The sequence below is a fragment of the Phycodurus eques genome, chromosome 17 (assembly GCF_024500275.1).
Source record: "Phycodurus eques isolate BA_2022a chromosome 17, UOR_Pequ_1.1, whole genome shotgun sequence".
Taxonomy (NCBI): domain Eukaryota; kingdom Metazoa; phylum Chordata; class Actinopteri; order Syngnathiformes; family Syngnathidae; genus Phycodurus; species Phycodurus eques.
This window is the reverse complement of record NC_084541.1, coordinates 18,605,419-18,725,006: the sequence shown is the minus strand read 5'-3', so window position 1 is coordinate 18,725,006 and position 119,588 is coordinate 18,605,419. Positions and strand designations below refer to the sequence as shown.

Sequence of the window (119,588 nt, the reverse complement as noted above, 5' to 3'; positions counted from 1 at the left end):
ACTGTACCAGCTAATTATACTCGCACAAACAAACAAAGAAATTCCTCGATAGACAATATTTTATGCCTCTACTGTTGGATAAAAAAGCACATTGTGAACAAAATTTCCATTTAAATTTCTAATAGGTGATATGTTTCTACTTTTAAAGTGAAAACCTGAAATGTAATGCATGTGGAAAATAATAAAAACTAAACTAAGATGCATTTGGTGTCATAACCTGGGCTGGAGCTGCATATGTTCACCATCCAATCACATGCAAATTTACATATGTTAGCCATTCCAATTAATGCCAAATAAAGTTCAAAAGATCCATCCATCCATCCATTTTCTGAGCCGCTTCTCCTCACTAGGGTCGCGGGCGTGCTGGAGCCTATCCCAGCTGTCATCGGGCAGGAGGCGGGGCACACCCTGAACTGGTTGCCAGCCAATCGCAGGGCACATAGAAACAAACAACCATTCGCACTCACAGTCACACCTACGGGCAATTTAGAGTTGTCAATTAATGCATGTTTTTGGGATGTGGGAGGAAACCCGAGTGCCCGGAGAAAACGTTCAAAAGATCTTGTCTGATTTTCCTGGAATTATTGTTGGAAACACTCATTTGAATTTAAATCTGTACACAAAGCTTCATCAAACTATGCTTTCTGAATAATATCAGCGAGTTCCAGAGCAAAGCAAAAGTTGCAAAGCGGGATAAACAACCTTTATTGTACAAATACAAAGCTCAAGGTTTATCCGACTGTTACTATAAGCACAGTCAGCTTGGTGTAAATTGATTTGCTGGTCTCGTGTTTGACTTGCAAATCTCTCTCTTAATCAAGGCATTTTGCTCAGATAAACAGGGATTAGTTTGATTAACAGCGTAGCATAATCTCCTACCAGGGAATAGAACGATAGATGACTTTCCATTGTGCTTAATTCACAGAAAATAAAACTATTTGAATAACAGATGCCCATAGTTCATCTTGTATTATTTTATATTTTTGTCTGCAGCTCTCCTCGTACAGAATAACATCTGTGAGTATATTGGAATCTATTATTCAATTACACTTGGCCATTGTTTTTCTACTAATCAAAATGGATGTTGTGCTCTGTTCTTTGTACATTTGACAATAAAAACATTTCATTTGATTCACTAGATGGTGAAAAATGAGCAACTTGCATGCAGATAAATGAATAGCTACTGTACACACAGTACATATTACTGCAAACATTGAAATGAAAGTAGGAACTAATTAGCGATACAATACACCCACACGTGCAAAAATAATTGGCAAACTGTTGATAAAATCTCTGTTGGGGAGTTTGTGAAAGGGCAATCTTCAAATCACAAAATGTTGGAAAATATAGCCGCCATGTTTGTGGAATACATTGTGGCATGACTCAGCATTTGGTTTTCTTTTTAGGTTTTTTTTGTCGTGTTGTCTGTTTCTAATGTTAAAAATGTTAATGTGAAAAAAAGTTGTTGTTTTTTTGTATGATTTCCTCCTAAATCCTCTTCACTATACAAAATGAAATCAGGGCATGAGTGTTAGATATATCTTAAACAATGTATGATAAAACACCTTTATTTTGCACAACAAAAACATAGGCCTGTGGTCGCCATGTTTGTAGAATACATTTTGGAATAAGTTACCGTTTTTTGTTATTTGTAGTGCAAGGGAAAAAAATTAATTTCAAAAGAAAAAATATGCTTTCTCCTTTGTATGATTTCCAACAAAATTTTCATCAGAACTCAAAATGAAACTAAGGAATTGATGTCATCAGCGATCTATACATATATCAACCTACTGTGTTCTGTTTATTTTATATAACAAAAGCAAAAAGAAATCATTTTTTTTCTTTCCTCCGCAAATCAGCAATCAGTTGCCATCTGGGCGATGCGATTGTCAAACAACATTAGCAAAGTCGAGAAGAAGCGACGTGGTCCGCTGTCAGTATCTAAACAACATGCCAGTGTTTTTATTTATATGCCTGTGTGTAATATCAATGTATGTGTTTCTCCAACTGTGAAATCATGCACTTCACTGGTTCTGCTGATTACATGCCACTATTGATTTTCCTTGCCTTTGTTTGCCAAAAATATACATATTTTGGCTTGGTTAGGTCTCTTCTTATGCCGAAAAACCACAAATATTGCGTGTGCGCTGAACGAGGTTGGACACGTTTCGTGACTGTTTTAGTGTTACAAACTTGCAAATTAAAGTGACTTTGCACTTGTTTCGATTTTCCTGGAAAAATACAGATAGTGGCGGATCCACTGAGTGTAGCCTCGATTCCCCAGCACCGATTCGCCGTTTCACAGCCTCGGCTCGCCTGAACCATGGCACAGCCCCCGGCTTGCTTTGCCGCAGTCTTTTCCAGCCATATGTACCTCCCCTTTTGACCTCATCTGGATTGTGCGAGCAACACATTGGAGGAGAAAATGAATCTTAAAAATGTCCCCTCGGTGAATGCTTCCCTGCAGTTTATAGTTTACAACACTCGGGGCTTTCTGCCTCCCCCTCCACGGCCTCACTGGTTCCAGTTAGCAGTCTTTCGTGTGGCCTTTATGGTTCAGATATTGACTTTTGGCGTCAGACAATCAGAGATGCTTTAATGTGGCTGTCAGGTCATATTTGCAGATGTGAATGCGTCTTTACAGAAACTACCAAGGCACAGTTGTAAGTCGTATCCTGGAAATGCGATTATTTATGACATCATCTCAAACAACAAAACAATCGGCTTCCAATAACATGTTCAGTAGCAGTTTCCGTTGATTATGCCTATTGAATATTTCTTCATGTTTTAACTTCAACTGTTATGCAGTGACATTGAGGCGGGTCGCCGATTCTGATATTTTCCTTATTTAACGATTGAGACACATCGAATGTATCATGTTTAAAGTATATGTAATGGTTTATGCTTATGTTATAGTTTAGATTTACAACAGGTATTTTCTTTTCATGTATTTATTTGTGTTGTATGAGCGTGTTCATCAGTGGGTGCGTTTGGATGCACATATCCGATACATATCCGATTTTCATCCACATTTGGAAGAGGCCTTTTTCTAATGTGAACATATCTGACCGATTCCATGCTTTAAAAAAAATATAAAAAATAGAATTTTGCCATTTCAAATAACAAAAACAGAATGCCATTGTTCATAAACTTACTCATTTAAAAATGCCATCCAGTCTTGATGGTCCAAAAAACAAGTGTATTGTTTTCCAAGTGTGTTGATTTGGTTTTATCAGAACATTCAAATAATCCATTAGGGAAGTGGACTACAAGAGTGATTCAAACAACATGCCAGTATTGTTTTTATTTTTTATTATAATTGGAGTGTTTCATGTGTGTGAGCATGCCAACACTGTTTGCTTATTTGCTGTTGTCTCACTGTTATTTTCATGTCTTCTTCTTTGGCAGCTGGGATGTGTTCGCAAGCGCTCTCTTCCGATGAGGTCTGAGTCTCACGTTTTTGGTTCTTGTTGCTTTGGTTGTGTTCGCCACGTGTTGTTGCCGCACACCATGCAAAAGACGTTGCTACTGATCCAGCAGATTGAATATTTCTCAATGTTCCAACCTCACGTAATGTGTACACTACATAGTGCGCTACGTAGTGGGTTTCCAATTGTCTTGTGCTGTTCAAATGTGTAGTAACTATAGGTTACCCACTATATTGTGGTCTCAATGTATCCACAATGAATCTTGAAAAGCAGTGAACAACCGATGTTCACAAGAAAAGCGATATATCCCATGATGCATTTTGCCAGTACAGAAAAAAGATTTTCCATTTCAGGGGTGTTGTTTGATTTTCGGCACAAGACAAATTCACGAGTTGTGGCTTTAAATAGGCAAGAAATCACGACACAGATGGACATAAAGTGCATTGTTTGTTTTAATTTTGTAAAATACACTCACATTAAAACAAGACAATATTGTTATAATGTATTTATTCGTTCAATATTTACTAGCCAAGATCCACCAGCTGACGTTGATCCGATAGACTGTGATGCCGCGACAGCAAAAACATAATTAACGGTGCGCCCGAGTAGTGTTTGAAAACTATTTTTCAATTGACTGATGAGCGAACTCTATAGTCAACTATGTAAGAATCTCAAAGTGTGGTACAAGTACCACTAGTGGTGTGCAGACTCCCTCTAGTGGTACGCAACGGAATCGCTGAATTAAATACAATTTACAAAATTTTAACGTGAAATTTAATCAGACACGACAATGAAGGTTGTAGCTATGCGCACTGCCCTTTTAAACGTTTTTATTTAATCTATCAGAGTACATTTGTTACTTTTGAAATACTATAATAATAATATATTACTGCGATTGGCTGGCGACCGGTTCAGGGTGTACCCCCCCTCCCGCCCGAATACATTTTTAATTGAATCATTTAAGTAGTTTTTTTTATTATTATTATATAAACAATGATTTAACAAGGTAGGAAATGGATAGATATAAATATGCAACACTATTTCTATAAATCTCTGCAAATGTTTATGTTCGAAAACAATCACTTGTACAACATTCCAAGGAAATCACAATGTCCCATCACTGGTGAGCTACACATCGGCTGCTTCGGGACTACCTGCTGCCCTCGGGCTCCACGTTGGTGACCCCTGGGGTGACGTAACAACGCAAAATCAAAATTCAGATGTGTCGAGCAATGAAATGAAGTTTTTTGGGGGTTTTTTTTGTTTGGGAAAATGCATTTTTCACATCATGTTTGCACACATCATACACAACCTGACAAATATTTGACAGTGTGTGCAAACAGAAGAGAAACGGGTGCTGCAAATCTTTCCTGCGTGATGTCGTTTGTTTGCTATCATTAAGATTCACGTGAGTCCCTCGCCAAAGAAAAATAGCAGGCTGGCAAATATAAATTGTTTATGAAAGCTGCACCGCTTCCTCACACTGATAGTTAAGTTTAGCCAAGGCAAACAAAGGTTTTTTTTTTTTCATATTGTGGAATAATGAAATAATTTGACTCGAAGTGTTTGCGCTACGGTAGCACGGTTGCTGCCACCTCACAGTTGAAAGGTTCTGGGTTTAAATTTCGCCTCGGGCTCGTTGCTTCAATATTAATGGTTCAATTTAGGGTAAAGATCAGAACTCAGTATACTGGCTGACTGAGCTCTTCCAACAATTGTCTTCTAGCAGCCTAATTTGGTGCACGTGTGGGCAATCACTTTCTATTCCATGCATGTTCACGTTTTGTCAGTTTGTCACTTGGTTGGCAAACTATTGTCTGACATACAAGTTATCGGCAGGTCCTCCGAAAAGGAATAGTTCCGTTGTATCCAGTCCACATCATTTTATTTGACTTCATATTTAAAATTACACAATAAAACATACAAAACTATCCCCAAAACATGTTGACATACTGTATGTACTGCAAATATGAGTGTTTGAAAGGGATTCCAGTTGGACTTTGAATTAGGGAGGCTAATATTTGTGTCCAAAGTCAATTTCTACAAATAACAATAATCAGAATGCATTTTATCATACAGTGAATAGTCAAAAACATCCGTCTCAGCCTTTTTTCAACAATTATCTCATGACAAACATCAGCTACTGCTGGCATTATGCATGCAAATGTGTGTCTTGGCTGTGTTTTGTTTGCTTGTTTGTTTGTTTTACTGTAAACGTCATCATGAAGTAGCCACAATTTCACGAGTTGTGTTGTTGCATCATTCGAGAAGACAAGTTTTGTGTGCGTGTGTGTGTCTGTGTGTGTGTTTCCAATTACAAACTAGCACAGCGAGCGATCACACAAATATAGTTACCGAGGTTTAGTTCGTCTGTGTGCTCTGGAATCAGTTTTCCACAATCAATCAGGTTTTATACAGTGATATTTAAATAGTGGGGACTCAAAGTAAACAGTTGACTGACTGCCCTTCATTAATATTCTTTTATTTATAAGCGTAAACTCATCGTTTTCATAAAGCACGATCAGTCTCTATACAAATGCGTTCTTTCAGACATCTCGTGTCCTTTTGAAGGCAAACCTGCTTGGACACAACTGACAAATGAAATTTCAAAAGCAAAGCTTAGACAGTCCTGAGAGAGCTTTTTGGTCAAAAGCAATAATGAACTTGACAATCTCAATCCTAAACCTTGTAGTCACCAGTAGCTGTTTTTTAATACCGAAAGGTGATTTTGAAAAGATAAGAATAAGCACAAAAGACCATGGATGCATGAATGGATTGACATGCATAACCTAAATATTGATCTTACAAAAGATATTTATGATGCCAAACATTACGGTATGTATGTGTTTATTGCTCCGTCAAAGAGGTTCAGCACAATCCAGCACTTAGTAGTTGTGAGTCCCATCTGAATACAATCAACTGCAGACACCCACAGAATCACACTCAAGAATTCAGACTGTATAAATGAATGAATGAATGAATGGATGAATGAATGAATGAATGAATGAATGAATAAATAAATAAATAAATAAATAAATAAATAAATAAATAAATACTGTAAAGTGGTGATCTGCCTTCAGAGCGCCCGGCGTTACCAGACAGTTCCTTCGCTCACCTCGGACGAGGGCTGCGACAGTTGGTTGGTGTAGCCGCTGTCGCCGAGGGCGACGGTGGCGAAAGGCGTGCTGGGCCCGCACATCTCGCTGGAGATGCTGTGCATGGAGCTCGGTCCGTTGGGCTCCGGGCTGGGGGAGTTCACCGGGTGGTGCGACGGCACCTCAGGGTAACACTGCACCTCTCCGCCGGGGCAGTGGTGCCCGGGGTGGCGGTGCTCCATGGCACCTAAGGGCGTGCCGGCCGGGATTGCGGAGGGCACGAAGCCTAAGTCTGCTGGCGTCTGCGCCTGGGACGACGGCGGGCCTTGGTAGTACTCGTAATTCCCGCCTGGGCCGTAGTATTCACCGGGATAATCTGCACTCGGTCAGAAGGCACATGGAGGGAAATTAAACATCCAGTTGTAACTTTCGGTGCACATGCACTGCAAAAACTCAAAATCTCACCAAGAATATTTCTCTTATTTTTAGTCACAACTCATCTGATGACACTTGAATTAAGACTCATCACCTAAAACGTGTTTTTAGACAATTTTGACTTGTTTCAAGCACTTACTCCACTGGCAATATTCGTTCTACTTATTTCAAGTGAAATTGTGCTGGAAACAAGTGAATATTTTCGAAAAAGTGACTTTTCAGGTTTGAGTGTAATCAGATTACTTTTGACTCGAGATAAGACAAATATTCTTGGTAAGATTTTGAGTTTTTTCAGTGTGCGCAGTTTAATATAATGACGTTCTGCTTTAAATGACAACTTCAGTGAAATATTAACATTAACAACAAACAGTAAATGGCCACTACAGTAGGCACAATATTAGAATGATGTAATTCCAATACAAGAACTGTATTAAGACAAATAATTCACATGCTCGACTGCTGGAGAGAGATTTATTTTCGTAGCTGCAACATATGGAAAATAATTTTCATATTTTGAAGAAGGTGACCACAATATATTATCAGAAACACCTCAACTTCAATCAAAATATCAACTGTCAGGCAAATCCCCTAACAGTGTCAATCAAAGATGATTTTTTTTTTTTTTGTCTTTATGAAGGAATTTGAAAGTCAGCTTTACTGTCAAACATGTACTGACGTGATGGGAAAATAAATATTGCAAATCTTTAGTATGAAACATTGACACGCGTCAAAAAAAAAAAAAAAAAGACACATGAAAATAAAATGCAACTGTACAGAGTCAGGTGCAGTATGACCATGACTCATTTCCATCGTGCACACCCGCTCGAGCTCACCGCCATAGTAGGAGAAGTGGCCCAGCTCCGCGGTGTCCATCCTCTCCCCGAGACCTCGCATCCTTCTCGGGCTGCGGAAGAACATGTGTCGCCTGGCACTCAGCGCGCTCAGCTTGCTTCATGCGCCTCTCTTTGGACCGCCGGTTTTGGAACCACACCTTCAAAAAACAACAACAACAACAACAAAAAAACTAATATTTTTTTTCAATACACCTGCTGCATAATAATAATAATAGTAATAATAATAATAATAATGATGATGAGTATGGCCGATAAATTCATTCCTGCATTTGCAATTGAAGATTGTTAAACGTATGGTAAAATAATAATAATAATGATAAAATAAAGTGGGCTGTAGATTTTACCGCATGGAGTTTTTCGAAAATGTTACGTTTGACTTGATTTGGATGTCCCAATATGAAGAATGACGTGCGTAAAAGCGGCAATTTGCGCGTAAACCTCGTTGCATCGAGGATGAGAGGAAGGCTGCGATTCGCAATAATGATAATAATACAAATAATAAAATGCTGCATTTACCTGGATGACTCTCATGTTGAGGCCGGTCTCCCGCGACAGCTGCTCCCGGATGTGTCTGGTGGGCTTCGGCGTGGCCGCGAAAGCCGCTTTCAGCGTCTCCAGCTGCTTGGCCTTGATGGTGGTCCGAGGCCCGCGTCTCTTGCCCACCGCGCCCTGCTCGTCGCCCTCGTTGGGGCACGCGTCTTTGTCCGACAGGTGGCCCGCTTCCGAGTCCTTGCTGTCGTCCTGCTGCAGGTCCTGCGAGTCCGGAGACAAACTGGGCTCGCTGCACGTCGTCACTGGCAGCGGACGGAAAAGAAAGACAACGGCGCACCTCAGCCGACTCGTTCGCATATTGGCTCCGCGTTATATCAGAAATAGGCGACATCCGTCACGTGATAGTTTTATTCAGATCCAAGAGGATTTTTTTTTATGACGGGGGTGCAATTTGGTTTTTACACAGGCGCAACAAATCTACCCGATATTTACACAGACGTGAGTGGATGAAGTCGAATATTATTTTTAAATTGCTGCTAAATTAGCATGTGCAGTAACGTTTTTTTTTTTTTAAGCCAATAATATTGGACATGCTCGTTCTTTTTTTGTGCCACTATAAGAGCGAGTTGGCTTATTATTTCAAATTCCAATATATATATATATATATATATATATATATAAAAAATTTTTACATGACGTCTTTTATGCGTGAATTTAACTTTGAACGCTCCACTTTGATATATCAAAATTGTAGACAGAAGAAGAAAAAAATCCAAAGCAATTTAAAAAAAAAAAACAAGCGACCATAAAATATGAACTGAGCAAAACCTGCGAATGTGTACATTTTTTTAATTAATTTTTTTTATTGAACGTAAATCACGTGCTGTTAAAATAAGTCAAATAATATCATATATCGATAACAAAGGGGATGATGAACGTCGTGTTACAATAACTACAATAATAATAATAATAATAATAATTGGACTTACCTGAGAGGTGAAGGGTGTCTTTGCCATTGTTGTTGCTGTTGTGGTAGTCGTCCTTACAAACGAACTTGAACTCGTCCAGGATGTAAAGCTCCTCGCCGGTGGACAGCTGCTTGTTGCACATCACGCAAGTGAAGCAGTTGAGGTGGAAGACTTTGCTCTTGGCCCTGCGGACCAGATCGCTGGGCAGAATCCCCTGGGAGCAACCTCCGCACTTGGTCCCGAATCTCCTGCGGCGAGCAGGACACAAATGAATACAGCATAGAAAAGCATACGGTATTATTAGTATTTCTTTCTTTCTTTTACAAGAGAGACTAACGTCAATAAATGCTTCAAAGTCCCCCCCCCCCCCTCCCAAAAAAAGTGTAGGGTATTGCATTTGAATGCAAAACGGAATAAAGGAAAACATCTAATATGCAACATGAAAATACATGTTGGCTATGAATTTGAATTGTTCTTTTACATCAGCTTAAATCCAGCATTCTTTTATAACAACAATAATAATAATAATGCCCCCTCTTTTTCCAGTTTATCACACCCTAAGTTATTTTATCTTTTTATGGATAGATAGATAGATAGATAGATAGATGTCACAGTCGTATATATATATATATATATATATATATATATATATATATATATATATATATATATATATATATATATATATTTTTTTTTTTTTACCTAAAGAAGTCATTCTTGCAGTAGAGTCTTCCTTCTCGCGAGAAGCACTTTTCTGTTAAAGTGCACTTGCATTCGCAGCACTGCACACACTGAACGTGCCACGGTCGGTCCAGAACTTTCAGCAAGAACCGATCTACAATTGGTTTTTCGCAGTTGGCGCACTGAATCATGGTGCGGAGTTAATTCCGAATAAATAAGTGAATATATATTTACAAACAGTGCTTTGGAGGTTTATTCCGGTCTCCGGCGAGTCACCTAGGCGTTTTTTGTTGTTGTTGTGGTTTTTCTTTCTTTTTTTTTTTTTTTTTTTTATCCAGAGATCCTCGTGCGTCCAAGTCAATGTGAATAACGACGAGGATTATCCAAAGGATATAAACATGTCAAAACAATCCACACGAGACCAACAGCTCCAAAAAAAAAAACAACTGGTCATCTGTTGAGAAAAAAACCGGTACACAACATTTGTGTCCTAAAACCCCCAAACACAGCGGGCCAATCAAGATGATCTCAGAGAAATAGCGGAGAGTCGGCATCAAGCCACGCCTGCGTGTCTTTAAATCCTGGATTGAGTCAAGAAGATGGCGCAAAATAACCAGGGCGTCTGTCAGCGTGTCCCACCTTGCCATTTGGCTCCCATTTTCCGCTCTGTTGTAATGTCAGCATGGAAAGGCGCACTAATCAGCTCACCGCTGAGCAAGCAGCCAATCACCTACCGAGACGCGGGTGACGTCAACAAGAGCCAAACCAAATAAGGCCTTTTAATTGTCACCCCTCTAAGGGAAAACACCATCTCTATTCAATGGCATAGTTTGTCAGAATCCACAATATGATTGACCAAATACACAAATTATTATTATTTTTTTTTTGCATTGCATTAAAGTGATTCTACAGAATTAACTAGCACATGACAAAAAGTGCAGATAAATGACAGTACTTATTTTATATGCAATCTAGAAAGAAAAAAAAGAGGGAAAAAAAGTGGTATCAGGGTAAATCAATGACTCCATAGTTGTATCTGCATCCAATGGGCAATCTTTTCTGCAAGTATGGTTTATACGTTTAAGGCATGTCATGTCGTATATGATGACAATTTCTCCAAAGTCTGTGTGAGTATCAGTGCTGAATGACAACATTTGTACCCGCACCATGATCCTTACGTGAGTCTCCATTGGCTTTCAAAGGACAAGACTGATTAGTCGCAATCATTTTACATTTGAGATGTTATCATACTGCATGCATGAAAATGGAGACGGCACATTTTATACTACATGATGCACCGAGGCCCCGCGCTCATCCGCGATTTGCGGAGCTTCAGAAGTTCTTGAAAGCAGCGACACCGTTGCAAAGCAAAAGTCAACTTTGTAGTTGTCGCGCCGCAGATGTAAAACGTCTTCTGCTCAGTATAAAATGAAGTTGTGGGAAAAATACAAATGATGGGTCATGTCTTCAACCCAGTACACGCACGTCAGCCCAAATCGGTGTTAAATGCATATAGTCAGTTGTTTACTACGGTTTTACAGGAAAGCTGGAAATCTTAAGCATTATATATATATATATATATATATATATATATATTCATTTCAGTCTTTTTTTTTTCTGGAATGAAAGTTACCACATATGCACTTGAGTTCCATGCACACATGACAAACTAAACATGATATGAACATGAGTCCCAAAGGTCAGACTTTTTCACAGAAATTCCATATTTTGCCATCTTTTCAAGTATTTTAGCATTTTAGGGGTTGGGTGAATGAATATTATTTTGATGAGCTTCTTCAGGTGACCCCAAAAATACAGTTGGCTCCTACAAATTGCAGTGCGATATTTTACGCAATAGTCTACTAAGTCCATTTCCACAGGCAGATTATTTGTACTTTTGATTACTTTTTACATTAAATAGAATTGAAATTGTTAGCTGGGAATGTTTGTAACATTCTCAACTCGTGTTTGATTATCTCTACGCCACCTTTATTAAACAATAGTTGTTTATGAGGTTTAACACTGTTAAAACAGCCAATTTACAACTCCATCGTGAGATTTATACTGTGTCGTTGCGTTTAAATGCAGCACAAACACTATTTGCGTTCATTAAACAAACAAAGTGTTTGTATAGTGTATAGTGCCTGTATAGTATAGTGTATAGTGCCAACGAGTCAACCAGGAGGAATAAAGCAATGACTACGTTTGCATTCCAAGTGCGAGTGGCTAAGTGTCTCCCTCTGGGTTTGTGTTTCTCCAAGCTAGGTGTTGATTTGCCACCATGGTTTCTCTCGAGCGCTGGAATCTGGCATGGTGCACACTTTTTCTTTTGTTTTGAACCAAGGGTGGAGGGGGGCGGGGGGCCGTTGGTGGTGGTGGCGTATGTCATTAGTGTTTGTTAATTGCTGCTAATTGGCCTCAACAATATGATGAGCCCACCCACTGGGACCACCCAAAACGAATAAATAAAAACAAATGAATTAGCTAATGCTAATTGAAATGGGTTCAAGCCTGATTGGTGCAAATCAAAAAGATATTGATAAGAGGGTAAATGACTGATCTCCTTATGATCCACACAACTACATTCAGAAAGTCACGTACCCACAATCAGTATAATACACGTTGCAGCCAATGAGTGTATATGCTAACACATACTTTGTAAAGCCATCATTTATGGTAAAATAACATATTTTATTTATAGTTTATTGACTGACTCTAAAGCCTTCAAGAGCTCCTGTATTTGAATGGGGCATGCAGGGATGTGACAACGTGACATTTCCAGCATAATGTCCTGCATAAAATAATGGATATTGCTTTTGAGCAACACTGTGTTTATATACCAATTTGGCAGAACGCAGAGCGGCAAGAAAAGATATGGCCATTTAAGGGAAAATGCATTTTCCGATTATAATTACACATTTCGCAATAACAACTGTGATTGTGGTGAGATTTAATCAATTTTTGTTTTTAAAAATTACAGAATCATAAGTTCAACGTTAAAGGAGAGAAAATGTCCACTGTGCCTGAAAGGTGGGGCCTCTGCACTGAGAAACAGGAGAGGAAAAGGTACTAGGAGATGGAATCATGACGACAGTTTAGCAATGGTTGTTCTCCGTTTTCGCATGACTGTGTCCACGTGCATAATACAAGTTCCGCAAAGGTCTGCTTGGAGGAGTTTGGTGTGAAAAAAAACTTTGGAGCCCTCACCTCAGCAGCACAAAACACCTTCGGACTGAACTCGGGCAGGTGTCCCGATAGTTTTGAACATGGCCTACAGAGCGGATGTCCAACAATTTGGTTTGATGTTGTTGTGGGAACTCTGGGAACAACAACAACAGTCAGGAGACGAAAGCCGGTGCGATTACAAATACGGGCAAAAGACCTATTTCCGGATGTCTTGTCTTTGGTGCTGCTAACTTTCCCGTCCCATCTTAACAATCCAAACTCGAGGCAGAGCGATTATCGGCTGCATCGATACTCTGCATTTTGACTCATATCGGCACCAGCCTTTTTTAAAAATTCAATGGGAGATAAGAGATCAATTGAAAATTGCACAGATTTCAGGGTACTAGTTTCAGTTAAAAGTTAATGAGATTGTGCAGACTCTGGGAATGCACTGAACCTTTGGTTTTTGATGGAACTTAAAACAAAAACAAGTGAAAGATTAATATTTCAGTTAAGTTGGAATTTGGAAAAACTTTTATTTACTGAAGGAAACTTTAGGGAGCTCTTTATTTATTAGAGTTTTCAGTTACATTTATAAGAGATGGCGTTGAGCCTTTTAAAATGAAGATCTCAATTGCCTAAAACAAAACAAAAATATGTGAAAGCTGTTTGATAAACATATGCCTAAAGGCATTTAAATTAAGTGTTGGGGAATGTATTATTAAAAATTTTGTCACCAATATTCTGCGTTTTCTAGCATATGAATAGCAGGTTCGAATATTCATTAACGGCCTCCTACATTCACTGCCATTGACGGCTTTAGAAGTCAATTATCCATGTTAACTGGGAAGGCTGGCAGTAAATGAGTTTTAACTTCTATCTTCTATCCGTCATGAAAAACCATATCATTCTTTCTCAACTTCAAACCATGAATGTTGATCACCTTATACAGTATGTTTGGGGATGGGTCTTTTCCACAATCAAACAACTAAGATCAATACAAGTCTGTGTTTGTTGTGAGGCTCTTTGCGATAGTTGAGGCGCTTTACACTCGTCTATTGAGCCAATCGGGGCCCACAGCCTCAAAGATTAAAGACTGTATACTCCATTACTGTAACCGTTACTCAGCACTGCACGGATGTGGACAGGTTCCAGGAACAGGAAGGCAGAGGGATCCCCCTCCCATGTGAGGGCCAAGAGAGTGATGCGCCTGAGGGGCCGTACTCTGAGAGGGCCCAAGGGACGGAGGACCCTCAGCCTCCTGGTGATGATGGTGATTGATGCAGGCACAATTCAGACACCCCAGACGTTACAGCAAATTAAAAGGCTATTTTGTAAAGTTATAAGGGAGCAGAATGGCAGGGCGGGGCCAAATGGAAGGGGGTGGGGTGGGGGGGGGGGGGTCCTTTCCCCGCTGCCCCGAGCTCTGTCACGCCATCAGCTTCTGTTTAGCTTCCTCAGTGTCATGAGTCCCTCAGGGATGCTGTCACAAGCCTTTCACACTCACGGTGCGTACGCCAATGTCGCTTGTGCACAGATGGGAGTTTGTGTGTGTGATGAAAGGATATGGATCCATCCGGCATTGCTAAGACTGTACTGAAAGCCAGTGGACAAACATTGTTGATTGTTGACCGTACGTCATATTCCAACAAGTGTTGCGACAACGACACGGTGCCGTTTAGTGTCATGGTGTCTGCGGGCGTTTTCTTACCTATATGATGAATAAAGTTTTCGTAAGCAAACAGTTGTGGTCCGCGCACTATCGGACATAATGACCTGGCGATGAAGTTTCACCTTGCGTTGCTGTCCTCTCTGCCATTCTGTGGTCCCGCTGTTAGCTTCGTTAGCTTTAGCTATCAACTTGAGGCTAAGGCCGATTCGTGTCCACTTATATAGTCAAGTGTGTGCTGTGTTTTTTCCTTTAGTCATCACAACATCCTGACTGGCCCGAGGTCATTGGGCCACCGTTAATGTCGGACCCTGCATTGAAACATAACATTAACAAGCAGCTGTACAGTACTCACAACAAATTGTTGCATTTTCTTTGATCAGCGGGATGATATCTTCTGGTCGTTGGAGGATGACGGTGTAAAGGAACCTTGCGATTCAAACAGGCTACAGAGAAAATTCCTAGATCCGTTTTTTTTTAATCCATATCAGTGCTAAACCTCAACAGCTTTTCCATCACTACACGTGCCAGCCCCTTTATGAAAAAGGATAATACTGCCAGCTAACAATCGAACAAAGTCAAAAATCGTATTGTATTGCATCAGTTATATGCTTCCGGAAAGTGACTTTGTGTCTTTGCAAATAATGTGCCAAAAGGCAAAGTATGGCCTCCCTCTACGATGTATTAGGCCCTTATCTCCATGATTTACAAATCATTTATCTTCAATTTGAATGTAATTGACCCGGCTGACCTGAGGATGCACACGTTGCTGGAGGTGCGCCCTGCCCCGGAGCGGCGTGCGTGGGGAGAGGAGATACGAAGCCAGACTGCGTGAGGCGAGGCAGAGCAGCCTGCCGGGTGGACAAGTCGCACAGCTCAGGTCAACGCGGTGTCAAGTGGGGACAGAGGCCAGCTGAGCTGCCTTGGCGCACACATTGTGCTCGTAAACGCAGCTGCCGTCGGTTATCGGGAGTGCCGGCAAAAAGGGGAGGCCCGCTTGGCCCGAGGGGGGTGGGGCTCCCCAGCGTCGTGTTCATGGTTGGGGGAATCAAAGCGGTGGGGGATTGTCGGACCCTGGAGACATACGGTTCTGCTAGCAGGAAGGAAAAAAAAAAAGCTTCTCCACAGAACACATGACAAGTCTCTTACTAGCACCTCACCTGTCTCCCATTTGTCAGGAGGAGACCAAACAAACATTTGGAACTGAAATCTACTTTTTAAAATATTTGTTCTTTACGTGTAATATTGTGCAAGTTTGTTTCATGCAAATAAGGGTTTGATATTACAAGTAAAAATACAGACCATTCACAAAATCACACAATTGAATGAGAGCCAGTGCGAGGGTTTGCGACTGTCAGAGAGCTAATAATTTAATATACGATAGAGATTTATTTATCTTTAGTTTTACCCCTGACACATGCAGTGACGGAGTGCAAAGGGTGGTGATGGGAGGGAGGGGTGACTGGGCAGGGCATCCACCTGGCGGTCATCCAAACGGGTTTTGGTGGGCATCTGAAGCCTCCATCTCTCCGGCGTCAGTTTCGTATCCAGTTTTGCATAGGACACTGTTTATTGAGTATACAACCACTTGCGTATATCCATAATTAATCATGACCTAAAAAGACTCGCAGATTCACTTTGAAAATTGAGTGGGAGTGTTGCGCCAATGCAAAGCACCTTTGTGGGTAGGCACAGCCCCCTGTGGCCAGTCCATGGCGAGGGGTCTGAAGTTCCAGAAAGCCTGATGACGGCACGGTTGGAAGAGTTTGGTGTGAGAGCACTTAAGAACTCAGACATCAACCCCATCAAACACTTTTGGGATGAAATAGAACAGAGATTGTGAGATATCGACTCTCCCAGGTAGAGTTTCACTGACATCTGACCTCGGGAACGTTCTTTTGGATGAACAGACCAACATTTTTACAGACGCACACGAACATCTTGTAGAAGATATTCCCGTAAGACTTCTTAGAGCTGCCATCACTCTGGCTCACGTTCACTGGCGACAACACGGGAGGGGGAGCCAACTGTATGAATCGATCTGCTCCCGTGCTGTAAGTCACGGAGGATGTGTGATATGTACACTGGCGAGTCGATGGAAAATATTAGCCAAACAGATTAAGAGAGCACAAAAGTGAGGTACACCGACAGCGGCGTGCGTTTGTGCATCTGTCATACGCACGTCCCGGGCCGCTTCTCGTCTGTGTCAGCAGCTGTCAGTCTCTGATCTCCGAGTTGTATGCAAGCAGGGGAGTCACGGATTCAACATAAGAATACAAGTGGACTGCACAAGTGTCACAGACAGACTGTGTCCCGATGCCGCCGCCCACCCTCGGCCTTTCAGCTGGGCCTTCTCATGCTCGCCCTTTTATCAGCGGCAGCTCTTTGGGACCGGGCTTTTTTCAATGCGCAAAACAGATGGATGTCTTACAAAAGGACTGGCTTCTTTGCAAGCTGGTGTTCTACATGGCTGATTACACCTAAATACCAAAACCAGAATTGATACAGTGACTCGTGCTCATTTTATGCAATGAGCTTTGGCGGGCAGACAGAGGGGAAAATCAAACCAGCTTCTATTGTAGTAAAATGTCAATAAATTATTTTAATTAAAATTTACCTTCCACCATGATAATAGTAACTTGTAATACAAAAGCTGTAGATATCATGTAATAAGGTGCTGAAATTGGTAACCAAAACATTAGAAAGTTCTCACAGGACAGTATTGTCCTATTTGTTCTGGAAAGCTGTAAACAAATCACGATGAAGGCATCGCCACCGTTGTCATAAATTCAAAGGACTGCAGTTTTCCCGTTCAGGGAGAAAGTGAAAAACATTCTCCAGTGGACCCTTGCATCCTCACGCTTCAGGACCAGAGGATTCACCTTTTTGTGGATTTTGTGGAATCAACCCCAAAAACACTTCATGGTGGTTTATCCCTGCTCATTCAAGATTTTTTTTTTAGGGTTAAGCAAAAAAAAAATCTCCCCCCCCCCCCACCCCAACGATATTGCAATGGGGGTGAATTATCTGCAGATGTTCCCTATCCCCCAACGAGTAGCTGGGCTCCGCTGAATTATGATTGACCAATAGCTTTACTTTGTGACATATTTTAGATCAAATGTAAAGAAAAAAAACATCTCAACAACAACAACAACAACAACAACAAAAGAAAGGAAATAGCATACTTCTTATCAGCAGCCATGTCCTTCCCCTCTCTCTTTCCGGCTGCCCTACCATCCCTGTCTGGGCTCTCAGATATGCTAATTGCTATGTAAGAATATCCTGTTAGATAATTAGCATACATTACCCTACGTTCATCTCCGGATTAATTCTTCGTGTGCATAATCGTATTTGCGCTCCTTTTCCAGCCCTGTGTTATAGGTGAGACGTGGGTAAATACAATTTCGGCTATGTAGTGTGGAATGCATTAGTGGCTCTCAGAACTCCTCGAGGATATTGTCTGCGAACTGAGAAGACTGAATGAAGACAATTATCTCGCCAGTAATAAACTGATTGCTGGGCAGTTTATTACAATCCAACCGCAGAAGATTCCATTGTGGATATCCATGCGTCAGCCTTTGCCGTTCACTGGTTGTATGTTGATTTCGAAGCTCAATATGGGGCCGCTTTCATCGAGTGCGAAACGACAAACTGCAGCTCAGGTGTTCTCCCAACAAAGTGAATACATTCACTGCACTGCTTGGATTATAATTTTAAATCTCACATATTTTGCCCACAAAGGGTATTCAAAAAAAAAAACAACAACAACAAAACAAATGCAGATCTGACCTGAAAGTGTGTAAGTGTACAGACAAAGTTTCTGTACAAGGGAACATCACTAAGGTAGGTAACGGGTATCATAATGATACAAATTAATGTATTACATTTTGGAAAAGAGCCCTTAATTTATAATATATTTATGATATCAAGGCCCAATAAAAAATATCTCAAACCAGCTGCTAATTCTGTGTTTTTTCTCTCTTGAGTTTGAGTCTGTTGAAAAACGACAATGCTATCAGGCACCATTAAAATACTAAAGGTTTAACATTTTTAATTGCAAGTACAAATTTGATTTGAATGCTTTTCTCTGGGCTTTGAGCCGATTTGAAACATTTCCACACAATTAATGAAAAACAGTCTTGTCCTATACTCGCACATGATTTTTGTGTGTGTTTTTCAACATTTTAAAAGAAAACGAATAATGTTGTCTGGCTCATTATAAGAGTTTGAATTGCTGAGAATGTGTGGCCAATTGGCATTTGAATCATATCACGCAAGAACCATGCATGTATTGATAGCCAGCCCTACTTTTATATATCTCATTTGAATATATTGAGTCAGGCCATCTGTAAGCCATTTATCTACATCCAAAAGCCGTTAGAAGTGCTCTGTCCTCCCCCTGGCCCTGCCCTCGGCCTCACGGGCGCATACAAATCAACACGCATGTGTTAGAACATGTGAACAGACTCATGCGTGCACACCTTTAGAAAACACGGCAGCAAAAAATATTTTCTGAAAAAGAAGAAGCTGCACTATCATCGAATTTCATCTTACATTCCTCCCCCAAAGGAAAGGAGACATTTTCCATTTGAAGCATTTAAGTGAAGCTACAGCGGTTGCACTTATGCCCAATACTGATAATTAGTTTTATTGGTGGACTTCAGCGGCTGTTTTTAATATTGTCGCTCCTGGCGACTCCCCTTCAGCAAAGGCCTGCTGAGACTGTCACACATGACAAGAGCAATGGGCAAATTAAACAGTTCGCCTCGCCACACCTGGGTGCCGGACCCGGCTCGTATATTTCCACAGACAGTTCAACATTTCTGCAATGTACTGCAACTTTACTGGCAGAGTCAATAAACCCGCAGTGAGAGAGCATTGCTTTTTAAAGCCATCGTCACGTGTTTGAGGGATCTCATACGTGACAGCGGAAAGGCCCACAGGGCAGAGAAGGGAGGGCAGGCATTTATGTTAATTCTGCAACCTTTATGCTTCATAGATTGTGTACATTAAAGTCACACTTCTGTTTTGTGTGTGATATTAAAGTGTCTCCCAACAGAGCCTGAGGCAGAACAGGGCATCTTCATTCACTCCCTTTAGCACTTATTCTCACCTGAATTAAGTCAGGTTTTGTACTTGATAAAATTCACTTTAATAAATACCAAATAAATCAAATTCTCATATCTCTTATTTTGTCATGTTTAGTGGAAAAGGTGTCTGTAACACAAACTACTCTGACATTGTAGTATTTAAATTGAAATGACTGTGCGAAGATCATGGAGCCAGCAGGGTTCAAGCCGTTGATGATAGCCATTATTTCTCGTAAACATGGAAAGAGATGCAACGTGGCGTTTTGGCACATTTGAGGTCCAAATCAATAACGCTAATCCCATTCTGTCGTGGTTTTCCCTCATGTCTACTAGCAATCCTTATACCGTTCTGGATAAAAGCGCAAACAGACCTTCATCTTCTACTGTTTTTGTCACCTTCCACACTTCAAGCATGTGACATGCGACAAGAATAGCACCTTTCACCCCCCCCCCCCCCCCCCCCCCACAGTTTTTGGCACAGTCTTTGTCATGTTAACTCTCAGTCTAGCCAGTCTGCCTGCCTCACCTTAGCAAGATAGCAGTTTTAGTGCAACATGTCAGTCGTTGTATTGGTAGATGAAGTAGCAATAGCTCATTTGCATTTGCTAAACAGCATGCTTGGGAACCACACTGTTTTTGTCACCTGCAATTGGAAATGTAGGAAGTCATGGTTTTGTGGCGAGCTCTCAAACAGGAGCTCAACACACCTTTTGTCAATGAAGTGAAGTCACAATTGGTCAAAATGTAGAATATCTCTCGGAGAGGGGGGGGGGGGGGAGTACATGCTCTCAATTACACATGACATTTTTTAATATAATGCCGGACAGATGAAGCTCATGAATCGGATCTGCAACCCTCACCCACTGAGCTGCGAGAGCCTCGTGTCTGTAGGGAAGTGGATGGCGAGCCGTCGGGGGAATGTACAGAGTGAAGTGGTAATGGAGCAGCTGATCTCACCCTGAGCGTCTGCCAGTCCCAACGCTCTGTGACTCTTGACTAAGACATATGCTTATGACAAAACATGTCTGCGGCTGCAGCTTTGGCACCCCTGCTGCTCTTTATTCAAGCCCCCCATTAAACATCTGCAGGCTCCAGCCCACATCCCCGATAGCGAATTTCTGCTTAATTTCCAGGAAAACAACTGAAAGCTGGTAGTGAAATGTCTTCAAGCGTTCTGACATTCACAGAAGACGTTAACGTGTTGCATCTGAAGCATTACCACGCAAAGTGTTTGTTGAAACTGCTTCATCAACACAGATGGTCCCATTGCCATGTCAATAAAGCTATTTGGAGGCTGACACATCTGACTTGTTGGCTCCCACAGGGTGTGAGCACAAACCACAGAGCTGGAGCAGCAGAAGGAGCAAGAATCATTGATTCTTCACATGTGACCTCAGATAATAACGCCGGACCGGTGATCAGCTCTCCACGGCGCTTTGCTGCTCTACATGGTTTGGCTCTTCCCTCCAGAGATGCAGAGAGATGTGAACGTGAACGGTCACCACGCTTCTCTATCAGGAGTGGTCAGAGATCAGCATCACTCCCCCGTTCCCGTCCTCCAGGGGAGTGAGTCCCTCCAATTGCCATGTCAGGTTTGATTCACTCACTCTTTGACTTTCACCAAGACTATTACTTGGTGCCTTTTCTGTTCAAGGAGGAAGGAGATGATCAAGCAAAAGCCTGGATTCCTTCTTTCCATGCTTGCGGTCATCCCCATTGTGGGTGACAGAAAGGATTTCTCTCTCTGCTGAACAAAGGCTTCTTTTTCGAAGGAATGGAGGTAGGGAGATCAATTTCTCCCTTTACTCTCTGTCACAAAGAATGAATGATATGCGGGCCTTATCCTCTTAGTGGTGGCGAGGTGAACAATCATTGAATATTGTCATTTCGGCCTCACTCACTGAAGTCTTGTGGCCTGTGGTCAAAGGGTTTGTGTTATGTATTGATCATCTTCATCCACTTGGTCTCCTCTGTATGTAAACAAGAGGCAAATTTGCACTCAGAGGCTTTAAGGCAGAGTGAGGGAGGCGGATGTATGCAAATAGGCTTGTGTTGTTGATAGATACAAGGGGCAGTCAAAAAGTAATGAGCCCAATTGATTTTAAAGTACTACTTTGTGAGGTTTTCACAGTTTCTAGTTTCAATATTTGTATGTTTATTTTGATTTCTTTGAAGTTTTGTTTAAGTCTGTCCTCTTCCTGTCAGCCTTTTTGGAAATAACGTCATTGTTGGTTGCCCGTCAGAAGCAGAGAGCTGTGACTGAATTTCTTGGTTCAAAAGGTTGCAAGTTGTGTACGGCTGTGGTTCGGGTCATGTCATCGATGATGACGCATGATGGTGATGTCATCAATACCCAGGATGAACCGCCTGAAGATGGTCTGCCGCTCCTTTGTTTGTCACGGAGGTCCCTCAAAGCAGGCTCTTGTTGTTTGGCTTTGATCCTGGACACCTGCTTTTTGACTGTGCTGCAGCCTATTGCAGCCTCCCCATACACATTTGGCAACCTTTTGAAAATGTAGATGGATAGCTCGAAAAACTAAATGTCTGTTTATGACGACTGTTAAATTCACCACAGTGGCTGAGCATTAAATCACATCTCACAACTGGAGCGGGCAGTCCCGGAGCAAAGTAATTTTTTTTTTTGCATTAATCTGTAAAGTTGCCTAGAAATGTAAAATATAAACCTTGTGGATCCTTTTTATTTTTCATTTACTGACTATTCTGTTTTGACCATCATTGAAAATCTTTTGGATCCGCAGTTAATCCGTGGTTGGCGCAGTATGATTCACTAATGCATCATGTGAACAGAATGTAAATGACATCTTTCTTACGAAACATTCAATAATCATGGTATTAACTGCCTGCAAGTCACAGTCAAATCTGCTCCTGGTAAAGCAAATACGTTGTGATGGAGGATATGATTCACACTGGGCTTTGCATTAGACAGGTTTTATGACCCATTACTTTCACTATTCGCATGTCTAGCTACTCTGAGATATGTAAATAATAGACCAGCATAACAAGAAGTGTGTGCGCCATCGCTGAATAACATTAGACGAGGGAAAAAATAAGTCTCAGTAAGGAGTGGCAGGAATCAGCCTCCAAACATCCATCCATCCATTTTCTGAGCCGCTTCTCCTCACGCAGGTCGCGGGCGTGCTGGAGCCTATCCCAGCTGTCATCGGGCAGGAGGCGGGGTACGCCCTGAACTGGTTGCCAGCCAATCGCAGGGCACATTGAAACAAACAACCATTCGCACTCACAGTCACGCCTACGGGCAATTTAGAGTCTCCAATTAATGGCCTCCAAACACATAACAAATAATTACAAATACAGCACTATCTTGAATTATAAGTGCCCCAATTTACAGGTTTTTCAAGTTAGGAGACGTAACTTAGTCAAGCTTTTGCTTTGCGTTGCGAGCCCAAATGTGACATTTATGAGCGAGCTTCAGTTATGAGTGAAGCTAAAAGAAAAGGATAGCCACAGTGGCCGATGCAGTTTCAGCTGTTTCTTGAACGGGACAAATGAAAATACTCGCAAGGAGCGTGGAGAAAACGCCACCACTCAACTAAGCACCTGGTACAAGGCCAACCCGACTGATTGCAGCTGCTGACGTCACTCAGCAGGCCCCGCCCCATTGAATTACAGCACGCAATAACACACGAATACTACAGTATGTGACTTTCACCTTGACCTTCACTTTATAAAACCATTTTATTTCTTAACATTCTCTTTTTTTCCATATTGATCTAATACTGTACAATATCTTGATTAAAAGAAATTCACTGGTCGTGTAGTGTTTCTCAATCTTTTTTGAGACAAAGTACACATTTTACATTAGAAACAGTCTCACGACACACCACTGAATGCCTACTGATAACTTGCTTGTCTCAAATTACTCCCAGATTTACTTCGTGTTCGATTCCTGGCCGCTGCCGGTCCCAGGCTGTTTTATGATGCACATTTCTTTCTTCTCAGGGCTTCTGCAAAAACTTCAAGTAGCGAATATAAACCACCAGTGAGCTGAGAGAGACGCTACAGACAATGCAAAGGGTGAAGTGGGACAATCTGTCAGAACTTGTGATGAATGGAAATTGACCTCTGTCTCCATCCAGCAGCACAGCAGTATCCTCCACCACCATGGTTGACATTTCTCTCATCAGTCATGTTCTATACATCTGCAGCAAATTACTCCATCAGACTTAGCTTGCACCTGTCTGTCAGACAAATGGAACAGCTGATGTCTCCTAGACAGGTGAGTGACGAGGACGAGCGTCGAGGGTGGGGGAGGGGGTGGGAGGGGGGACATCCAGAAGCAATAGTGCGAGAGGGAAGATGGGGACGGAAATGGAATAATAGGGCGTGAGGCTGTGGACCACAGAGACCATTTCAATTTGTATTCACTGTGCTGGAGTCCTGTATCAGTCAATCTTAGGTTCATTCATGTTAGGGAGATGTGAGAGGACAGCGAGTCAAGTAGAAATGATGCTTTAGTGCACAAGTGAACAAATGCAAGATCTACTCAAATGAGCTAGCCCCTGCTTGAACTCATATTAAAATAATATATTGTAATCAACTTGTAATTGTAGTCCCAAAATATGGGGTACTAACTCTAACCTGGTAAATAAAGCATAGCTAATAATACACAGACCACCCGGTACCATGCAAATAAGCCATTAAACTTCCCGTTATATTCACTCGTTTCTATTCGATACATACATTAATTTCTATCTCTGAATACTAAATATCTGTGGCAAGAAACTAATGTACATTTTCTTTTTTTTTTATTATTAACCATGTTGTACCTCTTTGTGAAATATTTACAAAGGAGCTGACTGGAGGTGCACTGGGTTACCCGGAGCAGGAAGTGGAGAAGGTCGAACAGATGGCGAGATTTGTGCTTCTGCAGGGAGTGCATAATGTGCCATGAGGTGGCAATGTCTAAATTAATATGATTTGTTCACCTTTGATATATAAGAGGATTATAGCTAATGTTCAAACATGGAATTGTGAATAGCCTCGGATGAGAAGTGACACTGAGTGGAATAGTATTAGCCGCCCCTGAAGGACTCATTGTTAACTTCTTGCCTAATCCTTATTAGGACTCGCAGGTCTAAGGGAACTGTCCGTGGCCACGGGGACATGTGCCCCCTTTGTGCTGCTGATGGTTAATCACGCTGTCATGGCAGGAGGAGGGGAATGCCAGTGAAAGAGAATGAAGGATCAAGAAAGTATATAAAGGCCCCCTGCCCTTAATGGGTGTTACGGAGTCTTGCCGAGCGCTGATCCGCCTTCGTGGCCTTCAGGATGGAGTGCGGAACGCAGCCAGCCACATTACGCTCAGCAGTGTGCAAGTGAGACACGAACAATAGATTCATCATAAGGTGCAGATGGAATCAATGCATATCCCAACCTATCAATTCACTTGAAATGAACTTTGACAAATTATGTAAGGCAACGTTTTTTTTTAAATGCTTCATCTCTCTGCATCATTTGCACATTTGCTGTTGCATCAGTATTACTGCACTACTTTAAACCGCTTGATGAGTGTGTCGTTTTGTGTTTACTGTATATCCTGAATGCACATCTTGTAATACCAGCTTGTTTGCCGTACGCTACGAGAAGGGCGCCAACTATCGGAGACAAATTGTGTTGTTTGTGTTTTAACATGTTAGATACATAACATGCCAACAATTCTAAAACTAAGGCCCAGTGATAGTATTGGACAGTAAATAATGTTCTGTATCACATCTTGTTGGGGATGCAATGACCTTGCCTTCCTCTGGGTGTGCTCGTCCCGATAACCTCTGCCCCCCCTCACACTTACACATGTCATGCCATAGTTCAGCAGTCTGACCCTCCAACGAGGCGGCAGGGACAATGTGGCAACTCTATCATGTAAATGAAGCCATTTGAAGTACCTCCGTAAGATCAGAGACGACCCTTCGAGAGCACCTCTGCATTGTGCCATCACAAAGAGCAGCTGTGGCATTCCCATTGACAGACCAAAGGTCAACGTGGGTACAAAAAGAGGTGCATGCACTGAAAGCAAATCAGACTTTGATACCTAAAGAGTAAAGCTGAGAAGAAAATTATGATTAGTATTTTTTTTAAATTTATTTTTAACCCCCAGGAAATATACAGGCACTCCCACATTATCCTTTTTTTTTTTTTTTTTTTTACTAACAATCGCCCTTTCTCAGCCAGAAAACCAAAGTATGCAATAATGCGCGACTATAGAACGGCAGTAAAAGCAAATTTCTTTGAAAAACAAAACACTTGATTGTTGGGCAAATGGACTTTATAATGCATTATCTACGCTGCACCAATAGCAGAGACTGCACAACACCATCTAACTGATAATTCCAGCGCCTGCAGAGCCAGCAATCAAAATGCTATTAAATTATGAAGTGACACACACTGAGCTTGTCGTGAAACTCGCGCTTGTTTGTTTTGCCGTCATTAGAGGCCGAGAGCTGGAAATTGTCAACGCAAACAGAGCTGCGCTTCTTCTACGTGCCCACCCCCACCACCGGCCTCGCTCCCCTTGCCTAACGGCTCGTAAAGGGGAGATGAACTAGAACACCAGAAAAGGTGAAGATGTACTCTCCCTACACAGTCATCAATGATTAGCAGAGAAAAGTTGAAAGAAAAAGCCCCCCGCCACCGTTGACGATCGGTTGTGAAGGTGCAAAAGGTTCGATCGGCACCCCCCGCACCACCCCATCCCCCCCCCCCCCTCCCTAATATTACAGCAATTTACTGAGTAGTCATAGCAGAAGAAGAAGAAGAAATCTCGTCTTCTTCATTTGTGTCTGCATGACTGGATTATACAGTACTGCCTCCTGGTGGTCAAGGTGGGCACACCAGAAGGAGCAGCACAATAAATTGGATTGTGGCATTAAATCATAATGCATAAACTGTTTCATTCATTACATTATATTTGTATTATTACTGTTTTAAAAAAAATACAATATTACATCGTGCTAGTTTTTCTTTTTTAATAATTATTATGATTATTATGATTATTATGATTATTATGATTATTATGATTATTATATTTTTGAAGCATCAAGCAATGCTTTTGCCATAGAACTCCTTTAATATACAGTATCTGGATATACTGTAGCAGCTGTTTTTTTGGTTAACAAATGATGATGATGATGATTATGATTAGTATTATTATTGTTATTATTATTGTGTTATTATCTACAAATCAGGATACAATCACTGAAATGCAAAAATGTGGGGGACAGCTTTGGCCTGACGACAGCTACAAGCGGACCATGTAGTATGTGAACGTTTCCACCTCAGGCGACCTCAACAATGACCTTTTTCAAACCAATCTATTTCCTGTTGTTGTTGATGTTTTTTTTCCCACCTGTCTGTGTCAGGCCTTTGTTTGGAGTGATGCAGCACTCTGCCCCCCAGCTTTTGTTTATACTCACCAAATTGGACCTGTTCAGGAACAGAATCCAGCGCCAATCTAACCAACAATTCATCTGCACCCTTTCGTTTACTGAAAAAAATAAGCCTATATTGTTCCCATTAAATGTGTTGTACAGTACCTCTAAATAAATAGCATGATTGCAGTAGTTAGATGGGTAAACGCTCTGTAAACTGCCATTAGAGGCTAGAAGACGCCGCACAGACAGCAGACGTGCTGTAGCCACCTCCAATTATCCGTAATAGCGGTTCCATTTGCTAACAGCGTCCAGCTACCGCCAAGTATTATTTAAACAGTTTGTGGATTTTAATGGGAAGTTATTTTGTCATTAAACTGCGCCATACGATTTAAAGTCCATCAAAAATAAAATGTTGAAACTTACTTTACTTCATGAGGTGAGCTTTTTGGAGAAATACATTTTTCTAGTGTGGCAAATAATGCTTTTTGTAACATCACCTTTGGCTATAAAGATGGACTGAGAAGGTAGAGTGTACATCCCATCCCATTGTCTCCTTGATTACCTGTAAGATCTTTTCATTGATGCTACATCACAAGTGTTCAAAGGAGTGTGATGATGAGACCTCTCCGAGCCACTTCATGGTCAAACCAAAATGAATGCGGAGTGTGTAACTTGCTCAATGTCACGAGCTGGAGCTTGACTTATGACTTATCATTGTATTAATAGAGTCAGGTCCCCCTCTTATTATCTTTGTGGTAAATTTGAACGCAGTCAATGTTCAACATTTCTAAATATGTTGACATTTTTTTTTTTTGTTTGCTTCATGTTTCATGAATTTTCCTACTTTAATGGGGAAAACCCGGTTCAATCTAAAATGAACATGATGATCTGAGCTGAGATATCACCACGCTGCAAATAGATATTGATTATTTGGCCAATGTTGGGAAATTTGCACCGTTACAGTGTTCGCTATCATATAGTATGAGTGCAATTTGTTTCAGGGGTCTTGACAAAATCAGTGTGAACAACAAAACAATAACAATTATGCAACATAAGCCATAAAATTGCATTATTTTGGAGAGCATTTCTAACTGTAAATGTAATTGTAATCCAGTGTGTATGGGCCAACAATAAACGTCATGTATGCATGCGTCTATATGTACATATCCAGCATGTTAAATAGTAGCAATACATTGAAATAGATTCTTTATTTGAGAGATATATAAGTTTGTTTGTGTTTTATCATGAGAAAAAAATCATTTGTCTTTATCATTAATCCAGGTGAAATGTATTTGGGCCTCAAACCTAAACCTCATTAAACATGCAGTCATTTTTCATACAATCATTATATATATTTCTATGAGTATATTTAATTATGTCTGACTGAAATAATTGCCCATAGTGGTCATACACCCTACTAGCTACAATAACAAAATATGACTAAAAATTATCGAATGCATCAGTGGCTGTGACAGTCGAAATGTATGGATGTTATGTTTTCACCAGTAATTACCAGGATTACGCTGATTAACGTATACATCTGAGGAAAAGTATATTGCAGTAGTCCTGATAATTGGAGCAGCACTGCATGAAATCAAAATGAATCAAAAATATCATCGAAACATTGCATGAGCCCGTTAAGGAAGCAAGGCCACATAGAACATCAATAGCCAAAATGAATTCATATCTTGACATGTTTGTCCAACTAGTAGACAGTGATGTGTTTTTAGCTATTAAATTAGTATTTACAAATGACGCTTATCGCAGAACTTTCCTTAATGTGTATAATGTTACAGGAAGGTAACACGACCAAATGACCTTCTTTCACTGTACTTCCCCCCTCTGTATATTTCATAAGAAATACATGTTGGTTAAATTATACTCTTTTTATGGAAAGTACATGCTCACATAATTTTTGCTGCAGTGCAAACCGAAAGGGACTAATGACAGTCATTTGGAAATACATTTGCTAAAAAGTGATCAATCAAGTCACATGGTTAACATATTAAGGAATGCGTTAATATTTCATGTTTAATTAAAATGAAATATTTATCAGCTTTTGGTTGCAGGTGCTGATAATCATTCTTATTTCTAGTTATGATACATCGGCTCTTTGGCACCGTTTAAAAAAACTGAGAATCTTTGTGTTTATAGGTTACTTAAATATTCCAAATGGAGTCTTTCTGGATGGATTTTAGTTTATTCAATCCTCAGTTAGTACATCAGTGAATGCTAAATTTGCCCAATTAACTTAACAAGCTGTCAAATTTCATGTTAATAATCTCAGTTAATACGCTGCTGCCGCTGTGCTGTCGAATAAAACCAAATGCATTTTTAATTTTTATTTTGTAATTTTCTTGTGTTTAAATTCCACAGCAGGATTTTGTGTTTATGCACCAGCAGCAAACATCTTTGGTTTTGGATGTGATGGACCAAAACATATGTAAGTGCTTGTTCATGATAATCATTGTTTTCGTTCAATTTCCTGCTGCTTATGATTCTCTCTGGTGGTCTCAAATAAAAGAAAGGGGGGAAAAAATGATGCAAATGCGCAAGCTCTGCAAACTGTGCATTGTTTACTCCTCTTTGCATCTCATGCATCCAAATTAAGCAGCAACACAAACTTCAGCTCCCACCCGAGAATCGCTCAAATCAAGAATATTTGATAATGACTATGCGTTACGGTGCAGAGATAAAATATGGAAGGGACAAAAACAAACAAACAAACAAAAAAACTGTTGTGGGCAGACTATTGTTCCTCTCATGGCACCGAGGATCTTAAAAGGAGAAATCATGATTTATGTCAGTGGTAGGAGCGACGCTGGCTTGAGCCAGGGATGAAGGTACAAGTCAATAATGATAAATTCCCCCTTTCACATAAGCGGCCAACCCCCAGTATTCACGCTGACAAGAATTCACTGCCATTATCGCACTTTTATCATCAGAATTATCATCTTCCAGAATTTTCCTTCTATTCATGTATTTTATTTTAGAGTACAGTCTTTCTCTGGTTTTGTCTGTTGTGTGTATGATTTGTATATGTGGAAATCAGAGGTAGTGTTCATGATGGAGTCCAATGATCCAGAGCTTTGGGGGAGCAAAGCAGCCACTTGAAGCTGAGCCTGAGCAATCTGTCTATGTCAGCCGTCTTCCATCAGCAGTGTGCAACGCAGGCCACACAGAGGACACGGACAGAAGAAGGGGGTGCATAGAAGTAGAGCATTCGCACCGTCTCATTGGATATTCAATAAGAGAGAGATATGTATAACGGAATCTACCTTTTGAACAATAACCAAAATGTCATTCGTCGGCGCAGACTTCGGCCAACTGAGAATGGTGAAATGATTTCCCATTTGTCGCTATGTGTGCACCTCGTTTTAGTTAGCAAACTGCTTTCGTCGTGAAGGATGGTTAAAGACATCACGACGAGACGGGCGGAGAGTGTTTTGTTCTGTGGGTGATGTCACTGATGGAATTGTAACTGCGAAAAATACGTTGGTGTCTGCACTTTAGTCAAAATGTAACAAGCGCTTACTTGACTCATCAGCCACTTCGCCTTAAAGTATTGCAAAGTCATTTTATTCTGAGGTGTGGGTAAATCACATCGTGACGCATCATGGCAAAAAGAGACTGTATTGGCACCTTCATTCAAATCCTATCAGAAGCAAAACTGCCTCCACCATCCCCCTGAATTTTGCGATTTTTGTTTTGTTTTGGCGCAAGTATGCCAGCTAAAGAAAACAAATGACTGTCAAAAACAATACTTTCCACTTATCTAAATTGCAATTTGTTATTGTTGTTGGCAGTGTCGTATACCTCTCACAGAAAACAAACAAATTATTATTTTTCTTTTTTTTGCACTTCTGACACTGTTTTAGTCTTTAATTGAGCAGTGACAGTAAGTAGATCCAATTTTGTTTGCTTGACATTTCTACTCTTCGTAATGATCTCACTCTAATTGCTATTGAATTTGGCGTCAATGGCAGCTTGATTCTTTATAGAATTATTGAAGTGGCCATCAGTGAAATATCAGATGAAAGTGAGCGTGGCGTTATCAACATTCATTAGTCACCCATCATCATTGGGCAAGAGCAACTGAAATTATTTTCTACCAATGAGACCTGGGAAATGTACGAAGAGATGATCCTGACTTATCACTGTGGCAACCTGACTTGTGATCAAATTTTCTTAGAACTAAAAAACAAACAAAAAAAAAAAAAAACACTTCATTTGTCCTGAAAACCGATTGACCAAAAAGGCAATATGTTTATTAGTAAGTATAAGAGAATAAGCTCTGTTATTGTTTGTCCTATCTGAAATGGTTATTTATATAGACATGGAAATGAGCCTTTCTATTTTCGTGCCTAGCGCAAATCCAGCGCTACGCTCGGCGTAACACTGCTAGACCCGGTTTTGGTAACTTGGTGGGCCGGCGCATTTAAAAGTGGGACGTCTGCGCTGGTGCGGGGGTCATCACGGCCGACTTAAAATCCTGTCCAATCGAAGCGGCTTCTCTCATTCCCTTTAAAAAGCGGTGCAATAGCCTCGCAGGGAGACGTCTCGACAATGCGAAACAGGACGCAGAGATCCATGCGTGAATCAATGTTAGCGGGTGAAAACCACTGGCGACTTAAATATGTGGCCGGACCACCACATGTAGCTATACCCTCCAATGATTGTTATTTTTTCTTAAATGTATTTTGGGGGCGGTCTGAGCCAGTTTTCTTTCCGTATTGGGATTAGTCGTTGCCGCTATTTGGGCTGGCAGAGGAAAATGAAAACAATAAAATTTAAAATTTAAGTGCTACGGCGACAAGTGACTGACTTTCTTAATTCAACTACGATTGGGTTGCTGGGAATGTAGGTGAATCATTTCACAGCTTTGAAAGCATAAATGTCATGTCAAATGTCAGCAGCCATACCCAGTTCTTTTATATTTCTTATTTCACACACTGAATTCATGTAATAAATAATGCAATAAGTGAAATCATTATGTAGGCAGTTTAATATGCAAATAATATCAATTTCCAGTTAGATAAACATGATTTCACTTGTCATGCATGTATGTATAAAAAAGAAGTCATTCCCTTGATTGGCAAATAAGACGGAACCTGCTTAATATGCTGAGATGCTTAAGTCAATAATTGTGCCATGAATAAGTCCCACTGGCCATTTTACATTTGCAATGTGGAACACACACATTCTTTAGTCTTAAGCCTCAAGCAAACAGGACAGGGTGCCCGATGTTTAGGCTGAATAAATTATGATACCATTTAGATTGTGTTCTTGCATGAATTTGCTCTTCAGATTTTTGTTTTAAATTAGCCTATTGTTGTGATTTCTGAAGAAAAATGCTGTGGAGTTAATCCCTAGATATTAATGTACAGTAAATAAAGTATGTGTCTGCAAAACTAAGTAATAATAATAAACTTTTTATTCATGCGTGCCTTTGTGGGTGCTCAAGGACATCATACAAATCGTAATACCAAATAAATTGGCGCGCGGTGATATTGGGTGACGATTAGTTTCTCGTGAGCTGGAGAAGAACAATAGAAAAGGCAGCTGACAAAAACGAGCAGGAACATGTCGAAAATACTAATCAAACATCATTTACAACATGCTTTTATTGAGGCTCCTAAGAGAGCGGCTCATCCCGCTTCTTCGCCATGGTAACCAGGGATTCATTTCAGAGGTGTCATGCTGCATTATCATCTCACCGGTTCATCCGCTCCCCTCCGCCCTCCGGCTTGCTTGCTTTTGTCCGCCCTCTGTTCAGAGCCCTCAATCTCAAACCTGCTCAGCGTCCTGGAAGGAAAACATCTCGTATAAAGCTCCATCTCCCTTCATGTACCCCCCACCCACATACACACACACACACACACACACACACACACACTCGCATACAGCTCTTCTATTCCACACTAACTGTTTTCCAGAACATACACTATTTTACTACTGGACCAACATGACCTCCAAAATTGTCTCAAGTTGAAAAGAAAACGTAAAAGTGTTTTTTGTACTGACAAACATTTTTGCAGGATCACTTTTCTTTCCATCTGTGCATAAAGATTGACATTATGTCATTGTATTATTTCACTATTGTATCGTCGATGTTGTTCGAAGTGCGACTGCAGCAACTTGAGGGTAATTGCTTTTGTACTTGATCTGTGCAAAAAAAGAGAAAATAGGAGTGTACAATGTACTTTTTGTACACACTCCTACTAAAATATGGTGAGAACATGTACTCTTTGATGCAGCTATGTTCTTCGACGTAATAGACGATCCTTAAAACATTTAGTACATCTAACTGTAATCATGATAAGTTACAGAACTTTTCATACAACAACAATCAGCACACGCCGTGCATGTGCTAGTGTTTTCATTTGCATTCTTCATAGCTGATGTGCTGGTTCTATTTCTAAAAGTAGAAAATAGATTTGGAAAAAAATAGAATATATATACACTGTATTGTTGCACAGGCCTGTGCAAAGTCTAAAATATTACATGATATCTTTTTTACAGTGATCAACATTGTACGCCCCTATGCAAAGTAAGTTGTTTTTTGTTTTTAATCAATTCTGCAGTGAACACAATAATTTTTTTTTTTAAATGTTGATGATGATTACTAACTTACGTGTGGTTGAACCGACGTGAAGGGTTAAGGTTTTGTGCGGGTACAATCGTTTATGCGAACCACTGTACTTAGACGAGATGGATGTTCATAGCCCTTCTTCCTGGTGTCCTTTCGGTAGTCAGTGAATTGGGAAATTCGATAATTAAAAAAAATAAAAATAATCAATCAATATTGAACTGATGCTTGCAGTAATACATGCAGAATACTGAATACAATAACGTTCATAATCACATTTTTGGGGGATAGTTTGTTACTGGTCCCTAATTTTTTGTTTTTTGTTCGGATGTAGTTATATTCGTGCGCTATTTCTTTTTGTAACTAACAAAGAAACAGACCGTGAATTCTATATTTGCTCTGAGACAGACTAAGACATAAATACGCCTAAAACGTTTTGCTCGATAAACACGTTTGCCCTGATTTTGAGACTGTTTGTAATGAATTTACACACAGGCACAGGCACGGGCACTTTTGCTAAATACTACTTTTGAGCGAGTCATTAGCCCCAATTAAACGGTGTCTCACGAAATGTATCCCACAGTGCATGGAAAGTGTACTGTCTGCTCCCAGCAGGCTGCACACACTTAGCGGGAGGTCTAATGGTCTACTGTATTAAGTGGCATGGCCCCATGGTCTCCACTGGATTGTGAGCTGCTCTCATTTTAATTGTGAGCCCCTGTGAACAACGTGAGGCCCTCATCAGACCACATGAGTCATGCATATGCATGTCTCGTACTGGAGGGTGAGTGATTGCCCTGCTGGGATACTTGACGCGGTAGTAGGCTGCCACCTGCTGGTGCAGAATGTCATTGCACAAAGTCCCGAAAGCAGGGGTGTTCAAACTTTTTCCTCCTCGGGTGGCATGCAGAAAAAATGGAGAAACAACAACAACAACCAAAAGATCTGGTATAAGCAAAAGTAGTCTACTAGTCAACTCTTGAACTCCAGTAAAAATGAAAAAGTGTAGACTGAAATGTGCTTAAGTAGAAAAGTAACAAGCGAACAGGATTTTTTTTCTTTTCGTGCTGTTTTGATAATTTGGCACAAGTTAGGAAGAATAACTTTAGTGCAGGTAGTAAGAAAAAAAGTCACTGCACATGCTATAAAAATATGTTCCCAGAGCTTTGTTAACATTGTAAACTGAGTAATAAAGAATTCTCAATGAGCTTTACCTGTATGTTTTTGTTTTATTTATGTATTTCATTTTGTCCTTTGACGGAAATGAATGTGGTGGCCACCGTCAGTGGTGGTGCGGTGCCCCGGCGCCCTCTATTGAGCAGCCTCCATTGCTTGCGCGATGTTTATTTCAAAGAAAAATATTTTCCTTTTGGATGGTCAGAGGCAATATTACGTAATTGAGGTGATGTTCCATTATTGCATGAGGTTTCATTTCAAAACCTTTTCATCTTGTCATCTCTTTAGAGATCCATAACGAGTAAAAAATAATTATCATTTTTTGTTATTACATCGGTATGTCAATCAATATTTTGAAAATGCTCTCATTTTATTTCCCTCGTTTACTGAACCTCACATTGGCAACGACAAATTGGGTGTTTTTAAAATGTGTGAATTGTTAAGAATCAACGACAACGCACATGGAGATCACATTCTCATCTACTGCACCAGTGAATGTGTGTCACCTTATTTGGCTCTTTGTCCTAATTATTCTACTATTGGTCAAATGAATATAAAATGTAGATCCCACAAAAACCTTTTTTGACGCATGACTAGAAATGTAATGGTGTGACATCACATGTACGAGAAGATGGTTCAGTAAAGATTTCTGTAGTTATAGTCAGGCAGGAGACATGTATTGGACAGGCAGTTTATTTACAAAGAGCAGATCCAGACACGCAAACAAAATACAGGAATATCGGCAAGTTGACAAAGAAAGCTAGATGGTGGGAATTTGTAACGAACACATTTCAAAAGCTCCCTTTCCCTCAACGTCTGCTACTGAGTTAGGGCATCAAAAATACAGAAAAATCAAGCGATCGCCTTCTGTCATCAGCAATTTAGTTTATAAAAATACCACCGTGGTGATCCACAGATTCACAGAGTTGACCTTGGAAAGACATATTTACAATATCCTCAAAGGAAAAGATGAACAGTGCAGAGGCAGATCCCAAAAGGCAAAGCTTGAGCAATTCAAGGTCTCTAAATTGAATCTTTTTTTTTTTTTTTTTTTTTTTTCCATTAGTCCTGTAAAGACCAGACACACAAATCAGTCAGAGGGCCGTTGATATAATTCGTGAAACATTTGTATATACATATTTGTACAGCATACAAATACTACGCCTTTAGATGTAACAAGTAATACGCCAGCGGAGATATCTGTTTATGCCACTGTGCTCACTTACGTGGAAAGACTATTACTCAACCTAAAATATAACCAAACAATATCACAATCTGAATTGTCAAATAAATACACAGATATTAATACCGTGAGTTGATTATGTGCATGTTCCATATCTTTAATCTACATGTGTTGCCAACTGTTGACATGTGATGTTAGACTCCATACAAGTAGCAGTATTGTTATCAACTATTGCGTGTATCAGTGGCTTTTGCTTTGTGCGTGACGCGTACGTTTCGGGCCGACACAGAACACACACGTGGTGGCCACTTCAATTGGTACACCTGCACCTGTATGATGGATGGAGAGCATTTGAAACCACTGCAAACGACAACCACAAGGTGATCATAAAACATTTAGCGTGACGTGTGCCTAATAAAGTGGCTAAAATAAAATCTCTCCCTCATCCGGTCGTAATATTCTTTGTAACTACTGTGTAAAACTTCTATATAGCAGAATACTGGGTGTACTTTGCAGGGACGTTAGTAGTTTGCTATTGAAGGCCTTTATCGCAGATATTGTTGCGTATTTTAGGTGGATCGTACATGTGGTACAGCTGTGTTTCTCTAAAGGGGGACATGAAGTTACCCAGAAGTACTTTTGCAGTCTGAAGCCGGCGTAAAGTATTCCTCAACAAGATTTTGAAAGCATGTGACGGCTTGGACGAGGTAGTCAAAACGATGGTCTGGTGGCTCAGGTGACAGTGAGTTAGATGTGCTCTCAGCAACGGCCGGAGATCTCACCTCATAGTTGTGAAGTCGAGCCAACGTGAACATAGTGACAGGCTGACAGCGTTAGTATCTACAATGTGCCTGCCGGTGGTGAAGGAGAAGAGGATAGGATTGGAGATGATGCTTTAGAACCAGTCCGCGAACGGCGGCCAAAGAAAAAATACAATTCTGCTGTGATGGGTGAAATCATGGAGACAAATGAAGTGATGCATTTAAAATAAGGGAGAAAAAAACTGTGCCACATAAGGACAAAATCTCTCCCGATCAAATACAAAAATTAATCAGTGGTTGGGTGTAGTTTCTCCGAAATCTTAATTTGTCATCTTAAAGTTTTTGACATAAAGGATCAATAATTGTATGCTTCCACATGTGTGTGACTATCCCCCAGCGCACAAAGTGCGTGGAAGAAATTGTGAGCCCTGAGCTCGACCGTGTCAAACAACATCGGGGTGAAGTAGAACAGAAATCGGGAGCCAGCAACCCCTCTCATCCAACAACAGCGGCCTCAGACATCACGAATATGTTTTGCTACACAATCACACGTGCATTCGTCGCATGTGCTCTTATGAGCACATGCAACATGATCCATTGGAAATGAAAGGGGTGACAGAGGGCAATTTAGTGATTCTCAAAATGGGGGAGGTGGGCTCCCTCTAGTGGTGGGAGAAAGAATCACTGCCCATGTACAGTACAGTACAGCAAACTGTCTTAGTATTAAACTCTACTTACTCCCCCCACACAGTGATGCACAGTAGCATGTAATCTATCATACCTGCTTTTAAAATTCTTTAGGTACAAGCATAGGTATTTAGGTTGTTATAAAACTTTTTGTCATTTACATTTTAAATGTAGATTTATTTTTTTCAAGTACAGTTTCTCCCCGAGGTTTAAGTGCGAATTCACACTGTGCAAAATGCGAGAATGCCTTAAATTAATATGAAATATACATTTTGGGAATAAAACCTCTGTCGGGTTTTTGTTGAACACTTATGACAAGTAGTATATTTTATCTCTCACTCTATTTTACTTAATTGTAATGTTGGTCGTGCTTGTGGTACTTTGAGAGCCAACAATTATATTGAATTGATGGTAAAGTTTGACAACCTCTGTGCTAGATTATTCCATTGTCTCCAAGTGGTTAAGAGACATGAAATCCCAGCAGAGACGTTCTCTCTCTCTCTTTTTTTTTTTTTTTTTTTTTGTGTCGTGACGTATTCATGTGACAATCACTTGCTCTCCATTGCTTGCTGCTGGAAATGGAAATGGCGAGGGGAAGGTGAGTTGTGGCTGCCCTCTTCTGGTGAAACATGCAATGGCAACAAGATGGCCAGCCAGACAGGGGACAATTCAGGACAGCACGCTGGTGTTTTGTGAGTCCACGGCTTGCACGGTCATCGCATCTGTACTTACTCCTCTGTCATAGATTGGGTTGTCGAAGGCGGACTCCTCTGCCATGTTGTCGTACGGCCGCGACGATGCTGGCACGCTGATAGACTTCCCTTGGAGTCTGAACGACAGCGGGGGAACACGGGGAGCATCGTGTCAGCGTGCGTTGGTTTGCAAAGGTCATGCATAAAATGTTGAGTACGACAGCTTACTTTGCTGCACAAACATAAATCCCAAGAACCACCACCAATATAATTGCAGTTGGGATAAAGACAGCCAGGGTAACATTGGTTCCCTCAATGCCATAATCTGTATTGACAACTGTAGGGTAAGAACACACAAAAACAAGAAAATATTAGTTCTACAAAATATCAAAATACTTAATAGTGATGCATGGGTGTTGCATTTTTCAAAGCATAACTCACCACCCAGCCTGTGTTCATTCACATATTGACTCGAGGAAGCTGCAAAGAGACAATTAGTCAGCGTTGTCTCCTTTTTGTTGTTGTTGCACAAAGCACACGTCACACTTGAACACTAAACCGAGTCTTGTTTTTGCAGAAGGAAAATCAATAGCTCAGGAAACTATGAGTTTAACGCATTTTCTCTCGTCACGCTCTTCACCTCGACAAGCGGGCGGCGTGCTGTTCCACTGTGACGGATGTCCGGGGATGCAGTAGATGGTGGCCTGGCCTTGCAGCTCGTAGCCTGCGTGGCAGGAGAAGGTCAGCATCTCTCCTGCTTGGTAAAATGCCTTCTCAGAACTTTGTGCGCTGGTGGAGGGAGCACCGGGGTTCCTGCATGGCTCGTACTTTTCAGCTGAAAGGCAGAACGTTTGTAAGTACGACTGTAGTTCTTAGCAAGAGATCAGGTGACAGTTCATGTTGGAGTGTGTCTTTCTTAACAAAACGTACGGTGACAGTTAACACTGGGTTGGTTTTTAGCAGGAGTTGGGAGCATCGGACGTTTGTTCATAACAACTGTTTTGGGATGAGTAAATGTCAACTTAAGTTTTTAGAGGGTAGTTAAGTTTGTTCTGAACAACCATTGTGAGATTTTAATTCAAGAGTTATGATTTATGAGAGTTTGGAGGTTTAGTTAAAGCTATAGTATGTAACCTTCGGTGCCCCACTAAGCTAGGATTCTGCGTTAAAACAAAAGAACAGGCAATCCATGTTATGCCCCTTATATGTGATTCTACCACATTTTTACTGTGCTTTGAAGGACACGCGTCATTTCCGCGCCGTCATTTGCAGTGCACCACCAACCGTGCCAGTTTGGGAAATGAATAGGGCATTCACTAAACGTAAAAAAAATAAGATACTGACAAACCTAGCAAGATGTTAGAGGAGCTGAACGGCTTAGTCAGCACTGTGTCATCTCCTCTAGTAGCGGCTTGGGTGAAAATACCCCCCCACCCCCACACACACACGCACACACAAAAAAGGTTGTGGATTGTAACTTTTATCTTATCTGGATGCCCCTAATTGGCATTGCATTGTTTTTTAATAACGCTACACCCACACTGCAAGTCATGATGCCCAGTTCAGATTTTTTGTTAATTTGGTTCTTTTTATGCAGTCGTTCACCTCACAAAAACAAGTGCGACTTCTCGTGATCGGAAATTCGCATATGCACAAAATATGACAAAAGAAATAAAAATATATCTAAATAAATCAGAAACATGTTCCACATGCGCTAAAAAAAAAGAAGCTGTATGTCTTAATAGGTGTTTAGAGATTACTTCAAATCTTTGACTCAGATGTCAAGAAAGCAAACATTTAGCGATCAACTTACGAAGACACTTAGGCAGCCGATCACTCCACTTGGGTTTGGCCGAGTCTCGGTTGTAGCAGGTAAGGCGGCTGCTGCCTGACAGAACGTAACCCTTATTGCAGAAAAACTGCACTGACGATCCAACGGCAAAGCGGGTGCCGGCGTTCACCCGCCGACTGTGCGCTACGTTTCCGGGGTCCTGACATGTCATCACTAGTGTATGAAAAAGGGTAAATATTAGGAAGTATTTTCGAACACTTCGTTAGTACATGCATCCTTTCGGAGTTGTATATGATGCTATAAATCAGACTCAGAACACAACGCCTTCTCAACAAGAAAACCATTACTGTGATTGTGCTGATTTGTCATTTTCTTTGTAGTTTGGAGCAAGAAGCTTTTTTTGTGCCAACAGAGCATGTCATAGTATCGTATACAGTGGTGTTATTCCTCTCATTTTTGCATTTTGGGTCAAAATCATTGCCCATTTTCAAAAATAAGCCCAGGGAAAATTGTTTGGCGGATCAATCAAAAAGGAACATGTACATACTGATGTGACCTCAGCCTTGAGTCAGATATCCCTTAAAATCTCTTTACTTGCTGTTCTGGTGTACTGTCGATTGGTGTACATTTATTTATTTAATCGTGGGTGCCTTGGCTGGCTTGTTGGATAAAATAAAACAAGTGAAAAGAGTTGTTCGTTGTTCTGAAAAAGAAAACAATCCCTGAAAGGAAATCTGGCAAGTGACCGGTGATGTCAGACAATAACTCAGCAGATGACAATCGTGACACGAGGGCCTCACCTTCCTGACATTTCGGCACATCGCCGCTCCAACTGAGATCCCACTGGCACATGAGGATTTCGGAGCCCACCATCTCGAATCCAGGGTAGCACTGGTACGTGACGACCGTGCCGTGGATGAGGTCGGGGTGGGACGTGCTCTTCCAGCCGTTGGCGATCTCGGGCAACTCGGAGCAGGTGTCGTTCCTCGGCACCTCTGTGGACATTGCTCGTGAGATAGGCAGCGTGCCGAGCGGATAATGGCATATTCAAAATTCACAATCTGTTGTTGGAGTGGGTACGGAAAATGCCATTTTTGTCTTTTCCTACTTATTACAAACACCAGCATTCCCACTAATATCCAGTACCGGTGGGACAAAATATGTAACACTTTGTTGTCTTTTCTGATACAATATCGATACATCAGAATCAAATATAAATATTGTTCCAGTCTGATGAAAACCAAGATTTTTTTTCCTTGTCCCTGAAAAAAATGTTCATTGGATCTTTTTAGTATTATTTAAGACCACAGCATATTGTCCTGTTAAATTTCATAACAGTTGTTGGCTCTTTTATTTCTTTTTTGTTTTGGTTTGAAGCGTATTGTTCCCTCATCAAGAATTCACGAATACTGTCGAGGTTTTACTTCGATTATCGTGCAATTTCTGTATCGTGATATGACAGGCATCATTGCAAAATAATGCACTATCGTAAGTACTATTCTGTGATTTTCACTTCTCGTGTGAATGTGGGCTTTAAATAAATGGAGAGAAAAATCAGCGAAAGTTGCAGTTAATTTCATGTCATTTTAAAGAAAAATACTATATTGGGATATACATAGTTATAAGGCTAGAAAATTATCCACTGTTTTTTTGTACATATCACACAGCACAGTGCAAAAAAATAATTAATATTTTGATATCATAATGGTATAAAAAAATCATTATCGTATAATGATACATATAATGATAATGAGATAAAAGAGACATCAGTTTTATTCTTTCATTCCCTCACCCAGTGAGAATTGTTCAGACAATGGATAAGGAATCGGCTGGATAAGCGGTATGGATAATGGAATCGTAATCGCTATATTCTGATCAACTCCCATCCCTGTTATATCAAGCAGTTTTTTAACGATTGCTCTAATTTGAATAAAGAAGACTCTCAGTTACGTCGCCTTTGTGATGACATTCTCGCTTGGTTAAAGCATCGCTCAAACTAACATCATACTGTACACTATGTAAATCTTTGTAAAAGAAGAGAAGTGCGGTTCTTTAAGGGTGGGGGGGGGGGGGGGGGGACATCATGTAACAGCAGGGGATACGAATGCAATGTTTTCTATGTGAACAAAACAAGAGCGTTTTGGGAGGCAAATGTAAACAAAGGCTGGAGATGTTTGCCGGCAGGAACGCAGCAGGCGGCTGGGCGCCAGCTGACGCACAACGGCACACGGCAAAGAACACAAAGCAGCCGACGATTAAGTGTACCCAATTATTGTGTTCCTGTTTGTCGCCGTTATCGAATGCGGCACACCTGCGATGAGACAGACAAACAGCTACAGCAAAGAAACAATGGAACAAGAGGAACATTCAAAATTGCTTTTTTTTTCTGAATTGGTACCCGCATGTGCACTAGCGGTGTTTCTTGTCTGCTTAAATCTTACCAAAAAAGTGCACCACAAAGCCGTTGTTGTAGCCGTAGATATTGGTGGCGGGATCGGACTGGAACTGTACGGTGACGTCCGCCATGGACGTGTAGAGCTTGAAGTGAGGACGTTTGCCGCCGTATTGGCCAAGAATGTTGGCCGACAGGTCGTCGCCATCGTAAAAGGTCAGCAGGTCATTTTTCCCCAAGTTGAGTCTACGGGGCACACGGAAATGGGTATTATTCCTCGATGAAATTGATTACAGTGATGACATAAGTGCGGTGCCTTAAACACGACACAGTCTAATGGAAAATTTACTATCACAAATATTTGTGTCTCTGGCATGCGTGCCCATCCACCCAGTGTGAAGTTCAACCTCCATCCTTCCATTTTCCCTACTGCTTCCTCCGTTCATGGTGAAACTAAGTGCTATGCACATTTGAATATTAAAAGTAGCTCTTCAGCCATAAGTGGTTTGCTTTGGTTTATTCGACATATCAGTTTAAAATACATGTCATGCATCACAAAAACCTGTCAAAGATAGCTTTTACAGTCATAGACTTAATTTCATTGGGCTCCTTGATGTATTAAAAAAAAAATAATAATAATAAAAAAAACACTAAAAAACACCAACGTGAACTCTACAAATGTACATCTACTGTCAATTGATTTAAATCAACTGTGACACACTACATTGCTCACTTAAATCTGCTGTTTGGACACAGTAGGACCAGACTGTGTGTGTATGTGTGTGTGTGTGTGTGTGTCTCCTTAAATACAAACCCCTTGTTCAGTTAAAATTGTATCCCTATTTGCGTATAGCTCTGTAAGAGGAGAGAATGTGAGAGTGTTTGGTAGCGGAGCCACATTAAATGTGCGTTGAGTGATTAACATTGGGTTCTGTAGTCAGAAGGAAAGAGATTCCACATCTTCACATTCACATTCACAACTTCACCCACATCATTTCTCAACTCCTTCCACGACACGCTCGACCGGATGCACCACTTCAGCTTTATTTGCATGCTTCATGGATCTGCTTAAGGTCAAAGCGGAAATTTGTTTTGGGGGAGTTTGTGAAATATTGTGAAACATGCTGGCGGCGCAAATAGAAAAATAACAACTGCAATACTTCAGTCAACTTGGAACACAAAACAGATGTCCAAATAAGAGCACAACGGGCTATATTGTTGAGGGACAGCTATATTCAAATGAACATTTTCCATCGTTCTGACCAGTAACTGTGAATTGAAATGATAGCAGTGCGTATACTTACGGTGAATACATTGATTATACTAACTATCTATCATAGTAGCGCCACAGTCAGTTACTTCAATTCAATTGTATTACTGGATTCATGTAGTCGAGGCGCCAGCAGTTCAGCTTCAAAACGGCCTGCAGTTGGACCAAAGCTTACTTTATTCCATATTGTACACTTCTATAAATATTGTTGCATCTGCATTTGTATTTATTTTTTCCTTCACACTTTCTTTCAGTTCAGGCCGTGTGCTGACCACTGCCCATGTGAACAAAGCTTCTATGCAATAAGGAACCTTATCAACCCCCAAAGGTCTCACAACAATCAGACGGCTGCAGCCAATTTTGTGTATCTTCCAGCTGACCATCTTATCCAATGTGATTGGCTTCAGCCTCTCAGCCTCTCAAACATACGACTGGTGTGTTTGCCTCTTTCTTCTTTCTTATTTCATGTGGATCTTTCAACAGTTCTTTGTTTCCTTCACACACACACACACGCACGCACTAAAATGATTTTTTTTTTGCACCATTATCATTTTTTTTAAATCTACTCCATTCATTTGAGCAGCACTGTTTTGTAATTGCCATGGCAACCACATATCATCTACCTTAATGGTGTAAAATATTGCCAGCCAGGACACCTCCTATTGTGATTGTACGAGGAACAATAAACTCGACTACAACGGCTCGTGCCATCTTTCTTTTTCATTCTTTTCCTGTACGTCTCTATGACACAATTCAAACAAACAGCTCAGCTGCTGCCTGCTTGGTCGTGGATGTCTCAGCAATTTAGTGGCTGGAAAGTGCGTCATAATCCGAGGGGATGACTTCAATGGGGAAAATGTGTAGTCTGTGGTTTAGATTTGAAATATGTCTTCCTGGATCTCTTCAAACACACCATAAACTCTACGGTTTGCCTCCCAGGCAGAGGTGGCAAAAGACCGCGAGGCGGACGTGCGAACCAGTATTTGTACTTCATTACTTCTCAGCACTGCTGATGAGGAGGAGCACTGCCACAGCTCAACAAATTGACCAACTGATTCATCATTGGCTCCTCTCACACATGACAGCAGGTTCTTAATGAGAGAGACACGTGAGCGCTAAAAAGATGGAGAAACTTCTGCTGCTTGCAACATCCTTCATCGTGACCTGTTCGACGATGTGTCAGTTCTGGTCTGGGGAGGCCATGTACGGTAACGGGGTTGCGGTTTAGATTCTCAGACAGAGTCTGGGACCACATGCTAGTTCCATGTCAACGGTTCCCCGATGACGGAGGCGTGGAGTATATTGGCTTCGCCGTCTGCCCGTACCAGAATCCAAACGAGCACCTCGGCGACATGCACGGTGACACTATTTACACGGCCGCACCGCACTTTCCAGGAACTGGTCCAGGCCCCATCTGTCCTCACAACAGGATCGGATAGAAAACACTTTCCCCGACCGTCCATTGACATTTTGTCCATTGAAATTGTACCACAGATAAACAAGAAAGTCACAACAAAGCACTAATCTCGAAACTTTCAGAGGGCAAGACACAAGTAACAAGGACAACAAGTATTTTGATTTCTCCTTATATGGTCACCTTAGTCGGACAAAAACACTTGTCATCTTGGTTTTGCAATTCCAGACAGCACAGACACGAGCCGGGAAAGCAAAGCGCCCTTCAGCCAAGACGTGCACATCATTCAGTAGTTAAACACCACCACCCACTGAACTGGCTGGCCTCACAGCAACAACCTGGCATTGACTGGAATGATACACATTTTCAATCTTGTCGTGTTCTCACTTCAAACGACAATTTACTGTCATGCGGCGCAAACCAATTTGTCTAAAAGACTTCTGTTCTGTCTTCAGTGGTGCGCGTGGTTTTGCGTGTTCAGCTTGAGGGGTCTTTTGGAAAAAGAAAAGGCATAGCTGCTGAATAGTGTATATGAGCCTAAGTCTGAAAAGTCCAGCATTATCCTGAAAGAATCTAAATTGCTTTCAGTGTCATGCTTCCAAAAAGCAATATTGTAATTTGTCTCATATTTGACAACTAAATTGCTGGCTTCTATTCCAAATGAAATCCCAGCAAGTTGCAGGTGGTGGTGTAGTAGCGCCAGCCTCCACAGGAGGGCTCCCCAAACCCAATACACCTAATGAAATCCTTCTTAACAGCTCCCCATTGTGTAATACAGTACTGTGAAACATTTTCTTAAACCCTTGTGCAGGTGCAAATCAGCTGCAACCTCTCGTCTGCCGCCATGCTAATTAGTGAGGAGCCAGCCCTCCTGTTTGGCCTAAATTAATCAATCCTGATTATGCACGCTGCTCCTCTGTCATTTTCAGCACAAGCACGGTGATGAACGATAATACGGAAAATGTTCTCATTAATGTGAGGAGGTGTGGACCAGATTCGCCCCCGCTCTCGTTTTAATAATGAGACGGCACTCATCGACAAGAGCCTTTTGTCAAGTCAACACATGTGACAGGAGCAAACAAGTATGACAACAACAACAACAACAAAACCCTCTAATTTTCTGCGATTGTAAAGATAAGCAAATACTGTAAAGGCCAGACATTGTCAACCTAGAGTGCTCTGGATGAAAATAAGATCACAATTCCAACTTGTATACTTTTCAGATCTCTTTTTTCCCAACCAAGGTTAAGTGGTTGACATTCAACATTCGATATTAATCAGTTATAATCACAGCAGCGAGTCACGTTTAAGGCATCCATCACAAACAGTTTTCAGCATCAGCAATATTTGTTAGCTCTCATGACCGGCACATACAAGAATGTGGGAGGAGGTATTTGTTTTTGGCAGCATCTCCGCTGCATGCACCTTATTCAAGGGTCCCCTTTACTAATTGACAGGTGTAATTTGGCATCTTAGTGATGAAGTGCACTGCAATGAAGTGCATCATTCTGAAGAAAAATCCCTTGTTTTTGCTTTGCTCGTGGAGTGCAGGAATATGAGGAACGTGTTTTATGATGTGGTCTTTAAACACTGTTTGGTAATATCGCAATTAGGGGAGGACGTGTCAGAGAGGACGTTAGCGTAAGAGTAATGTGAAACAATGTGCGCCCGTGCTGATGTGCGCCTGCCGAAAGTTGACATCTGTGTGCATGTGTGTTGAGTTCCAGTTGGGAGGGCTGGATAAGTGGCTCAGGGTAGTTCACTGCCAGAGCATATTCATTTCAAAGCCAACTCTGAGACACACCAGGGAAGCGAGAGGAGGAAGGCTTACTGGCTAATCTGGTCGGAGAACGAGCTGGAAACCAGGCAGAATGCTTAATGTAGAGGATGAAAAAAAAAATCTAATTAGCAACTGCAACTACAGAAACACTTTCCCGTGTGCCCGCCGTCATAGTGTGTGAGAAGGGGCGGGAGAAAGTGACGCGGAAGAGATGGCATGCGTTTGTGTCTACAGATGCCGCTTTAACGTCTGGAGGTCAGCGTGACCCCTGAGACCTCTCGGGCTGAGATTCCGCTCGTGCACCCGTGCCTTACACTTGAATATCGAGCATGATCCTCTTGTCCTCTTCCACATGGATGCCCCAGATGCAGTCCTGCCCCTTGTCGTAGGCCTCGGGCCAGTTAGGAGACAGCACCACGCCAGCAGAGTCTGTGATCTCGCCGCTGCAAACAGCTATGGCACAAAAGACACGCACGTAGCTTGAAACATGCGTAAATAGTTGAAAAAAAAAGTTGATGTCACCACCCTAATTGTATGACATGTAATGTCACTTTTAAAACATTAAAAAGCATGGCCGAGAAGTATAAACAGTAATATTAAAAAAAATGTATATATTCATGCAATTATCCTATGCAAAGCTTAACCTGAAGTAAAACGTGAGAATCACACATGTAGGCTTCTTCACATGGGGAAAAAAAAAAAAAAATTCTACCAGTAAACCACCGGGTGACCGTGACCCAGGGGGGTGCAAAATGATTTTTTTTCCCTTTCTAATTTTCTGGGCCCGAGCTTTACGGGAGAGCTTTTCAATTTTGCTGTGTGGCAAAATGAACACAGCCTGCACTAGCTTGCGATAAGGTCAGCGTAGATCGTGTGTGCGTGGATCGAGAAGGTACAACACATATTGCGACGGGCGACATAGTGTGGTTCACATACTATGCAGTGTAGTGGCATTAAACCAGTGCTATCTCCTTAAGGACCAAAGTTAGCATGACTAATGTGCATTTTTGTCAAAAAGAAGTTCCCCAATATAAAATAACATTTTATTAAGTTTGTGTTCCTCAGCTTTTTCCTTAAATCCTGCAATGATGAAGCATAAAATGAAAGCATTGGGTCATCCAGTGGATTTAACTGCCTCAGAATAAATCAAAAAGGCTCAATCAGATAGCTCACCCCTACAGGCTGGCTCGGTCTCATTCCACTGAGCGTTTTCGCCATCCACGCACTCGATGACCACAGAGCCTTGCTCCAGCGTGTAACCAGGGTCGCACGAGAACTCCACCACGGTACCCACGCTATAGGTGGAGTCACTGCTGCTGAAATTGCCGTACTTCACAAAGGGCTCGTAGCACATTCCTTTTGCAAAAGCTAAGGGGGGGGGGGGGAATAAAATCACAGTGACGAGTAGACTATGCAACTGTTTTATTAGCAAACTGCACAACAAACTTGCCTTCATATCTGATGGCGGCACCAGTGGAGGTCAGCGTGCCGTCTGTGGCAAACTCAACGAACAGATAACGTCCTGTGCTCAGCACTCCCTCGATGGGCAAATACTCTACCTCATAGGAGTCATACACTGGAGGGGAATCAATATTGTTGCCGTTCTTAATCAGCAGTCTACAAAAGAGAAGGGATGATGAAAATAGATGAAAGTTACCCTTGAGTGTTAAGAGATGCATAAAAGATGTGGAGCTGTGATAATTCTACAATAACATTGTCTGCCACCTCATAATGAGGTGACTGGCCATGTGTGTGATGACAGGAATTTATGCTTCCAACTTCTCACTTCTCTCTGTTGTATATATTGTATATATTTGCAAGACAGAGCACGGAGGGGGAAAGACCGCATGTATTACAAAGGTGTTAAAGAAACCTTCGGACCTCAGACATTTATTTTATTTTAAAAAAAAATGTTGACACTAGAGAAGCGTGACCGTGATAGCAAACAAGACAAAAATGGGATGATGAGCTAAGAACAGGAAATAGAATTGGAAATGGAAAAACGTGCAACCTAGGAAAGTGGTACAAGTATCCGTTCTGATGGCTCAGTATAAAATGGTTACGAAGGAATGAATTTGACAATAATACAAAATAGGAAGAATAGAAAGTAAAGTGTTCCTCCACATATTTGTGATTTTGGAGGACCTATCCTTCATTATTTTCTGAAAAACTCATCTATTTACTGTTTTTCTGCTCGAGCCAAAGCACTGTCTAATATAAAAGTATTGCCTTGCTGCCACGTTGTGGCATCTTTGTGCCAATGGACTAAGTTAAAGAGAGGAGAGGAGCTTCATCATTGCCAGCCTTCCCAGTTAACATGGATATTTGACTTCTAAAGCCGTCAATGGCAGTGAATGTGTTAAACAGCCACTAATCCAATAAAAATAAGTAGTGGTTTGACATGATCTTGTGGACTCCATTATAAACCTTATTTTTCTTTTCTTTTTTTTGTTCAAATACTCGCAGACTTTCGCGATACACGACACTTATCACACTGTTCACTGGAACGTGAGCTGCATAAAGACTAAACTGTACAAAGCAAACGACCTTCAAAGCCTCGACATACGTTTTGCCTACGTTGGCCTTGGTGGATTTAATTGTCTCTTTATCCTGTTGCGTTTCTCAGAAAAGCTGTCTGCAATGTAAGTACAGGCATGCAGAAACCAGTTGCCCACTGGCCTTTCACACGTGCGCGTGTATTTTATCCACCTGTCATCGTCCTCTGCCAAAGCCACCTTCTCGAAGTGAATATGCAGCCGTTCGTCCTCAGGGGCCTCCAGCACCCAGTGGCATGTCAAGTTGTTGCTGTAGTTGCCGGGAAATCCAGGAGAAACGATGCGACCGTGGGTGGCATTTTTGATCATTCCGCCACAGGATGCTGTATGAGGAAGCGGGAAGGAAAATGACAAATTGAGGCACAGGAATCACACAAGCTGAAAGGTTTTAGACAAATGTCTTCGGACAGACTGCATGGACCTCCGGCAGACTGTGCGCCTGGTCCGCATTCAAAGTTCGACGGAGAGTGGAGGACAGCGTGTGAGGGATTTGTTCAAAATGGCAGCAGCGGCGGCACTATCGGTTCAGAGCAGCTGTAAGCGGGCGCCGAGTAAGTCTGGATTTGGTAGATGAGCTTTTTGCCAGCAGGACAGGGAAAGTCATGCAACTCGGTTCTAATTAAGGCGGCCAGGTGCTAAGTGCCTCCAGACAATAACTGCCTGTGCTGCTAATCGTACGAAAACAACATCCATTTGGCCCCGGATTGTACAGTAATCAACACAGTAAAGAATGAGCAAGCCAACACCTTTTGTTAATCACAATCAATTTGTTTCCTTAAGAGAAAAGATGCTCATGAGCAGGAATTTCACAAAAGGCAATTCTGGTTTTAAATGAAATGTTAATGGCTATGAATGAAGACTGCAACATGGTATTTGCATGCATTTAGTTAGTTACAGTATTATCATATCATGTCATAAGCCGGGAGCGACGTTTGTGTTACTGCCGGTTTATCGTAAATTTTATTTGATTGTCAAAATCAAAAAGTCTCGAAAAGGGCACCAGGTCAATTTTTCAAGTTTAACTTTAGGCGAAATGACACCTCAACTCAACTCAACTCTCTCGAAAGGTGTGAGTTTAGAGTTAAATACCCCAGGGGCGGGGCGTAGGAAGAGGGCGTGCTGACTTGGAGAAGACCACGGCCACCAGCCTGAATCTTGTCTACAAATTTGAGTAAATAGGTTTTAAAATAATATTAATCTCAAACACTCCCAACTTTGTACTCTCACGCATAGAATCATTGTTTAAACTTTGGTCGTGGCAGATGGGTTGCTTTTTATTAAATACAACATTTCATACTGTTTGATTTCAAATGATGAACAGCTTTCAAAATCTTGCAGAGGACCTGTCAAAGTGAGAATGGGGACACAGACACCAAGGCATACATTTGGAATATTTCTACAGAGTTAGCAAGCTATAGAAACGGACATTTTATCTTCCATTAACAAACATCAAAGGCACGTCCACAAGTTCTGGTGCTTGCAGTTCCTCTCAACGCCAGTGGGTGGAGCCTCACACGCATGGCTGAATATTAACCACATAGTATTCCCCAACCATTTGGTCCGGGAAGGGGTCTTTTTTAAGACAGGAATCAAGATTTGACGGGAAGCTGCTAATTAGGTCAAGGTCCACTTGACGTGCACCAGGCATTGTCCGAGTTGCCGTCTCACAGCAGGGCAGCGTGGAGGAGTAGGGTACTCAAGTGGGTGCGAGTCTCTGCGGCGCGCATGTCCGCTACATCATATTTTAAATGCATGAAGTGGTAGATTTGACTGAGTTTGCTGCGGTCAGCTTGGGGCCGTTCCCACTCAGCGACCATGTGAATGTGAATGTTGTCCAGTCCAAGGTTGTAGTCCGCTTTTCTTCAGAGTTTTCAGTTCCCTGTGCCCTTGAACTACATCAGCTATACAGGCAATGGATGGCTGTGTTGATTTTTTTGTTTTTGTTATGTAATATATTTTTTCATCAGAATCAAAATCTTCTTTATTTTGCCAAGTATGTCCCAAAAAAACACAGAAAGAATTTGTCTCCGGTCGTTGGAGTTCCTCTAGTTCGACAACAGAAAGTCAATTGACAAGTATCGCCAGTACGTATTGTCTTACCAACGCATTGGGGCTCCTTCCCACCCCAGTAAGGCGTGGTGGCGTTGCGGCAGGTGAGCATTTTGAGACCTTTCAACCGGTAGCCAGTGAAGCAGTTGAAGTACGCTTCTCCACCAGCATAAAGGTGTGTCACGGAAACTTCTCCACCAGCAGGCTCTTTGGGGAATGAACAGCTCAGCACAAAGGCTGAAGAAAGGGAGAACACAGAAAACATTTGTGGATATTGTGGTAATTTGGGCCTTAAAAGTATAGCGCTGAAAACGAAAGTTGTATTTAATGCTAAAACACTTACTATAGTTCTGCTGAATAAAAATTTATATAAAGCAATAATAAAACAACAACACGTGCACTCGACAAGCGCATAATCATAATATTCATAATTTCAGCTTTGTTTTTACAGAGTACCTCAAATATTTAGTCCGACAAGGCAATTTAGTAAAGGCAAGTCTTTAAAATGAATAAGATACGGTAATTCCTGAACATCATTACGTGCTTGTAAATGGGATATTTGAAAGATGAACAGCCTGTGTATCTTGTCGTAGTTGTGGTTCCAGCAGGTTAGGATCAATGTCCCAAGACTGGATTGCCCCTGTTTAAAAATAAATGCGCAATAGGATGAAACTCGCTGGTGGGAACTAAGTCTAATGGAAGCGATTAAACAACCTCTCTTCCTGTCTCATAACTGCACGGTTCTACCTCATTAGGGTAGGCCTTTTAATGACAGCACTACAACTTTTTAAGTCCTGGAAATTGTGTGAGCACCAGGAACAAGTAAACATAATTAGACCCACAACGGCTTGGTACAATAAAAGCTATTATGTAGCAAGCAAAATTACAGAAATCGTTTCAATGTTGCAACTTTGCACATACTTTTAGTACAGCAACTTTATGCTTAATGAGCTGCTCCAAATCCTTAATGACAGCTAATATAATAGCAATAAAAAAGGAAACATCGAAAGATAAAAGATCTGCATAACTGCTCTCCTAAAGTTAAGATACAGTGGAATTTCCATACTTCATGGTCATTAAATTACAATTCACTATTATAGTCAAAGTCAATTGTAAACAACCTTCAAAAACACATTTCGGGCTGAATTTTGAACATTAACATACATCATGTGCAAAGTGCATCTCCGAGCACATTCACTAAACACGTATGAATTGGGATTAGATCTAAATCAATTGAATAATATTTAAAAACCGCACAATAAATAAGGCCACAAAACAAAATATTTCTCTGCGGTGACGAAACTCTTTCAAAATAGAACGTTATTTTTTCAATATTAGTCTTTCGACTTGCTGTCCACCACCCTTACGCAAGTTGAGAATCAGTAATATAGACTAACCACTATAATATTTGATGTTAAGATGATTAAAGTTATGTGAATTTGCAGAATTACAACATGCATATTGCAGTTGGGCTCAATCCAGTAGTGCAACTGTATATTACATGCTTGCACTGAGTGGTTTTCCAGTGATTTGATTGGTGGATTATGACAAATGTGTCTTTTAGCAAGAAAAATATGGTGAATTAGAGTTCACACATTCATCAGGAAAGCTGAGTGTTGCTGGACAGTCAGGTTGGAACACCTGAATCGTTTTGATTGTCTGCATGCTTGAATACTCAAGTGATGATTGCTAAACTGCACAAGAGATGATTTTCTTTCCAGACACTCATTTAGGAGATGAAAACTTAATTTTATGAGACACATAACTTGGTATTAAACATGCCCGTCTCTGAAATTAACCTCAAGGGAAAATAGCCGCAAGTGCCTAATGGCCATAAAACGCTTGTAAAACTGCCCCTATCCCTTGTTTTAATTGAATGACTTATGTTTTTGTTTTACACAAACCATTTCTTTTCCACCACTAATGAAACGACAGCCAACACCACCCCAGCAGCAAATCGGCAAGCTACAGGGACGAGGCGCGCTGGCCTTGGGTCGTCCGTTCAATTTGTCGTTTATCACTAGCTCCAATGAACCTAGTTATTGCTATTATCTTAGAAGCATTTACATCCCTATTGAGCGAGCAGTGGAAGAGCTGCGGGCAAAACCTGAAGAGCCAATTCCAGAAGTATTAAATTTTGTGCTGCTTCCATTCTGCTAGATGCCGGGCCATAAAGTCTGATTATTTAGCTATTACAAATAATAGCTGCACCGCACGTGCTGCCTGCGAGATTAGCTGGTGGAAGCGTTAGGCCACAGGAAACAGATGTACGCTCCAGTTTTCGAGGTACCGTTTTAGAGGAGGTCACCGAATCAGATCAGGCTCACTAAAGGTCGGCCTTCATTCCACAAGAAAACAAAATTCGTCTTTTTCTATTGGGTTGAAATGTGTGTCCACCGTATCTGTAGATTAACACTTCTTGTAAATTCCGGAAAAAAATATTGTTTTCCTCAATTGCTCAACCTGATTAATCAATAAAGCATTTAAATCATTCACAAAATGGTTAGGGGTAACATTTTATTTTTTGACTGACATTTTCATGTACATGTACATGCAGTATGTTATAGTTAGAGCAGAGCCGTTCGTGAACGGGTTTCCTCAGCCTCTCATCAAATACTTTTAATTTCGAACACTGACAAATTGATACAATTGATGGAATTTATACTACAATTGTGGCATTATTAGAAAAAAACAAACGAACAAAAAAAACTAATTAAACAACTTTGTATTAAATGCCTGCCCCAAGTGGAGGAGTCCAAGTATCTTGGGGTTTTGGAAGACTGGAACGGGAGATCGACAGGCGGATCGGTGCAGCGTCTGCAGTGATGCGGACTTTGTATCGATCCGTTGTGGTAAAGAAGGACGAAGCCGAAAGGCGAAGCTCTCGATTTATCGGTCGATCTACGTTCCTCCCTCACCTATGAACACCAGCTGTGGGTCGTGACCGAAACAACAAGATCCCGGATACGAGCGGCCGAAAAGAGTTTCCTCCGCAGGGTGTCCGGACTCTCCCTTAGCGATAGGGTGAGAAGCTCGGTCATCCGGGAGGATCGCAGAGTAGAGCCGCTGCTCCTTCGCATCGAGAGGAGCCAGATGGGGTGGCTGGGGCATCTGATTCGGATGCCTCCCGGACGCCTCCCTGGTGACGTGTTCCGGGCACGTCCCACCGGGAGGAGACCCCGGGGACGACCCAGGGCACGCTGGAGAGACTACATCCTTCGGCTGGCCTGGGAACGCCTCGGGATCCCCTCGGAAGAGCTGGATGAAGTGGCCGGGGAGAGGGAAGTCTGGGCGTCCCTGCTAAAACTACTGCCCCCGCGACCCGACCTCGGACAAGCGGTAGAAAATGGATGGATGGAAGGATGTATTAAATGCAACGACATGGAACAACAAAACACAGTGTAGAATCATCAGAACTTGTAATGGCCATGAAGTAGCGTAATTATTTCAGTCATTTCATTTCATTTTCATTAAATACTGCTCCAAATGAAGTTAAAATGCTGCAAAACATCCATCTTTAATCAAAGATGACAGCAGTGTTTCATTTGTTTGATTTGGTTATGCACATTTGTATGTTTCGCAGGCGAGGAGCAAAAACACTTCGGCAAAGGATATATTAGCAGTTCGTTCTCCAATGGAAGACAAATGAGATCATCAATTGTTGCTTTTTGTTAGTAAACTTCCAAATTAGGTATGCCGACAAAACACGATACATTACATTTTTAAAACAAATCCCACTGAACCTTACCATTGCTGAACTTTTAAAAAAAAAAAGTTTTTTTTAAATTAAAAAAAAAATACATTACTGCCCTGTGTAAAGTGGAATAATGAGTCACATCAACTTCAGACTGGCTGACGCATACAGTAGTTGGGAGTGTGTGGGTAAAACATCGTAGGTGTCCTTTTAAAAAGATGAGGTGGCGGCAATGTGAGCTCAAATGGGTTTGCATTTAAATTAAGTACATTTATGTTGTTGAATGTTCACAGATTCAGATGTTAATCAAGAGATCAAACAAACGAGCCAATTTATAATGTTATGGTTGGCTTAATGCGCATTCACTGAAATAACAAATAACTTCATTGGTCCCCTTATCTCATCACTTTAAAGCTTATACTTAGACTCAGTTGCGCAGGGGGCCAAAACTCAAAGCTAAAGATTTTTCAACAGAAATATGAATGGAAAACAACAGTACACAATATTATTCCAAAACAAATAAATCAATTGAAACTTAAAACATGATAATAATTATAATAATATAAAGATTATACCAATTCAAAATATGAGCATGCTGCAACAACAACAACAAAACTAAAAACAGCCCACAATATTCCTGGCATCTCCCCTGAAAAATTCCTGGCCCCGCCCCTGCCCAGAAGATGTTTGTTTAAATAACAAACAAAAATAACTACCAAAAATAGATAGCGTTCGTAACGCTGATCGGCTTGTGATTGGCTCTAGCGGAGACACTAGCATTTGTTGGTTTCAGGGGAGGGGGGAGGGGGGGGGTGTTGAAACAGAGGAGTTGTTTGCCTTTGCAACATCAAATGATGCCGTGGTAGGCAGTCTGCTAGGTGTGGCTCTTTGTTTTTGGTCCAAATGCTACTTTTGCGCTTGAACTCCTCAATTGCATATGCATGGTTCTTCATGAATGAAGTTATTCGTTTATGTATATTGACTAAAAACATGACCTTTAACATGGAAGTGCTTCACACACACACGCACTCTCTGAGATCTTAGCAGTAGAGTATCACAACAATGTTATAGAGGCATCCATCAGTCGCAGGCGGTGCCGATGCTGCAGCAAGATATTAATTATTCCGAGCCGAGCTGAGACCAACGTCGCACAACTCCGTCCGCCCGCTTCTTCCATGCTTGTCCAATCACATTTCTCACAGCCGATTATAAAGGACAAGGTGTCGCCAAAGCTCGGTGGGGAGACAAAGACAAATTGAAATATCTGCTGTGTCGCCGGTCTGTGCACCCTCCCCATTTAAAATCAGCTCAACAAAGTTTGCTTTCATGTGGCTCGATTTGATTTAAGTTTAAAGTAGAAAGACACACATGAGAGCGCCAACCTCTGCCAAGGTTGAATGATCCTAATTTAGACCAACAACAGATTGTGCCAATAAATCCACCTCAGGATCCATGCAACTCACTGAGAAATTAAAAAATGTTGAAACATGCCTAACAATAATAAGACAAATTAATTCCTGGATGTGCACTTTTATCCAGATTTCCACAAAGGGGCAGACAGTAACTCCTTGTCCCAGACACTGTTGATGCTTTTTAAATCTCAATCGATTATTTACCTAAAAAAAAAAAAAATAATCGACTCAGCAAAGTCCACCAAGTTTGGAGACAACCACCCTCACAGTACTTCATTTTCTAAAACGACATTACTATTTACCCGAAATCCTTTCATTTCAGAAATCCTTTCACCGCTTTTCCTCTGACACTGTAAACTCCACATAGTGAGGAGCAAACCGGGATCCAAACACAGAATCTCACATGTCCAACTGGACAGCCCATTTCCCTGAAATGTAGTGGCTTTAAACAGGAATAAGTGATGGAGAACAATACATAAACTGAATGTGACATATTGTACAGTATAGTCATTTGCAAAACCATAATCGCAACCGCACTGACCCCTCAATGTTATCATCAAGTCTGACCACACACAGCAACAGACCGCAACCAGCAGAGATGGGCTGATTTAGATCCCATTGGCGGCAATGTTTGCGCGATGCCTTTCATTTTAGAGCTGATGAAAGAGTTGCCATAATGTGCCGGAATGAATGTTTTGTTGACCAGCTCCACCATCAACTCAAATCGATGGGGCATGTAATTGCCGGCCACTTTGTGCGACTGCTAGGATAAATAGACATTGTCGTAGACATGGAAGATCAATGTGGTGCACGCGCACACAGGCATGCACACAGACACACAAACACTTGCCAAGCTAAAGTCAAATTTATGAGCCATCATACAGTATATGCTGCCAGAGCAAGCCAACAATTTATTCTAACAGCTTTTTCTTGCTGTCACTAGTTCTTATTTAAGCACGTTTAAAGACTTCTATGTCATTTCAGTGACTACAAACCTCATTGAGACAGTACAATATTTGTAGCAACACGTGATATTCTTTAGTCAATAATGTTCTACTATGGGTGTCACATTGAATTGCCTTTCTCAGAAGGTGAGCGACCAATATGCATTCAACAATGCCTGATTGTACAATTTTGTAATAATTATGCAATATTCCAACCAATACATGTTGGGCCTCACCACTTTTTTTTTTTTTTTTTGTAAATGTAATTGTGAGAAAAAAATAATAGCATTTGACCATTTTGTCATAGATTAGATCATGCAGCATTGTCTAACCTTGGTAATGGAGCTGAAGCACTCCCGAGTTATGCTGTTGGTCGCTACGGAAACGGATGGCGATCTGGTTGCTCCGACTGCGTAGCACAAGCCCTCGAATTAAGACGGACTCATTGGCAAGAAGGAAGGCTTCTCGGCCACCCGTGTCCTCCACGGTCACTTGCTCCCCCTCCGACACACTTGCATTCAGAACCTAAAATAAACCATAGAACATGGTTACACATACAAAAACGTTTGGATTGTTTGTATCTCACTGTTGTATAATTCAAGCATCCACATTGACAGTCATCAGTCTTATTTGTCCCTTTTAAATGGGTATATTTTTGCTCATACACCAGAAGAAAATCTGCTTCTATTACTTGTCAATCATCAGATCATATCCATTCCCCGACCTTTGAATACATATTTTTTACAAAATAGTGTCAGTTGCTTTGTTTATCTGTCAGTATTGTAGCACAGGCACGCAAAGCAAAGTAAAGTAAATCAAATTTATTTATATAGCGCATTTCATACACAAGGTAACTCAATGTGCTTCACATGATTAAAAGCATTTAAAAACAAATAAAAAACAGCTTATTCTGCACTGTGATGAGTTCGGAAACCTGATTGAAATTTGTTAAAAAGTCCACTTAAGTTCAAGAAATTACTGAGTTGATTAAAAATAACATTCTCAACAATCTTGGCTATGAAAGGAAGATTGAAATCTACAAACTCCAAAAACACAGGGAAATTCTCTAATCTCCTACCGGTACTATATATGTTCCGCATTAGTATAGTTGTTCTCTTTCTTACACAGAGGGTTTTTTCATTTATTATTATTATTTTTCTTGAAAATGTTGCTTATTTGTTGTATTAGACTTCTTGTACATTTCTTACTGTATATGTTCGAACATATTAAGTCTGTGTCTGTTTTGGGGTAAACACAACTAAAAAAAGACCCGAACATCTATTTCCTCAATTTTGAAACACAACTGTGCCATCTTGGAGAGAAACGCACTGCATGCTCTGAAAGCCAATGGAGTCATTGAGAGCTCAGGTTTTGCCACCGAGCTGAAAATGTGTTGTCAGCCAAGTGATATGTGCGCTGGACTGTCAGTGAGACACACTGCGCCGGAGCAGCGGAAACAAAATGAATGCGCCCACGTTGACAAACGATCACGGGGGCTGATGGGGAGCTGACAATAAGCGCAGGGAGGCTAATGGACTCTTCGAGAACTGAGTTTGGAGGTGACCTTTTCTGGAATTATCCATGAGGTCAGACACTTAGATTGATTGGGTTTTTATCACAGGCCACCATGACGCTCCTCTCTGCTCAGCTGCTTGTCTTCACACCTCCAAACAGGGACAACATTTAGCACACCTTATTTTTTTTAATTGTTTACAAAACAACCTCAAACAGGTATAGAGATTTTAGAACCTTATAATTCACCACATAGTTTTGAAAAGTTGGTAGTAATTTGGGGTGGAAGTTGAAATGAATTTAGCGATTCCGTTATCATAACAGTTTATCGATCTGATTTTGTTTTGATTCTCTTATTGACACTCACTGGGTGAGTAAGACAAATGACATATGATATCATTGATGTCATTGTCATTTATTGTATGATGCGATAACACAAAAGGTGTTTCTGCAGGTATTCAGATCCAACCAAAAGCAACCTGCATGAGCCATGCCGCTGTGTTTGTGCTTCAAATATCCTGATTTTACGACAAGAGATTACGACATTAGCAGGCTTTGCTCCCAAATAGAATCACTTTGCCAGACCCTTCTATGCATCTGATCAATGAAGGGGGACACGGCTGCTTTAGTCATTTGTGTGACCTTTTTCACAATTGGTGCTTTGACCGTCGCGGCCATCAACATCATTCAAGATGGTTAAATAGCATGATATTATAAACGAGTGGAACAAATTGATGGGGCTTCAATACAACAGTTTCTTAATCATTGATTGTGAAAGAATATTTATAAACCTAATATACAATACCATTTTAAATTCTCGCCTGCTTGGAAGAGTTTTTAGTCTTTATGTTGTGCCAGTATATATTCAATTAAATGTTGGTCTATTTGTGTGTCTTCCTGGGTGTGTTTAATATGTTTGACATATCCTGTCAATTATACAAAAAGGCAAACATGATAAGAAAGTATGAGACAAGGGAGTCTTATGAAGGACACAGGGGGATGCAGCCAGCATGGAACATTTGGACTGCGGCCCCGAGGGCCCTGTCATCCGTCACCTTCTCTGGGACCTGTCACTGCAGCCGGCAACAGCTGTCCAGCTTCAATTATGAATCATTGGCCATGTCGGGAGACATCACACTGCCTTAACTTCGCCGGCACTGCAACCAAATGCCCAGAAGGACAGCTCTCTTGCTCACCTGTCCATTCTGTTACAGGCTCACCGGTGTGTGAGTGTGTGAATGTGGTTTCCTCTTGTGTATTTTCTGCCACACTTCTCCTTCAACACTATTGGTGGAGCTCATTGGGGCTCAAATGACAATCAACATTTATGTGATGTGGGCCGTGCTCCAAATTGTTCAGCTATAGGATTAATTGTTCCCATTTAAATGGGGAACACATATTTGATATAAGCGTAATCACGGAATGAATCAAACTCACAAGTCAAGATTCTACGGTACTACTGATATTTGGTATTTTGGGAAAACTAGTTTTTTTTTTTTTTTTTAAATACCCATGTATGTATGCACATAGCAACATTGTATCATGCAATCAGTGCGTTGTGCTCTGGCAGTAATTTAGTTATTCCTTTTGAATCACTTTCCCTAGTTTGATTGAGTTTAATGATGATATTAATGCATCATAATGCTTTGGAAATGTATGATAATGCGAGCTATCAGAGACATTTTGACCACAAATACATTTTGTTCATATAAATGGTGTTGTTTTGACTGCAACAAGCTTTTACAGATATTATATCGCTCGGAATTCATGCAGTCTACTATTGCGGCTTTTACTTTAATTACCAGAGGTGGTCCGCAAACTGTCATTAGTTAAATTATCGGCATTTTGCAACACGAGTCATGTGTACTTACAAAAAATAGAAACTCAAATGGATAGCACAAACACAGTTCTTGCCTCTTTGAGAGAAACAATATGTCTAACGCATTACATATTAGTGCATAACATGCAATTTGTAAGGAAACAGTCTATGAATTAACTTTGCAAAGAGGCTGACTCACACCGAGAATTTATTGTTCAAAAACATCTGCTGGGGCTCCATTATGAACATTTACAGTGACTCACAGGAGCCATCGCTGATGCTGAAATGAGCAGTATGTAATCAAACTCATCCCACTATACATGGCAATTAAATGACCCTGCGACAGGAGAGGTGGGGGAGATAAATCAACAGCTTTTGGACTCAACAGCTGCGGAGACCTCATTACGATGATGAAACTGACCGATACACTGAAGCGTTCATGGAGGGTACCTGCCTCCCCGCCCTCTGGTTTACATGCTCCTTTCTAAGCCACCTCCAGGTGCGGTTTTGCGTCTTGATAAATTCATTCAAAAACAGACTCATTCCAGTGCTCGGTATGTGAAAAACATAATCTCAATCGAACACTCGCCTCCATACAAATAAGCCAAGGCCATTTCCTGTTTTACTGGCTGTCTAAAACAATGAGTCCTTACCAACCTGCCAAAACCTAAAGTGCTAATGAGAATATGCCAGAGGATGTGGCTGAATTCAACAATAAATTGCTTGTTTTGACTCATTTCACATTTTGGCTGACATTTATTCACCTGTGACAAAACCCTAACACCATATTCTTACCATGCTCTCAAACAGGGTATTCTGGGGTTCTCTTACTCCCAAATGTTGACAGAATAGTACTATTCATGCAGTACCCCGCAGTTGTTGTTAACTGTTCTATTAACTATTCTTTATATCTATTCTATATTATGTCTGTCTTTAGATTTTGTCCTGTGGTGTAGCTCCCGTGCTGCGGTAGGAGATCCTATTTGCCCCCATAACATTTATGAGTTACGTCGATGCTTATTGTCCCGGGTAGGTCAAACCAAGCTGAACATGCCGAGGGAGTATACAGTCGGTCAGACAAAAGCGTGCTCTCTGCTCCTTCTGGTTGGGAGTGATGCAATGGGTTAACGATCCCTTCTTGTGAAAGCAGAAAGACAGAAGCCAACCCGACATCAATCTTCTACATGAGATGAGCTTCTTACGTTCCAATAAACCCTCCCCACTTTCTTCAATGCCTCTCCAGCCGTGACATTTGAGTTTATTTACAGCAGTGTGCACTTCTCCATAGACTTCAATCCTTGCCTCACGGATTACTTTGTGTATTTTCAAAGCGTGCATCTTTACTCTCTTTTCTCCGTGACATGGTGACGCTGTGTGTTTGCGAGAACACAACCCCTCTTCCAGGCATAACCTTCCCCCTTTATGACAGCTTGATGGGTGCAGTGGCAATTAGTGTCACCTGAAAAGCATTCAACTCAAAGATGGCTAGGCCTCATGAAAACTCATTTCAGCAAAGCCCTGACACCCTGAAAAGCTCATCAAGATCAAACCCATCTTTATGTCCTGACTCGCTACCGAAAGGCACAACATGAAGAAGGCTTTCCTTCTACCGCCCCATCTCCCTCCAAAATTGATTAACAGAAGGGGTCATTGGCTCTATTGCAAAGTATCAGCTTCTCATGGACAAATCTGTTGTGTACTACGGGCTACACTAAGTATATTTTCCTTTTTGGGCTTGCACACTTTTCATCTTCGCGTATTCTCCTGTCCGGACATCCACCGTGTGTAACCTGGCTGTGTGTTGAGTTGTTTTGAGAGAACAGTAAATTTGCAGTTACAATGACTACTTTACTACACAATGTAGCACAGTGTCATACATCTTCAGTGTTGTGTCATGAAAAAGATATACAGAACAATGAGAAAATATATACAAAATCTAAAGGGGTCTACATACTTTTGTGAGATAGTTTATACAGCATATATAAATGTATATACATTTTATTTCATACACTCAGTTGTCATAAAGACTAGTTTTTTGCCAATGTTTCTTGTAATTTCATTCGAATTACTTTTCAAATGTCCTCACACCTTATATATGTAAAATTTTAAAAGCGGAGTAAGTGAAAAGTGTAGAACAAATGCGATTCAGCATATCATAAGTCATCTTAATTTCAGGCATTTTCAGAATCTCACAAAAATAATGGAAAAATGCTGATCAGATAAATAAATAAAAGCTCTAAAAAGTCTCTTTTTCGCGTTACATCAGCGTACCTAATGTTGCAGCTAGTGAGTGTGTCATGTATCTTGAGATACTTCTTGAATATTTCTTGAAAAGAAATATTCATTGCTTGTCCTGCTCATGTGACCAGAGCGCTTGTCATCAATTAACACCAACAAAAGAAAAGTAATTCCCTGCCTCATCAGTCACGCTCAACCAGGGCCAATGTCATGGTCATATTTTTCTTTGGTAAAAATACACTGAAATTAAAGTGAGCGTGCTCGGATCGATATGGCAATTCACCCGGATCTGTGAAGAGGCTGTGTGTCAAGTGTTACTGCTGCTTATTAAAATGACTATTGATCGGCGTCAGAAGAGCGTGGTCACCGAGGTAGCATCACCAAACAATTGTTAAACCACTAAAGGGTTAGCTGTAAACATATGACATGCTACATGTCAATTGTGTTTTTTTTTTTTATTAGAGACAATACACTGATCCATCTCGGTATTTGATTCCTGATGGCCCACCGCATACCGAGCAGTGAGTTAAAACCAAGTATTCAGTTGTGGCTATAAATAAATATACTATATAACTATTTTGTGTACCCCTCACAGTCTGGACAAAACAGAATTAATACACTTCATAAATAATTTTATAGCACCAGTGATGCATTCTATTAGTTGTCTTTAAAATGTGTATTCCTTTTGGATTTCTTGTTGCGTTATTATCATATCATGCAATTGGCTACCATTATGTTAAGGTGAAACCTGATGAAGAAAAAAGCTAGCTCGAGTTGTATTAATGTTCTGTAACAGCCGAGTCCCATTCATTCATTCATTCATGGACTGGTTGAAAGTGCTGAGTCAGAACAACATGCATGTTTGATGCTGATGGGCCAAGTACAATTGGAGATTACATATTTAATTCAAAGGCCGAAGGAGCCAAGACTAGTAAGGGTTGAAAGCTTTCCACGAGAACTGATGCTGATTGAGGCATTGAAATAGCTAGACAAATAGGAAAACTGTGGCATTAATATGGAAATGGGAAACAAAGAAAAGAATTGAAGAAGAAATGGGATTCACAGGATTGACCACAAAATATATCCCCACCATCGTCTTGAATGCTGCTGCCTTAAGCCTGTCAGAAAATGGAAACACTCCTCCAATCATGCTTTGTGGCAGTGGGAGAAATTGCCCGTCTGGGCTCCTAACCCCTTAAATGTATCAAACTCTCTGAGCCCCACAGAATTTAGTCTTCTTTTCCCAAGAATGCCGACTTCCATGAAACAGACCTGGGAGAACAACATGCACATAGAGACCTTGAGGCAGAGACAAGTAGACGCCGTAAGCAACCAGAGGATACCGAATTGGAACAACAGCTCATCGACGGGATACATGTGGTCAAAGTAGATGAGCTCCAAAACAGATTTTAAGGAATTTAATACCACTTTCCTACCTCCAAATCTCCATCTGTCCACCAAAACTGTTCTTCAAAAGTGATTCACTGCAGAAAACGTGTAAGATATCGAGAATGCAAAAATAATATGATAATGGTTAATGTAAAGATAGGTTTATTAGATTTAAATGATAAAATATATTGATTTGGTTGACATGTTATTTACCTAAGATATAGCTGTTGCTTATACTATACAGTAACTATATTCATTTTTAGCAAAACCATCATTTTCATGTTGCTTTTTAATCATTAAAGTCAATTTTTAAGAATAATGAATGGTGTACCACAAAGATGCGTTACAAGACCACATGTTTTTCTTATCCATTTACTGCAGATGTTGTTATACAACAACATACTGTAAACCCTAAGTCAATATTTAATGATTGAATCAGTAAGTATTATTACATGGAATGGGAATTTGTATTTTCTTCACTGAAAAATATATTGTAATTGAATTTGTTAATGTCGAAACTTGGTTTGGAAAATGGTTTTGAATGAATATGAAAGGCAATAAAGAAGGCTGTTTTTGTAGACCGACAGGTAAAGGTAAGCAGGGGTCGCATTACCATGAAGCAAACAGGCAGTGTCTGAGTTGCTTGCCTGGTTGGTTGTAGTGTGTTAGTTGCATTTTAAACAATATATGGGATCTTGATAAAGATCAAATTAAAATTATTTCTCGATTTTAATAATTTATTTGAAAGAATCCAACTTTCAGTAAAACAGTTTATATTAAAGGGCAAAAAGAATGTACAACCCCAATTCCAATGAAGTTGGGATGTTGTGTTAAACAAATAAAAAAAGGAACACAATGATTTGCAAATCATGTTCAACCTATATTTAATTGAATACACAACAAAGACAAGATATTTAATGTTCAAACTGATAAACGTTTTAGCAAATAATCATGAACTTAGAATTTTATGCCTGTAACAAGTTCCAAAAAAGCCGGGACAGGGTCATGTACATACATGCAGTGATTTCTCCATATTCTCTGACCCTTTTGATGATGATATGGACCGTAGGTGATGAAATCCCTGAATTCCTTGGAATTGTACATTGAGGAACATTGTTCTTAAACTGCTCGACTATTTTCTCACACACTTGTTCACAAAGAGGTGAACCTCACCCCATCTTTGCTTGTGAATGACTGAGCAATTCAGGGAAGCTCCTTTTCTACCCAATCATGGCACCCACCTGTTCCCAATTAGCCTGTTCACCTGTGGGATGTTCCAAACAGGTGTTTGATGAGCATTCCTCAACTTTCTCAGTCTTTTTTGCCACCTGTCACAGCTTTTTTCAAATGTGTTGCAGCCATAAAATTATAAGTTAATGATTATTTGCTAAAAGCAATAAAGTTTATCAGTTTGAACATTAAACATCTTACCTTTGTAGTGTATTGAATTAAATATAGGTTGAACATGATTTGTAAATCATTGTGTTCTGTTTTTATTTATGTTTAACACAACGTCCCAACTTCATTGGAATTGGGGTTGTACATTTATGCATAAATTAATGCCATTGTCTTTTATATTTTTATGTTTTCATGTTGTTTCTTGCTGATATCATCGACGTGAGATAACTTCCAAACTTGTTTACATTTCATCCTGAAAAATAATCATAAAGTGGTCATCAGAGCAGATGGGAAAATCCATTAAATGCTGTGAGCTGTGGCAACAGAGATCCAACAGGCGGTCGGGCAAAATGACAAAAAATTGTCTTGGTACATGTTTTACTCATGCAAATGTCACATTTAAAAGAGATGTGACCTACCACATTTTTCCTTGTTTTTGACTGTATCTGACTCATTTATTGGGAGCCGCTGACTCACTGTGATTAATGCAGAAGTGTGAATTAACAATATAAATAATCATGAAAAAAAACATGTCCTTGAAATTGGTTCATTTACATAATTTGCATCATGCAGATTTACTGATGACCGCCCTTCATAAAAGTGGCGAGTTCCCAAAACACTTCCTTGCACCAAGACGATTCTCTGCTAGCAGTTGCAGTCTTATGTCTGTGTATCAAGTATGATTCTATTTTTGTTACCGTAAAATGTTGCCAAGTCCAACTGGTAAGAGTTCATATGAGAATGATTTGGTGTTACCTTGCAACCTGCCATCTGATTATCGAATGTTGTACAGAATCCACCCACAGGAATGAGTGGTGGTGTGGGGTGCCTGAGTCCTCCAGAGATGGTTGGGAGAAAATGCCAAATAAACTCATCAGGAAAGTGGAAGCAATCAATTTACTCGCTCCGCTGACAGTTCATGGCATCGTTCTTTCCTTATTGGATACTGTGATTAAAGGACGATTAGTATCACCCAAATGACTTCGCACAGCATGATGAAAAGTGGAACTGTTGAAAGGAAAGTAAAGAGCATTTAAATTGAGGTGCCTATTAGATCAATTTGTGTGTGTGTGTGTGGGGGGAGGGGGGGGGGAGTTGTGAGAGCCATTGAAAAAAATAAAGGACGAGATGTATTTCTTGTTGTAATGCCATCAATAATTACTCACAGTTGTGAAAATGTCGCAAATATGAAGTTGTTCCGAGTTTTGGGAACAAAACTAAGGACCAATAACTAGAAAATTTGTAATCCAAGCCTGCTACAAGTACACCGAGAGCCATGGATTCCCTCCAGGCAGAAGGTGATGACTGCTGATGAGTTGGTGCAACACATGCTTGCTTTCAATGTGTCTTTTTAAAAGAAACGGAGAGCATGGCTTCATTTGGTCGTGCCATGCACTGGTCAATGCAGTTCAGCCTTTCCAATCAGTTCATCAGTATGGTGGACGGAAACTCCCTTTCCTGCATTGCTGACTTTAAAGTATCCAGTGAATATTTTGTCAAAAATGCACTGGAAACTCTGTGATGGTTCACAGCTATGACATCAAACGTTGTGAAGTCTTTGCTCAGGTTTGCCTGTGTGAATATGTGCAGGTAAGAGTCTCTGTGTTTCTTGGGAAAATACTCTCTTCAGAAAGTGTATACTCAGTCAAGACTTATCTTAGCTCTCCAGAGGCAGGGAGACAAAGCTCACATATAGTTTCAAGTCTCCGGTGGTAAATTAGCTGTTTGATGAAATTGCAAATGCCAGGCAACACACGCACACATAAACACAGAAAATTAATTCTTATAACCTTTATAAAAAGACTTTCCATGCAAACATTCAACCTGAGACTTTCCCTTATCCTCCCACACACCCAAGCAATTTTCTTCCTGTCTATCTCCATCAACCCACACACCACCAGCAAATATTCTAAAAGCTAACACCAAATATGTCATAGCGCTTTACTGGATTAACCCATGTGCCCTTATTTCACTTTAGAGTGTTTTATATTACAAACATGAACGGTTATTAAGCACATTATGAGCAATAGCAGTTGGAAATAATTTATAATAAGCAACAATATCGAGCCACCTGTACATAAAAGGGGTCACTTGCAGTGACACAGTGATAGCTACACAATAATTCGATTTGTGCTGCTCTCCACTATTGGGAGCCTTATGTAAGGTCATGTTTTGGTTTGGTGTACACAAGCTGACTCCGTTAAAAGCATAAACATGCAAGATGAGTGAGCTACAGTGGCAATATGAGGTGAGTAATGTCTTTTTGTTGCAAGATACTATCGATTCACCACGTTTATGATTTCTGTAGTATGTAGTACTGTTTTCAACGTCTCTACATTATCTATATATTATAAATAAACACCAATCTGGGTAAGACCTTTTAGAGAAGCACTAAGGCTCAATTTGGTACCAAATTCTGCCTACTTTGGGAGGGCAAAAGATGTTTACACAACTCAATCATTTAATCAAAAGCCTGGGTATTGTTTTAGAGGCTCCCAAGAATGACAAGGGGTCTCGAGCACTGACCTGAACCTCAATGCCGTACCCCAGGTAGACGGTAATCAAGTAGTTGCACTCCATTGCAGTGTCAAGCCGCTGCAGGATTTCAACGTTGCCCTCGGGGTCAGTGAAATTTAGGCCGCACGGCTCTGTGGGAGACAGCGAAAAGACGCGTGATTTCCTTTTCCTTCCTGCTGACAGCCCACCTGTGTCTCTGTGGCCATGTAACCCTCAAACTATCTCTGTGGATTGGTCCTCAAGCTACGGCATGTACAGGCAGGACAAATCAGATTGTCTTGGACACATGAGCAACTCTGTTATTCCTAGTGGAGGGATAAATAGCTATGCGCAGCATGGAAAATGAACAGAAAGGATGCTGAAATCTGGCATTTAATTTTCGTCTCCTCTGAGATGCGTGTGTCAAATCACAACAGAGAGCTACTCAAAACTTTGAATTTCCTTTGGGGTTTGGGTTACTGTGACGCGGCTGATACTTATTTCACAGTCATTTGAACACCCTTCTGTTTTCCTCAAAGTAATCTACAAAATTAGAAGTCAAAGGAATTGAGTAACGCACTCACCAGATGTTTGCACTGTGGTGATGGTCGTCGTCGTGATCACGGAGGTTGACGTGGCAGCGCCCTCCATCGGGGACGATGACGTTAGGTTTGGGAGGGCCTGCTCGGGACTGCTTTTGTCTTTCAGTGTCGTTTCCCTCGCCTGCCCTTTCTCCGTCCTCGCAGCGGAGGGTGCAAGCTTCGTCTCGCCAGAAAAAGCCCTCGAAGGGTGAGGGTGATCTCGCTGCATTGATAAGGAAGTGGCGGCTGTGTTGTCTGGATTTGGTGTCACTTGTGTTGTCAGGGAGTGTGTGGTGGGCTCGAGCCTGTCTCCGCCTTGCTTTTTTTCCTCAGAGGGCTTCTGAAGGAGAGGCATCAGAGGTCTGGGTGTTGGGGTGAACGTGGTAAGTGGCGAGGTGCCAGCTGCAGTCGCGGTCGAGGCGATGTCGGAGAAGGCCGGAGCATCCTCATGGGGAACTATTTGAGTGGCGGGGTGCGCCGCATCTGAGGCAGACACGGGGCCCGGTCTGGTGGGATACGCCGCCACAGAGCCGTCGCTCCTGAAAAAGCGCTGGTCTCCCTCAAAGTCCCTCAAGAGAAGGTGCTCATGAAGCATCAAACCTTTGAGGGCAGGCCGGTGGTCCGGGCTGTTAATGGGCAAGGCGGTGGTGACCTGGACAACCTCACCCTCTGCGTCTCCTGTTGAAGGGTATGCGATGTGACCCCTGTTCAAATATGCAGTCCGACCCCTGGTGCCGTCGCTCTCATTTGGACCTAAAAATAAAAACAATTACATCAATGTTCTCCAGTAAATAAAAGCAAAGCAAATTTATTTATACAGCGCATTTCATACTGCTTTACGTGATTAAAAGAATTAAAAAAATTAAGCGAAAAATCGAAAAAGACATCCTAAAAAACATTTATAAAACAAAAGAAAAACAGATACGATATATAGATCGACTCACTACAGTAATACAAAACTTTATACAATTTGAAATGATAATCTCTCCTCTGTGTGTGTGTGTGTGTGTGTGTGTGTGTGTGTGTGTGCGTGTGTGTGTGCGTGTGTGTGTGTGTGTGTGTCTGAGTGTGTGTGTGTGTGTCATCCCGGCGCTACAGTGTAACCAACCCATGAATCAAGTGGAACATAACGCAGTAAACAAAGGCACAGAGTGGAGAACAGGGTTTTTGGTCTTTCTTCTTTGTCATGTAGCTTGTATATTACAAGACGAGCTTTGTCTGCATAAAAAAAAAATCAAGTTTTGCCTTCCTCCCATTGTCAACCACGAGTTTGACATGAAGACAGCCTTTCCTTTGCCGCACAACTGTGTGACATGACAGAGATATAACATTAATGCAATTGTGTTGCTCTGCATCCGCTAGATGCAAACGTTAGTATGTAGCCTAATCACAAAGGTTTTGCGTGTTCTGTTGGAAGAGGAAATTGAGTGAAATTCAGTGAGGTAGAGAACATTTAGTGGTTTTTATTGTTGTATAGCTTATCCAAGTGTTTAATGTCTAATTTTTGGATGAACTCCTCAGAATCACAACAGAAATGTTCAGGTGTATGACGTGGTGCCAAAACAAGGTATGTTCTCCTCATGGACATGGGCTGTGCTGATATTTTTATTTAATTAAACACACTTGGACTTAACTCAGAAAATAATCATCAACCTCTCAACGATGCAGCCAATTAACGTTTAATTAAACTACTTTGATAAATAAAGGAAGTCATTTCACAGGCGGCAAGTAAACAAAACAAGCCTGACAGGATTATTGTTGCACATTTGACTTACATCTGTTAAGGTGACAGCTGAAATCTGTGTACAGTGTAATCACTAAGAGTTAAGTGGCCGCTCATGCCACATAATTAAATTGTGTGTCCACAAGTATCTTCCCCCAAAATGCACGCACACAAACTGTTTGTCTGAGGAGTTCTAACAAATGGATTTCAGAGTTACCAAACCCTGCTGATATTCATGTCCTCAGAAGCTTTGACAGGAACAAATCAATCATAATCCAGATATATAAAAGTCCTAAATTTGAAAAGGATCTCATCGTGGCGTGTTGTTCCTCACATCACGTTATGTTGACAGGACTTCAAACATCCTTCTAAAGTGAAGAGTAAATATAATGTGCTTAAAGCTGTGTTGATTTATTTATGTATTTATTTATTTTGAAAACTACAACAAATACCACTGAGTTCCCTTAAGTCTGGAGGTCAGTTTCCCATCAGTACAGTTTTTATGCATGGTCGCACTGAAATTGCATTTGCTTTTCCTGCATGGGAAGTAGATGCTTGAATCTGTCTGCAACCAAGCGAGCAAATATTTGCTCTGGAAATATGAATGCTACGTTATTGATCTTCTGAGGGCTCAGAGAATAAACCTTGCATCTAAATGTCATACGGGACACATGCGTTAGCTAATATAAAATAGACCACCAGAGAAGCTCCGATCTCCAACAAAAACTTTATTTTGAGAGCACAGTCATGTTAATAGTGGAAACATTAGTGCTGAGAGTTACTGTATGTCATTTTATGATTATCGTTGTATTTGATTTGGATTTTGAAGTAGATTTGATTCATCCAGGCTGAACGAACGGAAACACAGTTGCTTGACATAGCGCCTCATTTCATAGACTTCATCACTGAGCTGGAGAGAAGAGGCTTCTTCGATCATGACTCACCAAAAAGTGTAAAGACAGATTTAGTTCAACAATTGAAGTACGCAGTAGGCCTCGAACAAAAATCCACATGCAAAAGTATGGAAAAATCGAGAACTACCTTGAAGAATTGCCATTTGTCATGATGCTTACTGTTATTGTCCTACTTACATTGGGCTCCTCTTTGAGTCATTAGCTCTGCGTTTCAAGCTTTTGACCATCCAGCTGGCTCCCAGCAGTCAGAATATCGAGTGGTGTGGAAAGATGGAGTGGGGAACTAGGTTAAAACAGAGTTTCTCATACAGAGATCAATAGAAAATCAATGTGTACAGGTTGGAGACACCACTGTGGTGATTACTGCTACCACAATGTTCTCTGAACCCTCATTGGATATTTGCATTAGAAGTTTCACTCAGTAAGAGCTGAAATCTTGGTTAATTCTTTTTTTACCCTTCACTTGTAGTACTTTTGGCATGTAAATGTAATTCAATGAAAAACACCCCCTCTACAAAAACAAAAATTGCAACGCTTGCACAGCTTGCAGGTTAGATGCTTGTCAAAATGTTAGTTTAAATGCCAGTCAATACAACTGACGGACAAATTTGAAACATTCTCGAGTCAATAGTTGTTCCCAGAAGCATGTCAGACCTGAAAAGTGAAATAAGTTTCTGATTGACTGATTAACTATTGTATCCCCCCAAAAAACCTATTGGTGGATATTTTAACTGAAACTTATCAGTTAATGGGAGAAGGGTTTCGTCGCTAGCGGACCAAACGAAAGGGTCGGGGAGATATGATGAGAAACGGTGACGTTCTAATGTTTTACTCGATTTTATGTCAGCGATATCACACAAAAACATTGAGTCGGTCTTTTCCGACAGAAAAAACTACATTTCTCCAGAACCAATTCAACGATTTTCTAAATTCTGGTTGCACTGTACTCGGGTTGAATTGGCCATTGTCATGTTTTGAGAAATTTTGTCATGTTGTTGAAGTCACTGAAAGTTTGTTGAATACAAAAGATTTGGCTTTAAATGCAACACAGACTTCCATTACAATTAGTACTTTCGAAGTGTAATTTTGGCAAAGATTACTGAGCCCAACTCCTAATCCAAAAGCACAGCAGGGGCCCCTCTGTCACCCAGTTCAATACATAGATGGAACATCTCACTCTACTGCCAGCCAATTTAAATTCATTGCGCTTGAAGGACTCCAATCAAGTGAAGATGTACTGTAATACGCTGCTTTAAGCATCGGAGTGTCTGAACAAGGTGATCTTCATGGGCTCTGTCAGCTTCACAAGATGGGCGTACCGCCATCATATTTAACGAGCCAATGATCAATGGCTGAAAACCCCAAAGTGATGATTGATGCTTTCGTTTGGGAAACTTCAATGAAAAATACATGTTTTTTAACTGCTACTGGTCCAGAATGCGACGATGCCGGCGATACTGAGGATGATGTAAACTCACAGCCGTGTGCTCATTTACCGTAGTAGAGCTGCTGTGGCTAAAAGTAGATCCCTGAGCTGAAACACTTAAGAGGTTATGTGTGCAACTGCATTAAGTCACATGACCCAGAGGCTTGTTAATTAGAGCGTATTCATAAATTAAAGGTGGTGACAGCCATGGCAGAATGAGATTAGTGTTATCGTACCGTAGTGTTCTTATTCAGAGTAGTGGCACAAATACAATCAGATGCAATTTACTGTCTGTGGGGAAATTTAGGTAGTGAAATGAAGAATTCATTTTTATTTTTATTGAGTCTCATGGGTAGATATAGACTTTAACATTGTGTGGGAAGAATTAAGGTTTCATGAGACATGGATGGCACAAAGAAAATGCAAACCGAGAGCGTTCAGGAATTAAAAAAAATCCTACAGTCAAAGGAGTGTCTTGATGGAAAAGAACGGGTTGAAGTCTTTCTGATATCTGGTGAGTTGGTAAGTTATGATTCCTTTCAAATGGAACCTAACCAACTCACTCAAATAAGAAGTTGTATTTACTCTGAGCTTAAAAAAAAAAAAGTGTTACATTGGCCATACAAACCCTCTAACATCCCTCCTTGCCTTGTCTGTGTATTCTCGCCATGCTTGCATGGGCTTTCTTCGGGCACTCAGGATTCCTTCCTTATTCCAAACATGTATGTTAGGCTAATGGAAGACTAAATTGTCCATAGGTATGAATGTGAGTACAACTGGTGGTTTGACTATATGTGCCCTGCGGCTGAATGGCGTGTAGCTAGGGTGTAGCTTGCCCAATACAAAGCTATAGTAGGACTCAATTGAATTTTAATTTTTCTGAGCCGCTTCTCCTCACTAGGGTCGCGGGCGTGCTGGAGCCTATCCCAACTGTCATCGGGCAGGAGGAGGGGTACACCCTGAACTGGTTGCCAGCCAATCGCAGGGCACATACAAACGAACAACCATTCACACTCACAGTCATGCCTACGGGCAATTTAGAGTCTCCAATTAATGCATGTTTTTTGGGATGTGGGAGGAAATCGGAGTGCCCGGAGAAAACCCACGCAGGCACGGGGAGAACATGCAAACTCCACACAGGCGGGACCGGGGATTGAACCCCACTCCTCAGAACTGTGAGGCTGACGCTCTAACCAGTCGGCCACCGTGCCGCCTCAATTGAATTTAAAAAAAAAAAAAAAAAAGATATGTGAACTCCTGTAGTTACCTTATCTCGAGGGGAAAAAAAATAAAAAAGGGTTTTCGCAATTATAAGTGCCCTTAATACTGGAAGAACAAGCTGTGACTTTGCTCCGATACATCTCCGTATCCATGACAATCTGTGTGGCTGACTTCGCCAACTGCAGCGACAGAGTGAGCAATCACGAGGGACTCCTCCTTAAGATGGCAAGAGACAAGCTTCTCTCTTCAGTTGCATATCAATGGAGTCATCAGAGAACACTCAGTGCATGGAGAGCGCGTTAATAAGATGGGACAAGACGTACTTGAGGCGGGCTGCTGATCGACATCAATCTCCTTTATATCCAGGGGCTTTATTTCCTTATTTTTACACGGAGCCTCGAGACAAGCGAATCAATCGACAACTTCCACCGGGCTCACATGGGCATCTTCCAGAAGTCGCAGCGTGACTTCCTGGATCCTCAATGGAGGTTTACATCAGGAAATGAAAATGTCCTCGCGTTGACATGTGCTCCATACCTGTAGCATTTGTTTGGACTGCAGCGATAAAGAAAGACGACAGGACATAATGAGCTGAATCTGATAAATGATTCCATTAGTCGACTTAATGAATTGATAATTTAATTAGGCTTGTGGGTGTCACAGCTGCACAGAAGTGGAAATAAATAAAGTGTCGGGAGGAAAATGCAGAAAATTCAACTACGTGGGTGCCGGCTTGATGAACAAGGTAGCTTTTTTTTTTGAGAAAATAAAGAATATGCGGTTAAGTCTAACTCAACGATATATGTGGCTCAGCCCAAGTGACCTTCCGTAATCTGAAGCAACATATTGATTCATCTTCAATAAATAAGTATCTGGCTGGTGACTTGTGAAAATAATACCATCATAAGATGGACTCTTTCTCTCCTTTTGACCTTTGACTTCATTGAGCGGAACCGTAACTTTTCTCTGTCATTTATTTTGTTTCGGTTCAATGAACTTTGTCCTTCAGGCTCCAAACAAACCGTCCAAATAGAAGCTCATAAGACCTGACCTTTAGCCGGAGCAGAACAAAAACAGACGTACACAGTACACTTATTTGCATGAGAGACACAGTATTGCTGCAAAATGCAAATGGGCCAGTCAGCATGCATAGCAAAAAAAGCTTTAATGTGGTTTGTATTATGTCGAGTTGTGAATATGCCATTCAATTTCTTCCATGCACATTTATCTTATCTTTATTAAGCGCAAGTGAACCAACGAGAGTACATCTTGTTGCTTCCTGTTAGCAACCCGCGTCTCACGCAGAAGGATTTTTTTTTCTCTTGTAATTCAATTTCACAATGTTGCGCATACGAGAAAGTACTGGGAGAAAATGTCTCTTACACACTTCATTTCCTTCCATTACTGTAATTTATCTTTTCATTTTCTTCTCATTTACTCCATGCTGGAGTCAATTAAGAATAGAGCTCGGGGTGAAACAGGACCCACAACTTTAAAATGGATTACTGTAATGTGTTACATTAAAAATGCAACATGCTTCGGAATAACAATTACATACAAATAATTTGTTTCCTCAAAAATCTTTTGTCTTTACATGACAGGTAAGCAGGTAGTGACCTGCAAAACTCAATTTTCAGCATTTGAATGTAGACGAGAATCAGAAATCTGGAACATGTTTTGGTGCTTATGAATACTGTATATGGTAAAATATGTTAACGTTGTACTTTTTAAAATCCAATGAAGTTCAATTCATGGAGATCGCGCTGCACCCTATATGACATCACCCATTAATTAATGGTTAGTGTTTCTATCTAACAGCGCAAAAGGAAATATTTGCCATGGCCCAGCATTGGTCTGCAGCCAAAACTGAAGGACTCTGTATTTACAAATATCACTTACAATCAGTATGCTTCTTTCTTTGTCTAATTTAGAGAACTAAAGCAAAAACAACAGGAAAGGGTGAAAGGGCAAAACTAATGCAGCACTTCGCCTCAGTTTGAAGGCATTCCAGCGAAACATATTTTAATACCACTCTTGAAAATATAAACAAAGATGACGCGGTGGGGTGTTGAAACGGCGATAGACTTCAGGGCAGACATTTCTATATGCTGACTGTGTGTAATTTTGAAATGGGTTTTGTTTGTTTTGGCAGCGAGGTGTCAGAGAGCAAATCCAGGTGAGTGCCCGCGTCCACCTGTCGGAAAACATAAACCCTGTAAACCAGAACGCAAGCTGCCCATGGGGAGGCACGAGATACAAATGCTGACAGTGATATATGACGCTGCTCCCTGTGGCACTCTGAGGCATGCATAGCTTTTTTAGAGTGGAGAAGCCACCGTCCTCTTGATTAAAACATGTACTTTCCCCATGCCTAGTCAAGTCAAACGTGCCTTCTATTCTTTTTGTAGATAGATACATTGATTGATGAAGCAGGATCATCCCTTTTGTCCGAACACAATGGCGATGGCAATAGGAAAAAAAAACAAAAAAAACGAGCTGCACATGATGATATGTCGCAAAAATAAAATTGATAATATTAATACAATCAAACAGGGTTTAACGCTTGAGACAATTTGACTTTTTTTTTTTAACAACTCTGTCCTTTTGTGTAAACAAGTCATTTGACATATTTGTCCCCCCGGAGTCGCTTTTGTATATCAAGCTGATGCTGAAAAGCAGCTCTTGAGGACAATAAACTGTGCATAGAGCTTAATCACGTAGAGCCGGCAAAAGTGTTTTGAACATACAAAATAAGATACAGTAGCAAATTCATCAAATTATGGCAATGGGGAAGCAAAAATAACTTCATAGACATGCAGATTATACTATGCAGATGTATTTCCCAGTGGTGACCGATTGGATACCATCTGGGATGAACTAAAAGTAAACAGACAATAACACATCAAAATCATGATCAGGAGATGAACAAGAAGACAGTGAGAAACTCTTATTCCTCATTTCCCTTTTTTTTTTGCATTTCAACAATCCCCCTGTGCTCTTTATAGACACCCACACCAACACTCACTCTATCAAAATCTACACTCAACTAGGCATAAACGTGCCAAGAAAAACATTCGTTAGGAAGGTAGGGAAGCCAAGCCAATGCGTGTGCATGTGCAACACTGGCAGAAGTGGCATAAACATTTGAGTGTGTGACTGAGTTTGTATAAGAGCTGTGCACAGTGACAATGCAAGTTTTAACACGATACAACGTAACCAGGCAGCTACGCCAAAATTACAAATGATTTTGAGGCTAAGGTAAGCTTACTTTTGCAAGTTGCTGCTCTGCCTACTGTAAAAGTTGCATAAGTAGCACAAACTAAAACTCCTCCCTCAGTTTATATCATGCAATTTATACATTAGATGTCAAGTTATGATAATTAAACAGCTTATCAGCATTTATCATTTTGCTTCTGGCTGGTTCCGCAAGCATGACCCAAAAACTTCGGTTTTCAAAGTAATGCGGCATGACAGCGGTAGTATCATGCATGAAGCCAGGATGAATAATTCAATGTGTTTTTGAAAAGGACAAAAGACTAAGGGAGAGTGACAACTTGTCAGCGGTTGATAAACTGGGCGAATGAATAAGAGATGAAGACGCTTTGCTGGCAGCTGTTGGTAAACCTGCATCATCCACACCTTTTTCGTTTTCAAAGCAAGCATTTATCCCAGAAAAAAAGCACAACTGAGTACGTAAACAAAACAAACAAATAAACAAAAAACAGGTGCTGCATGGGAATGAGGACATAAGACTGGGGCAGTTCAAAATGGGGCCACAGAGATAGGTGGTTATAAAAAAATAAATAATAAAGTTTAATGTTGACTAACATTGGCTGCTAATGCCTTTGGCCACTATGTGACTCACTCGGGCTCCTGTCAAAGTGAACTCTGACCATGTGTGTCCAAAATGGCAGCCACGCTGAAGGGGAGTTACACGGGCGAGTGAGAGGGTGCAAAGCGTAACCAGGAGCAACCAGCAGCCACACTCTGCCATGATTTGACAGTTTATGGTCAGTGCGTTTATCACAAATGTCAGCCTTTATCACCGCTTGCCTCTATCACATGTAGGCTGTGCACACCCAGCGTGGGCTACGTGGCACACAAACGGATTACGTTGTCAAGTCGTTTTACTTTGCATCTTGCATGTACAATCGAAAAGTAAATCAAAAAGTACGAGGGAAGTGATACTTTTCTCAAACACCTACAAAACTCCAATTCTTGGAAAGTGTGTAGTTGCAGCTCTGTGTGACGAAACCCTTTTTGTACATTTTCATGAATTCCATTTCATCCTATTCAAGTATCATCTATGGATATAAAACTGTTTTACAGTTGCAGGCCGCAACACTTGTCTAGTTAAACCAAGTGGAAATGTCTTTAAAGTACCAAGGACGTGTGAAATGGAAACAAATCCAATATGACTCCTTTGCTGTTATATTAACAGCTTAAAAAGAAAAGTTCAAATGCCTGACAGACTCAATCTTTCAATCACGCCTACACTGATTTGTTTTTCCCCTGGGGCTTGTGATTTGCATTTAATAAATGCATATTCGCTGATATGGAATATATTTGTCCTCTGACCTTAGGATTGAAAGGATTTTCCATAATAGGTTTATCTGGTGGGTATTAAAAGTGTGTGGGGGGGGGGGGGGGGGGAAGATAGTTGAATACATGTACAGTACGTAATAAAATCTACAGCTCTCTTCAAAATTAATTGCAAGTGGCTCTGAAGCACTCTACTCTCTACTTCGGTCATGTCCTTGGAAAAACCAGAGCGCGAATCCAAATTATGACACTGACCATCTCCTTTTGAAATTATAGTTACCACTACTTAAGGAGTAAACCCAACAACTTTAGCCATGATTTGATTTTCATGCTTTTGCCTGTATTGAATGATTCAAGTATATCATAAGGACTGACTGTAAGTAATGGGCCATACATATGCGTCATTCCAAAAAGTTAAGATACAGTGTTTTCTTCTTCTTCCATTTTGCATTGTGAAACATATTTTTCATTCTTATGAAATGTTGGCGTTGTTTCACAACCGCCCCGTTTTGTCCACGGTGGCCTGAAATGGGGCTGCCGGGGGGGGGGGGGGGGGGGGGGGGGGGGTGCAAATCTAGCATTTAGGGGTGTGTCACATGATTTTTGTACATATTCTGCATTTGACACAGTATTGTAGTTGAGCATGACTTTTGAATATCTCAAACAAAAAATTTTTACAGTATGCCTCATGTGGTTTGTGATCGCAGTTTAAAACACCAAATAATATATTCATGCTTCATAAATATGTACATATTGTGTGGCCACGTATTGACCGTGGAGTAACTGCTTCCACAAGCAAAGTCAGGCGGAAAAATGTGTACGTTTTCGACTTAATCTGATGTGGGGGGGAGGGAAAAAATAAAAAATCCGTGTCACAGTGGTTCAGGGTTAAGCGGTCTGCAGCACCATGGAAAATATAACTGCTTTAATCCTTTAAATCCTGGAATATACCAGGTCAGAGGACAAGGGGGAAAAAAACACTAGATCCAGCATAACGGGAAAGGGCGTCGCTGTCATACACATTGTTTCATTGTAAATATTTGAGTTGTTCGGTCTCACGCGGAACGACCTTTCCAATTTGGTCACTAGATATTTGTTTGGCAGGGGTGCATGAAATGCATGTCATTACAACCACCCTTTAAATCCTCTGTTGGCTTTTATTAGGAAATATGATGGCAACATTTCAAGTCCTCAGCATTTTGAATTGCCCCCAATTTGATTGCAATTACATGCATAAGTAAACATCCAGTCTTTATTATTTAATGACATGATTTCGCAGTCAGGTGTTTAAAAAGGTCTGTACCATATTTAAAACATAAGCTATCATCGCAACAAAGTCACCGAGCATCCTCCCTCGACTCCCGCTACCTGTCAGCTTGTTTCTGCGGGGAGTACAGCGCTTGTGGGGCGCTGAAGCGGGGATTGAGTAAGCAAAGCAGCCCGACACATCAGAACGTCGGCGCTGCGAGTGCTGCCAACCGCAAGGTTGAAAAGACAGCGACCTTTACGCACGGCTGTTCGGGGGGGGGGTTATGTAAAATGCGATGTCAATTCAGCCTGTACGGTAGCAGCAGATAAATCGTGGTTTCGTAATCTTCGCCAAAGTTAAACAAAAACAACAAAATGGGAAATGGGATGATGGATCAGATGATTATCCAATTTAAAATTGGCAGTAATGAAATCAGGTGAAAATTGTAGACAGAGAAGAGACAAATTGACATTGGTGGGCCGACTTCACGAAATTAATGATTAGAATGATTACCAATAATCATTGCAGGTTTAAAGAAATCAAGCACCAAAACTTGAACACGAACCCCCTGATCTGACCAACATTTCGTTTGAATATTTTGATATTACATTACATCTTTAAATGTATCTTGTCGTTTGGCTCACAACAAAAAAAGCAACAATTCAACCGAGAAGAAGGAGAAGATGATGACTTCATTGATCCCACAGAAAGCAAATTCAACCAAGCGATGGCTGATAACTTTTATTATAAAAAGAAAAAATGCTGGGTTCCTTCAAGCACGATTATATTGCACTCTATGCATTTGAAAATCACAATCAGGCTGCACAAAGCAGGTCAAACGCGATCTATTCTGGAATGCTGGTTGACCTCTGATTTGTTCAAAATGAAAATCTACTTTCTGATTTTATGAAAATGAATCAAACTCTTGGCATCATAAAACATTTTATTCAGCGCACAGGTGATTTTGAAAGTAACATTTTAACATTCCAAGTTAAGTCTAAAAATGGGTTTATTGTACTTTTTTACAAAGGCACGATGCGAAGTTGAGCTGCAGATGCATCTCATGCATCTTATTGTTTAATCACACTCAGAACTAATTATACATTTAATCTTAAAAATAATTACCGGTATTTAAAATAATTAAAGCACATAAAAGTGGACTTGTTTTTGAAAATTTACTTCAATTGCCTCTGACAATTAGTTGAGTTTCTGGAGTGTCTGCCCACCCATCAAGTGTGAAATTGAACAAATCAAGTACATCTTTTGTCAGCTGCCTATTTCTTTAAATTAGTCTGTTTGAGTCTTTTTGAGTTTTCCGAATTGTCTCTTCCCAGTCTGGCTAATTTACATAACTGCCTCTGCAAGTTTGTTCGGCAGAATCCACCATTTTCAAACCGCGGTCTGAAAACCTGTTAAAGCCTAAAGGTAAGCTGAGCTGCAGTGAGTTTTGGTTCGTTATTTGGTGTTTGGAAATTAAGCGTTAATTCAATCCCTTATACTTTTATTGATTCCTTATTTAGTTTGATCTTAAACCACTCTTTTTTTCAGCTGGTTAATATGTTTGAAAAACTTTCCCAAAAGGGCACTTTTGGGCTTCGAACGGAAAAAGGGCCCCCATTGATCCGCCCCGCCGCACAAATCCCGAGTATGAAGTGTAATGTGTGAAGTAATGAATCCACGAGTGGAAATTCTTTTATTGTCTTTACTGTCAGTTTTCTTTTTCCTACATTCTGGTCTCCAGTTTAGTATGAAGAGGTGCGAGTCTTGTATGATCAGTCTCCTCACATGCAACCCCCAACACACCCACCTTGCTGACACAATTGAGGTCTCTCGTGATATGCTGAGTGGCCGTCCGACATTCCGCTGTTCACCATTTTCACGATTCGACTTTCGGAAGAGACTCTTGTGAAACACAAGGATTTCCTGTGGCATTTCCCTAAGCCAGAAGCCAACTGTTCACTGAAGTACAGTTAAGTTCTCTGCCAGCTTGCATCCACCACACTCATTAAGTAGCAGCGTTGCTGATGACTGACTTTCTGGATCAAGAACTGCAAATGCCTGGGAGACATTTTATACTTTTGCTCTTTCTGCAATAATTATAGTAATTGTTTTCCATAAGTGCTCATTATCCAAGTACTCATTTTTGCTATTTGACATTCTACACACAAGACAATAGAGCAGCGGCCACGACCTGCCGACAGGTTGGTAACACGCTCCCTCTTATCAGCTGGCACTTTGTCAGCATGTGTTGTCCAGTAGCATCTTTTACAGATAAAACAATTTATCTTTCTACATCTCGTGGCTGAGGACAGAAAGTTTAGGTCATGTTGCCATTACAGAGGGAAAAGAACTGATGAGACGATTACCCTACAACGCTATAAGACTGGCAAAGACATTGTTTATGGCTCACAAAAGGTCACCGGGGCCATAAACAAAATTGGGTGCAGATGGAGCTCTGGGGTAATAAAATGAGTGAAAGGGTGACATTTCAGGCAATGAGTGACAAAAGCAGGAAAATCCTCAATAAAATTGAGTCAGGCGGGGACATTCTAAAGTCGGAATGGCAACTTTTCGGTCATTTTGTAAACTGTACGGAACTGATTATGTTTTTCAGGAGATATTTAAAAAGGATTATATTCTGAGTTGAAGGTAATGATGCTTCAACTAATATAACATATTTATTATTATTTTTTTTGTAAATGCCCTCCTACTCCAACAACCAAATCAGATGAAACTTTGGAACGTGTCTTTTTCATATCCTAGCCATAAACTATAGTTATCATTGCACAATGTCTCTGACATGACTACCATGTTAGTGGAGTGCACTGCATTTTATTTTTTGTAGCGTTATTAAAGCGCAACAAATTATGTTATCGTGACATAATATTTACAGTCATATATCATTTTGTTTTTCATCATGTTAGATTTTAATAAGACAAACCTGCACAATATACAACACAGACATCTCCCCACTGTAAATCTCTTACTGTGTTTTATATATATATATATATATATATATATATATATATAATTGATACAGTATTTACTCATTGTCAGACTAAGATGTACAGCTGCAAAAAAAATATCTTGCAACGCTCCTTTATAGATTTCCAGAATTAAAAGTCCAAATGAAAGTATCGTTGCCCCTCGGAGAAAACGGGGACAGTGACAGATTGATAGAGGTCATCCATCGGTCTCTCAGGTGTTACTTGAGTAAGAAATAAGAATTCAGAAGGAACAAACTAGTCACTGGCACTGCCTTTGCATACTGCTGATGCTGCAGCAAGATGTGCAATGGTTTTTCATTTTGTCTGTGATTGAATGCAATTGTCAAGATATGAGCAGAAAAGTCATAAAACGCACGCATGCCAGCAAGGCAATCTCAGGCAGGCATATTTGTCTTTTCTTTTTTTTTTTTTTCCCCCCAGAAAAAAAATATAAAATCATTTTCGACAGGTGCACATATGCTGCACAGTAAACAAATTTAAAAATACAACAAAAATGAATAGTTGTTTGACGGAGATTGAATAATTCGAAAAATGCAGTAAGGTCATTTAATCTTTTGACTTGCAAAATTGTATTTATTTTGTTTTTTAAACATACATGCTTTATTAGCGTAGGAAGGCTGTTTGTACTCTGTTTGAGTGTGTATAGATGCTTCTTTCACTCCTGAAATTGCAGAAACCGTAATTGATTAAAACCTTTGAGGGGGACAAAAGGAAAGGAAAGGAGAGTGAGTGACAGTCAGACAGACAGCAAGTGATGTTTCGAGGAGACGGCAGGAGAAACACCGGCCATCCGGCAGAATTTTAATTACTGCGCGCGGCAGCACTTCTCACAGACTAATCTCCTCCACAGTAGGATTTATGGGCACTACTGATGCTGACAAAGTGATCGCTTGAGGAGAGATGAAACATTTCAAAATAAAGCATGCAACTGCATATGGGTAACACTTGCTCCTCCGGCAAAGTTGTGTAATGTTTATTACACTAAACTGAATTGCTTATCCACATATTGCTATTATGCGATATTATTGTGTATGTGTGCGCGCGTGTGTGTGTTTTAACCACTGTATTTTGAATAAAAAGATGCACTTATCTTAGTTTTCTGGCCATTCTGAGAATGGACTCTCCAAAACAAATGTGTGTGTGTGTGTGTGTGTGTGTTTAGTTTAGCTTTCACACTGCACACAAACGAAGATAAAAGTGTTGCTTTGCATTCATTTGTAATACTTTAAAAGAGGCTCCAGTATAATTGAAAATAAAGGGCCTGACAAGTGGTGACAAATGGCAGGCAACTGGGATTTTCTAAACTGTTTTACACTGCCTGTGGGGAACATGCATGGGGGATGAAGAACACAACTTCACAGGGAAAGTGTTTTCACACAACTTTCCAACATATGGCGAGACTCACCGGCACAGCACGGAGTTGATGATGATGAATAATGATCGAGTTCATACTGTTTTTAATTCGAAAAGGCAGGTGGGTGGGCGAAAGTTGCGTGAGTGAGTGAGTGGACAGTGATACAGAGGACACGCTTCATCTTCTGCCACAAGTGGTCGAATTATGGTTGAAATGGATGACTTAACCTTTATCTTGTTGTTTCATAGTATTACATGAAAAACTACAGGAGCATTACAACTTGTGGCATATTAAATAATGAGCCAAGGAACAACCAATCACATTTGAAATAAGATCTGGAATGTATTCTGCTTCGTTCATGTGCTTGTTGGTTTCTTTGTTTGTTTGTTAGCGGGATGATGAAAACCTTCTAATGGTATTTTTGGAGAGTAGGCACAACTGTAACTACACAACTTATGTGTGTGTGGTTCCTTATAAAGGTGTGAAACCAGGGTTGTATTTGCCATCTGAAAAAAAAAACCTTCCTCCATTTCCCTGTGAATAATGCATTAACACTAATGACAAAATTCTACTTTGCTTGAGCTGAGCCTGAGGTCGACTAATCGTCAATCACGTGTTTTGGACACGGACGTCTCAATGAAATCAACAGGGTGGTTGTTCGGTGCAGAAAACTACGGCGGTGCCTCGAGGTGAGGAAATATTTTACTAAAAATTAGACTGGTCGCACAGTCGCTTGTAAAACATGCAAATTCATGCAGTGCTTCAAACGCCCATCTGAAAAGGCTAAGGCTAACGCTAGCTGACGAGTAGCTTTAAATCTTAATGTCAGCCATCAGCATATCCACCAAACGCCGTCCTGTAACAGTAAAAAGATAGTAGCGTTTGCTTACACAATGAAACGGGGACAAGCCATGGTCGATTAACCACAATGAAGAGGTTATTGATGTGTCAAAGAAACCATCCCCCCCCCCCAAAAAAAAAAAAAGATACATGGGAGAAGCAGAAATGATGGACTCCCCACCGCTGTGTGATTTCCCAGACCTGCAGTCAGGACATCCGCCCCCCCCCCCCTGTTTTCACTTCTTGACATTTCTATTATTGAGAGGCAGAAAGTATAAGATAGTCTGCCTCTGCAACGGCACTATATCCGCTCAGACTTAATCCGACTGGCATTTCACTAGCCTTCTCGCCGTCCTCACACACACCAAACTATTTGATTTGCAATCCATTTTGGATTGGATTACCACACTGTGCTTGCTTGAAAATGTTGGTCTCATCAGTAGTTATCATACATGGCATTTTTTCTTCTTCTGTTAAATGGATTAAAAAGGCTTGCTTTGCTTGTTGGGTATGAACAGGCATCGATAAGAGATCTGTTTGGAAACTTTCAAATCATCCATGTGAGTCAATCTCCCGCTGCTCTTTTTTCCACGCTCACACTCCATCAGACTTGCTTGAGACGATCAAGGGCATTAATTGAATTGTAGTACAGTTTGCCCCGCCTCTAAACAAATCAGAGTCACAAGCAGTCAGCGTTGCTTTTAATTTCACACTCCAAAGTCAATTTCACAGCTCACAATCCTCATATGTTTACATGCAAAGTATATCATCTCTGTTATGAGTGACACCTTCTGGCTACCTCGCAATGAAGACACACCCACAACTTTTAAGGGTGGGAGGAAATGTGCTCTCTAGATTTATCATAAAGTATGTTTTTTTTTTTTGTACTTCTCATAATAAAGAGGACAGTCGTCATTTATTTTCAAACAGGAGCCGCAAAGTAATATTGCTGGTTGGAGCTGAGCAATTAAGAGAACTGACATTGGATTTTGTCGTCTTAAACCAAATGGACAAATTGTATTACCTTAAACAAGAGTTGATGGGCTGAAACTGAACTCTAAACATATGACTAAAGCTCTAACTAAATTCCACTTTCTATATATCCTTTTTAGCTTTAGGGATTCCTGCTGTCAGTTTAACAAATGGGAAGGAACAGGATCATTACTGGAAAAATCTGAATACATACTGTAGTTGTGTGCTCAAAATAAAAGACCATGCGCCCCTCTGGTGGTGTGTCTACAGTACCTAAGAATAGAAACAAAAATATCTGCTCATAAATTTTTGTGAACTAAACAATGATAGGAATCCAATACAAGCACTATTAAAGCATGCTGCACTGAAGCACTTAACTGTGTTAACAGTTTAAAATAGTTTTACCGGTTAGTGCCAAAGACCGAGTTCAGTTAGGTTCACTGTCCACAGTGTCATTTCCAAGTGAAAACATTTCTTTTGTTGACAGCGCTCTGTACCCAGCTGTTAGTATGGGTTGCTGCGGTAACAGGTAGCGACGTGCATTGCAAAGACAATGGAAAAATATGATTACAACATTTATACAGTAAGTCACCTCCGACAGATGGCTAAATCTGGCGGTGGTGGGGGGTGGGGTGTCCATGGTCTGTCTGGGGCCCCGACGGGGGTCTACAAACACCCCTGACAGTAAGTACTTGCGCTGCCAAGTTGAGATCCAAATAGCGGCGTGTACAGCTGCACTAACAGCACGTTGAACCATTCAGGGAGAGGTTTGGCGACGACCGCAAAGTAGCGAGCCAGTGACTAGAAGTAGGACTGGTTGTTGTGGTTTTTTTGTCTTCCTTGTCAATTGTGGTCAAAGTTGTTGTCAATCTTAACCAGTTAACCAGTGGAGTTATCACCCTCAAAGTTGCGTCTTCACTGGTGTTGTGTACGAGTGCGCCGTAGCGCAGGTGACACAACCACAAATCTCATATCCAATTTGAGGAGAGACGAGAGTGTCAGGACGGAAAATGCATCTGTAGAAATCCAATTTCAATCACATTTCAAACCACCACCACATGTAGTTTGGCTCTGTCTAGAAAAAAAAAAAAGAAAAAAAAAGGAGTTTCATCGGATTTTTGCGCTTCAGACTTCAAGCAAGCAGGATATGGCAAACGTATGATTCGATTTGGGACCGGCAGTATGTGAATAATGACTTTTTTTTTTTTTAAATCTGACTAAAAGTAGTCCAGTACACAACCATAATATGACAAAATATACAATAAGACCATGTTGCTGGTACTGTATACAATTTATAATACATTATAATGTCTGGAACAATCAGGTTTGTTGGTCCCAGGCCTGCCGGACATTTCACACACTATTCAAACAATCCCTAACTCTACCCAGATAGATCTTCGGCTTGCCGCAATCCACTGGGTTGGACCTCATTATTGGCCCAGATACAAAGTCTACCTGCTCATCTTGCTAGATAAATTGACACACTCGAGCAATTTTTAAATAAACACATTACTGCACAGGTTCTTTATGTAACTGCTTTGCGCATGATATTGGGATTCAGCAGCTCGGGCTTGTCCTTTGTGCATCATCAAATCCATCCCAGAGCAATCATAAAACATAACAACCCTGGACGTCTGGCGAAGAGATCCTCGAGTCTCCGCAAAATGTTACTTGTTTCAGCATCGCATCAAAGACAGATTTGCTTATTTGACGGAGAAGTATTTATTTAGCGGGATGAAGTTAGCCTTCGGTTCAAGAAGCAGACGGACGACTGGAGGTTACTCCGAAACACTGGGTGGTGGAAATTAATGTGTAAAACCTTTGTGGTTAGAATAGGCAGCCCACAAGCTAATTTATGGATTGCATGACATCTTATTCCCTCTATGACACTTTGGCTCCAGGATGAAAATAAATGTGGGCTATACATCAACATATCTGGAAGCAATAAGACATAAACATCCATATTTATATTGCATCATTGCTGTCATGAAAATAAAGAATAATGAAATTAAAATGAGATAACATGTTTGTATTGGGGTTGTTCAGTTTTACACACTCCATGCCACTGTGGACTCCATTTTCTTTAAAAAGCCTGAAGCAAGGATTACTGTGCTTCTTGCATTGTGGCCTATTCCTAATCCCCTTTGCTTCCCTTAAATGTAGTGCCACTGCTCCATAATGAAACAAGGTGAAGGAAGAAGCCCATATTTTCAACAAGCCAAGACAGCAGGCACGGGTTCATCCTGAGGGATCGTCTCACTGATTTCCCTTCAGCCCTTGCGGCCGGCTTTGCGAGCCACAAGGCGAGTTTCGAGGGCTCTCATTATCGCCACGTCCATGTAAAGCTGTTCACAGCCGCCTTGAGCTGTCTGTAGAAGAAGCCGAAATTGAGAGCTACAGAGAGAATGATGGATAACCTTGTCTGGGATACAGATGGCTCCTGCAGGGGATGTCCCCTCGGGAAGAGTCCGCCGGGTTCGGGACCACATGTTGACGGGCCGCTTTCTTGCCGAATAACATACGGCGGCACAGAGGCGTCTATAAGAAGACCATGGACGAAGCAAGACAACGCGCAAGAAGCGTATAATCAATAAAATGAGGCTCCCTGTGCATTTGGCCAATACTCAAGGGTGCCATTTTTTTTTTTCATCACTCCTTAACAAAAAAACACTTCCACACTCATGGCCTTGTTATGTACGGTGGGTTTGTATCACTGGGCAAACAAGCACTCAGCTCTTTACAAAATACAAGCCATGCATTCAAATTCTCACTCATCATAAAATTTACCTCTGAAGAGTATTGTCCAACCTGAAATCTGGAATATACTGTACAGAACGGACCAGAAAATACCGTAATTGCATCTTTTTTAAAGAATATGTGATATAGATTTAATTTTCTAACCAAACTCACTGCTACTGCTGCAGTCTTACAATCATCAGCCATAACAATAAAGACATACAATATGTACTTCCGGAAAATGTGGAGTTGGGTGTCCGCTTTGCTCATAATGTGCAGTCACATTTATTCCCATCATATAACCTGCTCTGGTTTTAAAAAACGGAAACACAATCGTGAGCATCCTACGTAAACGAAAAGATCACGGTTGATAACCTTTTTAAAAACATAGGACATCAACTCACAGTGTATATGCAACCTTTGCAATTTGTGAAGTCTACCACTCAGTTTGACACGAGTAAAACTATCCATTTTCAATAATCTTAATTATGCAGGGCCTTGTGGGCGCTGGGGGCTAACCCGGCTGAGACTGGACGAGAACCAGGGCACGCTCTTAACAGAATGCTATTCCGTTGTTGGGCCTCTGCAACCACAATAACAAATGTATCGTAAAAATTAGGACCTCTCTGACAGTGTCGATAAAAAGTAAGCATTATTATCGTTGTACATTTTTGATGCACCTCTTTTATTGGATCTCATTTGATTGCAGATGCACCTAGTGAATTGTATCGCATGTGAAGTATAACATTAGGAGATTGTCTATTTGTTTTTTCCGTTGTGGCATGCAAGATCATTCCAAATATATTTTACTGCAAGTGTATTTGTTTATATTCTGTTACAGCCCAAGGTATTTTTCTGCTTACAATCTGAAACGCTAATGTGCTTCTTCTGTGTGCAAATACGCGCATGCTGGTACTGCCTGGGATTGGCTGCCATCTCAGACTCTTCAACGATTGGTGGCCCACTCCTCCGAAATGACCCCCGGGGCTCAGCAAACTGCCCTCATACTCATTCAGTTGATTGGATGCTAGGATCCCTCTCCGCGAATCAGCTGCATCCGTTATTCACCACAGGACTCGTCTGCCTTTCGCCGGGGCCGGCTGTTATTTAATGTGAGCCGTCAGTCACGGCGCCTCTTGGTTGTTTGTCACACCTCCAAAGTGACATGAGCTTGGATAAATCTTTTAATTGTTTGTGTGTTGCTTGCTCATAATGGCACGTGTGTGTGTGTGTGTGTGTGTGTGTGTGTGTGTGTGCATGTGTTGAAAAACCTTTGCTGTGCTTTTTTTTTTGTGTACCTAGACACCCGTGTACAATTTTGATCTGTGGGCATTTCTATCCCAATAGTATGAATTTATTTGGAGTTTTATCATTCTATTCTTTGTCCTGAGATTATTTTAAGCAGCCAAGGTGAAGCATAAATTGTTTTCCTTATAGGCAGACTGTTTGTTTCTTTTTGGTATTCCTGTTGTGGGCTGATCAAGAACTTGTGGAGGGGTCAAGGAACTTGCTAAAGAGCTCTTTGTATATATTGGTTATATTTAATTCAATTTGATATACTTTGGTTTTGTAGCACCCTCTGACCAGCAAATATGTTCCTAATTAAATGACTGTTGTTTCAACTTTAGTCCTTTTATTTCTCAAATGTTCCAAGAAATGCTGTTCAAAGACTTGTCATTTATAATACATAAAACAACTGCAATGATTAACTGACCATTGGATTTTTTTTAATGTTTACTAAGCTGTAGCTGGATTTACACTGCACAGTTCTAGCAAAATAGTTCAGATTTGTTTTGCTCCCTTTTGACACAGTTCTGATAAACATAGATAAACATGTAGCTGAAAGAAATAGACTTAACTATTATCGAATGCGAATAAGTCCTTCATTATATCTGGATAAAAATCAGACATGACTCAGATATCTGCCGATGCAACTTTACCATGAACGGACAAATCAAAATCCACCTTTTAAATGCAAGCCTGACATCATCAAAAGCCTACAACAAAAAGTTCCAACCAGGTGGTAAATCAACAAAGAAAATAACCAGACCGTTAAACATGACCTAAACATGCTGTGACCATTAAATAAAGAAAAACAAGTATTATTACGGTTTCCTGCATTTAAACCTACAGGGTTGGGCATGCAGTTGTTTATTTGCCTTTTGGGTGTGTGCGCACGCAGGTGTTCAGTCAACGTAAACACAGTACTACAAATCATTTGAAAATTGATGACAGAAGATACTGAAGAAAAATCAGAGCTAAGCACTAAAGCTAACTGACTCATCTTTTTTCTTAATCGTTTGGAGGTTTCTTTTTCCAAGGCACCAGGGCTCGCTGCGACAATTTTAAAGGCCCTTGCTGAAAGCGTGCCGAGTTTCGAGAGCAACAAGACGTCACGTATTTGCTGCGCATGAATTGATATATCCGAATCAAAACACACCGTGAGACCACTAGTGATAATTCAGGGCTGCCATAAATAAATCTTCATTGAGTGGCTCGACGGCCTCAAGAGGATGTGCACTGTATGTCACTTTGATTGAGGGGGCTGGAGGGCCGCTAATAGAGTGCACACGTTTGACGAAGGCCTTCAGGTCACATGTCTTTGAGTCCTGCCCTTCGAATAAGCCTCAGCTTGCTAGCCCCGGCTTGCTCGTTGTTACAGGTGTGGCTAATCAGAGACGTTGGCATTGGGTCCATGCAGTGAGACCTGAATAAAACATGAAGCAAAAAAAAATGTAATCAAGGCGAGGGCATCTGCGGCAGTCTCTGGCTGCTGGTACGACCACTCCGACTATTCACCACATGTGTCCTCATACTAATGACAAGCCTAAAAGGAGGTAGAGGGCAACCTCTTCTCATAATCAAAGTGTTTTTATTCATGACATGTCTATTAATTAGTTTGGAATAGTCAGCACTATGTGCTCAGGAGAATTTAAATTGGCTGAAAAGGATTTGCCCTTTCTCAGTCGAGCCAATGATTTCTTGGCACGCCTTTCGAAACAGAGAGGGACAAAGAGTTGGTCGGGGGTGTAGATGAGGAGACAAGGACAGAGAAAGGGGCAGGCGTCTTTCTGTCTGTGTTTCTGGCTGGCTGCCTGCCTGGCTGGCTGGCTGGCCTCTCTCGCTCTTTCACAGGGATCGACTCATAGACCTTATAAATCACCAAGCCCAGTGAAATTGAAACTGTCACTGGTATTGCCCCAGTAACGACATACACTATGTACTGTAAAGATTTTTTTTTTAGACAATATAGCCAGTTATTGTATACAAGCATGATGCATGGTCGCAACATGAAGACACTAGCTAGTCGGTAGCCACCTTAGCCGTCTCCGGCAGACGGAAAAAAAAAACATGCATTTACTATTGTCAACGATGATTTCAAAAGGCAGCTTCCAATACATGGATATTTCCACTGCAAGTAGGACTTAGATAATTATGCGTCTTCCACGACGGATTAATCTCTGTCCTTTGTGACTCACCTCCACAGACAAAAGATGATTAATGTCTCCTTATGTCTGCTGTCATTAGTGCAGTATTACTACTTCTCTGTGACAATAGCACCTGGGCCATGGTGTCATTTTTCTCATTCAAACTATGTCAAATCTGACAGAAGAACAAAAGAGCTTTATGATTACGGCGAAAAATAGACATGTGGTATCGACACTTGTCAAGACATGATCTACACTGATATTTTAGTCACGGTAGATGACCAAACAGGAGACTAATTGTTTGCTAAATCTCATTTCATACTCCCAATGTGAAATCAGGCAAGCACGCAGCGCAACATGCAACAATGGCCTGGCTCACTGCGTAAGATGAAGTTATCTTTCCCCAAGCTTAATTATTCATTAAGGAAACATAATTAATTTAAGACGCTTCTCTCACAGGGAGGTTTAAAAGAAAGGCCAAGAAGGACAGCTTTATGCTTAATGATTAACTGAAGATGCTGCAAAGGTCTGAAAGTTTTAGTCAATATCATATCAATCGTTGCCAATAATTATTTGAGGCTCAACAAATGTGCACATTTTGACGCTGTTTTCTTCAAATTATTTGAAAGACAGCAAATTCAGATAATTAAGAGGACCCTGCTTCATTTTCCAGCCTGCAGTTGAACACATTTAGCAAAGTCCTCCCACCGTGTCTTAAAGGGCTGCGGGGTTTGGGGAATCCACACAAAATCTAACATTGAATCTTCTCATCCATCGCATCTCCAGGTCGCACACATTTACCAGGAACGATGGCTAATTAAGCACAGTGAGCACACAGACGGCAACTTTGCCCTCTGTTGTCCTCCTTCATCTTCCCATCCCTCCCCCGATCTCCAGCACTCGAACGAAAGCATCTTAGCGAGACAGCGTGGGCTTTGATCTGTGTTCTCGTCGATGCTGAGCTTTCACATGCATGGCGGGTTTGTCTTCGCTAACAATTCCGCGGGGAGCCCGAGACAAAGAGCAAACATACGAAAAAGTGCCTTTTGAGATCCATTTGCAGTAATGACACAGCTGTCTTTCGGCTGGATTCATGGATTGACCCTTTTTTATGTTTCATCTTCTTGTGCTACTCCATTCCCAAAAAAGCATTATGTTCTTCTTGCATGTATTTTCATTGTCGTCATCATGCTGCTCATATTTTCGATCTTCGCATTGCTACTCCTGTAACAAATTGTGCTCACTTTTTATTTTATTTTCCAGAAAAAAATATTTGAAGCAGGTGAGCATTCCTAGCCTCCATTACCATGGAAACAATTATTTATTATCTTATTTTGCTAGGTGTATTTACATGACAAATCTTTTGGCGAAAAACTTTGGTTTTACTGGAGTACAAAATAAGCTATAACAAAGGATTATATTGAGTTTTTGGATGATTATACTATGTAAAATTTATATTTGTATGATATATGACAGAATATTGAACAAGAACTAAAAGATTTGCAATGTGTATTTTCATCAGTCTATTACATTCAGTGTTTCATATTATAGCCTAAAACTATCATTTAAAAAAAAAAAAAAAAAAAAAAAAAAGGTTGACTTTATTATTTCAAAGCTAGCCATTTATTTCCCTGTGAGTTGCATTTTGTTCCACACAATAAATATTCATTTGAGGCTCGGAACTAGTGGGAATAATGATATGTAGTAATGTTTAGAGTAGCAAGACAGTATACCACAGCAGACATTCTGTTATATACAGTAGGTAATATTCCAGAGCTGTTAATAATATTGCTTAGAGTTCAAATAGACAATCTATATTATGGTTCTAATTACTGCTGTGGTTGCTTTTGTGTAAGATTTTCCCTGTAATGATGAGGAATATTAAGAGTGAGGGATATACAGAAGGCTGGATACACACACCTTGGATGCACTCACTTAAACACAGACTGTGTACAGGTTGATTTAAAGGAAGTTACTGTGAGCTGTCTCTCCCCTGCCACCTGTGTATTATGTTTCGTCACTACGCTTAAATGTGCATCCACACGAACAGCCGGCGTTCCTGGATCCGAGCCAGGAATCGTCCCTGCAGCCTCTCAGCTGAAGCAGCTTTGTCAAACTCCGTTCGCCGCCTCTAAGGGAAAACACCTCCGTTCACAGTAATTCTCCAACTATTCACGTCGTGCCCCTGCCTCTGCCTGAGCCACCTCATCAATCCACATGGCAACAAAGGTAAACAGCCTCACACCTTCCAGATAGGCCTTTGCAGTTTTGTCGACACGGTGTATGTGCGAACCACCCACACCTCAGGTGAGCGGCTCTCAGGACACAACGTGCTTCATTTACAGACGGTAATTGCACTGGAGCCAAGCGGTGAAGATATATTATATATATATATATATATATATATATATATATATATATATATATATATATATATATATATATATATATATATATATATATATATATATTTCTTTACCCAGTGGAAGAAAGTGCTTTGACAACTTTGGCCTCGTGACTGACTGAGTCCTTATTGTGCAAACCTGAACTTGAAAACATCGCTTAGACTTGAAATGAAAATGTATATTGAAATGCTTTTTTGGATTGAAGCTTGCATCCTTTTGATTTGTACAGTGGTCGATTTGCCTTAGGGGTCAAGATCCACACCAAATCCATAAGATGGTGCACTTTTTTTTTTTTTGCCACATCGTAGCGATTCTTCTGCCTGCTCTACTCGGTACAATTTTAGACTTCTCAGAAAAACGATGCAATTGTGGGAACGATCAACCATGATCGCTCACGAGCGGTGTTCGTAAATCTCACAGCGAGACTGGAGCAAAGATGGAAGATAGAGCCATCGTGCAGCCAAAGGCGGACTGCGACAGATCTCAAGCAGTGTCAGATATTCGGCGATGTCTCTAGATCCCATCACTGACAGCGAACCGACCGATACCAGCACTATGAGAGGATGTGAATGTCACCGCGTTCACACAGTCACAGCCACTATCACCTGCGCTGAACACAAAATAGATGGAGGAGAAACAAAGGTGCGATTCAAAACTATGTGGGATTCAAACACCGGAGTGATGTGGCCATGCGGGCTAAAGCTAACACCAGGCATTTTTTATATTAAATTCATAAAATTCATTCGTAATAAAAATTAATAACGTTAAGCGTGGAATCCTACGTCGGCCGCTTTTCTTCAGCCGTTCATTTTTCTCCTTTTATTTCTTTTTCTTTTGAAGGCACAAAAACACCACTATGGGGAGCTCTGAATTCTCGGCTTTCTGTTGCTATGACAACAACCTGCGGTGAACACACACCTGTGATTTCAACGGTGCTGTGTTCAGAGCAAGAAATTCCCTGTTAAACCGCATTGCAGGTTTCATTGTACTGTGTGGTTCAGTAAATGAATGGTCAATATGTCGAGTTATGTCGCGCTGTGTGTCTTGCTTTCATTTTTAAAAAGTGCAAAAAAATAAAAATAATCAAACTGTGTTGAACATGTGTCTTTGTCTGTTTGACTCTGACCTGCCCTGTCTTCCTGGCCTTTATGTGTGGGTGGTAAGTTATTTGGAAAACAGTATATCAACTTTTTTTCTCACGTGTCTTTCGTGTCAACATTGTTCTACTTTTGCAATGTCAACTTTGAACATTTTATTCAACAATATGCGTGCACTCCTAATTACAGCATGCGGGAGGAAATAATAAATTGTCAAACTACAAATGAAAAGTTGCCAGCACGAGTGTTCAATAAAAAGGAATATGAATATATTATATCTCCCTGTTTGTTTTCAAGGTTGCATGCTGTTAAATAATTTTTCTTCATTACTGAATCAAGTCCTGTGATTGTGCTGCTTGTATTTATTGTGGACTAAAAAAGGATTATCAGCTCCAATTGGTTGCTTCTGTTGAAATTTTTCACACCACCAAAAGAAGGATAAAAATGTTTGTTTCATTGTGTCTAAAGATACAAAGGCAGGTATTAAATTTCATTTCATCAAAATTATTTGAATGGTATAATGGTTTTCAATACAGAGAATAGCAGGGAGCATTTTTCTTTATGGGTAAAATGAAAAATTTGTTGAATAGTATTTTTAGTATTAGTATTTTTTGCCATGAAAATATATGTAATATCTTTTTCCGCACTTTATTTGAAGACTATAAAAATTACAACAATTGTTATTGTACAGTCATTAAATATTGATGTCAGGTAAACCAGACAAAATAGTTGAGAAGTCACAGCGCCTCTGCTGGTTGCAAAGTAGCAAAGTAGTGCACGCCATTGTTCAAAATTGCTTCAAAGACACGATTGCCCACAAATCAATCAATAATCTCAAATAGTCAATTATAAGTAAATGACACTTTCCAACAAACCCATCACTGGACTGGTCGTGTTGTGGTACATGCTGCTGCCTTTCGTGCGGATGGCGCGGGTTCCTTTTCCGGCCAGGATTTTAAAAAAATAAATAAAGAGAAAACTGGGTGGGCTATGTCAGAAAAGGCATCTGTCGTAAAAATTGTGCCAAACAAATCATACGAGCGACTCGCTGAGGTGACCCCTGATGGGACAATCTGAAAGTCACAACGCTAACAAAAGCATTATTCCCTCCGCCTTCTTCATTGCCAATGAAGATTCATCTTTCGGAAATGGTAACACCTGTGCTGCATTTCCTTTGCAGCATGTGAGTGAGCTTTGATGTGCTAATGCACATAGAAAAAAAGAATCTGTTCATGTCCCAATCATTTGCATAGTTGATTTTATTTTACATGGTTTGTGCATTATATTGTTGAGATGGCCTAGCAATTTACCCCTCCGCTTTTGGAGTTCAACCGTTTTGCCTCCATTTAAAGTGTGACCTTTAAAGTTTGCTGTTAAGAGAATCACACGAGGGAGCATTAAATTGATATAAAACATTTGTCCTAGTCTCCGTTTACTGTGGTCGTGCTGCGTGAAAGGCCGTGTCCTTGGCAAGAATAAGCTCTTACTGTCACAATCCCTTTTCCTCTGTTTGCCTTTATAATTCAGATGTAATCCCAGCACACACACACACACACACACACACACACACAACACACACACAGACACACGCAGAGCCAGGCTTCATGAACGGAATATACTGTATGCTCCTTCTGGCAAGCTCCTGAGCCATGTTTAGTTACTGATCTTTGGGTTAAATAAGTCTAACAGGGATTTGAAATCTTATACAACAATTAGCGCATATTTTACATCATATTCCAAGGGTATAAATTTTTTTTCAGATGGACTAAGATCGCATTATTAATAAGGGGCAGTAAAGAATTTTACTGCAGTAAACGTTTCATCATTTTAGCATCTTTGTCACCACATTTTGCAAGGCAGAATGTTTCTACATTCGTTCATTCATTCATTCAGCTTCCGTTCCGCTTAACCTCACTTGGGTCGCGGGCATGCTGAGGCCCATCCCAGCTATCTTCGGGCGAGAGGCGTGGTACACCCAAAATGGCTGACTTCCGCCTCAAAATCGGTCCTTGAGACTTTTTTATGCGTCTCGTCAGGTGTTGATTGGTGAAATTGGTATGTGGACCGCCTTAACTCCATATTTCTTTTTATTTACTTTTGTGTTTTCAGGCATGGCGAGGCCTCCAACAAGACAATTTGTTCGTTGGAAGAATAATCATAAACAGCAATTACAAGACAGCTCGGCCATAATGATAATGCAGCTCTTTTATTGACTCTCATTAGAATCAGTTGTGGCTTGTAAATTTGGCCATGAAGGGAATTATTGGAAAAACAAAATGCTAAATTCCTGCTGCCGTGCCGCGTTGTCAGAGGGTGAAGGCCTGAGGTTTGATGTCATTCCAACTGATGCCATCTCTCTGCACAGCACAAACATCACTCTAACGGCGGTCAAGCTAGTTCAGATTCTCCGTGTATAACCTCGCTGTGACGACTGAGGTTGAAACATAATGCAGCTGGTCTTGAGTGTTATTTGCCACGGCTGCTCTCCAATGTTAGCCTTTGTTTATTTTACAAGCTGAAATGTAAAAACAGTAGGTTCAAGAACAAAAGCACATTCCACATAAATGTCATGATGTCACCGGAAAAACATTTTCAAAACATCACCGTTCCATGTACACTCACCGGCCATAACGTGAGCTCGACCTGCAGAATGTCATTTAAAACTGAATATTATTGTCACGGTAAATTAGTCTGATGTTTTTATACCCATCACTTCTGAGAAATGTGATGTTACTATCATCATAAACACAAAAAGAACCTGCTCAGCAGTCAGCGCTGCGTTCCACCTGCGCTGCAGCTGTTCTCTCGCTCAGTAATCCATTCTTTAAGCATGAGTATTCTCCTTCAAAGGCATCTTGCTACCCTGACAGATGGAAACCATGACAATGGGCCAGCTTTCCATCACCAGGAGAGCCACAAGTCTCGCCCGCAACTGCCAGACAATTGCCTGACCACGCAGCAGTCGCTCGGAGTGACAACGTTCGATATTTTTCAAGATAGGGGTCGATGTTTGAACCTCTAAATTACACAAAAGGCTCCCCAGGGAACTTATTTCAATACATCTCTCCAAAGAAAGACTCACAGACATCGCAGCCTGACTACTCTGTAGGCTTCGTGCGGACTAAAAACGGCAGCTGGAGCATTGAACTGAAATGGATGTGCAGCATACCCACACTGCGTTCAGTCACAATGGCCTCCACAACACATTCTGTCGCCAACATTTACACCACAAACTAAAATAATATTCATTTATAGTTGATATATTTGTGGTTGTATGCAGTGTTGGGGAGTAATTTGTATTGTGTTGGGGAGTAAATTTTATTTTTTTTCCCAAATCAGTTCCTTCTTCTAAAGCCGACGCTTGTGATTGGTGCTCTCTGGTCACGACCTTGAATCTATTACTTTGTCTGAAATTTTGAAAAGGTTACACTTGAACACATAAAAGAACACTGACTTTTGACCAGTTTCATCTTCACAATTTGGAACTTCTTTTTTATGGATCATTCACTTATCTGGGTTGTCATATGAAACAATATTGCACATGGTGGTATTAATGATTTATAAGTCCTACTTGCCACTACTCCTCATTTAGAAATTCTGAATTCAATGCATTTTCAGAATCCTTACAGCTAACGAACCATTTGACCAAAACAAACCGAAACCACACCTCCCACATTCATACATTTGTAATGAAAACATTGTAGAACGACATTCTTTCTCACAACCTTTCTAAAATAAGCAGTGATATCTTTTTAAAGGCACAACGCATGATACATGTTCGGTATTGGATCGTATCAGCTGGTTGCAAAATGGTTTGCAGTTTTACCAAAGAAATACATCCCAGTAAATCTGATCTAAACAGATGTGAGAGCAAAGAGTGGAGAAGGTGGGGGAAAAGAAGGTTTAAATGAAAGGTCTCATCAGGCCGTGCACACTTTCTTCTCTTCTTTGTCTTAACTATTTTCAATTACGCTCAGCAATACAATTCCCTTCCTTGCGCTATCCACAACAGTGTTATCTTTCTCTACTACTTCTAATATATTTACTCATCCCGATGAATTCAATTACATCTTTTCAGAGGAAATTACTGCGGGGGTGGCACCACCCGCCAGAGGTCAGGACTAACTTTGAATACTAAAACTACTCTCCCAAACACATTACACAGCCTATTACCTGCTGCTTTCCACACAGTGCTGAGCCACCCCACATGCGCCTTCCCGCCGCCACAGATGAAATGCTTTCGAGATGGAATCTGGCATAGAGAAGAGGGGAAGAGTGCAGGCGCTGTCCCCAAGCCTAATCGTTTCAGAGAGGCATCCCCATTGCAGCTACAAAGCACGCCGGTCTAGATTAGAGAGGTGTGTTCACCGACAGGCTGAGCGTGAAAGGTGCAGAAAGAAGCCTCGGCCTGGTGGAGGGCGACCGTCTTCTCCCTTTTCTTTTTTTAGTGGCCGGCCAGTGCTATTGATTGGGTGCCGGGCCAAAGGCGACGCAGGTAGAAAGCAAGCTGGTGATGTGCTGCCTTGACGAAGCTGAAGAGATCTCTTCATTTAGAGCTGTTGTTATTTTTCCCCCCAAATAATAATTTGAAACGTGCACACCCTGCCAATGTGGCCGAGCGGTTTCTGAGTCCATTACGCTCCCCGCGGGAGGTCCTGGTCCTCTCTCTGCTCTCTTTGTTTTGCCAGGCAAACATCATAAATGAAGCAGATCCTGTGGCCTTCTGCAAATTCCGTCCATCCGTCCACCCCATGCGGCTCGTCATCATTAGGGTTTCGGAGGCGGGGAACGCCGTGGACTGATCGCAAGGAATATATTGACAAACAACCATTCGCACTCAAATTCACACTTACAGACATTTAGAGTCTTCAATCAACACAAGATGCATGTTTTGGGGATGCAGAAGGAAGTCACTGAGAAAACCCCACGCAAGCATGAGGATTCTAACCCAGAACCTCTGGACTGTGAGGCAGATGTGATAACCACTATCTCAAAAGAGCTTCCAATTCTATTGAATCGAATGAATTATCTGAAACCCATTTCAGGCCCATCTAATCTGCGAGGCTGATTATACAAACAGGAAGGGAAATGCTTTGGGGGGAAAGCTAGTTTCTTCTGCCTTCAGCAGCAGCGTCAATCCATCATTATCATTGACCTGTGCGGCCGCACATAGCGCACATACCAGAAACGGCCACTGCGCTAGGGGCTGTAAGCAGCACAGAAAGGGTAAACACTTCTTCCGTCTATCATAAAAACAACACTTCATTGGTAAATTACAAGTGTTCACATTTGGCTCTGAGCTTGAAAATCAGCAGGAGAAGAAACTTTTACTGACACACTTGAGCATGTATTTCGATGCTTTCCCCTCAGCATTTAGCCTGAATGTTAAAATATTCTAATGATTCAAATGCATTTACATTAGTCAAAGTCGCCATTATAGAGTAACGGACATCTTAAAGTTTTGGAATATATATATATATATATATATATATATATATATATATATATATATATATATATATAGTGTTAAGCAATTAAGACTGATATAAAACTGTACACTCTCAGTATACTGTCAAATCCAGGTGTTTTCAGACCAGCATTTTTATGACGTTGCCTTCATACGGGTCTTACTGCCATCACTTTTGTCTTGAGTACATGACATGCATGCTCTACGGAATCGACCTCAAGCAATTGACTTGGTCAGTGAACACCACGTGGAGGAAAATGACCATCAAGTCTACACTTCAGAACATCAATTGGTGAATTTCAAATCCACACAAGTGGTGGGTATAGGCAAAATCCTAAAACTTAGGGACACGAACTGTGCATCCTAATGTTTATTTAGTTTTAGAATTTTGGAAAGGTTAGAAAAATGCTATAAACTCATTCAACATTGTACTTCAAACGCCTTCTGGGCGTAATCTCCCCTAAGATTGAGCAGTTAGATGACTGAGGTTGATTTAGCCGTGGGCTACTCTTTCCGCCACGAGCCACGTGATCCAAAAACATCCCTGCAGATGTATTCTTTGCCTTCTGACAAATAAACTTTCACACTTTTTAGGGAGCAATACATGCGGCGAGGATTCAAATTAGGATGCATGCAACATTCTGGCGGAGCGAGAGAGGCATTTGCACATGAAGAGATGAAAATGAGTCGCATTCAACCAAGCTGAGAGCTCCACCTCAGAGGCAGCGAAAGAGACGGGGACGGGCACAGAAAGGGCCCGCGCAAGACGTGCGCCGCAGTCTTGAAGGGTGCGGAAGGGAGCTTCCTGCTTTGATGACTCTCATTTAGAAGTGACAGGGCTGGGTAAAATTAAACTAATTATGACTTGCACACAGATGCTGAATAGCCCTTGATGATGTTAATCACTAGCAATCCTACAAACAGGTGTTGCGTGATTTCTAGTACTTCCCCTCAAATTACGGGCGACGCCGCTTGCAGCAACAATCTGTCCCACGGAGGAACGATCTTGTCCTATCCCCATACCTCGGCACGTTTAAAGAATATTTTGGAGCATGAGGAACACCTATAATGCAAGAAAATTAGAAACTAGTCCTTGGGACCAGTGATTCTCAACTCGCGTGTCGGGACCCAAAAGTGGGTCGCGGCCATTCAGTAAAAATGTACATGTACAGTATTTTCGTAGTCTGCTTTTTTTTTTCAAGTACTGTACAGAGGTCTGCCAAGTTCCCACACATGGAACATATTAGGTAAGCGTCAGGAAATGTTACTCCGAAAACAAATACAGTGCAGCTCGGCCTCTGGCTAGTGGACGTCATGGCTAGCAATATAACTCAATTAAATGGTTTGTAAAAATATAACATACTGTACATGTGTTTTTATAGGCTTTTTAAAAAAAAAAAAATTCCAAAAAAAAGTTTGATTCTTCAAGAAAACTGGGTTGCGACGTTGCAACAAAAATGCGAGTCACTGGGTGACAACAGTTGAGAGCCTGTCATACCTCAATCAATACATTTGCTGGTGGAAGTGATATTGTAAAGGCATAGTCAGTGGGAATTTCATCTTTTTAAAATAATTGCTTTAAAATCATTGCCTGCTCGTGATAAAGAGAATACAAATTTACTAATACCATTTGCAGTGTTCAATCTCATCGAATGGCAATGACCTGTGGGGTCCCTCAAGGGTCAGTTTTTGGACCCCTCCTGTTCAGCCTGTATATGCTACCCTTTGGTCAAATTCTAATTCTTCAGAACTTTAATTTTGACTATCATAGCTATGCAGATGACACACAGTTATATCTAGCAGGGTCGCCAGATGACTACAGTTCAATTGAGGTGATGTGTCACTGTCTAAAACAGATAAATATCTGAATGAGCCAAAATGTTCTTCAATTAAAACACAACAAAACTGAGATAATTGTTTTTGGTAATAAAGAAAAGAGGACTGCTGTTATTAAATACCTGGAGTCACTCTCTTTAAAAACCAAAGACCAAGTCCGAAATCTTGGTGATCTGATAGATTCCGACCTGACTTTCACCAGTCATATCAAATCAATGACCAAAATTGCCTTCTACCATCTGAAGAACATATGCAGAGGGAAGGCTTGCATGTGTCAAAAAGACCAGGAGAAGCTCATCCATGCTTTTATCTCAAGTAGACTTGACTTTTGTAATGGTCGTCTGACTGGACTCCCTAAAAAAGAGCATTAAACAGCTGCATCTCATTCAGAATGCTGCAGCTCGGGTTCTGACCAGAACAAAGAGGTCAGAGTATATTACTCCAATTCTAAAGTCTTTACATTGGCTTCCAGTCAACTTTAGAATAGATTTTAAAGTTCTGCTACCGGTCTATAAATCACTAAACGGTTCAGGTCCTGAATAAATGAATGAATTGCTAATGGAATATAAACCCAGTAGGGCTCTGAGATCGACAGACTCGGGTCAAATAGTGGAGCACAGAGTCCAAAGCAAACATGATGAAGCATCTTTTAGCTATTATACTGCACACAAATCGAATAAGTTGCCAACAGAAGTGAAGTAAGCCCCAAATGTGCATGTTTTTAAGTCCAGGTTAAAAACTTTTTTTCCCCATGCTTTTTAGAGCATTTCCACTTTTAAATGATATTTCTTGCACTGTACGCCGTTTTAATTGCATTTTTACTTGCATTTTTTTCCCTCTTTGTTTTCAATGTTTGTAAGCTGTTTTTTTATTTGCTTTTAAATGCTTTTAATCATGTAAAGCACATTGAGTTACCTTGTGTATGAAATGCGCTATATAAATAAATTTGCTTTGGTAAAACAACCCCAGATGACATACTTTTGTGTTCTATGATATTGGTAGACCAGGTTTAAACAATAAAGTGAATTCAAAGATCACCTCGAGTGATCAATTTGTCAGTTAACAAATGCACATTTACCACTGTTCATTAGCACAGTGACTAAACATTTTATTTCTGTGCAAGTGTAGCTAGCCCTAGAGAAAACAGTTCCTTACTTCTCCTTTAATTTGAATATGGGAAAGTAGTGAATAACCTTTGCCAATCTACTAATGTCTCATCCAGTATGAGGAACTCGTTTCTGCCCTTAGACAACTAAGACAAAAGTTATTATTAGCGCGTGATTTCCAAGCCTCCATCTTGGGCACATTTTTCATACCTTGAGTGGGATGTCATGGAGATTGCCGCCAACTGCTCATAACTCATTTAATGAGCTTTAGGAAACATAAAAGATGTCTTTACTCTCTGACTCCCAGCACACAGCTGATCATTATTAACTGGAGGCGAACGTGTCAGCATAAAGACAATATATAGGCTCGGCTGAATGTCGTTCAAATTTTAAAAACTCTAAAAGTGGCTCACAAAAAAAAAATCACCCACCTCAAAGGATGCAACAAATGATATGTCTATCAAGTTTTAAGTTTGAATACGTGGCTTATTTGAGAAAAAAAAACATATTTTTGATTGTTTCTGGGATTTCCCTCAGGATTAAAAAAAGAAAAAAAAAAAGAAAATGAGATTGGCTGTGTGCATTTAGGAAACATTTCGGAAGCTCTCTTGCTTCAACAGTGCAACAGAAATTGTCACTTTACTTACAGGTAAATATTTTACAACTACTTCAACAATCAATGCACAAGATCGTGTGATGTTGAAAATAATTTCTATTACACACAATCACAGCAATTCCAAAGTCGCAGGTTCAGACCTAGGCAAATTAAGACCCGCGGGCCAAACGTGTCTCATCCTTAGACTCTGACCGGCCCTCGCACTCAAAATAAAACATAAAATATGCGGCACTATTATTTGGAAATCAGTGTTTTTATTTTGATGTGTACTTGGTACAACCGAGCCAGAGCAACAGCTTGTGTCTTGGCGCTATATTTAGCAACTTTTCTGACCCCCCTAGTGACTATTTTTCAAAAAAGCGAGAATGTCGACTATGTTAATCCTCATCCTTCTTTTTTTTTTTTTTTTTTTTTTTAATACTGCAGGATGGATGGAAGAGGCAGACTGGACAATTTGGAAGTTCTAACTATTGGAACGGTTCAAATAAGATTTAGCAATTGGTGCTCAGCAGACTTTCAAAATATAGAAAACAAATTTGAACACTGGAAACATCTTTTTGTGTGTGAATGTCGACTAAATAATGATATAATAATAACATTTTAATGATCACTTGTAACTTTTGTTCAACATTTTAATTTCCTAATCATAACAATTTACAACAAGCAGCAGGTTGTTGAATCAATACAATGTATTGTTTTATAAAAATACAATATATTCAATTAATATGGAACGCAATTGAGGGTAGCATGTTTGTTTGGGCCTCGACAACTGTTCCAGTTTCTCACATCGCCCCCTTTGGAAAATAAATTGCCCAATCCTGGTGCCAAATGCAATTCTGCCTGCATTTTGGACTGAAAATATCATTTAGCATGAATTATTGCAATGGTATGAGGCAGAGTCTAAGTGAGCAGATGTCACACTTTGTTAAAAGTTTCAAACTAATTATTTATGTGTTCTGCATGTAGTGTTGTCACAGAGTGTTTCGCTTATCAAGCTCATTAAGTTATCTCGGCAAAGCTCAGGCAAAGCAATCAAGGAAAAAAATGTTTCAGATGAATGTGCTCTTCTTTCTGCATTGGAAAATACAAATGTGATGTCATTACTTTGAACAAAAACATGCCGAAGTAAAGCTAACTAATTAGCAAAGGTATATGAAATGAAAGTGTGCTTGTATGCTAGGCGTACAGTCCACGACTGAATGTACAATCCAAGTTTTTTTAATTTAACGACAAATAAATTTATAAACAGACAGAAGCAGCCATATTAGTGCATTCCAATGCCATGATTGAAGACTGAACAAGACAAGCCCAATTATCTCAACAATAAAATACAACTTGGATAGGAAAGTAAATGGAAAAGAACCCTTTTTTTTTTTGCAGTCTTGCATGACAACTACAGTATGAAGCCATTACAAAGATGTTGTTGCTACTAAAATCATCAACAACAAGTGACATCTTCTCCAATTCGAGCCGCTGATGTGCGCAACTCATCTTGGCAAATGAAGGTATTGTGTGCGTTTCTCAATGCAGTGAACGACCGTGTGGGGTCTCCGTCAGGTAGCAAATTGATTAGAAGAAATTGGACGACAGCAACGGGCAGCAGCACAAGCGCCAGCATGCACATGGTTTGACTTTCTCAAAAGACCCAAACTTCGATGATTAAAAATTTAAAAACTGTGAGCAAGTGTTTGCTGGCTAAGCAGCAAATTCACTAATGGAAGCTGTAAAGTTTTATTTTGGCGCTAAAAATAGTCGTTGCCTGCTGCATTTTCCTTCTCCCTGGAGTTTTGAGCACTGAGCACACACGGTGCAGGTGTGTTGTTGGGGCTGAAAACACTCAATTATTCCTCCGTCTTCCTCAACGACCATTGCGCGCTCTGCATTAGTGTTTACTCAATCAAACATTCATGCAATGTAAAATGTCTGCGCACATTTCCTCCACCTGCTTTTCAATCAGTGGGTGTTTTGTTTTGTTGATACTCTGCACTAGAATTGCACCTCATTTTCGATGGGCTGAGTTAGGGCAAATGAAACAGGCAACACAATATGAGTTCATTTTCACACTTCTTACATTGTTTCGTATTATACTTGTTTTCCCTTTTTCCATTTTCTACATGAACCACGAAAGGCGCCACTTGCGCAGGATGTCGAAAAAGCATTTCAAAAAATGATTTCACTCACTAGCGGCCACAGTAGCACACGTGGACAATCCAATTCCATTCAAAAACGAACACAATGAGCGGTGTTACTTTAACAAAATGTTGATTATTATCATAGTCTGCAACGGTGTAGAGGCGTTTCTAATATCCCATCTGAAATACGCCACATTTTGTAAGATTCACTAATATTCTTGGGTGATCTGCCCGGGTTTTAGAAGATTTCCTCATTTTCTAACCAAATTATGACATTCTCATGTTGCACTATAGAGTATTTCAAATGTATAATCACGCATGCAGTTGAAGTTGAGAAGGAGTCAGAGGCGGATGTAAGGAGGAAGGAGAGGGCAGATGCGCTATACCAAAATAATTAGGGCAAGGCCACTGTGCACGAATCCATCGCCACTTCCCACAAGCACTCCACTGTGTCAAACAGCTCGGTCAATAATCTTCTGCAATTCCTAAGGATTAGAGTCTTATTACTAAACACCGTCTGTCACACAGACCGCAGCGACCAAATAAGTCACTCTCTGGCTGCTTCCCCCCCCCCCCCCCCTTTCTTTCTTTCTTTTTACTCCCATCATCTAACAAACACCCCATGCATGTCAAATTGCAAGGTTGAACACAATAGCCAGTTGGATTGATTTTTAGCCAATTAAAATAAGTTTCTCGGTGTGTTGTGCTTTATTAAAGAGTCTCTGCGTTTTTGTTTTTTGTTTTTTTTTTGTTGTCGGACCAGAAGTAACTGCATGTACATTTCACCCCGTAGCTGTCGATCAATTTGTGATTAGTAATACTCCGCTTGCAATGTAGAGCCCGTGGAAGTGTTGTTGTTGTTGTTGTTTTCATTCGCTGCAAACTTTAGGAGGTTATTGTCCTTTCACAAATCAGTATGCATGTATATTTTTGCATTGTGACGATACTGATTCATTGACTGATGTGTATAGCTTTAAATCTATTTGTTCCCATATTGCTTTGTATAGTTTTTTATTCATTCAGTCATTCATCTTCCGTTCCGCTTCTCCTCACAAGGGTCGCGGGCGTGCCGGAGCCTATCCCAGCAATCTTCGGGTGAGAGGCGGGGTACACCCGGAACTGGTCGCAGGCCAATCGCAGGGCACATACAAACAAACAACCATTCGCACTCACATTCACACCTACGGGCAATTGAGAGTCTTCGATCAACCTACACTGCATGTCTTCGGGATGTGGGAGGAAACCGAAGTGCCCGGAGAAAACCCACGCAGACACGGGGAGAACATGCAAACTCCACACAGGCGGGGCCGGGATTTGAACCCCGGTCCTCAGAACTGTGAGGCAGATGTGCTAACCAGTCGTCCACCTATAGTTGTTTAATGAATTCTTGATAAGCCATTAAGTTTGTGGAATCAGTCAGTGCCTGATTTTAAAACACACGTTTAGCTTCCCTCTTTGTCATTTAGTTTCATTTACCCTGATCCGTTGCCTAGTTTACACAATAGTTTATGCTTTGTCTAGTTGTTTAATTAATATCCATTCTTGAAGTTTCTAGAACAGGTCAGTGGATGACTACCACACAGGTTTAGCTTCCCTTTATTGGTTTTGTTAGCCCAGATACTTGCTTAGTTTATCCATTTTCTAAAGCAAAATCATTTTCTAGTTGTTTTGCGGACTCTGTTGCCAAATTCAAATAAGACATGACAGAGAGCACCGCGGCTTTGTTGAGTTTGACACACGCACCACAACCGAAAGAAAGTGCCCGCAAGTTCCTTACCTCGCCCGTGGCTCGCGGCCACGGCAGCTGCGAGAAGCCACAACGCCAGCATGCTCGTCAACGCGCAGTCTGCTCTCGTAGCATTCATCGAGGTCGCGCCGCGTCTAAATAACGTCCTTGTGTCGGAGAACCGGTGGAGAAAAAGAAGAAAAAAAACAGCAAACGGTGAGATTTGAACGTCCGTAAAAAATGCAAAGTTGAATCCGTGACGCTTTTTTTCTCGTCGTGAGACGACAGCCGGGAATAATCAAGTGCAACGCGGAGGGTCCTGCTTTGATCGGGGACGCTCAGTAAGCGGATTGTGGCCGTGGGAGCTGGCGGCACATTGGACGGAGAGAGCCGCGCGAAGGCGTCAGCACCGAGGACAGCGCCAGCACCGAGGACAGCGCTCGCTCCTCGCGTCACAAGACGGAACAGCCTCCGCCGAGTTGCGCTCGTGTCATGTGACACCCACTGGACACAACATTAGGAACACCTTTCTGCACCAGCTGATGACGTCCATAGCCACGCCGCTAGCTTTATTGTTTTATATTATTGCCTCGTTTCATGACCCGTTCTACACAAAGTCATTTGACAGTAAATGGGGACCAGTCATGCATTCACATCAGACTTTCAATTCTACGTAGAGAGACGGGCAACTTTACATTGAATTTACTGACATTGTAAGTCAATTCTATTTCCACCGTAGATTACATTGCATTGAGAGGACTCGCCAAAATCCGCACATAGTTATACTATAGTCGCATATGAAATACAGAGGGGGAATTGTTTTTCTTTTAAATCCATCCATTTTCTATACTATCGATCCCAGCTGACTTTGGGTGATCGCAGGGTAAAGCCATATAAACAAAAACAAGCATTCAAAGAACTTACATTGGCATCTGGTCAATTTACAGTAGTCTTCAATGAACCTGCATGCATATTTTTGGGAAATGTGGGACCAAGCTGCAGTAAAACATGAAAAGTACACAAGTACAGGCTGGAGCCTGGACTCGAACCTCCAACCTCAGAAGTGTGAGGCGTATAGGCTAACCACTGTCCTGCCATCAAAATAAATATTACATCTTTATATAAAAAAAAAATGTAGTCTTGCTGGAATCGGCAGATGTAGTCTAGTTTAAATATTTCATATACGTCATGCAGTCATACCAGCATGGCGGCATGAGTGGTTAGCATGTCTGAGGTTGAGGGTTCCAAACCAGCCTCTGGCCTTTCTATGGAGTGTTTGCCATGTAGTAAGAAATGACTGTTTGCCTTTAAAATGGTCACGTTTCCAGTAATGTTTTACATGGTTCTTACATGGCTCACCAGTGCGGAAAAAAAGATGTGACCTCGTATTTTATTGGAGTTACAGCAACACGTACGGACATAAAGTAAGCAAAGCAAGCAAGTCCCTTTGGTACATTGAGTCTTTTTTACTTTTGACCTCGCAGTCAAGCCAGGGCGAGTGACACAATGGCTTCTCCCGAAAGATCAATATTACCAACAGTATGACAACAGTCGTCAAGTGCTATTTGTGGAAGACTCGTTAGCTTCATTGCACTGCCACACAGCACTTAGGGCCAAGACCTTGCAGTTTGTATCAGGCGCCCGCCCAACTGCAACGCTAAAAACTTATATACGTAGATCATCCAAGAGGCACATTTCTTTCACGGGACCTTTTTGTAACAAATGAATCCATTCTTTATCATAATAGTTTCTATGGACGGTACACGATGCACTTTAGGAAGATTGCGTCCCTGGGGAGGAAACTCTAGTTGTATTATTATTGTCGTAGTTTGAAGCCATGTAGAAGTGTACGCCATCATACTGAGTGCTGCTTCTAAATTTTGCTCCTCATGTAGCTAAAAATATCACTAAAATCCGAATACCGCCTTCTGATCTGACAGCTCCAACTATAACACGGTATTATCATACTATTTGTAAAGGCAGAACGTCAGACGGAACAAAGGGTACAGTAAGTGCATTGCTCTGCTGCTACATTGAAAATGAGCTCATTATAGTCAGTCAATGAATATTGACCTTTATCATTGTATACATGTCATCTCACCTGCAAATATAATGCATGGCAACTACTGTACCGGTAGACACAAACTAGACCCGAATTCCTCAAGCATATTTTGTGTTTTGTCCCTTGAACAGCACATCATACGCGACTGATATGCATTCTGAAAACCGAAATACAAGCAAATTAGGAGACGGGAGCAGAGAGGGAGAATAAGGATGCGAATAAAGGCTATGGAGAGAACTTTTGAAGGTACCAAAATAGTATCAGCAAGCAAATGCTGTTAAAAATAGACCACTCTTTATAAGAAATCATGTACTACGCAGATGATTAAAACGCACACCTCTCTTTAGAGTTTTTACACCCTAAGCCAAGATGGACGATGGATGAATCTCAAATTGTATGTTTACACCTGTGCACCCCAAGTTTCATCAGCCTCTGATTAACACGTTTTGTTTTTTTCCCAGGCTCTTTTCGACTGTCTCTCCTCGATCATGGCACCGACATATTGCTTCTTTATCCAGTATGAAACAACTAATATTGCCTCTCCGTGTTGAATGAAGCACGTTGAAGCCTTAAAGCAGCTCTAAGGTCTAGTCGGCAGCCAGATGGTCGCAGGCGAGCTTTCATTCTGCTAATGGGTCGGGGGGGGTGAGCAGTTAATGAAAATCAGACCCTTGAAATGAAATGACCAATGTCCCAAGGTAATGAGGCACACTGCAGTAGTGAGCCTTTACAAGCATTAAGGTAATTTCATATGGCAGGATTATGTAAAAACATCTAATGATGCTGATTAAGTCGCAAAGGACTGACTGATTATTACATGCTCAGCTAACGAATACACTGACTACTGACTCAGAGCGATGACTGTGATATTCAGATGGCCTACTGACGCGATCGCTTGCCAAATGCTATCAGTTGGGTCTCGTCCCACACAGCGTTGCGAGCTTCAAATTACAGCCTGCGGTAATGTTCCACAATATCGCAGTCACAAGACTCACAAATGCATGCAGGGCTAATCATGGCGCATTACCTTCAGAGTAGAGCGTTGTGACCTCTTTTAGCGCCCAATCAAAATTATTGTCTTCAAATCGGTTCGTACTTTGCTGCTGTAACAGCTGCTTTAGATGACAGCTCCTTTATTCAAGCGGTTAACCATGACAGATTTATTGTTTGTGTTAATGATGGTTCTTAGAAAATAATAAATGAATACTCCGGCAGCTTAGTTCTATATTTGATGAGATGAATCTATCATCCCCTTTGTGAAGAGAATGCCCTCTACGTCACCAGGAGTCAAAAACACTGCAGAAGGTTGGCAAGAACGGCTTTCCTTCATGTAAATAGTGAGCGTGAAAACCACTGATGACAGTCAAGAACAGGGAAGCCAGAGGACATTTTGCCAGAAAGTCCTATGTTGTGGACTCCGAGCATTCGGACAAATAAAACCAAGGTCAACTATTTGAATTATGGGATGAGAAAAGTTTTGAGGGGCATCATGTCTCCAAGCTGGTAGCGGCAGTGTTATAGCACGCAACTGAGGACGGAATGACCTCTCTGGTATTTATCGATGCTATGACTGCTGACAGAGGTAACAAGATGCGCACATCACATAAGCACATTTACTCTTATGCGCTACAGAGGCTGTAGTAAGTCCAGCATGCCAGGAAGGTGGAAAATCATATTGCACTTCAAGTTGAAATAAACAAAATTTAATCATGAATACAAAATAAAAGTAGAGAGACTGAACGAAAAATAATATTTGATTGAGCTGACCAAAGAGGCGCTGTGAGTTGGCTATTACAGCTGTGATATTTCTGGTGGAGAAGATCGGCGAGAGCAGACTTTTTTTTTTTTAAACTACATAACTGTAAGGTGTGAGTCACCGTCAAACATTGTGTCAGCCAGTATTAAAAGACAAGCCTTTGGAGTTTTTTGAAAGCGCAGGACCTCCACTATTACAACAATTACTTTCATCGTAACGGCACAATGTTGAATTGTATATTTAAGCATATTCTTCAATTGTTTTTATGCCAATATGTTATAGTGACTCCATGGTGCCAAAAAGTTGAGAACTGCTTTTCTATAGAACGGGAGGCACATCCCCATTTATGTTGATGGAACACCGCACATACATTGAGTATTCTGATTGAATTACTTTTATTGGATTTATTTCACACAGAATACAATGCCATGGCAGTGAGCTGTTTGGACCACTCCGCTAACAGGATCACCGACACCTTTGACGACTCTTCGCAAACTGAGTTTGAACCGCGGTTAGGGAAAGAAAAAATTCTTGCCAGGCAGCAATTTTTCAACGCTGCTCCAATATCAATTGGCGAGCCATGGGCAAGGGAGCGCTTTCAAAAACTGCAAAGCCTAAACTGTCAGACGTTGATAGTCTCACATCTGCACGAACGATACCTGAAAGAAAATAGACAAAAGGAAGTGTATAGTGACTTTGGGGAAACCCTGCATTATACTGACAGTATATCTCCATATTGTGGACCAAAGTCCGCTTGTCCTTACTCAAGTCGTGGGTGAGCTGCAGCCTATCCCAGTTGACTTTGGGCGAGAGGCGGGGTACACCATGGACTGGTCGTCATTCAATCACAGGGCACATATGTCCGTAAACCTTTACAGAGGTCCGATTATCCAGAGCTGAATAAAAACACAGTTAGGTAGTGGCTCGAATCTGAATTTGCAATTTTATCTCCGGCAAAGGTTTATTCTGGGGTGCAGACAATCAAAGAGAATGTCGAGAATGAATACGTGCGTATTTGGTGATTTCAAGTAAACATCAACGCTGGCAAAACATTTCTTTTCATTTAACTGAGAATGAGGCGTCCTCTCAGAGTACAAAGTGACATGAAATTTCGTTGTACCAATGAGAGAAAATTGTGTATGATTGTCGAGGTTATTCTCTTGAATACAGCTACAGTGATGGATCTAGGAAAAAAAATTTCCAGGCAGGATTCATATACAGTGCAAGTGTTTTATTTATTTAATCCATATTTCTGTTGAGGGCAGGCGGTCTCATAAAAGAATATGAATAAAAGAAGGCCAGTGGAGAATTGACAAATTTTGCTGACCCTGACGATTTTTTTTTTTTTTTTGTACCTTTTCCCGAGGCAGAAAATCCTCTCGGCTTTTACATATTTAACAGACAACCTTGGAAAATGAGACAATAGAACAATAAGGAAGATAAGGAAACATAATTGTGTTGTTATATGGTATTATTAGCTTTGTTCTTTTTTCTCCACTTTTTGTCTTTCGGATGCATTTAGATTTGATGCATGTGAGTCAACACAAATGTCAAACAAAGCAAAGAAGCGAATAGAGAGGGAATAGATAATCATAGTGGGCAGTCAAGAATACGATACAAAAGCACTAAATATGGAACATCAGTGTGTCCATTATTAAAATGTCAAAAGAATGGCTGCAATAATAGGCTGAATCTGTTATTTTGGCGCGTCTTTGCACAGGAGATCCTCCCCTCATCACTCATGCGTGCGAAGGCCTCATAAATATTGTTTGTGCAAATGTGCAAATTGGCAATACAGTATTAAAAAAAAAAAAGAAAATCCCATGTTTACTGATGAGGATCCAAAACCACTCTTTAATTAAGTGTTGTTTTTATTTCTTATCTGCCACATGCTGGCCGTTATTGTAATCAGCCCATTTCCACCTTGATGTCAAATGTCTCTTTTTTTTCTATTCGTGTAATGATCTCGTTTTCACCTTACATTAATGTCAAATGTCTTTTTTTAACTTTAAATCGGGCTTTATGAATACATAAGAGCAGGTTGTAATTACATGTTGTATTTCTTCCTTCTGTTGGAGCCCTGTTAATTGCACTTATTAGCATTTACGGCATTTGGGGAGGAAAGCAACCTCTGAGCAGGTTGGCTGCACACAGGACAGCTTCTTCTCCACCTCCATTTTTCGAGGGAGTAAAGGAATTGTGTGTGAGGCTACGCTTGACCTTTGACCTCAGACATTTCACATCTGCTCGGTGGTTTTTGTAACTGTCGACAAGGAGAGCGACCAGGAGACAGACAGACAGAAACATCATCTCGTGCTTTTTCTTAGTTTCGTGTGCGAGCATATTTGTCGTTCTGGGTCCCGGCCGAGGCTGCAACCCAGAAGACTGTGCAGCGCTACGTCAACCCCCGCCTCTTCTGATCATTACTCCTCTCGGACGGCTGGGGAGCAGCACCAGTCCCGCTCATGCAGAGACATGCCAATAGATTCAGCAGACTATAGTAATGAGCCCAAAAGGATTCCTGTGCTCCACGCTGTCACTTTAATGACTCCAAAATTAACACTGTGCAGGAAATGCTCAACACCTGCTGTAATAACGTTCAAGATAGAAGAAATATGTCAACAGTAATGCGGTTACAGAAAAATGAGTGTAACCCTTCTTGTCAAGTGTAATTAGAACCATGGAGCTGCAGATACGACACAATGAATTATTTTTAAATGCTGAAGCTCTTTTGCTGCTTTATTCATATTTAGCCACTGATGGTGATATCATGAGGTACCTGTTGTAGTTCTGGGCCCTATTTTTGTGTAACTGTGTGCCTGAGGCGGGTTGGTCATTTCGTAGAGCAGCGCAGCCCAGCGAACGCGTTGGTGGGTGTGTTTCCAGCCGACTCACAGGAAATGTCAGCAAGCGCCCTTATGAAATGCAGAATGAGCTGGTGATAATAGCTGGCAACTTAAATATATGTCTGCAGACCTCAGTATCTGTGTGACTGTGCCCGCATCAAATTCACCAAAATCGCGTTAGAACAGCGGTCTACCTTGCGCCAAGCTTTAGACGTGATCTGAGCAGACGTGGATTTACACCGACTTTCTGCCACCAAATTGTCACTCCGCCGGGCGCATCTCCAAGAACACCCCCTCGATGCGCCGCAACGCCTAGCTAGGTGCAGACCGATCTGCCAAATAGGCAAACATGCACAGTGAGCCTTGCGCTTGCATGAAAATCAGAATCCGCCAGCATTTGCGGCCCACCGCAGATGCGCTGAGAAAATAGAACCCCCTATGTCCTTTTTTTTAATAAATAGAATAAGCAAGAAAATTGGGAATAAAGCATTTACACAAATGTTTCACATATCATGGACACACATAGCAAGAAATTGCCATGTATACTGTCAACCTTTTGACAGAGGCTTTGACATGTTGTCCAAACTTGAACATACACATTGCCGTTGACTCTCGCTATCCCGCAGCGCACCCCTCCCTCTCCTTGACCTTCTCTTTTCATTAGTCAGAGCGTGTCCCACGCTTCTGAGCGTGCTGATAGTGCACTGCTCCAAGGCTGCATTTATCATGATGATAAAGCACTCTCAGGCAACAGCCCAGCATCTCAAGGCTAGCGGAAGCAATGCCTGACAAGTGACAAGTCACACAAACCGCCTCACTTTCTTCATCCACCCCCCACCAGGTGGCACCTGTACAGTACGCTGCGCTCTGGTCGGTCACGGGTTGTCGATTTATGTCACATGATCTCCTAATGAGGAGTTAAAAGAAGGGAGGCGGGTGGCGGTTATGCAAGACAGCCAATCTCCCACACGTCAACACGCAGTACATCCGTTGCGTTGTGTGCTGTGTTAAGCATTAAATGTCAAAATGTTACTTAAGACATGAGAAGAAAGGACCCAAAACTCTGCTAGTTTAGTGATACATTTTTAACAAATTGAAAACTTTAATTAACACAATTTAAAGACACTATCATGAGAGGGCAGCACGGTGGATGAGTCATGAGCTCGTCTGCCAGAGTTCTGAGGTTTGAATCTCGGCTCCTGCCACTAGGCCACACCGTTAAAAGGTACACATAAACATTACAACTGTTGTTCACTTGGCTTGTCCCAACATACAGTAATCACACTTCATTCAAAATAATGTAAAGATATATGATGCTTTTATGTTTTATTAGATTTTTGTACAATACAGTTCTATTTTACCTCACTAAAAATGTAATTTAAAAAAATGGCATTTGTCAGGGGGCTGAAGTGTATTACTGGCTTTTCAACCCATTTGAATGGGGAATATTGATTTGAAATATGAGTAAACTGAGTTACAAGCTTGGTCACGATCATGCTAATTGCGCTATACGTAGCATATGCGCCCTATACTGCAGATGGGAAATATTCAGCATGTGATACTTCTGCATGTTTTTAAATCAACCATATTGTACAACTTAAATTATGGAGCTAAATGAGTATATTTTTGCTCTTGAGTTGAACTAAAAAACAGTATTACCTGTGTTCATACACTTGTATGGCTGCTGTAATGTGATTTTCCGCACTCTATAAAGGATTATCTTATCCTAACTCTTATATGTTATGATAACTAATACCCACACCAATAGTTGTAGTGTTACATTATTAGCAGTTGTACTAACAGGAGACAATGGTCCAATTGCACGCATTTATTTTTCTCGGTTGTTTTCTGGCTACTCTTTTTGAGTCCATGTTCAATTTAAATTCGATGTAATTAAGAGTCTACTATGCTGAAGAATGTTTGACTGCAATTCTGAAGTGAGTTGCTGATGGAAATTAAAAGGCTCAGATGGCAATATTACTTGATAGCCACAGGGTTTAATTTTTATTCTGGACTTCAGACAGGCGCTTCAGAATGACACCGACTGAACCGAGGCAAGATGCAAGGGGAATTCATACAAACTTTTCAACATGTCAACCTTGTACTGTACAGTTCCGTTTTGCTCTTTCATCAAAATGAACCTGTTTTTTGTTGCCTCTGTACAGTATTACTGTACATCAATCAACAAACACGGCAAGGACACATTGGTTTGACTTTGTTTGGTTCCATTTTTAGGGGACAATCAAGCTTATATTTTCCATTTTTAGCTAGAGGAGAATACATTCTGGCATACAGGTCTGCTTTTTTTTTTTTCTTAGCTTGAACAATGCTAATTCCCACTTAAATATAATGAATGCTTAAGCGTGGTCTCTGTGACTCTGCAACCATCCATGTCTATCAATACTAATTGTTGTAAAAGGCAACTAATTGTCCAAAATCAGAGCTTTGCTGATGGTGAGATGACTCAGTCCTTTGACTATTTAGTGTAGAAGCACACAGCAATGCACTCAACTGAGAGTAAAGATGATGAGCTCAGAGTGATATTTGATGATGACTTTGGTATATTGTTTAACCTCCAAATGTCAAGGAGCATGGATGGTTGTTCTATTATTAAACTTTAATTAAAGTTTTTTGTTTTTTTTCATTGATCATGTCAGATGGATGAGTAGGACTTCTGAAAAGATTCAGAAATAGCATAAATCATACATTTGGGCAATGACAATGTATCAGAAATAGCGTCAATGGAAACTTTCAAGTCAACACTGAATAAAAATAACTATTTTTTCTCTGGAGCAACCACCAACAACAATCATCCTTGTTCATATTGATATGCAGTATGGATTTAAGAGAGTTTAATTTAAGTTCTCACATATTAGTACCATCAATAATGAAATGTCAAGATGCACAAGGGGAAAAAACAGAGGATCTTGTAATGATCCCTGGGTCAGTAAAAATCATAAAACGGCATGCCCAAAATAGTGTATAAATCATAAGTCAATAATTTGTATAACTTTTTTGTTTTTCCAGAATCACCAGTAGTTAGTAAGTCGTTGTCGCATTTCAGTGGCGCAAAACGAATCAAACCAGCCCTTCCGCCTCACGCATCCTCGCTACACAAAGATGACGCTTTGCTTTTTTTCCTCACAAGGTTGTTTATATATTCCAGATCATATCTCCCTGTAGATGCTTAAAACTCACCTTTGTCAGGGCGCCTCCACATCAATCACTAAATCAAAGACAACAAAAGCTTCCCATCAGCAGCTCCACAGAAGCAACTGAATGCGAGAAACCTTTGCGTCTCCCTCAGTTGCATGATTGGTAACATTGTTTATGGAACATTCTGATTGTGGCGTGATGACACAAATCAGGTGACAAGCACGTCTCCCTAGAGGTCAACACAAAACAAAATGTAAAAGAGTTGTGGGCTTATGAATTATTGAATGTTTTATCATCTCCTCTTACAGAGTATCTACCCAATCCATTACAAAACAATTCAGAAAGTACTCATTAAAAACAATATTGACACATTTTTCCAAAACACTGCAAGGAAAGTCAATTTGACCTGTAAACATTTGCAATGATTGATTTTTTATTTTTTTGGTAGGTCTGCTGTGCTGATTTCCATAGAGGTTTCATCTCAGATATGTAATTTCTGCAATCTGCTCAGTTATTGTCTAAGCACCTCCAAACGATTACTGGAGCTGATTCTGAAGTGGATATGATAGGTCCACACAGACCAATGTAATACCAGGTTTACTGGTGTTAAAAACAAAAACAAAAGAAAAAGAAACAAAAGATTATATAAAGATGAACAGTTTTAGAACTTTAAAAATGAATGTATGAGAAAAACAACCTTCTACAATGAAAATGAACATTGTTTTTGCTAAGTTGAATAACTAGACAAACCCTAAGGTTTTCCCCATAATGGCTTTGTTCAAAACAACCAATTGCATTCAAACACAAATGCTTTTAGTCTGTTTTTATTCAGATGGAATTGTGATTTTACTGGAAGTGGAG

General features: G+C 40.8%; 2 protein-coding genes across 3 annotated transcripts; both read right to left on the bottom strand.

The window, feature by feature from the left end:
* Positions 1 to 6,519: 6,519 nt before the first annotated feature.
* On the bottom strand, positions 6,520 to 10,144 carry LOC133416138 (LIM/homeobox protein Lhx1-like). Its single transcript, XM_061702826.1, is given in 6 exon segments — positions 6,520 to 6,899; positions 7,792 to 7,903; positions 7,905 to 7,949; positions 8,329 to 8,606; positions 9,294 to 9,520; positions 9,975 to 10,144. Coding segments are annotated over 6 exon segments (1,212 nt in total).
* A 25,584-nt stretch (positions 10,145 to 35,728) lies between these two features.
* LOC133416099 (seizure protein 6-like) lies at positions 35,729 to 109,395 on the bottom strand. 2 transcript variants are annotated; one of them, XM_061702753.1, is made up of 17 exons: positions 108,959 to 109,395; positions 69,113 to 69,862; positions 68,559 to 68,680; positions 58,009 to 58,201; positions 51,678 to 51,863; positions 49,732 to 49,900; positions 48,473 to 48,639; positions 48,196 to 48,390; positions 47,337 to 47,475; positions 42,608 to 42,804; positions 40,967 to 41,161; positions 40,188 to 40,379; positions 39,015 to 39,209; positions 38,816 to 38,854; positions 38,603 to 38,711; positions 38,415 to 38,511; positions 35,729 to 37,085 (listed from the first exon to the last, which is right to left on the bottom strand). In XM_061702753.1, exons 1-17 carry the CDS (start codon positions 109,044 to 109,046, stop codon positions 37,068 to 37,070), a joined length of 3,051 nt encoding a protein of 1,016 aa, XP_061558737.1. In that variant the 5' UTR covers positions 109,047 to 109,395; the 3' UTR covers positions 35,729 to 37,067. The 2 variants fall into 2 exon arrangements, with proteins under 2 accessions (XP_061558737.1, XP_061558736.1); XM_061702752.1 differs by having other exon boundaries at positions 35,729 to 38,511.
* Between the last annotated feature and the right edge of the window lie 10,193 nt (positions 109,396 to 119,588).

What these genes read in the sequence shown, in the direction of transcription:
- LOC133416099 (XM_061702752.1), bottom strand. Translation starts at nt 109,046, where the DNA reads ATGAATGCTACGAGAGCAGACTGCGCGTTGACGAGCATGCTGGCGTTG. An exon ending in GCTTCAGCTCCATTACCAAG is followed by an intron (nt 51,864 to 58,008) that starts GTTAGACAATGC and finishes CCCTTTCTTCAG; the next exon opens with CCTTTGTGCTGAGCTGTTCA. An exon ending in GACCGAGCCAGCCTGTAGGG is followed by an intron (nt 47,476 to 48,195) that starts GTGAGCTATCTG and finishes TTTGTGCCATAG; the next exon opens with CTGTTTGCAGCGGCGAGATC.